This window comes from Zootoca vivipara, chromosome 3 (assembly GCF_965207765.1).
Source record: "Zootoca vivipara chromosome 3, rZooViv2.hap1.1, whole genome shotgun sequence".
NCBI lineage: Eukaryota > Metazoa > Chordata > Lepidosauria > Squamata > Lacertidae > Zootoca > Zootoca vivipara.
The window spans coordinates 117,501,459-117,640,804 of NC_142586.1; the positions used below are offsets into that span (position 1 = coordinate 117,501,459).

The 139,346-nt window shown below is 47.7% G+C and overlaps 3 protein-coding genes and 1 long non-coding RNA gene across 7 annotated transcripts; 2 read left to right on the forward strand and 2 right to left on the reverse strand.

Annotated features, from left to right (window-relative positions):
- The first annotated feature begins 1,795 nt into the window (after positions 1 to 1,795).
- Positions 1,796 to 6,001, forward strand: LOC118082965 (uncharacterized). The gene is made up of 3 exons (XR_004692324.3): positions 1,796 to 4,212; positions 4,850 to 4,963; positions 5,719 to 6,001. It is a non-coding gene; the product is annotated as an uncharacterized LOC118082965 (long non-coding RNA).
- A 6,983-nt stretch (positions 6,002 to 12,984) lies between these two features.
- LOC118081758 (uncharacterized) lies at positions 12,985 to 19,711 on the reverse strand. 2 transcript variants are annotated; one of them, XR_015949260.1, is made up of 4 exons: positions 19,559 to 19,703; positions 15,891 to 16,057; positions 14,845 to 14,973; positions 12,985 to 13,264 (listed from the first exon to the last, which is right to left on the reverse strand). XR_015949260.1 is itself a non-coding variant. In XM_088666984.1 (4 exons), the coding sequence occupies exons 1-4, from the start codon at positions 19,660 to 19,662 to the stop codon at positions 13,242 to 13,244; spliced, it is 345 nt and encodes a 114-aa protein (XP_088523110.1). In that variant the 5' UTR covers positions 19,663 to 19,711; the 3' UTR covers positions 12,985 to 13,241. The 2 variants fall into 2 exon arrangements, 1 of the variants encoding a protein (XP_088523110.1); XM_088666984.1 differs by having other exon boundaries at positions 15,891 to 15,979; positions 19,559 to 19,711.
- SCARA5 (scavenger receptor class A member 5) lies at positions 19,119 to 114,645 on the forward strand. Of its 3 annotated transcripts, none has more exons than XM_035110732.3 (9): positions 19,119 to 19,540; positions 25,489 to 25,608; positions 42,587 to 42,715; positions 75,794 to 76,468; positions 80,299 to 80,379; positions 87,851 to 87,949; positions 97,535 to 97,591; positions 109,089 to 109,286; positions 113,926 to 114,645. In XM_035110732.3, exons 2-9 carry the CDS (start codon positions 25,497 to 25,499, stop codon positions 114,060 to 114,062), a joined length of 1,488 nt encoding a protein of 495 aa, XP_034966623.1. In that variant the 5' UTR covers positions 19,119 to 19,540; positions 25,489 to 25,496; the 3' UTR covers positions 114,063 to 114,645. The 3 variants fall into 3 exon arrangements, with proteins under 3 accessions (XP_034966623.1, XP_088523108.1, XP_088523109.1); XM_088666982.1 differs by lacking the exon at positions 19,119 to 19,540 and adding an exon at positions 20,605 to 20,628; XM_088666983.1 differs by lacking the exon at positions 19,119 to 19,540 and adding an exon at positions 24,975 to 25,101.
- Positions 114,646 to 118,156: 3,511 nt separating this feature from the next.
- Positions 118,157 to 135,799, reverse strand: LOC118082541 (uncharacterized). The gene is made up of 8 exons (XM_060273203.2): positions 135,549 to 135,799; positions 128,050 to 128,135; positions 125,475 to 125,502; positions 123,527 to 123,568; positions 122,203 to 122,230; positions 122,008 to 122,038; positions 121,359 to 121,437; positions 118,157 to 118,778 (listed from the first exon to the last, which is right to left on the reverse strand). Exons 1-8 carry the CDS (start codon positions 135,711 to 135,713, stop codon positions 118,296 to 118,298), a joined length of 942 nt encoding a protein of 313 aa, XP_060129186.1. The 5' UTR covers positions 135,714 to 135,799; the 3' UTR covers positions 118,157 to 118,295.
- Between the last annotated feature and the right edge of the window lie 3,547 nt (positions 135,800 to 139,346).

A 139,346-nucleotide genomic window follows, 5' to 3' on the forward strand; every position in this document is an offset into this window, starting at 1 on the left:
ACATTCATTGCAATTCCATTTCTGCAATATCTCCAACAATAAAAAGAAAGAATAACAAAGATAACAGAAAAAGAAAAATCCATTTCAATTCATTGCATCATTTTCCCCATCTCAATTTCCCGTCACCCTTTCCCCTTTCCCTATTCTCCCCCCCCTCGACTTCCCCCCGTTGCTTTTCCGACTTCTCTTACTGCTGCTGTTAACTTTGCCATTAACAAATATTCACTAAATTTAGAAATCCAATCCTCCTTTGTTGGCACCTTTGATGTTTTCCAATTGGTTGCAATTACTATCTTTGCTGCTGTGCTGGCATATAAAAAAACTTTTTTATTTTCTTTTGGTATTTCTTCATTTATCAAACCTAACAGGTACATCTCTGCATTTTTTATTATTGATTTTTTTTCAACATTTTCGTGATTTCCTCATGTAAAACTATCCAAAATTTTGAAATTTCTTCACATGTCCACCACATGGGTAGAAATGTTCCTGGTTCTTTATTACACCTCCAGCAGAGGTTGGTTTTTAATTTATATATCTTAGCCAATTTCACAGGTGTTAGGTACCATCTGTAGTACATTTTTAGAAAATTCTCCTTTATATTATTAGAGGTTGTAAATTTTATATCTTCTCCCCATAATTTGTCCCATTGCTCCATGTAGATTGTACGGACGAGATCTTTAGACCACTTTACCATTACCTCCTTTGTCCCTTCCTCCATCAAATCCCAATCTAATAATAGGTTATATGTTTTAGATAATAATTTCTTTTTATTTTGGATCACCTCTTTGTCAAATTTAGAATTTTATTTTGAAAAGCCTTTCTTTTTATCTACATTAAAAATACTAATGAGCTGCCTATGCTGCCAATTATCTATTCCATAGTCTTTTAATTCCTCATAATCCTTTAATTTATAATTTCCTTGATGTTCTACTATCAATTGTCTATATGTGGGCCAATTCTTTCTTGTATTTAATTTCTTGACGGCATGTGCTTCTATTGGTGAAATCCACCATGGTGTTAGAGGCTCCACGTACCTTTTATATTTGTTCCATACTTTGTACAGCGCCCCTATTAAAATGTGATTTGTAAATTCCTTATTTATTTTTGCTTTTTCATAATTTAAGTACGCGTGCCATCCGAAGCTGCAATTAAGGCTTTCCAAATCCAACATTTTATTTATTCCCAATTTTGCCCAATCCCTTATCCAAATCAAACATTCTGCCTCATAATATAATTTCAAATTGGGTAATGAATAGCCTCCTCTATCTTTTTTTCTGTTAACAATTTAGATTTTATCCGGGGGGGGGGTGGTTTCCTTGCCAAATGATTTTTGTGATGTCCTTCCTCCAATCTTCAAAGCAAATTTCTTTTTTTATAATTGGTATTGTTTGGAAAAGATACAGCATTTTTGGTAGCACATTCAATTTAATTATCAAGACTCTCCCAGACATTGACAATTGTAATTTTACCCCATCTTTCTAAATCCTATTTTACATCCTTCCAAATTTTCTCATAATTATTTTTGAATAAATTAATATTTTTCATAGTAATATCTCTACCTAAATATTTGGCCTTATTTACAATTTTTAATCCCACCTCTTCTTCTAATTTCTTTTGTTCTTTTTCTTGCATATTTTTTTTACTAATAAATTCGTTTTTTCTTTATTTAATTTAAATCCTGATACTACGCCAAATTCCTTTATTATTTCTAAAGCTCTGTTAATACTTAATTCTGGATTTTCTGTTGTTATTAATATATCATCAGCGAAGGCTCTTACTTTAAATCTTTCACTTCCTAATGTTATTCCTGTAATTTCTTCATCTTCTCTTATTTCATTTAATAATATTTCCAATGGCAATATAAACAGCAGCAGCGAGAGCGGGCATCCCTTTCTAGTTGCTCTTTTAACCTGAAACCAATCTGTTCTATCCCCATTTATAATTATGTTAGCAATTTGCTTCTCATATATATTGCATTTATTCCTCTGCAATAATCCGCCCCCAGTGCTGACAGTTCTAATATTTTCTTTAGGAAGCATCTTGAGAGGTTGTCGAATGCTTTTTCAGCATCCACCAGTATAAATCCTGCTTTTTTGCTTGGTTTAAGATCTAAACACTCTATTAGGTCAATAACAATTCTCATAATGGTTTTGTTTTTGTTTGTTTGTTATATATATACCTTTATTGCAAAATATTAAAAAATACATCAGATCTTCAAAAATAAAATATAAGATACAAGATACAAAATAATGTCCTTATACTTCATATATGATTAAATTTTAACTCAAAACAGATCTAAAGTTATACATAACCAAATAAAGTCTAAAAATGTGTTCTAATTTCAAAAACAATCGATACTTCCAACCCTTTCCATTATACCTGGTTTTTCTGATTGATGTTTCTCACAGGTTTGATATTATTGGACTTACTTCTTTTATTTTCCTCACTTTTTATCTCTTTATTTACTTACCATTACAAATATCGTTCTAGATCTGTCAATAGTGGAATTCTCATATTGGTTTTGATATATCTATCTGGGAGGAATCCCGCCTGATCCTCATGTATAATGTCCTTTAATACTGATTTCAATCTGTTGGCCAGAATTCCCGCAAATATCTTATAATCATTATTCAATACTTTCTGCAACTATGCCAGATTTGGAACACAGCTGTTCTTCCAAGTGTTCTCCCTCCATGAATCCTGCAAGGCAGTTCAATCAATTGATGCGTACCAAAGCAAGTAAAGGTAAAGGAACTGCCATTAAGAAGCATCGTGGCCCCTCACTGCGAAGGCAGAGCATCTCCCTCATGGCTAGAAGCCATTGGTCTGCATTTCAAGCCATCTGAGTCAGTGGTCCTCCCTGCCTCCTGGGCGAGGGAGTTCCATCGTTTCACTACAAACTGCATGAAGAAGCCCTTGGTTTTTATGTCTCCCGAATCTCCCGGCACTCAGCTTCCTGTGACGTCTCCATTGCACTCCTCTATGAGTCCACCTTACATCCCATTAGGAAATCCCTGCATCTCTTCCACCTCCCCCCCCCCTCATCTGCCCAACTTTTCCCGCTGCTTGGTAGCCTTGGCATTATGGAGGGCAGAGTGTCACTATCTGACAAAACGCTCCCAGGGCCGAGGGTTTCTCTGGAGCCATTCCCGTCAAGGGATGTTTTGCCCTCGAGTTCAGGGTGAGATGCAGCAATTCCATTCTCGATATGGATATGGATGGAAACGGCCATCGGACGAGAGCTGAAGTCAAGGCGAGCTTGAGGATCTGAACGGTGGTGGCTCCCCTTTGTTCCAAGTTCTTAGAGGAAGAGATGCTGCTGTCAACAGCCATTGGAGCTCCTGCCAGAGGGAACGGGGAAACCAAATGCATGAGACTCATCACTCTGTTTCCCCCCCTAGCCCACCTCTCTCTCTTTCCCTTTACAGCCACTGTGAGGGGGAACAATATTAGCGAGAGTGCACAGGGGGTTGAAGACCCTTTCCTCCCCCGTTGCTGCCCCCATGAAAGCTCTCTGGCCCCTCAGCCACAACTCCCCTTAGCCTGGGAAGGAATGCCTCCAATTGGCTCAAAGAACAGCTCTTCCTGGCATGAGAGGGTGGGGGCTCAGTCGCTGACCCTCCTCAAATAGAAAAGGCAACCTGTGTGGAACGTCCCTGTGAAGGTGGTTATTGAGTTGGGCTAGTGGGAAGGGTTGGGCTAGCGGCAAAGTGCCCCCCCCCAGGGACACCAAAAGATGCCATGCCACTGTGAGCAGAGAGCAAGACACAAACCCACAGATTCACTTTCTGAGTTGCTCAACAGTGGAACGGGGCTCTTCAGAAGGTGCCTGATTCTCCTTTGCAGGAAGAATTTAAGCAGATGTTGGATGGGCGCCTGTCAGGAATTCTATAGCTGTGATACCTGCATTGCAGGGGGATGGACTTGATGATCCTTGGTGTCAATTCTATGCACCTACGATTCTGTGGTCTTTGGCTGGTCCTTGGCACGTGCCCCTCAGGGATTGCCACATCCATCCTGCAAACAACGGTTGGCATCCCACAATATTTCATCAGTCCTCCAGCCACCTATAAGTAGAGGGACCTCTCCTGCGCCAGTCAACTGCTCTTCCACTTGGCTTCTGGTACCTCCAGGATTCCCACCAACCTCCAGCCATGAAGATCTTGTGCCTCCTCTCTGTTGCCGTCCTCTTCTTGATGCTGCTGGCTCCAGGTAAGGCCATCTTCTCAGAGGCTTCTTCTCTGAGCAGCTGCACAGCTCTCCGCTTTATTCATGTTAAACCTGCCTCTGAACACCACTTGCTGTGACTCCCAAAGAGGTGGGATCTTGCCCCTCTGTCCTCCTGGAGAGTTTCCCCAATGGGGCTTCTGGTTGGACACTGTGAGAAGAGGATGCTGGTCTGGATAGGCCCCCTTTGGCCAGATCCATCAGTCTGGCTCTTCTTATTACCTCATTTATATAATCCACGAAAGCTCTTGCTTTCAAATCTGTAAATATGTGCTTCAGTGCACTCAGATTTGGGGTGGGTATGAAAACGTTCCAGTTTCCTGGGCAAGGGGGCTTCTCTCTCCCAGTTTGCCAGTGGCTGCCCAGGGAAGCCAGTGACTCTGACGCAGCCTTCCTTACCACCTTGGCTCAGACCCTGTCCTGAAGTTGCAGATAGGCAGCAGGAAAATGGACTGACTCTCTGCTCCAGCCCTGCATTCTTCCTGCACCACCTTTCCCCAACCTGGTGCCCTCCAGGTGTCCAGGCCAACAGGGCCATTGTGGAAGAAGTTGTGGAAGGTGGAGAAGGTCAGTCCTGAGAGACAAAGCCTTCAAAGTCTTCTTCTTCCTCCTCCTCCTCCAGCCCAAGCTTGTCGTCGGAGATGTCAACGGCAAGGTGGGAGAATGCAAGCAAGGTGCTATCCACCCCAAAGGCAACTTTTTAGGTGTGGTTACCAAGCCTGTTGCCGCCGTTAAGGTGAGTTAAATCAAATGTTAGTTTTCCTTGAAAATTAGTCAATAGTGTCTCATGATCCCAATGCATGAGACTCATCACTCTGTTCCCCCCCCCCAGCCCACCCCTCTCTCGTTCCCTTTACAGCCACTGTGAGGGGGAACAATCTTAGCCTGTGCACAGGGGGTTGAAGACCCTTTCCTCTCCCCTTGCTGCCCCCATGAATGCTCTCTGGCCCCTCAGCCACAACTCCCCTTAGCCTGGGAAGGAATGCCTCCAATTGGCTCAAAGAACAGCTCCTCCTGGCATGAGAGGGTGGGGGCTCAGTCGCTGACCCTCCTCAAATAGCAAAGGCAACCTATGTGGAATGTCCCTGTGAAAGTAGAATCACAGAATTGTAGAGTTGGAAGGGAAAGAGTTAGATGCACGCACACCAATGCACAAACAAAGATCTTCTCAAATGCGTCTTCTCCTGGGGTTGCTGTTTGCAAAAATAGGAATGAGGAAAATGAACCACATTAGAAAAAATGTATGTGTGGTAGTAAAGTCCCTCTCAGGTTCCCCCAAGTGCATACAAGAAATGCCCAGAGGTCTCTCCTACAATCATAGAATAAAAATGTACCATTGGGAGGGACCTATGGGGTCCTCTAGTCCAACCCTCTGCAAAACAGACCCTCTGTGTGCAATTTGAGCTCTTCTGCCTCCCAGTTGGAGTCACTGCTTTGGGTTTTCAGAACCACCACGAACACCCACATTAACAGTTTCTCCTCCTCTCACAGGCGTGTTTCTCTGCAGATCTCCTGTGCAAAACCTCTGGTGAAAGAAAGACCACCCTGCTCTCCTCTGATGCGCAGCTGCCTCGACTGCACCCCATCTCTGCTGGGGAAGAAACCGCTTTGCTTGATGCTGCTGAAGGCGATTCTGCGAAGGAGTCAAGAGGGAGCCATCCTGTCTGCCTGTTTGACTCCTTAGTAAGTGGGCTCAGGATTGGAGCTTGGATTTGGTTTGCCTGCAAAATGCTTTAGCTTCTTCTTTTTAATAAATGCAAGCATTGGAAACCTTTGTGTTGCTTCATGTTGTGAAAACGTGTGATGGGTTGAGGGGATTTTTTTGGACAGACTCAAAGACCCTTTCCCTCTCTCTGTCAGTCTGTGGTGCCATCCAGATTTTGTGGTTGCTTTTCAAGCCTTGGCTTTGCACAAGGGCATTTCTCAAATTGCAGGCAGGCACCTCTCCCAGGGGTCTCCCCTGCCCCTCCTCCTGCCCCTTTCTCTGGGTCCCCCCCCCAACTGTCCTGCTTCCTTGGGCAGCTGCACAGAGAAGGATGTTTCACAAACAGGAACTGAGCAGAGCTGGAAAAGTCAGAGGACATAGCCTGCAACATTTCTGCCATGAAAATAGGGGTGTCCTGTTCCTTCATCATGGACTGTGTTGCTCTAGGCATTCTGGGTGGCTTCCAACATATAGAAATCCTGATTCCCCCTCTCCTCTCCTCTTGCTTGCAAGCGACTTGGTCTCCTGCTTCGCATCAGTAACCTGTAGGGTGTTGACACCTGGAGGCTTAGGCAAAAAACTTACTCATCTTGTTGTGGACCAGGGAGTTGCCTTCATTCCTTCCTATTCTTGGGGTCCTCAATCCATGGAGGGTTAGAAACTAGAGTAGGACCTTCGCTGGTCACTGGAGTGTCCTTATCAGCATCTCAAAAGAATAAGGCAGGTGGGAGGAGCTGAAATTAGAGAGATCCTACAGGTTAATAGGTGAGTCATTCAACCATCCTCATCCCCTGGCTGATAAGCAGGAAAACGTTGTTGTTGTTGTTGTTGTTGTTGTTATGTCAATTAGATTTCTAGACAACCCTTCAGCCAGCATGAGGTTGAGAGCCAGCATGGTGTAGTAGTTAAGAGCGGTGGACTCCTAATCTGGTGAACCAGGTTCGCTTCCCTTCTCCTCCGCATGCAGCTGCTGGGTGACCTTTGGCTAGTCTCACTTCTCTGAAGTCTCTCAGCCCCACTCACCTCACAGATTCCATTTTCAAGGAATCCTCAGACATGTTATTTGCCCTTTTCCTCATTGGAGGTAAAGAGGTCCTGAGCTAGTTTGAGAGTTTTGCTGGAAGCAGGTTGGACGCTAGAGGCACAGAGATGGGCTTGCTGTGTATGGAATCCAAAGCTGGGGCGGGGGGGGGGGTGTTAATGCTTTGAAGCCTTGCATTTTATGCTCATCCTGTCTCTATGTGTAAATAGCACCAGATATCCAAAAGACAGCACAGCCACCACTGACCTTTATTCCAAGGAAATCGAACTCTGGGCAAACACTGAAACGCCTGGGTTTTCTCCATGCTCAGCAATTTGGGCGCTGTGTAACAATATTTTCAAGGAATCCTCGCATGTGTTATTTGCCCCTTTTCTCCAGCTTCATCCCTCAATCTGTTTGCACCAAAAGGGACATCTTTGGCACTGCTGCTCCCCAATCCCACCCACTGTCCCCCGATATCCCCTTCTGTTCTGGGTTCATTCCCAAGTTCACGGGGCTGAATCTGGCAGTTTTTTTGCCCAACTTTGCTGCTTGTGGGCATCCGATGGAGCAAGGCTTGTTCGTTCACTTGAAGCAAGACCAGGTGGTGAAATGGGACTTAGCCCTGTGGCCACAGGTTCCCAACTATGCCTGCTGGGTTTGCCCTTCAGGCTCTTGGGAAAGGATGCTGAAGACATCTCATGGGGCCCATCTCTGTGGAGATTGCAAAAGACCAGCAACTGCAGTGTGTGTGTGTGTGTGTGTGTGTGTGTGTGTGTGTGTGTGTGTTAAAAACAGTGTAACATAAATAATCCAAAGAAAACAAAAATAAAAACAAACATTCATTCATTCCATAATTGATGCTTGTTGTATGTAACAATTTGTAGTTGGATTCAACATGACCTCCAGTTCCCCCATTGTGGTTCCCAAGTTGCCTTCTTTTTCTGCACACTAAACTTTGTCTCCTCTAGGTTATTTCAATTACATTAATTTTATAAGATTCTCCTATTACATGCAGAAATCCAGACCTGCCAAAGGATTTATATTTCTGCAATATTCTTTTAAATAAACTCTATATACATCCCACTGCAGCCGTATCAGCTACTAAGGGTCCTTTAAGTTGCCCCAGGCAGGACAAAGATAGTCAAAACGACACCGGGGTTGAGTTCCAGAGAAAGAATTTAATTTCTTATTAATAAGAGACTCAAGGTGGCTAGTTCCACGACAAGAGTAAAGAAACACAAATTGCAAAGCTCTCTTATACCCTTCTTTTGGGCTCTTTTCCCCTCCCTGTAAATGTGTGCACGCAAGGGGTTCATGCACGCAAGGGGGTCAACAGTACACGTCCTGTGCGTAAACACATGCTGGCTTAGGCAGGGGTAACATAAACAGGACTATAGGGGACAGTGGTGATTTGCGCATCTTCCCCCCTCCTTCACATCGTCTATGCGTATTGTCAATTACTGCCGAATTCATATCCCTGGGTGTAGACTCTAAACACATGCTGGCTCAACAAAGCCTTTAGCCTTCAGTTTACGCGTCAAACTAGCACTTCCAACAGCCTTGAGTAAGACTACGCATCAGGCATAGCAACTGATAAGCCCTTCTGTGTTCCAGACAGGGCCAGCTCATCCAGCCTTGAGCTGGGCATCCTGTTCCTTTTTGCTTTGCACTTTGACACACTTTGGTGCAGAGACACAGAGGCACTGAAAAACATTTTAGGGGAAAAAGCATCCCAGGAATATGGGGCTAAGCCACACAGTCAGAATTATACAATGCAGGCAATGCAAACTTATAGGATCCGATTTGGCTCAATAATACAATTAGCAAATCACTCCTCCACACCACTCTCTATTGAATTTTTCATCGGTAACATCTCGGAACCTTGCTGATAATCCGGTTCTGCATAGTCTCGCTATTTGTTTTGAATGGGGTAGCTTCTCCTTTCCAACCTATTGCGATTAAAATTCTGGCTGCTACTGTAGCATACATGAAAATTCTCCTGAATTTCGTCCAGACTTCATTACTCATTATTCCTTATGGAAAGAGCATTTAGACTTCTTCTTCTTCTTTTATTTTTTAAAAAAGTTCGTTGTAGATCATCTCCCAAAATTCTCTGATCTTTTTACAGTTCCACCACATCTGGATCAATGTGCCTTCTGCCTACCCGCATTTCCAACAGGTGTTTGGCCTAGATCTGAGCATTTTGCCCAGTTTGACAGGTGTGAGGATTAGATGGCGAGGGGGGGAGAACCATGTACACTGCCTTGAGCTCTTTGGAGAAAAAAGAGGGATAGAAATGCAACCAACGAAGGAATAAACAAACAAACAAATAAATGGGTGACCGCCTATGGCGTGACCCCAAAGGTTATCTCCCTTCGGGGTAGTCCTTTAGCACTGGCATGAAAGCGAGGGCACAACTCCCTTGATTTTTCTCTCTCTCCGCCAAGTGCATTTTTGGTCGTAACGTTCAGGCTCTCGATTCTGTGCAGGGCTATGTCTGCTTGTTGCTGAGATTGCTGCCAATTTGCTGAGTTGATTCGGCTCTGGGAGCTTGAAATATACTCGGAGTCGAGAGTGAATTTCATGCTCTTTATTCAGCTCATAGTCATCAAGGAGAAGAAGAGAAGACGAATGGCTCTTTTCCCAAAACCATCTGCTTATATACATTATTTACACAATGGGCCTTGCGTGATTGGCTACTTCAGGGCTACACCTGTGGGCCAATTATATTGTGGATTGACTTCTGCCTGCAGCCTGATTGGCTGCTCCTACAGGCCAATCAGGTAGCAGATTCACTTCTGCCAGCCGCCTGATTGGCTGCTCCAGCAGGCCAATCAGGTTGCGGATTCACTTCCACCTGGAGTTGGATTGGGTAGCTCCCGCTGATTCTGAATCCTATTGTTCTAGGATTCAGCTCAGTACATAACAGAGCTGAAAGGAAGAGCCTTTGGACCAGGATGAGAGTCTATATTGGGTGCAATCTGCCCCCTTCCCCAGGTTGAGGAAAGGGGGGGTAGTGTGTCCATCCTAGGCAAGAGCTTTGGGGTGGATTTGGGGGATTCAGTAGACAGATCCTGGGATGAATGGATTAGGGAAGAGAGAGAGGAGAGGAGAGCACTCGAACTGGCCATTCTGGTGACTGGGGACAAGCATGGCTAAAGGAGGGGAAGCGATTTAATTAGAATAGAATTGGGTTTTAAGATAGTAAGAAGAGATTTATTATATTGCCAAGTTAATAAGAGTAATAATATGTTTAGAGAAGTATTAAAAAGATTGGAATCGAGATATGGAAAGTACTAAGGAAGGAAGATATTGAAACGCAGTTAGAAAGGAGTGGAGGAAGTTGGCAATGATAGATTTTATGATAGAAGAATGTTTTTTATATTTCTTAATGTAGTGTTTGGAGTGCCTGGCGTGCTCTGGTCCATGGGGTCACGAAGAGTCGGACACGACTAAATGACTAAACAACAACAATGTAGTGTTTGTAATATGTTTTTTGTATGTTTCTTGTGTTTTCTTTGAATGTTTTGTTTTAGTGTGTGTGTGTGTGTGTGTGAAGGAGGGGAAGCGAGCCACAGATGATTGTGTCCTGACCCACCTTCTTGCTTTGGTGTGGCTGGGGCAGGGGGCTACCTGCTGTACCCAAAAGTCAGGTGCTGACCCCCCCCCCCCCGTTGAATGCTAGGCTGGTCCCTAATAAAACCTTGCTCACCCCTGACCTAGTTGTGAGTGAGCAGACCGACCTGGCATGTAGAACGGGAGACCTGGGTGGGGACCCCGATTTGAGCAAGCTTTGTTGACCTGATTGCTCAGTGCGGCACCAACCGAGTGGGGATGGAGGTGGTCTTCGAATGGAGTGTGTATGTGGATACTAGATTCCACCTAAACATTAGGAAGAACTTCGTGACAGTAAGAGCTGTTCGGCAGTGGAATTTGCTACCAAGGAGTGTGGTGGAGTCTCCTTCTTTGGAGATCTTTAAGCAGAGGCTTGACAGGCATATGTCAAGAATGCTTTGATGGTGTTTCCTGCTTGGCAGGGGGTTGGACTGGATGGCCCTTGTGGTCCTTTCCAACTCTATGATTCTATGTACTGACCACTTACTAATGAAGTTTGGGCTTGTCGGGGCAGACCTGCACTGCAGAGGTAGGAGACCAGCTCCTGGGGTAGCCGTACTGTGCCTGCTCTTTTTTGAGTTGGCTGTGGAAGGGGAAATAAAAAATTTGAATAGAAAAAAAAATGTTTAAAAGTATCTTACCAAAAACAAACAAACCAAAAAAAAAGCCCAGAGTCCTTTTTGTTGGGGATAATTCAGATGGAAATTCCCAGGTGTCATAGAAAGGTTATTTCTGTATGCCACAACTGGGGCCCGTATAGTTAAAGCTATGGGTCCGTATAGTTAAAGCTATGGTTTTTCCAGTAGTGATGTATGGAAGTGAGAGCTGGACCATAAAGAAGGCTGATCGCCGAAGAATTGATGCTTTTGAATTATGGTGCTGGAGGAGACTCTTGAGAGTCCCATGGACTGCAAGAAGATCAAATCTTTCCATTCTTAAGGAAATCAGCCCTGAGTGCTCTCTGGAAGGACAGATCGTGAAGATGGGGCTCCAATACTTTGGCCACCTCATGAGAAGAGAAGAATCCTTGGAAAAGACCCTGATGTTGGGCAAGATTGAGGGCACTAGGAGAAGGGGACGTCAGAGGACAAGATGGTTGGACAGTGTTCTCGAAGCTACGAACATGAGTTTGACCAAACTGCGGGAGGCAGTGGAAGACAGGAGTGCCTGGCGTGCTCTGGTCCATGGGGTCACGAAGAGTCAGACACGACTAAATGACTAAACAACAACAACAACAACTGCGGCCCATGTTTTGTTAGCCCAAAAATGGAAAGCACCCAAAGAAGAATGGCAACTTAAACTAATGGAATATGTACAGTTTGCAGACTTAACATATACATTAAGAGAACGAGAAGAACAAGGGTTGAAAGAAGACTGGACAACGTTTATTGAATATATGGGTGAAAACGCTGGTAGCATTAAGGTAAATTCAATAGCATAAATAAGTTTGAGGGATGCAATGTTGGAATACTGAATGGTTTGGATTATGTAAAATATGCAGAGATGTACGGTATGCAAACTGAACCACAGAAGGATATGAAGGGAAGGAAGGGAAGTCATCGATTTAAGATTATTTAAATAAATACTTTCAAATATAAATTGGAAAATTAATGTAGATGTTATATATATGAATGAATGAAAGAACATGGTTGGATGGCCCCCTGCCATGGATCTTTTAGCTGTGATACCTGAATCACATAGGGCTAAACTAGAGGAGTCTAAAGTTCTGTGAGATAACTCAGTCAGTAGTGCATGAGACTTTTAATCACAGAGTTTGAGCCGCACGCATGGGCGTACCCAACGTGGGGCAGGGGGGGGCAGCCGCCCCCTAGAAGCAGGGCCGGCGCAGCCGTGGGCGAGCGCAGCGCTGCCGGCGGGGCTAGTGGGCAGAGGCGGAGATGGAGCACAGCCCGTGGGGAACGAGTTCGGCATTCCCGCCCGCCGCACCGCTCCGCTCCGCGCCCTCGCTTCAGCTTCCCGTTGCGCCCTCCGGAAAGGCCAAGCGTGGCGGGTAACCAGAGAGCACAACAGGAAGCTGGAGGGCGCAGTGGGGAGGGCGGGAACGCCGAACTCGCGCTCCGCGGGGCTGTGCTCTGCCTCCGCCTCTGCCCACCAGCCCCGCCGGCAGCACTGCTCTCGCCCATGGCTGCGTGCTCCACCTGTGCTCTGTAGCCCCGCCCACATTCCCATTTTGTGGCCCCCTCCCCTCCCGTGTCTTGGCCCCACCCCTTGCCCCCCCTAGTTTTGATCCTGGGTACGCCCCTGGCCACTTCATTGGGCAAAAAGATTCCTGCATTGTAGGGGGTTGGACTAGATGACCCTTATGGTACCTTCCAATTCTATGATGACCCCCCCCCCAAAAAACAGCCCCCAACAGTTCCCCCCCTTCACACCATGCAACGGTAACAGGCACTTTCAATGCTTGCATTTATTAAAAGGCAAAACGAAAGCATTTGAGCAAGCAAACCAAATCTAGGCTCCAGCCCTAAGCCCAGTTAGGAAGGAGTCAGTCCCACTGAGCACAGAAGGGCTTACTCAAGAGTAAATGGGCATGAAGTGGCGCGAGGCAAAGCATTTTCTTCACGAGATGAGCTGGGTGATGCAGTCGAGGCAGCACAGGGGTTTCCACAGAGGGCGGGGGGAAGATGCTCCTTCGTCAGAGACGTTGCTCTATTTGTCCGTGAGAGTTCCAACTGTGGAGAAGAAATCTATTAATACAGATGGAGCAGAAAACAGGTCTGTGGCTGCTGTGGGAGGTCCAATAGCCAGAAGTGCAAAGGGTTAGGATTTTCAGCCATCTCCAACCAGGTGCCCTTCAGACCTTCTGGACTGCAATACCCAATGCTTTTTTGACACCCTCCTTCCCCACAGACTGTATCTCCAGGGTGGTCCATGCCCTGGTTATCTCCCGCTTGGACTACTGCATTGCACTCTACCTTTGAAGGTGACCCAGAAACTACAACTAAGCCAGAATGCGGCAGCTAGACTGGAAGCGGCTGCCGAGACCATATAATGCTGGTCCTGAAAAACCTACATTGGCTCCCAGTACGTTTCCGAGCACAATTCCAAGTGTTGGTGCTGACCTTTAAAGCCCTAAATGGCCTCGGTCCAGTATACCTGAAGGAGCGTCTCTACCCCCATCATTCTGCCCAGACACTGAGGTCCAGTACCAAGGGCCTTCTGACGGTTCCCTAATAGCTAAAAGTGAAGCTACAGGGAACCAGGCAGAGGGCCTTCTTGGTGGTGGCACCCCCTCCTATCAGATCTCAAACAGATAAAAAGCTATGTGATTTTTAAAAGACATCTGAAGGCAGCCCTGATCAGGGAAGCTTTCAGTATGTGGTGTGGTGTTCTTATTTTTTTGGGGGGGGGGGAGTTGCTCAGAGTTGCTGGGGCAACCCAGTCAGATGGGTGGCAAATAAGTTGTTGTTGTTGTTGTTGATGATGATGATGATATTTTCTTTTGGGTGCAATAGACAACCCTTTCAGAGAAGTTGTGGCCATGGGGGAATTTCCATGGGGACATGACATGGTTTTCAACTGCCTGCCCACACTCTGCAGTCCTGACGAATACCGCTCCCCCCACAGAGAGCAGTGGGGAGGGGGAAGAAACAGAGTCATAAGTCCCACGTCTTTGGGGATGTGTTTGCCCACCATAGATTAAACCTTGGGAAGAACTTTTGACTGTTTGACAGTGGAATGGACTCTCTCGGGAGGTGGTGGGCTCTCCTTCCTTGGAGGTTTTTTATACAGAGGTTGGGTGGAAATCTGACAGGGATGCTTTAGCTGCATTTCCTGTGTTGCAGGGGGTGGACTAGATGACCCTTGGGGTGCCTTCCAACTCTAGGTCTCTATGATTCTTGGATTCTGACCTTCAGGCACAGATAGGTAAAGGTAAAGGGACCCCTGACCATTAGGTCCAGTCGTGACCGACTCTGGGGTTGCGCGCTCATCTCGCATTATTGGCCGAGGGAGCCAGCATATAGCTTCCAGGTCATGTGGCCAGCATGACAAAGCCGCTTCTGGCAAACCAGAGCAGCGCATGGAAACACCGTTTACCTTCCCGCCGGAGCGGTCCCTATTTATCTACTTGCATTTTGATGTGCTTTCGAACTGCTAGGTTGGCAGGAGCTGGGACCAAGCAACGGGAGCTCACCCCGTCACAGGGATTCGAACCGCTGACCTTCTGATCAGCAAGCCCTAGGCTCAGTGGTTTAACCACAGCGCCACCTGGGTCCCTTCAGGCACAGATACCCTTCAGCATATAACTCACGTTTAACGCAGCAACGTCTCCTTCCCGAGCAACGTCCTTTTGGGTATTCGGTTATGCGGCAGCCGTGAGCCCTGCATATCCCCCTATTAACACGACATGTCTGGTCACTGTGTTGGGCTTCAGTGAAATCTGGAGGAGGAGAAAGAACCAACTGAAGCCTTCCACCCCCCTTCCCTGGTGGCCCTGATGGCCCTTGAAACATACGGAGGGTGCCAGGTTGGGGGAGGCTGCTGCAGGATGAATGCAGGGAAAGGGGCTGGGGTGGAGAATCAGTCCCTCCACTCCCCCCCCCCGCACCTTCAGCAATAGGTCTAAGCCAAGGCAGTAGGGAAGGCTGCCCTTCTTCCCTGGGGGCCACTGGTAACCTTGGAGAGAGAAGCCCCCTTACCCAGGAAACTGGCCTGTTCTTTTACTCACTGCAAAGCTGAATTCACAGGAACATTTGCATTTACTGAAACATGGGTTTTAAAAAGTTGCTTCTTTGCATTCCTTTCCATGCCTTAGGATTGGTGTAGAACAGGGGTGGCCAACTCCCAAAAGACTGCGATCTACTCACAGAGTTAAAAAGAGGCAGTGATCTACCCCATTTTGGGGGGTTCAGGTTGTTGAGCTTTTTTAGGGAGGAAAGCCCGTTTTTAGGGGTTCAGGTCAAAGTTGTTGAGCTTTTTTAGGGGAGTCAAAGTTGTTGAGCTTCTTTGAGCAGAGCTAGTGATTTACCAGTGAATTACCACAGACTTCCAGTGATCTACCAGTAGATCACGATCTACCTGTTGGACGTGTCTGGTGTAGAAGGCATATTAAAAAGAGCATTAGAGGAGCCTGATTTCTGAGCCTGATTTCTGGATCAGGCCAAAGGAAGCCCATTGCTCTTTTCCTGCAGTGTCCAACCAGATGCCCCATTTGGGAAACTCTCCAGGAGGACATAGGGGCAAGATCCCACCTCTTTGGGACTAACAGCTAGTGGTGTTCAGAGGCAGGCTTAAAAGGAATAAAGCGGAGAGCTGTGGATCTCAGAGAAGAAGAAGCATCTGAGAAGATGGCCATACCTGGAGCCAGCAGCATCAAGAAGAGGACGGCAAGAGAGAGGAGGCAGAAGATCTTCATGGCTGGAGGTTGGTGGGAATCCTGGAGATGCCTGAAGCCAAGTGGAAGAGCAGTTGACTGGGGAAGGAGAGGTCCCCCTACTTATAGGTGGATGGAGGACTGATGAAACCTTGCGGGAAACCAAATGTCTTTTACAGGATATGTGCAAAACCACCTTTGACATAATGACCACACACCAGGCTTGCGTCACTGACTAGCAAAGAGAGGGAAATGGAGTTTTTTAAAAATAGCGCCCTTGAGAATGCATTGAGATTACAAATATTTTATTTCTTGTAGGAGAGGGATATCAGGTCTAGTGGCTACCAAGGCTATGTCTTCCCTCCACTGCTGGGGTCTTTGGAACTCCAGTTCTCAGAATCAGATGTGAGGGATTTGATGTTAGTCCCATGTGTGTTTCTATGTGTGTTTGCCAACCGTCGTTTGCAAGATGGTTGTGGCAAGCCCCGAGGGGCATGTGCCAAGGACCAGCCAAAGACCACAGAATCATAGGTTCACAGAAGGGACCCCAAGGATCATCAAGTCTATCCCCCTGCGATGCAGGCATCACAGCTATAGCATGTCTGAAGGCGCCCATCGAACCTCTGCTTAAAATCTTCCTGCAATGGAGAATCCAGCACCTTCTGAAGGGCTCCATTCCACTGTTCAACAACTCAGAAAGTCAGTCTTTTTGTTTGTGTCTTGCTAACCCTCTACTTATGGGTGGCTGGAGGCCTGTTGAAATCTTGCGGGATGCCAACCATCGTTTGCAAGGTGGATGTGGCAAGCCCTGAGGGGCATGTGCCAAGGACTAGAAAAAGACCAAGGCTGTGTCATTATTATTATGGGCTCCTCCTGTCTCCTCTTTCCTTATCACACTTCCATTGCAATGGCTTCTGCTGATGGAACTCACTGACTGAATCGGTTGGAGATTCATTCCCTGTGTGCAGTCATAGGATTGCTGTCCGTCATATGACTGTAGGTGTTTTCATTCCACAGAGTGGGAAGTCCCTGCAATGGAAAAAAAAAAAGTATGTGCCCACAAACAGGGTGGGGAATTTCAAGGGCTCTAAAAGAAAGAGGCTGTCATTAGAACAGCCTGCTGGATTAGGCCACCTAGTCTGGCATCCTGTTCTCATAGTGGCAAAACAGGTGCCCATTACGTGGAAAAAGGTAAAGGACCCCTGTCAGCAGATCATGGGGGAAAGTTTTCTCCCTCTTCCTAAGATCTAGGGGAGCTGTTCCCAGTCAATGTAAAGGCAACTATGGGGTTGCGGCGCTCATCTTGCTTTCAGGCTGAGGGAGCTGGCGTTGGTCCACATACTGTTTTCCAGGTCTTGTGGCCAGCAGGACTAAACCGCTTCTGGCGCAATGGAACACCGTGATGGAAACCAGAGCACACGGAAACACCGTTTACCTTTAGCTTTACCTTTTGTTGTTGTTTAGTTGTTTAGTCGTGTCCGACTCTTCATGACCCCATGGACCAAAGCACGCCAGGCACTCCTGTCTTCCACTGCCTCCCGCAGTTTGGTCAAACTCATGTTCGTAGCTTCGAGAACACTGTCCAACCACCTCGTCCTCTGTTGTCCCCTTCTCCTTGTGCCCTCCATCTTTCCCAACATCAGGGTCTTTTCCAAGGATTCTTCTCTTCTCATGAGGTGGCCAAAGTATTGGAGCCTCAGCTTCACGATCTGTCCTTCCAGTGAGCACTCAGGGCTAATTTCCTTAAGAATGGATAGGTTTGATCTTCTTGCAGTCCATGGGACTCTCAAGAGTCTCCTCCAGCACCATAATTCAAAAGCATCAATTCTTCGGCAATCAGCCTTCTTTATGGTCCAGCTCTCACTTCCATACATCACTACTGGGAAAACCATAGTTTAACTATACGGACCTTTGTCGGCAAGGTGATGTCTCTGCATTTTAAGATGCTGTCTAGGTTTGTCATTGCTTTTCTCCCAAGAAGCAGGCGTCTTTTAATTTCGTGACTGCTGTCACCATCTGCAGTGATCAAGGAGCCCAAGAAAGTAAAATCTCTCACTGCTTCCATTTCTTCCCCTTCTATTTGCCAGGAGGTGATGGGACCAGGGGCCATGATCTTGGTGTTTTGTTTTGTTTTTACATCAAAAAACATCAAAAACAAAAAACAAAACTAAGCTTTACCTTTAGGTGCCCATTATGCAGGATTGAAGCAGGATTCAAGCACAAGAGCCCTCTCCCCTCCTGCGTGATTTCCAGCAACCAGGATTCAGAAGCATTGCTGCCTCTGTTTAAACCACTGAGCCTAGGGCTTGCTGATCAGAAGGTCGGCGGTTCGAATCCCTGCAACGGGGTGAGCTCCCATTGCTTGGTCCCAGCTCCTGCCCACCTAGCAGTTCGAAAGCACCTCAAAATGCAAGTAGATAAATAGGAACCGCTACAGCGGGAAGGTAAACGGCGTTTCCATGTGCTGCTCTGGTTTGCCAAAAGCGGCTCTGTCATGCTGGTCACATGACCTGGAAGCTGTACGCCGGCTCCCTCGGCCAATAATGTGAGATGAGCGCGCAACCCCAGAGTCGGTCACAACTGGACCTAATAGTCAGGGGTCCCTTTACCTTTACCTTTTACTGTGAAGGGAGACCACAGCCATCATGGCTAGTAGCCTTCGTTACCCTGCTCCTCCTTGAAATAGTCCGGTCCTCTTTAAAACCATCTAGGTTGGTGGCCATCGCTGGCTCCTGTGGCAGTGAGTTCCACAGTTTAACTATGCCACTTTCGGATCGCTGGCGCCTGATGGCCCATTGTGTTCTTTCCTGGGGTCCTTGACGTTTGCCTTCCGCTCCAAATACATGGAACTCAATGCCAATGTCCTGATAAATGTTGATGCCTTCCTACGCTGGATTCTGCAATGGGATTCAACAATATGGACTTGCTGGGATAAGTAACAACCCATTGGGAAGACCCTGCTCTCTGCGTTCTATTTCCCACATTTCTCAGAATACAGAATACACGCCCCATTAAGTGCTAACGGCCTCCGCAAGAACCACGAAACTGCCACGAAGAGTGTTTTATTTTATCCCCGCTGTAAAAGAGATGTGTTGCCAGACTGCCTTGCGAGAGTTGAGCCACCAGAGGGCGCATCTCTCCATACCTGCCCCTCTCTGCATGGTCCACTTCTTCCAAGAAACTTTTAAGAGACTCTCAGCAACTGGAACCTTCTTTTTTTTCAGAGCAACAACGACAATAACTCAGCCCTTGGAGCTGCTGCTTCTTCACTCTCCCCTTTCTATGCCTGCCCCCTTCCCACGCCCCTCGGCTTCCCCAGGAGTGGCGAAGGCTAGCTGGAAAGCTGCCCGGCTCCTTCACTTTGCCTGGAGAAAAGAGTTTCGGCTGCAGAGTTTTGAGACAGCCACAGCTGGCAATCTGAAGGAGAGGAACATCAGGAGAAGCCCCCCCACACACACCCAAGACCCCATGTTGCCCATGGAAGGGATGACTACCCATGTCTAGAGGGCTCTTCCTTTTCTTCTGTATTGGAAGGAGCTAACTGGCATTTTGAGATTTTCCTCTACCTTCTCTTGCATGGTAGGGATTAGGAGGGGCTGAAGTCTCCAAGGATACCAAGAACCCTGGCCGTCAGGTGAGTAACTTAACTTACCCCTTGATTGTTTCAAAAGCTAAGCAGGAGACACAGTTCTCCAGCGGGACGGGGGTGGAGGAGGCGAGGACCTTTCTGCTGGTACTTGGGAGACCCTGCGACATCCGAATAAATCTCTGCCACTGACTTTTAGAATAGCCTTGGCGGACAGAATAGTGTTTTGTGTCCAGTTCTGGACACCTCAGTTCGAGAAGGAGATTGCCAAGCTGGAAAGTGTGCAGGGGAGGGCAACCGAGATGATCAATGGTTTGGAAGCCAAGCCTTATGAGGAGCGGTTGAAGGAACTGGGGATGTTTAGCCTGGAAAAGAGGCAACAGAGAGGTGATATGAGAGCCGTCTTCGATATCTGAAGGGCTGCCACATGGAAGATGGAGCGAGCTGGTTTTCTTCTGCTCTGGGTGGTAGGACTCGAACCGATGGCTTCAAGTTACAAGAAAGGAGATTCCGACTAAACAGCAGGAAGAACTTTCTGATGACAAGAACTGTTCAACAGTGGAACGGACTCCATTGGAGGCTTTTAAGCAGAAGTTGGGTGGCCATCCATAATGGAACTTTCAGCTGAGATTCCTGCATTACAGGGGGTTGGACTAGATGACCCTCGGGTTCCCTTCCAGCTCTACAGTTCTATGATTCTAACTCATTCTCACTTACCTATCTGTGAAATGGGAGCAATGTTGATCAACTTCACACTTACTCGAATGGGATTTTTATTGGAAAACCCTGACCTTGTCCCCTCCAGGCTCCCTTCATGTTTATGATCTTTCAGGGGCAAAAATGCTTCCCCTCTTTGGAGTGGGACAAGCCACTTCTAAGGAGACAACCTACCTCTTGGCAAGTGAAGTGCCGTAAGAGAGAGGTGGACATTTTGCAAACAAAAGGGTTGTCACACACACACACCCTTGCTCAATTTAGCAGAGTGCTGGTCTTTGCCCCCCATGCACCACTTGAAACAACACCTTTTATAGGACAAAATTGAATCCTGTGAAAATTCAGTGCAGCCTCCCATTAAATAGGGAAATATCGCTGCAGAGATACAGCAGCATCAGCCCAGCTGAGATATGCAACTGTGGGTGAGTGATGGAAGAAGCAGGATGGTCCAAAGGAAGTTGAGATGCATCCAATATTTGCATTCATGCCACTTTTGATGTGGCTTCTCATGATGGACTATAAATTGTTGTTGTTGTTGTTGTAAGCTGGACCTGGGAGGTGGGTGAGGAAGGGGCTGGTTTGGAATCATAGAACTGTAGAGATAGAAGGGAATTTGCCCCATCCTCCTTTAAAGCCGTCCAAGTTGCTGGCCACCACCGTCTCTTGTGGGTGGGAGTTCCATAGTCTCACTATGTGCTGTGTGAAGAAGGGATTTATTTCCTCTGTCCTGGATCTTCCAGCGTCCAGCTTCACCGGTTGTCTGAGGGTTCTAGCATGATGAGAGAGGGAGGAAAACTTCTTTCCGCCCACTGATTTATGAATCCTGGCACACAGCCAAAAGAAGTGATTTATAGAGACGGAGACACACACAATATAATGTGCAATCCTTTAAAAACAACAGTGCACACTTAAGCAGCGTGTCACAAAAGCAAGCCTGCAACATAAAAGTACCGCTCCACCCCTGCAACTATAAACACACAAGAAAGCAGTTTTCAGAAGCCAAATCCCGCTTCCTCAAGACAGATCTTTGCAAAATCAGCTCCGCTCACATTCAAGGAGGGATCAGAGATCAGTGGGTGCCTGATTTGCTTCTGCTGAGGGCAGATCTCCTTATTTGCTGCATATATTTCATTGAATCATAGAAATGCGGAGTTGAAAGGGACCCCCAAGGGTCATCTAGTCCAAACCCGTGCAATGCAGGAAACTCGCCAACGTAGGGCTTGAACCCACGACCAGGAGATTGAAAGCCTCATGCTCTACAAACTGAGCTACCCCGCGGGGACATCTTAGTCAAAGGGACATGGGATCTGAACCCCACTTTTGACGGGGCGATCTTACTCTCTCAGCATGGCACACTGTTTCCCTGGCAAATCCATTCATGCGGACATTCTGGGGTTCAGGTCCAGCCCTCAGTATCTTTGTGTAGGGCTGGGAATGTTGTTGCCATTGTTGCCATTGTTGCCGGTCAGTGTAGCCACTACTGAGCTCTAGCTGGACCAATGGTCTGACTCTGTACAAGGCGCTTTCCTACATTCCTAGGACTGCGCACCCCAGGAAGGGTGATTTGGGTGGTGACGAAGGGCTGCCAGGTTTCCCCCTACCCAAAACCAGTTTGAGAGGGAGAAAGAGGTCATGGATTCAAGCTCCATATTGGGGGTTGGACTAGATGACCCTCGGGGTCATTTCCAACTGCACCATTCTAGGATTCTATGGATGGGAGAAGCTGTCGCTGCCCTGTCTCTTCTTTCAGCTGGAAATTTAAAGGGTAGCATCTAAAGGTGGTGGACTCTCCTTCATCAAAGGTTTTCAAACCAAGGTCGGCTGGGATTCTTTAGCTGCGATTCCTGCATTGTGGGGGTTGGACTAGATGGCATTTGGAGTGTCCCTTCCAACTCTACAGTGCCGTGGTTTTATGTTTCCTGGCTTTCCACTAAAGGTTGGAGAAATAACCCCCCCATGCCCCCTTTGCCCCCCCTCCTCCCCCCCCTGTGCCAGGTACATTTAACTTCTTTTTGGCTGGCACGACAGATGAAAGGAAGCTGATCAGAGGAGGGGCACACTGGGCGAGGTGTGTGTGTTTTCATCTCCCGGGGGCCGAGAAAGCAACAGCCTGTCAAACATGAGTGTTAGCTGAAGTTGAAAGGAGCCAGGGATGAAAGGAACATTGAGATGGGGGAGAAAGAGGGGAGAGAGAGAGAGCAGAAGAATAAGGAGGAATAAGGGGAGGGGGAGGGACACGGGTAGCGCTGTGGGTTAAACCACAAAGCCTAGGGCTTGCCGATCAGAAGGTTGGTGGTTCGAATCCCCGCAACGGGGTGAGCTCCTGTTACTCGGTCCCTGCTCCTGCCAACCTAGCAGCTCGAAAGCACGTCAAAGTGCAAGCAGATAAATAGGTACCACTCCAGCGGGAAGGTAAACGGCGTTTCCGTGCGCTGCTCTGGTTCGCCAGAAGCGGCTTTGTCATGTTGGCCACATGACCTGGAAGCTGTATGCCGGCTCCCTTGGCCAATAACGCGAGTTGAGTGCCGCAACCCCAGAGTCGTCCGCGACCGGACCTAACGGTCAGGGGTCCCTTTACTTTTAAGGGGAGGGGAGGAATAAGGAAACGCAGGAGATTCCGGGATCAAATCAGAAACTGGGACAGCTTCTCTAATTCCGGGACTGTCGCTGGAAAATCGCGACACTTGGAGGGTAGGCAGAACAGATGTTCTGCTACAGAGATAACCTCGCTGGTCCTGCTATCTCTCATGCTGTCCTTGATCCTATCTGCATCTGGCCACCTGCCTGGGAATCTTCAGGTGTGATTCCTGCATTGCAGGGGGTTGGACTAGATGACCATTGGGTCCCTTCCAGATCTTCAGAGATTCTGCCTTCTTACTCCATATCACCTCCCCCCCCCCAAAAAAAAACCCCACACCCTTAACACGACACTGTCAAAGTGTTGACTGTAAGCTTCCCGGGGCAAAGATCCGTTCCACTGTTTTCTGAAAAGTGCCTTGCTCTGTCGATCACCGCACTTCTTCCGGCCTTCCAGAGAACAGGCCTGTCCCCTGAGATGAGAGAGGAGGGTCTGGGCTCTGGCCTAGTTGGGAGGCATCCAGAATTGTTATCCAGCTGGTTTGAGTCTGGGTTTGGCAGCCCTACCTCTGTCAAAGCAGCTGCCCTTTTGCTGAGTTGGGGGCAGATCAGGGACCAGCCCTTTCTGGCATCAGCCGAACAAGCCCCAGAGACAGGCAGGTCGGTTCATTTCAGTTTCTATTCTCCTGCCGATTTCAGCAATTTCCAGTCCACCACAGGCCTGCATCAAAAAAGTCGTCATGGAAATCCATTTGCATTTTTGCCCAGATTTCTTCTCGCGCTCACATTTCTGTGTGCAGTTTTGACTAATGCACACCTAGGTTGCATTCACCTACACACCTAATTCGTTTGTGTGTGTTATTTTTCACCCTGCAAACTTTCCCCTGATGAATGTCTTTCTGTACATGGTTTTGGGTTTTTTGGGTTTTTGCTTGGAGAACGGCATTGCAAAATTTGGAGAACTGCAGGGTTTTTTGGGGGGAAAAGCTACTTTGTTTTTCAGTTTGTAAATTGTTTCTGCATGTTTGAATTAGGTCGATTCACATTAAAATTTCTCTCCCCCCCCATCCCTATGGGGCTCTGAGTGCTGAGGTAAAGGTAAAGCCCCCCTGGATGGTGCTATGGGGTTGCGGCACTCATCTCACTTTCAGGGTGAGGGAGCTGGTGTTTGTCCGCAGACAGCTTTCTGGGTCATGTGGCCAGCATGAGTAAACCACTTCTGGCACAACGGGACACTGTGACAGAAACCAGAGTGCACAGAAACACCGTTTACCTTCCCGCTGCAGCAGTGCCTATTTATCTACTTGAACTGGTGTGCTTTCGAACTGCAAGGTTGGCAGGAGCTGGGACCGAGCAATGGGAGCTCACCCCGTCACGGGGATTCGAACCACCGACCTTCCGATCGGCAAGCCCAAGAGGCTCAATGGTTAAGACCACAGCGCCACCAGGCAACCCATACCAATGGGGAGGCCCATAGCTGCATAACAGAGCCTGCGCTTCAATCCCAGGGTGGTTTAATCATAGAACTGTAGAACTGGTAGAGACTCCAAGGGTCATCTAGACCAACCCCCTGTAATGCCGGACGCGGGTGGCACTGCGGTCTAAACCACTGAGCCTCTTGGACTTGCTGATCAGAAGGTCAGCAGTTCGAATCCCCGTGACGGGGTGAGCTCCCATTGCTCTGTCCCAGCTCCTGCCAACCTTGCAGTTCGAAAGCACATCGGTGCAAGTAGATAAATAGGTACCGCTCCGGCGGGAAGGTAAACGGCGTTTCTGTGCGCTCTGTTTTCCGTCATGTTATTCTGTTGCGCCAGAAGCAGTTTAGTCCTGCTGGCCACATCACCCGAAAAGCTCTCTGCGGTCAAGCGCCGGCTCCCTTGGCCTGAAAGCGAGATGAGCGCTGAAACTCCATAGCCACCTGACTGGATTTAACTGTCCAGGGGTCCTTGACCATTTTTTCCCCTTAATGCAGGAATCTCAAGTAAAGCATCTATGACAGATGGCCATCCAACCTCTACTTTAAAACCGCCAAGGAAGGAGAGCCCACAATCTCCTAAGGGAGACCATTCAACTGTCAAACACTCTTACTGTCAGAAAGTTCTTCCTGACGCTTAGTCGGAATCTCCTTTCTTGTAACTTGAAGCCATTGGTTTGGGTCCTGAAAACAAGCTTGCTCCCTCTTCCAGGTGACAGCCCTTGAGAGATTGGAAGATGGCTCTCCAATCTCCTCTCAGTCTCCTGAGAAGCGGACACGGAGCAATGGATTCAAACTTCAAGAAAGAAGATTCCACCTAAACATTAGGAAGAACTTCCTGACAGTAAGAGCTGTTCGGCAGTGGAATTTGCTACCAAGGAGTGTGGTGGAGTCTCCTTCTTTGGAGGTCTTTAAGCAGAGGCTTGACAGGCATATGTCAAGAATGCTTTGATGGTGTTTCCTGCTTGGCAGGGGGTTGGACTGGATGGCCCTTGTGGTCTCTTCCAACTCTATGATTCTATGATTCTATGACTCCTCTTTTCCAGGCTAACATACCCAGCTCCTTCCAGCGTTCCTCATCAGGCTTAGTTTCCATCACCTTGATCTCCCTGTAGTTCCAACTTCTCAATCTCCTGAGATGCCGGGGACCGAGCCTGGCGACTTCTGCTGCTGAGCTATGGTGACGCCTCCCCCATTTTCCTGACTGGCTTCTTCCGTGTGTCTCCCGCAGGTGAAAGGATGGAGAACAAAGCCATGTACCTCCATACCTTTGGCGAGAGAGAGAACGGGTCCGTCTTCGAGGAGCAGTTTGACGGAAAGAACCTCTCGAAGCTGAACCTCTGTGATGATGGTAAGTCATGAGTACATGGCAGGAAGGAGCTCCGTGCGAGATCTTCTGTGTTTCGAGGGTTCACGGAACAGGGATGGCTGAGTAATTCTGTTTTTACAATTCCCAATTACAAACTGGCCTGATCCAAGAATCCAAGGGATTCTTTGAGATTCCTGCATTGCAGAGGGTTGGGCTAGATTGTCTCTGGGGGTCCCTTCCAACTCTATGATTCTATGAAATGTGTGGCTCAGAATTCGATTGCCCATCAGATCACCCTCTTCTTCAGATTTTCTGACACACCTCTAGGCTCACAAAACATATCTCTACTTTTATATTTAAATGTCTGTTGAAATGCAACTTTTTTTGTGTCTGTGAGGATTTATAAAAGCATCACACAGCACCATACACAAGCTTGCCCTGGCTCCCTTTTAGGATCCGGTTAACCAGTAAAATAATATCTACGTTAGTGTGATTATCAAAGCAAGAGTCTTTATTTATTTAGGTGCAAAACGTTTCAACTTCTGCCTTCCTCAGCTTCTCTGATAAAAAAATAAATCATTTTTTATTGGATCGGCTGATCATAGAATCACAGAACTGTAGAGCAGGAAGGACCCCCAGAGGTCCTCTAGTCCAACCCCTGCAATGCAGAGAATCCCTGACAGATGGCCATCCAACCTCTGTTAAAAAACCTCTTCCAATAAAATAATCTTTGAGTTTTAAAAATTACAAATTAAACAAACATGCAGAAGCTGAAACAAACAAACAAATGAATAAATAAAGCCATAAATGTAAAGGGGGGGGGGACCTCAGTTTTATTAATCAGAGATGCTCACACTTTAATCTTTGGAACACAACAGTCTTATCAGCCTGGAAATAGATTGATTCCCCCACTGACTTTATAGGTGTGGACAGATACATCCAAGCCCAATGTGCTCCCAAACTTGTCCAATCCTCTTTTAAAGATGTCCAAGACAGTGGCCACCATTGCCTGCCTCCTGTGGCAATGAGTTCCATAGTTCAACCATGAAGAAGTGTTCCCTTCCGTCTTCCCATTCATCTGCCAATCCGTTTCAGGACTGGTTCTCCTGGCATGGAAATGACCCCCAATGCCTTCCTTGGCATAGGAGGAAGCCTGCCCATCCTGGGGGGAGGCATCAAGTGCCATTCCCTTGTCCCAGAACAGATGCCCATCCCAGCTTTCAAACTGAGCTGTGCAGCTTGTCCTTATGAGATTGATTGGGAGTTAAGTGATTGGAGAGGGGGCACTTCAGGGCAAAAGAAAGGCACAAAAACAAAAACTTCACATACACACAATGATCTGCGTGATCTGAAGCAGTCGTGGAAGGGATTTGGGGGTTTCGGTGGACAACTCACGGAAAACATCCCCCTTGTTTGCTGTGACAGAGAGGAGACATTCAGGATCTCAGAGCCCAGCACCTGTCCATTTTAGAATCTTTCATTTTCTCATTTTTTTCTGAGGTTTCTGAGGTTAACTTTCCTTGCCATTTGAATCCACGGGTTCGGGTCCTCTCCTCCAGAGTGTCACGGTCCGGTCGGCGGGCGATTGAAGCCCTGACTGAGGGCGTCAGGACCAGAGGCAAGATGGTGATGTAGAAGCAGGAACAGGTGCAGGGCTGAGGGTCCAGCAGCAGGCAGTTGCAGGGTCAAGGAGCAAGGCAGAGGCGAAGGTCTGGGAGTCAAGGAGCAAGGCATTGGCAAGGCAAAGGTCCAAGGGTCGAGGATCAAGGCGTCGGCAAGGCAAGGGTCCAAGGGTCGAGGATCAAGGCGTCGGCAAGGCAAGGGTCCAAGGGTCGAGGATCAAGGCGTCGGCAAGGCAAGGGTCCAAGGGTCGAGGATCAAGGCGTCGGCAAGGCAAGGGTCCAAGGGTCGAGGATCAAGGCGTCGGCAAGGCAAGGGTCCAAGGGTCGAGGGTCAAGGCGTCGGCAAGGCAAGGGTCCAAGGGTCGAGGATCAAGGCGTCGGCAAGGCAAGGGTCCAAGGGTCGAGGATCAAGGCGTCGGCAAGGCAAGGGTCCAAGGGTCGAGGATCAAGGCGTCGGCAAGGCAAGGGTCCAAGGAGCGAGAGGCCAGAGGCAACCAGGCAGGGGTAGCGTTGCTGTGGCAAAGAGCTGAAGGGAAATGCTGAGCTTTTATCCCTCCCAGCTCCTGCCACCAGGTGCAGTGAGGTATCAAGTGGCCTCACCTGAGTGACCACTCCTTGCCTCTCCAGCACAAGCTGAGGTCTTCACCTGAGTGGCCACTCCTTGCTTCTCCAGCACAAGCTGAGGCAGGCCCCAGTCCTGCAAAGCACTACAGGCCCCAGAGCCTGACTCCTGACCATACTCCTGACACAGAGCACCAGAAACCAAGCTTGCTCCATCTTCCACAGGGCAGCCCCCAGATATTTGAACATGGCCACATTTGCAGGTTGCAATCTTGTCGTGGCCCCCCCCCCCCCCGTTTCCATACGGAAGTGGATGAGCTCCTCTGCACAGCTGCAGCCGGCCTCAGAAAAGGAGCGGCTCTTTCTGGGGTCCACGCCAAGCCCCCTAGCGCTCGCCAAGGGCCTGATATAAGTGTTAATGTCAGAAAAAAATAATGCAACTGTCCTTATTATGAAACCTCTGCTTCCATCTGTTTGGCTGGCGAGAGGGACCAAGCGCTGTAAATTGATGCTAAGAACAGGCCGGTAATAAAATACATATTGGACCAGCGCTGGGGAGAGGCAGCAAGCTTTAAGCTCATGGCTTAGCCACCTCTCCAAAGATATAAATAAATAAAAAACATATTATTGTTTTTTTTACAGCACTGTGTTTTCTTTGGGGACTCAACTGGTTGACTTTGCCAACCAAAGGGTGACCTCACTGTTTTATTGCTCCAGACCGCAGCCACAACCCTTTGTAATGCGGTTATGTGAACTCGGGTGCCTTTCTCGATTCTTAACCCTTTAGAAGTAGGAAAAAATTGTGTGCTGTAAAAGTGGAGACCTAAGGGAGAGGACAGGGTTAAACCACAGAGCCTAGGGCTTGCCAATCAGAAGGTCGGTGGTTCGAATCCCCGCGACGGGCTGAGCTCCCGTTGCTCGGTCCCAGATCCTGCCAACGTAGCAGTTCGAAAGCATGTCAAAGTGCAAGTAGATAAATAGGTACCGCTACAGTGGGAAGGTAAACGGCGTTTCCGTGTGCTGCTCTGGTTTGCCAGAAGCGGCTTTCTCATGCTGGCCACATGACCCGGAAGCTGTATGCCGGCTCCCTTGGCCAATAATGCGAGATGAGCGCCGCAACCCCAGAGTCGGGCACGACTGGACCTAATGGTCAGGGGTCCCTTTACCTTTTAAGGGAGAGGACAGAGGTTTGAGAGGAGGAGGAGGAGACTTTCCAACGAAGGAAGATTGGCAACAAAAAATGATGGAGTATGCAGAAATGGCAAACCTTACTGGAAGATTAAGAAATCAAGGAGAGAGATGTTTTAATATAGAATGGGGAGAATTTATTGACTATCTGAAGAATTATTGTAAACAACTTAAATCCCTAGCAGGACTGATATAAAAACGTGCCGTGAGAATAACTTAAATAAAACATAAAAGGATGAACAGTAAATAGATGAAGCGCATTGAGCCAATCACCCATCTCCTACTACCCTCCTGAGAAAAATTTCATCCCAGCCTTCCACTATATTTAAGGGTCTGGTGACTTCTGTTTCAGTGTACAGTATCTAAAGAAGTGTGCATGCACACGAAAGCTTATACGAAAAACAAACTTAGTTGGTCTCTAAGGTGCTACTGGACAATTTTTATTATTATTTTTATATATAGTGGTACCTCTACTTACGAATAACTCTACTTACTTCTACTTCTACTTCTACTTACGATTGGAGCTCCATCCGCCATTTTGGATGCGGTTTAGATAGGATTTTTTCTACTTACGAATTTTTAGATAGGGTTGCTTCGACATACGAATTTTTTCTCCCAATGCATTCCTATTTTTCCGACTTACGAATGGGCGTTTGGAACGCATTAAATTTGTAAGTAGAGGTACCACTGTATAAGTGTTCTTGAAGCTACGAACATGAGTCTGACCAAACTGCAGGAGGCAGTGGAGGACAGGAGTGCCTGGCGTGCTATGGTCCATGGGGTCATGAAGAGTCGGACACGACTAAACAATAACAACAACAACCGCAGAAAGTGGGAGGAGGGGAGTTGATGACTGGATGTCTTAATTGGAAGCATAAATTTAGATTTGTGATTCAACTGTAAAATCTGAAAATGAACAATAAAATACATTTAAAAAGAGAGAGAATAGGAGGAGACTTGGTGGGAGAATGTAAGTTCACACACAGCCTGGAGAAAGGGAATGGAGAAACTTGCTTCTCCCTTTCTCCTGTCGCTAGAACTTGTGAACTTCTAGCACTGGAAGAGGCAGGAAACCACGGTGATGATGGTTCCACCTTTTTATCCCTGATGGGGATTCAAGGCAGCTTACCACTAAATTTTTACTTCATCCCATTCATCCAGCGAAAGGCTGGACTAGATGAATCCCAAGCCGGAATTAAGATTGCCGGAAGAAATATCAACAACCTCAGATATGCAGATGACACAACCTTGATGGCAGAAAGTGAGGAGGAATTAAAGAACCTTTTAATGAGGGTGAAAGAGGAGAGCGCAGTATATGGTCTGAAGTTCAACATCAAAAAAACCAAGATCATGGCCACTGGTCCCATCGCCTCCTGGCAAATAGAAGGGGAAGAAATGGAGGCAGTGAGAGATTTTACTTTCTTGGGCTCCATAATCACTGCAGATGGTGACAGCAGTCACGAAATTAAAAGACGCCTGCTTCTTGGGAGAAAAGCAATGACAAACCTAGACAGCATCTTAAAAAGCAGAGACATCACCTTGCCTACAAAGGTCCGTATAGATAAAGCTATGGTTTTCCCAGTAGTGATGTATGGAAGTGAGAGCTGGACCATAAAGAAGGCTGATCGCCGAAGAATTGATGCTTTTGAATTCTGGTGCTGGAGGAGACTCTTGAGAGTCCCATGGACTGCAATAAGATCAAACCTCTCCATTCTGAAGGAAATCAGCCCTGAGTGCTCCCTGGAAGGACAGATCGTGAAGCTGAGGCTCCAAGACTTTGGCCACCTCATGAGAAGAGAAGACTCCCTGGAAAAGACCCTGATGTTGGGAAAGATTGAGGGCACAAGGAGAAGGGGACGACAGAGGACAAGATGGTTGGACAGTGTTCTCAAAGCTACGAACATGAGTTTGACCAAACTGTGGGAGGCAGTGCAAGACAGGAGTGCCTGGCGTGCTATGGTCCATGGGGTCACGAAGAGTCGGACACGACTAAATGACTAAACAACAACAACAACAACATTCATCCATGGAAGGCATTGTTCACAACCCCTTCCCTAGCACATTTTTTTCTTCACAACAATCCTGCAAAGTAGGTGAGGCAGAGAGGTTGCCGTTGGCTCAGGGTGACCAATGTCAATGCGCAGAGGACGTTCAGGTGTGCAGGAGATCAAAAGAGGGAGGCACTTCCTGATTTCTCCTATTTTCGTCGGAGGAATGTTAGCGGGGAGCTGTCTGGCGCTGATGGGAGTTGTAGTCCAACACCCCTGGAAGGAGCCAGTTTGGGGAAGGTTTGTCTAGAGGAGCCATAAATGAACAGAGATGGGGGAAGGTCTCTGATCTCCTGGAAGACTTTGCAGAGCCAGGCCAAATCCAGCAAACGGAGAGTTGGAACTGGGCTGAACAGACTAGTAGGCTTCTCATGGAAACTTCCCTGAGCTCTTGGGGGGTGAAACAACAATGGTTTGCCTCCCAATTAAGTTCCTTGATTTACTCAAAAGGATACGTACAGTAATGACTAAGAGTCGCAGACTGTAATAATGTTTCTGACCTCTCCCGCTACATATATATGCCAAGAGAGAGATTAATGTGTCTTCCATCCTTTGCAAGTTGGCATGAGCACCAGATGTAAATAAAGGCTAAATATCCGGGATGAAGCTGGTGAGCTCAGAGTTGCTCTGTATGCAGCAAATATTCAATCCAGAGGTTATCTTCCTTTCTGAGCACAAACAGTTCTTCCTTATAAAAACACATTGTTATTGTCATCATCGTGCTCTGGGTATAAGGACAGGGGCATGGGGTCTATTGGGGGTGGGGAGAGGAATAAAATCTGGTATACAAGATAAGATCTCACGTCTGCCCAAGATGTTTTGCTGCCTGAGGCAAAGGGTGGGATGGAATTCCCCCCCACTGGCCTGTTCCACATTTAAGAGTGGATTGGGCTACTCTCTAAATCTTAATTTCCAACACCATGCCCGAGGACAGGCAATTGTGCGGTGAGTTCAGGGCAGGCCACCTGACTGGTATCTGTCCCAAAACAGAGGGGAATGCCTGGGGAATGGACTTCTCCACACACAGCAAAAGATAAACTGTGGAACTCTCTCCCACAGGAGGCAACGATGGCCAACAACTTAGATGGCTTTAGATGACGATTAGGCAAATTCAAGGAGGAGAGGGCTATCAATGGCTGCTGGCGATGAGAGCTATGCTATTTCTCCACAGTTGGAAGCAACTGCGCTTCTGAATAACAGTTGCTGGAAACCGCAGGAGCAGAGAGGGCTCTTGTGCTCAAATCCTGCTTGCGGGTTTCCCAGGGGCACCTGAATGGACACAGAGGGGGGCAACCAAGAAGATCAAGGGTCTGGAAACCACGCCTCAAGAGGAACGTTTGAAAGAATGGGTTATGTTTAGCCTGGAAAAGAGGAGACTGAGAGGAGAGACGAGAGTCATCTTCAAAGATCTCAAGGGCTGTCATACAAGGGATGGAGCAAGCTTGTTTTCTCCTGCTCTGGAAGGTAGGACTCGAACCAATGGCTTCAATTTACGAGAAAGGAGATTCTGACTTTCTGACAGTAAGAGCTGTTTGACAGCGAAACAGAGATTTTGGACTCTCCTTCCTCGGAGGTTCTGAAGCAGAGGTTGGGTGGCCATCTGTCAGGGATGCTTCAGCTGAGATTCCTGTATCGCAGGGGGTTGGACTAGATGACCCTTGGGTCCCTTCCAACTCTAAGATTCAATGATTCTATCAGGTTGGGCACTGTGAGGACAGGATGCTGGATTAGATGGGCCACTGGCCTGATCCAGCAAGCTCTTCTTATGTTCTTATGATATCTCTGAAGGATCTGGATCTGAGACAGGTTCCCCCACTTTTCCTGATGTCAAGTATGGCCCTGATAAGATTGAAAGGCAAATTAATGTCTGTCCAGAAAGCCTTCCAAATGTGATGGTATGTACATAAATAATCTCTCTCCATCTCTCTTTACAAGAATAACGTAGACCTCGGGCCTCAAGTTTCGCAAGTCGTTCTTTCTTTTAATTGTGCTTGCGAACAATCGTTTAATAGCCAAGAGGTCACACAATGAGATGAGAGTGGCAGCAATGACGCAGGAAGTGCGCTGAAGGTTTATGGAACACACTTGAGTCGGAGGCCAGGCCAAATAAACAGCAGAGTGGTTTTAGAAAGCCATTCCAAATGGATTTCTGACAGGAAGGCGGAGGCAAGGAAAGGGAGAGTCTTCTCCAATCTGGTGCTCTCACCTGATGTTTTAGCCCACAACTCAAAAAAAAAACAAAAAAAAAAAAACTGTGGAAGACACACCAGTTAGGAAGACTTTTGTTTGGAATAGAACAGGGGAAGTTGGGATGTTGTGCACTAATTGTCTTTGGCTGACTGGCATTGATGGGAGGACACGGAAGGTGGAGCAAGCTTGCTCTAGAATAATAGAATCATAGAGTTGGAAGAGACCACAAGGGCCATCCAGTCCAACCCCCTGCCAAGCAGGAAACACCATCAAAGCATTCTTGACATATGGCTGTCAAGCCTCTGCTTAAAGACCTGCAAAGAAGGAGACTCCACCACACTTCTTGGCAGCAAATTCCACTGTTGAACAGCTCTTACTGTCAGGAAGTTCTTCCTAATATTTAGGTGGAATCTTCTTTCTTGAAGTTTGAATCCATTGCTCTGTGTCCGCTTCTCTGGAGCAGCAGGAAACAACCTTTCTCCCTCCTCTATATGACATCCTTTTATATATTTGAACATGGCTATCATATCACCCCTTAACCTTCTCTTCTCCAGGCTAAACATACCCAGCTCCCTAAGCCGTTCCTCATAAGGCATCGTTTCCAGGCCTTTGACCATTTTGGTTGCCCTCTTCTGGACACATTCCAGCTTGTCAGTATCCTTCTTGAACTGTGGTGCCCAGAACTGGACACAGTACTCCAGGTGAGGTCTGACCAGAGCAGAATACAGTGGTACTATTACTTCCCTAGATCTAGATGCTATACTCCTATTGATGCAGCCCAGAATTGCATTGGCTTTTTTAGCTGCTGCATCACACTGCTGACTCATGTCAAGACTCCTAGGTCCTTTTCACATGTACTGCTCTCAAGCCAGGTGTCACCCATCCTGTATTTGTGCCTTTCTTTCTTTTTTGCCCAAGTGTAGTACTTTACATTTCTCCTTGTTAAAATTCATCTTGTTTGCTTTGGCCCAGTTGTCTAATCTGTTAAGGTCATTTTGAAGTGTGATCCTGTCCTCTGGGGTATTAGCCACCTGATGTTTTAGACCACAACTCAAAAACAAAACAAAACAAAAAAAACTGTGGAAGACACACCAGTTAGGAAGACTTTTGTTTGGAATAGAACAGGGGAAGTTGGGATGTTGTGCGCTGATTGTCTTTGGCTGACTAGCATTGATGGGAGCAGACGGAAGGTGGAGCAACCTTGCTCTCTGTTGCTCCAGAGCAGGGGTCAGCAACCTTTTTCAGCCGTGGGCCGGTCCACCATCCCTCAGACCATGTGGTGGGCCAGACTATATTTTGGGGGAAAAATAATGAACAAATCCCTATGCCCCACAAATAACCCAGAGATGCATTTTAAATAAAAGGACACATTCTTCTCATGTAAAAACATGCTGATTCCCGGACCGTCCATGGGCCAGATTGAGAAGGCGATTGGGCTGCATCCGGCCCACGGGCCTGAGGTTGCCTACCCTGCTCCAGAGGGTAGGACTTGAACCAATGGCTTCACGTTACAAGGAAGGAGACTGACAAAACATTAGGAAGAACTTCCAGATGGCAATATCTGTTCAACAGTGGAACAGTCTCCCACAGACCTTCTTGGAGGTTTTCAACCAAGCTTGGATGGCCATCAGTTGGATAGCCTTGAGCTGAGATTCCTGCATTGCAGGGGACTAGATGAACCCTTAGGGTCCCTTCCAACTCTATGATTCTATTATTTCAGCCATTTCCATTGCCAACTATCTCCATTCAAAAGGGAGCAGCATGTTCATTAGGAAGGAGGTTATTTTTTTTCCCCTTTTGGCGTCATTTAGAGAGAGTCCCGCATAGAATCATAGAAGCGTAGAGTTGGAAGGGGGACCCTGAGCGTCATCTAGTCCAACCCCCCTGCAATGCAGGAATATGCAGCTGTCCGATACGGGGATCGAACCTGCAACCTTCATGTTATCAGCACCACACTCTAACCAACTGAGTCACCCAACCTATCATTAGTGCATGTACAGCTGCTGGACCAGCAATCCCAGTCAAGCATCTTCAGTCCTGGTTCCATTAGCATCACGGCAAACATTTTGCTTCTTGATTTTGGGTCGTTTCAATTGGATTGGTTCCCACCATTTGGCTATCTTTGCACAAACCTACCCTTTGTAATAAGAAAGAGCCTATCCTTCTAAGTAGCACATCCCAACATCACAGAGGAAAGATGTTAGTGATAAATGAACACAGACCGAGTAGTTTCCGAAGCAGAATGGATTGTTGCCAAACACAACAGCTGTTGAAGCCTTGGGGTTCGATGTTTGTGTATTTAAAAGTGTTTGCAAACTGCTTAGTATTTTTTTTAAGCCATAAAAAATAAAAAAAACAGCATCGTGAAAATAAAAACACAACATAAAACCAGTAAGGCAGGGAAATAAAAACAGGAATTTGGGGAATTCAAACAAATAAAAACTGGTTTTAAGGGTCAGGGAAAGTTTGGGTAAAAAGAGATGTCTTTACGAGATGTTTGAAGTCACTGGTGGATGATGCTTTGTGTACGACACAGGCAGGGCTGGCCCTACGGCCAGGCTGGGTGGCGCAGGGCGCCAGAGCGCCGGCCCGCCAGGGGGGCGCCGTGCAGGGAAACGGGGGGGGCGCCGGAGGGATCCGCCGCACCACGGCGCCAGGGCGCCAGATATACTTAAGATGACCCTGGACACAGGGAAGGGCCTTCCAGAGACTATGGGGCAATGGCCGAAAATGCCCATTTGTGGGTTCACTGCCCTGTGATCTTCTGATGGGTGCAGTGTAATCATGAGCAGGTGTCCTAAGGGGCAGGCAGTCTTTCAGGAATTTCTTTGCACCGCCCCTTAGATAGGGGGTAACCTCCCCCAATTTGGTTCACACAGCTAGTCATCCGAAGGCTTTGAAAGCCCTTTTTAAAATGATCCCTAAACAATCACCGGAAAAGGTTGGGGGTCATTTTGCAGGGGCTTTCTGCAAAACTGAGGTTATTGATATCAATAACCTCAGGTATGCAGATGACACAACCTTGATGGCAGAAAGCGAGGAGGAATTAAAGAACCTTTTAAGGAGGGTGAAAGAGGAGAGCGCAAAATATGGTCTGAAGCTCAACATCAAAAAAACCAAGATCATGGCCACTGGTCCCATCACCTCCTGGCAAATAGAAGGGGAAGAAATGGAGGCAGTGAGAGATTTTACTTTCTTGGGCTCCTTGATCACTGCAGATGGTGACAGCAGTCACGAAATTAAAAGACGCCTGCTTCTTGGGAGAAAAGCAATGACAAACCTAGACAGCATCTTAAAAAGCAGAGACATCACCTTGCCGACAAAGGTCCGTATAGTTAAAGCTATGGTTTTCCCAGTAGTGATGTATGGAAGTGAGAGCTGGACCATAAAGAAGGCTGATCGCCGAAGAATTGATGCTTTTGAATTATGGTGCTGGAGGAGACTCTTGAGAGTCCCATGGACTGCAAGAAGATCAAACCTATCCATTCTTAAGGAAATCAGCCCTGAGTGCTCACTGGAAGGACAGATCGTGAGGCTGAGGCTCCAAGACTTTGGCCACCTCATGAGAAGAGAAGACTCCCTGGAAAAGACCCTGATGTTGGGAAAGATTGAGGGCACAAGGAGAAGGGGACGACAGAGGACGAGATAGTTGGACAGTGTTCTCGAAGCTACCAACATGAGTTTGACCAAACTGCGGGAGGCAGTGCAAGACAGGAGTGCCTGGCGTTCTCTGGTCCATGGGGTCACGAAGAGTCGGACACGACTAAACGACTAAACAACAACAACAATTCTGCAAAACTGCCCTCCAGCAGCAGTTCTCTGATACACTGGAAAGCCCTTTTGCAAAACCAAGCAGGGAGGGACCGACTTGCTACCCCGCAGGCAGCGCCGAGGAGGGGGCTGCTTCTCTGCCCATTTCCAAGCCCACCTGTCCAGCTGCTGTTCTGGCTTCCTGGCAAGAGCTGGGAGATTCTCCCCGAGGGCCAATTTTCACCTCATTTGGCAACCTCCGGACTCAGGTTCTCCTCCCGACTTAGTTACAACTGCCTGTTTGTCAAAACACCACCTGGGTCTACCGCTGTTCTGCAGCCACCTCTGTGCTGAGCCATAGAGCCAAATCCACGGGAGGGGGTCTCCTTGCCCCCCCATGTTCACAACCAGCTCTTTCCTCCATTGACATGATGTCCCAGCAACCAGAATGAGAGCAAGCACCTTTTTCTATTGGGTTTCAACCTGCTTATCCCCAATGAGAAGTCCAGCTGCATTCTGCAAACCCCTCTTGCAGTAAGTAGCTCATATCCCAACTCCGAATATATTAAAACTTGCAAAAATAATAATAAAAAATGACCTCATAGTTTAGGGGATATTAGGAACTAAATTATGTTCGCTGATGACAAGCGCTGGAAATTAAGCTTTGCTCCTGGGGAAAGGGCAGTTTGGTTGCTACTAAACTGAGCTCAGAAGTTGTGCAACTTCTATCGCAGGGCTGGGGCAGATTTGGCCGACCCTGAAATTTGCCAGCCAAATTTACTCAGGTGCATAAGATGCACAGGTCAGTATTCAACTAAATAGCTGCACGAGCGGAATGACTTCTGCTTGCACAAGGGGACTTCTCCACCTCTTCCTTCCATACACACCTCACCCGCCAAATCTGTTTCAGAAGATTGGGTAAGCCCCATAACAGACTTGTTGTTGTTGTTTAGTTGTTTAGTCGTTTAGTCGTGTCCGACTCTTCGTGACCCCATGGACCAAAGCACGCCAGGCACTCCTGTCTTCCACTGCCTCCCGCAGTTTGGTCAAACTCATGTTCGTAGCTTCGAGAACACTGTCCAACCATCTCGTCCTCTGTCGTCCCCTTCTCCTAGTGCCCTCAATCTTTCCCAACATCAAGGTCTTTTCCAGGAAGTCTTCTCTTCTCATGAGGTGGCCAAAGTATTGGAGCCTCAGCTTCACGATCTGTCCTTCCAGTGAGCACTCAGGGCTGATTTCCTTAAGAATGGATAGGTTTGATCTTCTAGCAGTCCATGGGACTCTCAAGAGTCTCCTCCAGCACCATAATTCAAAAGCATCAATTCTTTATGGTCCAGCTCTCACTTCCATACATCACTACTGGGAAAACCATAGCTTTAACTATACAGACCTTTGTAGGCAAGGTGATGTCTCTGCTTTTTAAGATGCTGTCTAGAACAGACTTAGGGGGTGCAAAAGAAGAAGGGGGGGATGCCTTCTGTTTTGCTAGGAGAGAATCGCTTGCACTGACGGAATCTTTACCTTGAATACAACCCACAGTTAGAATTAAAGAACAGGGCGCCTTTGGTCATGCGCTGAGCCCAGGATTTGCTTTCAGCAGCAGAAACCAAGCCAGATCATCCTCATTTCATACAAAAGTCCACACCTGGTTGGTTCTAAGCATCTCAGCAGCCCAGGTGAGCTGGAGAAACATCCTTTTGTTGATGCAGGAGTTAGACAAATAGGGCAACTAAAATGACCAAGTGACCCCTCTCTGAAGAAACTAGGAGTGTTCAGGATTTCATAGTGCAGTACTAGTTACAGGTAGGTAGCCGTGTTGGTCTGACGCAGTCAAAAAGAAAATTTAAAAAAATCCTTCCAGTAGCACCTTAGAGACCAACTAAGTTTGTCATAGGTATGAGCTTTCGTGTGCATTGGTACCTGAAGAAGTGTGCATGCACACGAAAGCTCATACCAATGACAAACTTAGTTGGTCTCTAAGGTGCTACTGGAAGGAATTTTTTTTATTCAGGATTTCATAGTTTAGAGAGAAGGAAAGCAAGAAGCAACATGATAGAAAGCTATAAAATATTTCATGGCATGGAGAAACTTTGTCTCCCATTCTCATAACAAAATATTATTATTATTATTACCTCGCCCATCTGAATGGGTTGCTGCAGTCAGTCTGGGTGGCTTCCAGCATATAAAAAACATAAGAAAACATTAAACATTAAAAGCTTCCCTATACAGGGCCGCCTTCAGATGTCTTCTAGAACTAGGACTTGTGGATGGCCAATGAAGTTGAATGCTGGAAAGTTTAGAATGGATGGAAGAAAGGTCTTTGTTAAACTATGGAACTCCCACCCACAGGAGGCAGTGATGGTCAACATCTTCATTGGTTTTAAAGGAGGATTAGACCAATTCATGGAGGGGGGGGGCTGTCAAAGGCTACTAGCCACAATGGCTGTGCCAAGAGGCAGAGATGAATCAGGCTGGTGAAGCGTCACAGGGGGTTCCCCCTCCTGCTTCAACAAGCTCCCTTCCCCCCTGGTTTCCCAGAACCAGAAGAGGCATGAAAAGGGTGGAGGAGAGGTTGACTGGAATAGTCTCCGATTGCTTGGGGAGAAGCCTGGAGAGGAGGGAGCTGTGGGGAGGTGGGGACCTTCAGTCTGCAACTGCTTCATGGGGGCAAGACCTACCAGCGATGAGTTGTTGTGGTCATTACAACTGACACTCCCGTGCAGATCGTGTTTTTGCTCGTAAAGGGTGAACTCCAACGCTCAACGTATTGAGAAATAATATATATATGATAAGAATAATATTGGAGAAAACTGGATATTTAAACCTGCTTAACCTAAATCATATATCCCAGTTTTACAGCGGCCCTTTAAAGTACGCTTCACGCAGAGTATACGCTGTCAGAAGTTGACCTGGCTAAGAAAACACCACCAAGAGCGTAGGGTATTATCTCCCTTATATGAAACCCCTTACTAGCTGCACACTTGTAAAAGTATGCAGATGAAAATACAAACGGTTGGGTTTCTTTGAAAAACAAACTGAATCTAAAGAGACTTTAAACTAAAGATAAATGCTTTCTCTCTTAGCAATATTATCTACCCACTTTCCAAACCTCCCACAAAACTCCCATTAAACTACCTGAGAATTAACAGCAAACTAGCTTTATAACTAAGCAACTCTCATACTAAGATTCAACTGGGAATCTCTTAAACTGAGAACAACTGAGAGAGTGATCTACTTAGAGATGAATCAAACTGAAAGATCTAGCTAAGAGATACAGAAGGCTTTCTGGCAGAGCCTTATATACAAGAAGCAGAGCCCGTGCCTGTGAGCAATTAACAGAAATCACCTGCACCTGATTCTCTTAAACAGACAGTATTTACATTAGACCGGCTCTAAAGTAACTTGACTATTTAAAAAATCCAACACAATGGTGTGATTACTAACACCGAGGCGGGTGCGGCAGTGCCCTGCAAAGCCCCAGTGGGCCAGGCAGAGTAATGTATACATTTCCCAAGAAACCTGAAGCATTTTTGCTAGGCTTGATGGGAAATGAAATTGCGAAGGTAGATCAAAGACTATTTATGTATGCCGCAGCGGCAGCGAGAACTTTATTGGCCCAAAAGTGGAAGTTACAAGAGATACCTATTACTATTGTGGAGTGGCAGACGAAGATGATGGAATATGCGGAAATGGCCAAATTGACTTGCAGGATCCGAGGCCAGGATGACCAGAAATTCCAAAGGGACCGGAGTAAATTTAACGTGTATTTAAATGATAATTGTAAGAATTTGAAGACACTAGCAGGATTGAAATAAATCCTACAATGTGGACTGTAGATAAAGATTTAAATTGCGCGATTGGACTTGAAACCTGTTGAAGGGAGGGAGGGAGGAAAGTCGAAATCTCGGCAGAGCTAAAAGTTGTATTGTTTGGTATTGCAATGTTGAGACTGATGTTAAAGGAAGAAAATAATGATTAAAAATTATTATTATTTTTAATAAGCCCCAGTGGGCCAGCCTTTGCTAGAGCTGCATTCTGAGAGCATCTCGTAAAATGCAAAGCTGGAGGGGACACCCAAGGGTCCTCTAGTCCAACCCCCTGCGATGCAGGAGCCACAGCTAAAGGATCCCCGTCAGGTGGCCATCTGACCTGTCTAAAAACCTCCAAGAAAGGAGGGTCCGGCAGCCTGCTTTTTCTCCAAGACTGAGAGACGGAAACGTGAGCCTCAGGCCACCCAGTGAGGTTAATGGCTGAGTGAGGATTTGAACCCGGGTCTCCCAGGTCCTAGTCCCAGCACTCTAGCCACTACACCAAGCTGGCAAATCCCTCTCCAGGATGAATGTGCAAAGTTACTACACTGCAGAAAATTGCTTGCAACATACCTCCAAGCTGCAAATGTCTGAAAATTATTATTTGCGAACCTCGTCTTTGGGGGCTTGGATGTCTTTGCAAGCCGTTCCAAACTCATCTCTCCTTTCTTTATTTTATTCCCTGGCTATTTTTAAAGTTGATGTTGCCCCAGAGTCACATTCTAAGGCAAGTCTTGGCTCAGGAGCTCAGCATCAGTTTCTTCCTTTTGGCAAATTAAATTGTGATAAATTTCTTAGGCCGGATTTTATTTTTTACCCTGGGGGGGCGGGGATTTGTTTTGCAAGAGTTCTTGTTGAACGCTCCTCCTCGTGAGCAAATTTCTTCTTCTTTCTGCCTCAGCCTGAGGGTCTAGACCAGGGGTAGGCAACCTAAGGCCTGCGGGCCAGATCCTGCCCAATCGCCTTCTAAATCTGGCCCGCGGACGGTCAGGGAATCAGCATGTTTGTAGAGTTGAAAGGGACTCCAAGGGCCATCTAGTCCAACCCTGTGCACTACAGGAACCGCAGCTAAAGAATCCCTGAAAAGTGGCCATCCTGCTTCAAAACCTCCAATGAAGTTATCCTTTACATCCACAAAATTCCTGTATTGCAGAGGGTTGGACTAGATGACCCTTGGGTCCCTTCCAACCCTACATTTCCATGATCCCATGATGCTTGTTGATGAACAATAGGTTTTTTTCCTGGGTGTTGGATTTTAAATGTTTGTGGAACGGAAGTCTAGTGTCCAGATCAAGGAAAGTCTGGAAACTAAGCCTGATGAGGAACGGTTGAAGGAGCTGGGTATGTTTAGCTTGGAAAAAGAGGAGACTGAGAGGAGATATGAAAGCCATCTTCAAATATCTCAAGGGCTGTCACGTGGAAGATGGAGCAAGCATGTTTTCTCCTGCTCCGGAGTGTAGGACTCGAACTCATGGCTTTAAGTTACAAGAAAGGAGATTTCAACTAAACATCAAGAAAAACTTTCTGACAAAAAGAGCTGTTATGCAGTGGAACAGACTCCCTCTGGAGGTTGTGGACTCTCCTTCCTTGGAGGTTTTTAAGCAGAGGTTGGGTGGTCATCTGTCATGGATGTTTTAGCTGAGATTCCTGCAGTCCAGGGGGTTGGACTTAAGATGACACTTGGAGTCCTTTCCAACTCTCCAATTCTATGCTAAGCTCTGTATTTTTATATTTTGCGTGTTGTTTTGAGATGTTTCCTAAGAAGGCAATGAACTAATGGGGATGATAAGAATTTAAATGCAGGGCGAAGCAGCCAGCCTCAACCTGACCAGCCCTTCCCTTGCTCTTACAGGTCCAGGGAGCAGGAAGCGGCCATCGGGACCCTGCGGACAGCTGGGCTCCCTGGCTGCTCTCAAATACGCCGTGGTTGGGCTCTACCTGTTGGTCTTCCTGATCCTTGTGGGTGTTTTCATCCTCGCAGGTAAGGACCACTGGGGAAAACCACACATCCCCCACCACCTTTTGCAGGTAAAAACAGCGAGAAGTTGCTGGTAGGAATTTAGAGGGCTACTTTGTACTGTGAGACGGAACTCTGGGACCCTCGTACCTACGGGACCGCCTCTCCTGGTATGCCCCGCGGAGGACCTTAAGGTCCACAAACAACAATATTCTGGAGATCCCGAGCCATAAGGTGGCTAGATTGGCCTCTACTAGGGCCAGGGCCTTTTCAGGATTGTCCCCAACTTGTGGAACGCTCTTTCACAGGAGACCAGGGCCCTGTGGGATTTGTCATCTTTCCGCAGGGCCTGCAAGACAGAGCTGTTCCGCCTGGCCTTTGGGTTGGACTTAGTCTGACCCCTGTGTTTTCCTCCCTCATGGCTTGGATTTATGGACTACTTAAAATCAGGCTGCATTTTAAACTTAAATTTTAAATTTTAATACTGTATTTTAATCTGTATTTTAATCAATTGCTTTTTATGTTTTATTGTAATTTTATTGGTGTGAGCCGCCCTGAGCCCGGTTTTGACTGGGGAGGGCAGGGTATAAATAAAATTATTATTATTATTATTATTATTATTATTATTATTATTATTTAGCCCAATAGTGCACTGACTGGCAGCAGCTACATTGATTGATTGATTGCATGATTCCTGTGCACCAACCAGAGGGTTGGTGGTCCGAGTCCACCCAGGGACGGCTGTGGACAGGAATCCTGCATTGCAGGGGGTTGGACTAGATGAGTCTTAGGGTCCCTACCATTTCTACAATTTCGTGATTCTAAGTGTGCACAAAGCCAGTGCTAGATCTTTCTGGATCTCAGTTTCCCCCCTGGCCAAGGTCCATCTCCTTGTGGGTTTGCAAATGCCACCTCCCAGCCTTTTGGGTGTAGCCATGGGAAGACGAAGGCATACAGCAAACACTCGGTGAGTAATCCTTGGCCGGGGGCAGACGTGTCAAACCCAATCCTCGGCATAATGAGCCGAGTGAGGTTTAGTGGGTGGCCGCGAAGTGTCCCAGGGAGACTTTGGGCTCCATCTCTGGGTTTGTGGCTTGGGCAGAGTCCACCAAAGCACGTTCCCAGAATGTCTGCTCGGCTTATGCTGAGTGATTGCTTCTCCTCTGGGAGGACAGATCCCGGCACCAGAACGTCCGAAAGACTGAAGGCTGTAGGGGAGCCAAGCTGGGACAATCCACCCCCACAGATCCAGCCTGTGTTTCTCTCCCGGTGTCTTTCTCCGAAGGCTGTTTCCGAGAGACACAGTTGGGCGTCTGGGTTTGGCTCGTTGTGCTGGAGCAGCTCAGAGGTCAACGCATTGGCAAGTGTGACACCAGAGGTGAGCCAAGATTGTATATCCAAAGGGCACACCGTAGCATCACAGAATCGAAGAGTTGGAAGGGACCCCCCAGGGTCATCCAGTCCAACCCCCTGCAATCTCCATTCTTGTAACTTGAAGCCATTAGCTCGAGTCCTACCCTCCAGAGCAGGAGAAAACAAGATTGCTCCGTCTTCCATGTGAATAGGCCTTGAGATATTTGAAGATGGCTCTTCAATCTCCTCTCAGTCTCCTCTTTTCCAGGCTAAACATACCCAACTCCTTCAACTGTTCCTCATAAGGCTCGGTTTCCAGGCCCTTGATCATCTTGGTCTCACGCCTCTGCACACCTTCCAACTTGTCAACATCCTCCTTAAATTGTGGTGCCCAGAGCTGGACACAGTATTCCAGATGTGGTCTGACCCAGGCAGAATAGAGTGGGACTATGACTTCCCTTGATCTGGACACTAGACTTCTGTTGATGCAGCCTAGGATAGCATTTACCTTATTTTTTTTTGCTGCTACTGCATCGCACTGCTAACTGACGTTCAGTTTGTGGTCCACCAAGAATCATAGAATCATAGAGTTGGAAGAGATCATAAGGGCCATCCAGTCCAACCCCCTGCCAAGCAGGAAACACCATCAAAGCATTCTTGACATATGCCTGTCAAGCCTCTGCTTAAAGACCTCCAAAGAAGGAGACTCCACCACACCCCTTGGAAGCAAATTCCACTGCCGAACAGCTCTTACTGTCAGGAAGTTCTTCCTAATGTTTAGGTGGAATCTTCTTTCTTGAAGTTTGAATCCATTGCTCCGTGTCCGCTTCTCTGGAGCAGCAGAAAACAACCTTTCTCCCTCCTCCATATGACATCCTTTCATATATTTGAACATGGTCATCATATCACCCCTTAACCTTCTCTTCTCCAGGCTAAACATACCCAGCTCCCTAAGCCGTTCCTCATAAGGCATCGTTTCCAGGCCTTTGACCATTTTGGTTGCCCTCTTCTGGACACATTCCAGCTTGTCAGTATCCTTCTTGAACTGTGGTGCCCAGAACTGGACACAGTACTCCAGGTGAGGTCTGACCAGAGCAGAATACAGTGGTACTATTACTTCCCTAGATCTAGACGCTATACTCCTATTGATGCAGCCCAGAATTGCATTGGCTTTTTGAGCTGCTGCATCACACTGCTGACTCATGTCAAGTCTGTGGTCTACCAAGACTCCTAGGTCCTTTTCACATGTACTGCTCTCAAGCCCGGTGTCTCCCATCCTGTATTTGTGCCTTTCATTTTTTTTTGCCCAAGTGTAGTACCTTACATTTCTCCTTGTTAAAATTCATCTTGTTTGCTTTGGCCCAGTTGTCTAATCTGTTAAGGTCATTTTGAAGTGTGATCCTGTCCTCTGGGATATTAGCCACCCCTCCCAATTTGGTGTCGTCTGCAAACTAGATCCTTTTCACATGCACTGCTAGTAAGCCAGGTGTCCCCCGTCTTATATTTGTTTAGCTGGTTATTCCTGCCAAACTGTAGAACCTATCATTTGAAAGGTGATACAATAGTCATCTTCAAATATCTGAAGGGCTGTTCCATGGAAGGTGGAGCAAGCTTGTTTTCTCCTGCTCTTGGGGGCAGGGCGCCAACCAATGGATTCAAGTTGCAAGAAAGGAGATTCCGGACTAAACATCAGGAAGAACTTTCTGATGGTCAGATTTGTTTGACCTTGGAATGGACTTCTTGGAAGGTGGTGGCCTCTCCATCCTTGGGAGCTTCTGTTGTTGTTGTTGAGTCGTTTAGTTGTGTCCGACTCTTCGTGACCCCATGGACCAGAGCACACCAGGCACTCCTGTCTTGCACTGCCTCCCGCAGTTTGGTCAAACTCATGTTCGTAGCTTCGAGAACACTGTCCAACCATCTCGTCCTCTGTCGTCCCCTTCTCCTAAGTGCCCTCCATCTTTCCCAACATCAGGGTCTTTTCCAAGGATTCTTCTCTTCTCATGAGGTGGCCAAAGTATTGGAGCCTCAGCTTCACGATCTGTCCTTCCAGGGAGCACTCAGGGCTGATTTCCTTCAGAATGGATAGGTTTGATCTTCTTGCAGTCCATGGGACTCTCAAGAGTCTCCTCCAGCACCATAATTCAAAAGCATCAATTCTTCGGCGATCAGCCTTCTTTATGGTCCAGCTCTCACTTCCATACATCACTACTGGGAAAACCATAGCTTTAACTATATGGACCTTTATCGGCAAGGTGATGTCTCTGCTTTTTAAGATGCTATCTAGGTTTGTCATTGCTTTTCTCCCAAGAAGCAGGCGTCTTTTAATTTCGTGACTGCTGTCACCATCTGCAGTGATCAAGGAGCCCAAGAAAGTAAAATCTCTCACTGCTTCCATTTCTTCCCCTTCTATTTGCCAGGAGGTGATGGGACCAGTGGCCATGATCTTGGTTTTTTTGATGTTGAGCTTCTAAGCTTCTAAGAACCTCCATTAGAGTCCCTTCCAACTGTCCAATTCCATGAGTCTAAGATTTCATGTGTGGCCTCGCTGCACTCAAAAGCCCCTTTTGCCACATCTGATTCCGATCAGAACAAAGAAGGCGTTTTATTTCCAAGGAGGGGCTGTCATAATGTCAAATGTTTGTTCATTTTTCTCTGAATGGGGGAAAAAAAACCATGGCAATTGTTATGATGGAGGGATGGATCCTGTCCTTGCAGAAGGTGGATGGGGATCATACATCATGCTAACATCTGCCTTCCCACCCACGGCAGAAATCCTTCTCCCTGGGCGGAGGGTGAAATTGAAATGTGCCTGGAATATAAAGCTCCACGATTCCTAGAGGAGAAGCAAGGCGATGAATCACTGGCTAATTAGGCTGACCTTATTTTGGCTGGCTAGTTAAATCTGCAGCATCAACAGCGGAGATCTCTTAGCAGCAACTTCACTCTGACTCTCGGGATGCTGTGCAGGTGCCAAATCTTTCCCTGCCTGCAGAGATGAATGACAGGAGGGCTCCCTGTACCAGTGATAGCTACATTTTCATTCCATTGACGGAAGCAGTGATGCCTCTGAATGCCAGTTCCTGGGACAAGCGAGGACAGAGCAGGTGTTGCTCTCCAGTCCTGCTTGCCAGCTTCTCCCGACCGGGGCATCTGGTTGGCCACTCTGAGAGCAGGATGCTGCCTGAGATCAGGCCCCTTTGGCCTGATCTAGCCGCAGGGGGGGGGGTCCTTCCGAACTTCCTATGGAGCTTCCAGTTTCAGAGGCAGTCTACCTGGATTCCTATGCTTTTCAGGGCATTAAACCAGTGTTTCCCAACCTTGTGCCTCCAGATGTTTTGGGACTACAACTCCCATCATCCCTAGCTAGCAAGGCCAGTGGTCAGGAATGATGGGAATTCTAGCCCCAAAACATCTGGACGCACAAGGTTGGGAAACACTGCATTAAACCACCGTGAGGACAAGATGCTAGACGATGTGGGCCTGATCCAGCTACAGGGCTCTGTGAGGAGGGAAGGGATCTAGCAGCCTTCATATGAGCAAATATAGGTCCTCTTTGTTGAGGAGCAGTAGGCTCCTCCGCACTTACACCTTTTCATAGAATTGTAGAGTTGGAAGGGACCTCAGGGGACATCTAGTCCACCCCCTGCAATGCAGGAATCCTGCCCACAGCTGTTCCTAGTTGGACTCGGACCATGAACCTTCCGGTTAACAGGCAGACACACTGACCCATTTATATGCTAATAGTAACACATTGAACCTTAACTCCATAAAGATCAGGCAACCTTCCAGTCATCCGGTTTAGGGAATCGCCCACTCACAGTGCCTAAGTCTTATCTGGATTGAGCTTCAGTTTGTTGGCTCTCATCCAGTCCATTACCAAGGTAAGACGCTGGTCTAGCACCTCCACCTGCACATACGTTGTCACCTGCAGATGTAGAGAAATAGATCTGAGTGTCATCAGCATACTGGTGACAACGTACAGTGGACGCTTGGGTTGCGAACGTGATCCGTGCGCGAAGCATGTTCACAACCCGCAGCGTTCACAACTTGTTCGCAACCCGTAGCGCCGCATCTGCGCACGCGGGGGTCATGATTCGGTGCTTCTGCACATGTGCGGGCGCTGAAACCCGGAAGTAACCCGTTCCAGGACTTTCGGGTGCGGCGGCGCGGTGTGCAACCCGAAAACACGCAACCTGAAGCGGCCGAGGTATGACTGTACTCGAAACCTCCGGATGACCCCACCCAGAGGTTTCTTGTAGATGCTAAACAACGTAGGGGATGGGATTGAGCCCTGAGGAACCCCAAATTGATGGCTCCATCGTGCCAAAGAGCATCACCCTCTGGAAACGACCGTTCAAGTAGGACCGGAACCACCACACAGCAGTGCCACCCACCCCCAAGTCGGACAGTCACTCCAGATGGATGCGACTATAAATGGTTTCGAAAGCCGCTGAGAGGTCAAGGAGAATGAACAAGGACACAATTCCCCAGTCTCTCTCCTGACAGAGGTCATCCTACGGGGCCACCAAGGCAGATTCTGTGCCGAAATTCCCGTGATTCACCCTTGCAAAACAGGAAGATGAAGATCAGTGATTTATACTGCTAGGAACCAGGCGAGTTTTTAATATCCTCTGCCTGCAAGGGGCTTGAGAGCGGCTCTCAGCTGCGGCAATGAAGCACATTTAACAGCTCTTGCCTAATCCAATGACAGTCCAGGCTAAAAAGTCCTCCAGCTGGGAAGGAAAGGGCAGCTGGCAAAAGCCCAAGGAACATGAAATGTCTCCCATAGTGATCCAGAGACCGATTTATTGGGACCGCGTGGTTTGACCCTCTGAAAGATAACGCAGGCTGCATAGCTTAGGCCAGCTGGACTCAAAACCACCCTTGACGGGCAGCCAAGAGACAGTTGCAACAGGCCACCGACTAAAGAAGAACCAGCCACCTGCCCCGAGGAGCTTACATACGTGACCCAGAACCATGAGAAAATATTGAGCAGCTCTGCTGGGGTTCTCGGCCGAAGCAAAACAAAACTCTGCGAGAAATCCAAAATATGCAAGCTTAATCAGTTGAAATGTGGATTCATTTGGATTGCAGGCAGATAGCCACAAAGAGATGTACACTCTGTGAGAAGGTTAAGGGGTGATACGATAGCCAAGAAGATTCCACCTAAACATTAGGAAGAACTTCCTGACAGTAAGAGCTGTTCGGCAGTGGAATTTGCTACCAAGGAGTGTGGTGGAGTCTCCTTCTTTGGAGATCTTTAAGCGGAGGCTTGACAGGCATATGTCAAGAATGCTTTGATGGTGTTTCCTGCTTGGCAGGGGGTTGGACTGGATGGCCCTTGTGGTCTCTTCCAACTCTATGATTCTATGATTCTTTCTAGAGTTGCTATCAGTCCTGTATAATACAGGATTGTCCCAAATTTCAATGTAAAATGCTATGTCCTGTATTGATATAGTTTTGTCCTGTATTTCAGGTCTTCTCTCTCTCTCTCTCTCTCTCTCTCTCTCTCTCTCTCTCTCTCTCTCTCTCTCTCTCTCTCTCTCTCTCTCTCCCAAGTCAGGGATTCTCTCCAAATGCCTGTGTTTGAAAGGCTGTATGAATGGTCATGTATTTAAACTCTGGGTAGCCAAGCACAGACAGATTCACATATTCATGGTTGTGCATCTCTTAGCCTGCAATAGATTGCAATGGATTGCTTTGAAGTCACTTCAGCAAAAAAAAAAAAATCACCCCCAGCTTCCCTGCTCTGCCCTGTATTTTGCCAGAAAAAAGATAGCAACCTAATTTCTTTGTACTGTTCAGGTCGCTTTACTCCAAAAAGGGTATTTTAGAGCTGGAAATGGCTCAGGAAAGGGCAGCCAGAATGATCAAGGGCAGCGGTCAGGAAACTTTTTCAGCCAGGGGCCGGTCCACTGTCCTTCAGACTTTGGGGGGGGGGCTGGACTATACTTTGGGGGGGAAATAATAATGAACGAATTCCTATGCCCAACAAATAACCCAGAGATGCATTTTAAATAAAAGCACACATTCTACTCATGTAAAAACAGGCTGATTCCCGGACTGTCCGCAGGCCGAATTTAGAAGGCAGTTGGGCTGGATCCAGCCCCCGGGCTTTAGTTTGCCTACCAAGGTCAAGGGGGTGGAGCCATTGGTTCGAGTCCTACCCTCCAGAGCAGGAGAAAACAAGCTTGCTCCATCTTCCATGGGACAGCCCTTGAGATATTTGAAGATGGCTCTCAGTCTCCTCTTTCCCAGGCTAAATATACCCAACTCCTTCAACCGTTCCTCATAAGGCTTAGTTTCCAGACCCTTGATCACCTTGGTTGCCCTCCTCTGCACACTTCCCAGCTTGTCCACATCCTTTTAAACCGGGGTACCCAGAACCTTTACAAGTTCATTGTCACATTTGCATCAATCCCTCCAGTCGCTTTGATCCCCCTTCCCAGAAAGATCTCAGAGAGAGAGAGAGCACAGAAAGAAAGTTCCCACTTTCCCCACAGTGGTCTAAATAGAAGCATAGAATGGTAGAGTTGGAAGGTACCCGAAGGGTCATCCATCCCAACCCCTTGCAATGTTCATTTTGTATTTTTAGGCTGTGTACCACCCTGAGATCTTTGGATGAAGAGTGGTATGCAAATTCAGATGATAGTGATGGTGATGATGGAATCTCAGTTTAAAAGACTGCAGTGAGTTTGGCCACTGCTAAGATGCACCCCCCCCCAAACAGCCCAGTAAACCTTTTTTTGCATTCAGACCAGATGCAACCCTCATGGCCCAGGAACTGCCCTATGGAAGATAGTAACAGATAATTCTTGCCATTTTTTCCTGGAGTTCGGAACAATAAAGCCCAAACCCTCTGTTACGTTCCTGCGCCTTTCATGTTTGTTTCCATTGGAACCCCTCGATATACTTTGGACGGTCCACAAAAACACGGGATACAGTTCCATTTCCTCCTCTGCTGAGAGGCCTTTAAAAGATCTCCTGAAATTAAATGCAAAGTGGAACCGTACACAGAGAAAAATCTACAGGATTTAGTCTCCTGACTTACAGAAATGCAGTGGACGTTCTGGGGCCCCCTCTGGAAAAAGGAAAAAAAAGAGCCACGCATGAACAGAATTTGGGGGCAAACACATGTCTTGTTAGCCAGGGTTGTTGTTTTTCTACATCTGGGAGACTGAAAACATTTTGAGAGGATTAGAAAACGAATCTTGGTGCACAGTTCTTTCAAAACTGAACCCAACACAGGCCTTGGGGGAGAAAGGTCCGTAGTTTAGTGGCAAAGCACATCTCTGTGTGCACAACACCCCAGATGCAAAATAAAAAAAATTCCTTCAGTAGCACCTTAAAGACCAACTAAGTTTTTATTTTGGTATGAGCTTTCGTGTGCATGCACACTTCTTCAGATACAGTGAAATGGAAGTTGCACCCCAGATGCAGTCTGCAACAGGGATGGAAGAAAAGTTCATTTGCTTCTCATTGCAAAGCAAACTGTCCCAATTTGTACCTCCCGGGTTAATACATAGGTCAATACAATTCTGTTTTGGATTTCACACATTGTAATGCAGCTCTCTGCTCAAAAAGAGGCACCAAAATGCAAATTTTGGAAAGAAAGAAAGGAAGGAAGTTGATATTATTAGTACAATGGGAGTCTAAGAAACCGGCCAGATATCACCATGATCCCAATAAAGCTTTTCATAAACAGCTTCAAGAGATGGTCTTCATTGTCCAGCCTCCTTCTTGGAGCCCATTGTTTGGACACAGCAATGATATTTAGTTTAAGTTCACAACATTTTACTGGCTGTTACATAGATTCCCATATCGGGGGAGAGCTGGTTGTGCAAAGGGCTTGGCTTCCCAAAACTCAATTAAGCTGAACAGGATTTGATTAATTTTTAAGCCAAACGGGGTCCCAACAGTGGATCAAACTACCCCAAAGAATGCTTTCTCAGAGAAGTCTCTCCCACCTCTTTGAAAACGCAATGTGCCACTTCATAAATGGCTTTCCTAGCAGAACGTTTATGAATGTTAAGAGGGAGGAGCTCCGAAGGAAAAGCTGCCCATGCCACCCTCTTGGCTCTGGTGAAGCTGGAGCCATGGGGTTTCTCTCTTGTCTCCTGCCTCCATCGTGCAGTCGGTCTCCAGCCTTTTCATCGCTTGATTCATGGGGGTGCTTTTCTCAACTTGGGATCATAGAATCAGAATGGTAGAGATGGAAGGGGCACCCCAGGGGCACCGAGTGCAAGGCAGAAATCCCTGCAATGCAGAAATCACCGCAAAACAGTCTCTGGCAGATCCAAACCTCCAAAGAAGGAGAGTCCACCACCTTCCAAAATGGTCTGCTCCTCTGCCAAGCAGCACTCACCATCAGAAAATTCTTCCTAATGTTTAATCGGAATCTCCTTCCTTGCCCTTGGAATACATTGGTTCGGCAGCAGGCAGCATCTTCCACATGGCAACCCTTCAGAGATATGAAGTTGACTATCCCATCCCCTCTCAGTCTTCTCTTCTCCAGGCTAAACAGACCCAACCCTCCAGTGGCATAGCGTGGGTTGCTGGTGCCCAGGGCGAGGCAAGTGTTGCACCTCCCTGGTGGGCTGGGCAGCTGGGCTGGGGTGTGTGCCTGGAGCCCTGCATGGAGGGTGAATGGAGTCTACCTCCAACAGGCTCCTTGCCCTCTGTCTCCATCCACCCGCCCACTAGACCAACCCGCCTGCCACCAGGGCTCCGTGCCTGTTGTGGTGGCACCTAATTGCACCCCCTCAAAAATTGTGTGCCCGGGGCCATGGACCCCCCCCCATGCTACATTTCTGAATTCAACAATTATTCTTAACAAATCTTCTTTGGCGATCCCTCTTGGCGAGTAAGATTGTTTTCCGTAAACACAGTTTTAACCAGGCACCCCCAAACTTCGGCTCTCCAGATGTTTTGGACTACAATTCCCATCTTCCCCGACCACTGGTCCTGTTAGCTAGGGATCATGGGAGTTGTAGGCAAAAGCATCTGGAGGGCTGCAGTTTGGGGGTGCCTGGTTTTAACAGTGAGTCCGTAAGTAACTGTGGAGGCCAATTCTGGATGCACACGTCCTTCCACAGTGGGGACATTGGTTTCTGGGCGGGAGTTGATCACAGTGAGGTTTTCCAAGCATGGTTTCCTCTTAGCATGTTTCTCCCTTGTGTCCTGAGTTTGAGTCTTCAAAGCCCATGACACCTTTGGTAAAGGCTGTTCTCCAACTGGAGCGCTTACAGGCCAGTGTTTCTGAAATGTACTCGGAGTCGAGAGTGAATTTCATGCTCTTTATTCAGCTCATAGTCATCAAGGAGAAGAGGAGAAGAATCGCTCTTTTCCCAAAACCATCTGCTTATATACATTATTTACACAATGTGCCTTGCGTGATTGGCTACTTCAGGGCTACACCTGTGGGCCAATTATATTGTGGATTGACTTCTGCCTGCAGCCTGATTGGCTGCTTCTACAGGCCAATCAGGTAGCAGATTCACTTCCACCTGGAGTTGGATTGGGTAGCTCCCGCTGATTCTGAATCCTATTGTTCTAGGATTCAGCTCAGTACATAACAGTTTCCCAGTTGTCAGTGTTTATACTACATTTTTGCATAGTCAATGAAGCAGAAGTAACTATGCAAAAGCCTTTGACTGTGTCGACCACAGCAAACTATGGCAAGTTCTTAAAGAAATGGGAGTGCCTGATCACCTCATCTGTCTCCTGAGAAATCTCTATGTGGGACAAGAAGCTACAGTTAGAACTGGATATGGAACAACTGATTGGTTCAAAATTGGGAAAGGAGTACGACAAGGTTGTATATTGTCTCCCTGCTTATTTAACTTATATGCAGAATTCATCATGCGAAAGGCTGGACTAGATGAATCCCAAGCCGGAATTAAGATTGCTGGAAGAAATATCAACAACCTCAGATATGCAGATGACACAACCTTGATGGCAGAAAGCGAGGAGGAATTAAAGAACCTTTTAATGAGGGTGAAAGAGGAGAGCGCAAAATATGGTCTGAAGCTCAACATCAAAAAAACCAAGATCATGGCCACTGGTCCCATCACCTCCTGGCAAATAGAAGGGGAAGAAATGGAGGCAGTGAGAGATTTTACTTTCTTGGGCTCCTTGATCACTGCAGATGGTGACAGCAGTCACGAAATTAAAAGACGCCTGCTTCTTGGGAGAAAAGCAATGACAAACCTAGACAGCATCTTAAAAAGCAGAGACATCACCTTGCCGACAAAGGTCCGTATAGTTAAAGCTATGGTTTTCCCAGTAGTGATGTATGGAAGTGAGAGTTGGACCATAAAGAAGGCTGATCGCCGAAGAATTGATGCTTTTGAATTATGGTGCTGGAGGAGACTCTTGAGAGTCCCATGGACTGCAAGAAGATCAAACCTATCCATTCTTAAGGAAATCAGCCCTGAGTGCTCCCTGGAAGGACAGATCGTGAAGCTGAGGCTCCAATACTTTGGCCACCTCATGAGAAGAGAAGAATCCTTGGAAAGACCCTGATGTTGGGAAAGATTGAGGGCACTAGGAGAAGGGGACGACAGAGGACAAGATGGTTGGACAGTGTTCTCGAAGCTACGAACATGAGTTTGACCAAACTGCGGGAGGCAGTGCAAGACAGGAGTGCCTGGCGTGCTATGGTCCATGGGGTCACGAAGAGTCGGACACGACTAAACGACTAAACAACAAAACAACTACATTTTTAAAGATTTGCCTTGAAAGAGTCTTTAAACCTCTTTTGTTGACCACCAGCATTACGCTTTCCATCTTTAAGTTCAGAATAGAGTAGTTTCTTTGGAAGACGACCATCAGGCATCCGCACAACATGCCCAGTCCAACGAAGTGGATGTTGAAGAATCATTGCTTCGACACTGGTGATCATTGCTTCTTCCAGTACACTGGCATTAGTTTGCCTGTCTACAATTTTTCGGAGACACCATTGATGGAATCTTTTGAGGAGTTGGAGATGGCATTTATAAGTGGTCCACGTTTCACAAATACTGAGGTGGTGGCTCAGGAAGTTTTCTGTAGAGTCTAGACCATAAGAACCTATGAAAGGCCCTGCAGCTGAATGAGGCCAAAGGCCTAACTAGGCCTGCATACTGGGATATCTGCAAGCAGGACCTGAGCACAGCCACTCTCTTGGACTCGTAATCTGGTGAACCAAGTTCGCTTCCCCGCTCCTCCACATGCAGCTGCTGGGTGACCTTGGGCTAGTCACACTTCTCTGAAGTCTCTCTGCCTCACTCACCTCACAGAGTGTTTGTTGTGGGTGAAGAAGGGAAAAGGAGATTGTTAGACGCTTTGAGACTCCTTAGGGTAGTGAAAGGCGGGATATCAAGTCCAAACCTCCTCCTCCTCCTCCTCCTCCTCCTCCTCCTCCTCCTCCTCCTCCTCCTCTCATAGTGGAGGCTGAACATTCTGTTCTCCATGATCTTCAACTTATATATTGCATTCATGAATTAATTCCTATGCCTGTTGTTGTTTAGTCGTTTACTCGTGTCTGACTCTTCATGACCCCATGGACCAGAGCATGCCAGGCACTCCTGTCTTGCACTGCCTCCCGCAGTTTGGTCAGACTCAAGTTGGTGGCTTCGAGAACACTGTCCAACCATCTCGTCCTCTGTCGTCCCCTTCTCCTTGTGCCCTCCATCTTTCCCAACATCAAGGTCTTTTCCAGGGAGTCTTCTCTTCTCATTGGAGCCTCAGCTTCACGATCTGTCCTTCCAGTGAGCACTCAGGGCTGATTTCCTTCAGAATGGATAGGTTTGATCTTCTTGCAGTCCATGGGACTCTCAAGAGTCTCCTCCAGCACCATAATTCAAAAGCATCAATTCTTCGGCGATCAGCCTTCTTTATGGTCCAGCTCTCACTTCCATACATCACTACTGGGAAAACCATAGCTTTAACTATACGGACCTTTGTAGGCAAGGTGATGTCTCTGCTTTTTAAGATGCTGTCTAGGTTTGTCATTGCTTTTCTCCCAAGAAGCAGGCGTCTTTTAATTTCGTGACTGCTGTCACCATCTGCAGTTATCATGGAGCCCAAGAAAGTCAAATCTCTCACTGCCTCCATTTCTTCCCCTTCTATTTGCCAGGAGGTGATGGGACCAGTGGCCATGATTCTGGTTTTTTTTGGTGTTGAGCTTCAGACCATATTTTGTGCTCTCCTCTTTCACCCTCATTAAAAGGTTCTTTAATTTCTCCTCACTTTCAAGGTTGTGTCATCTGCATGTCTGAGGTTGTTGATATTTCTTCTGGCAATCTTAATTCCAGTTTGGAATTCATCCAGTCCAGCTTTTCGCATGATGAATTCTGCATATAAATAAGCAGGGAGACAATATACAGCCTTGTCGTACTCCTTTCCCAATTTTGAACCAATCAGTTGTTCCATATCCAGTTCTAACTGTAGCCTCTTGTCCCACACAGAGATTTCTCAGGGGTGATTAATTCCTATAGAATGCCTTAAAATGATTTAACAATGAAAACCATTGCAGCCATTCCAAAAAGCAAAATTATTCCAATTATAAAAACAATTTCAGATTTGAGGCAGGCATTAAAAAGACACCATCGTTTTCAACCACAAAAACATGGCAGAAATGTGTTCAGCAGCTGGATTTCAGAAACAGGCTCCGTTATATCCCCGCAGTGCTTTGATTTACATGGGTTTAAAATGCAAAACTGCACACATATAGATTTTCTTTTTTCTTTTTCTTTTTCAAATCAAGATTGGCAAAATTATCTTTGCTTTAACATGCCAGGAATGTTGAAGGAGTTTTAAAGCATGGAATGCCCACAGGCTGCCAGGAGAAAAGAAAGGTTAATTGTGCAACTCACAGCTGAACAGGGCCGGTGCTAGGGTTTTTGGCGCCCTAGGCGAGATCACCTTCTGGCACCCCCGGCCAATCATATTTCAAACATGGGTGAAATATGGTCTGAGTGAGTGGGGGAGAAGGAAGGAGAGAGCAAGAAGAGGACCGAGGGCCCCGCAGAGCCTCGGGGTGGCCACCAAGAGCTACGGCGAGGCTCCCGTCCCTCGCCCGGTGGCCGGGAGGAGGCGGCTCTGAGGCGCCCTCCGCTTCCCAGCTGGGGCAGGAGAAGAGGGGAGGAACTCCCGCCAGCCAGAGCCCAAACTTTCCCCGACATGTGTCCTTGGGCGAGGCACGCGACCAGCGGCAGGAGCGCGGAGGAGAAGAGAACCGCCCGCTCACCCTGGACCCGCCGGTGCCCGCTCTCGCCCCTGGCAGCAGCATGAGCCAGTGGCGCTGCGTGGCCAAGGAGAGGCAGCCAGGGAAGGGCTGCACGCTGCGCCTCTGCCTGCTCTCCGCCACCCTCCTCCTCTGCCTGCTGCAACTGGGGTTCCGGCGCTCCTGGCTGGGACGCCGCCGAGCCCGAGCCCGCCAAGGAGGTGCGCAAGCCGCCTCTCCCGCCGCGGCGGGTGGTGGGTGGCGGGGGCAGGCGGGGGGGAGGCTAGCCAGTGCCCCCTCCATTTCGGCGCCCTAGGCAGCTGCCTAGTTCGCCTAAATGGACGCACCGGCCCTGCAGCTGAAGTAATATTCTGATACACACCACCCCAGTCTCCAAGCAATGGGAGACTCCAGGGTTCCAGACATTTACCCAGGGTTCAGTTTCCTTGGAATGAGGGTCAGTGGAGACTAGGATACATGGTTTTGTTTACAAGCTGAGCATAAGATGGAGGGGCTCAGAAGTTTATCATCCCAACAGATCTGACTTCTCCATTAGTCTCACCTTTGGATCCTGCACAGAGCAAGCAGGTCTCTGCGTCTACAGCGTCCAGCCTGTTTCCACCTCTGCTCACACCCCAAAACTTGTTCTCCCACCTGGCAGGAGGTGAGGGGGTAGAGGAATGACCCACTCATTAGTCTGGAGAGCCCCGTCACTTAGTGGTAGATCTTACAACCTGGGCCATTCTTTTGGAGATGCTGACGAGGGCCTTTAAGTAGCCAGCTGAGGTCATTGTCTCACAAATAAACTTGTCTGACCACTTCAGCAACAGAATCTTCTATTATATTCTAACTCTCACTGGGCACAGGACCCTGAGAATCGGAAGGGAACTCCGGGCCTTATCCAGGCTGACCCTTTCCAAACCCACAACAATACATTGCTGCCTAAAGACCCTCCCCTCCCAGCAAGACCATAAAGTTCAGAGCCTAAAATTACCACACAGGCTTCATTTTTATAATCATTTAGAATGAAAAATCACCCTCTGGGGTTGGAATTCACACCCAGGTCTCAGATTCGGAAGAGATTACATGCTGAGGGTTCAAAAAAAGCAGAGGTTCTTCTCAGTGATCTCAGAAGTCAAGATGAAGGTAGAAAGTCTACCTGGACTTGCCACTATTCCACCGGGAAGTTGACAAATTGAGGCACTGTTTTGGTGGTGCGCGAAGCAAGCGCATTCATGCTTCTGTGCTGAGCCAAGGCCCCCTCTGGAGAATTCCTGGCTGCATCTCCAGCAAGCAACTGAGCCAGGCAGATCGAACACACGCTTCGATGGATAAGAAACAAAACAAAACGCCCATTCTTGGAAAGGGAGGCCCAGGTTGGCCTCTGAATCGTGCGTCCCTAGTAAACAGCCAAAAGCAAGGCTGCCAGTCTGAGTGAGCTCATCTGTTTTTGCCAGGGAGGAAAATGTGAGAGCAAAGGTGTTTGACCACAAGCTGAGGCAAGAGCAGGAAGAACATAAGAAAGTCATAAAATCCTAGAACTGGAGAGTTGGAAGGGATCCGAAGGGTCATCCAGTCCAGCCCCCTGCAATGCAGGAATCTCAGCTAAAGCATCCATGACAGGTGGCCCTCCTCCTCCTCCTCCTCCTCCTCCTCCTCCTCCTCCTCCTCCTCCTCCTCCTCCTTCTCCAAGACATCCAGGGAAGGAGAGTCCACAACCACCCAAGAGAAATATTCCATTGTCAAACAGCTCTTTCTGTTAGAAATCTCCTTTCTTGTAACTCAAAGCTGTTGGTTCGAGTCCTACCATCCAGAGCAGGAGAAAACAAGCTTGCTCCACTTTCCATGTGACAGCCCATGAGATATTTGAAGATGTCTCCTCTTTTCCAGGCTAAATAGCCCCAGCTCCTTCAACCGTTCCTCATAAGGCTTGGTTTCCAGACCCTGGATCATCTCCTTGTATGAGGCCAACAGCCCACCTAGTTCAGCATCCTATTCTCACGGTGGCCAACTAAACGCCTCAATGGAAAAACCCCAAACAGCACCTGAGCACGAGAATCCTCTCTTTTCCTGCGGTTCCCAGCAACTGGAATGCAGAAGCACCAATGCCTCCAACCGTGGAGGTGGAACTCCCTGCCACAGGAGGTAGTGAAGGCCACCAACCAGGGTGGCTTTAAAAGAGGATTGGGCAACTGTGTTGAGGAGGAGAGGGCTTTCAATGGCTACTAGCCCAGATGGCTCTGCTCTGCCTCCAATGTCAGAGGCAGCTTGACATGAGTCAGCAGTGTGATGTAGCAGCTAAAAAAGCCAATGCAATTCTGGGCTGCATCAATAGGAGTATAGCATCTAGATCAAGGGAAGTAATAGTACCACTGTATTCTGCTCTGGTCAGACCTCACCTGGAGTACTGTGTCCAGTTCTGGGCACCACAGTTCAAGAAGGATACTGACAAGCTGGAACGTGTCCAGAGGAGGGCAACCAAAATGGTCAAAGGCCTGGAAACGATGCCTTATGAGGAACGTCTTAGGGAGCTGGGTATGTTTAGCCTGGAGAAGAGAAGGTTAAGGGGTGATATGATAGCCATGTTCAAATATATAAAAGGATGTCATATGGAGGAGGGAGAAAGGTTGTTTTCTGCTGCTCCAGAGAAGCGGACACGGAGCAATGGATTCAAGAAAGAAGATTCCACCTAAACATTAGGAAGAACTTCCTGACAGTAAGAGCTGTTCAGCAGTGGAATTTGCTGCCAAGGAGTGTGGTGGAGTCTCCTTCTTTGGAGGTCTTTAAGCAGAGGCTTGGCAGGCATATGTCAAGAATGCTTTGATGGTGTTTCCTGCTTGGCAGGGGGTTGGACTGGATGGCCCTTGTGGTCTCTTCCAACTCTATGATTCTATGATTCTGAATTCCAGTTGCTGGAGACAGCAGGAGGGGAGAGGGTTGCTCTGTTGCTCTTGTGCTCGAATCCTGAACACTGGTATTCGGAAGCATGGGTGCCTCTGAGCATAATGTCTAGTAGCCATCGACGGAGCCTTGTCCTCTGTGAAGGGGGAATTAATAATAATAATAATAATAATAATAATAATAATAATATATTTATACCATGCCCAATCTGGGCGGCTCCCAACGGAATATTAAAAACACGATCATTAAAAACGTCCCTAAACAGGGCTGCCTTCAGATGTCTCCTAAAGGTCAGATAGTTGCTTATCTCCTTGACATCTGATGAAAGGGCGTTCCACAGGTGGGAGACACCACTGAGAAGGCCCTCTGCCTGGTCCCCTGTAACCTCATTTCTCACAGGGAGGGAACTGCCAAAAGGCCCTCAGAGCGGGACCTCAGTGTCCGCGCTGAACGATGGGGGTGGAGACGCTCCTTCGGGTATACTGGGCCAAGGCCATTTAGGGCTTTCAAGGTCAGCACCAACACTTTGAATTGTGCTCAGAAATTCTGCAGGAAAGGCTTCAGAGCTCTAGTGTAGGCATCTTCGTGGTCCTTAGGCTTCAGCCATGGATCATAGGCAACAGGATTTGCGAATCCAGACTGTTCTGAATCTTTTCAGAATAACCCCATTGCCAGGTGTGAGGTCCAAGTGGAAAAACAACACGGACCAAGGGATTCCTCCAGCAGACTTGGTAAGAAGGGACCAGGAGAGGTTTTAAAAAATAAACAGACTAGTAGAACAGTATGTCCAAAACCACGAAACTTGCAAAACGATCCCCTCCCCCGGCATCCCCCAAGGGCATCAGCCTCTCTCTTTGCTGGGCTAGCCAGCCTGCAAGCCCATTTGCAAATGACCCAGTCGGCATGGTATGTGTTTGTGCAAGCTGAAATATCACAACCACTGTGGTTACTGCACCCTGTAATTGACATCTGCAAGCAGTCAAGGCAATGCTGGTCGACTGGCTGCTTTTGATACCTGGGAGCTGAGTTACTCCTTTTCCTGCATCAAATGTTTAATAAAAACTTTTTTTAAAGAAAACCTACAGGTGCACACATTGTATTCCTGTTGGCTCAGTCAGAAAAAGCAGGCAGCTAGGATGAGAAGGGACAGGCACTAAACCAGCCACCCCCAAACTGCGGCCCTCCAGATGTTTTGGTCTACAACTCCCATGATCCCTAGCTAACAGGACCAGTGGTCAGGGATGATGGGAATTGTAGTCCAAAAAATCTGGAGGGCCAAAGTTTGGGGGTGCCTGCATTAAGCTTACACTGTAAACCTTCCCACGGTATCTCAATGAAGGTTGGTAGTATATAAATCTAAGAAGTAATACTAAAGGTAAAGTAAAGGTAAAGGGACCCCTGACCATTAGGTCCAGTCGTGACCGACTCTGGGGTTGCGCGCTCATCTCGCATTATTGGCCGAGGGAGCCGGCGTATAGCTTCCAGGTCATGTGGCCAGCATGACAAAGCCGCTTCTGGCAAACCAGAGCAGCACATGGAAACGCCGTTTACCTTCCCGCTGTAGCGGTTCCTATTTATCTACTTGCATTTTGACATGCTTTCAAACTGCTAGGTTGGCAGGAGCTGGGACCAAGCAACGGGAGCTCACCCCATCACAGGGATTCGAACCGCCGACCTTCTGATCGGCAAGCCCTAGGCTCAGTGGTTTAACCACAGCGCCACCTGGGTCCCAAGAAGTAATACTATTATGTATTTATTTCATTAAATTTATATACCGCTTGATGGTAAAAAAAAACCAAAAACAAACCTCAAGGTGGTTTACAAAAAAAGAGAGACAAAACAGTGAAATTATCCATAATCAAAGTTAACAAGAATTTATAACTTCCAGAAAGTTAATATAACAGACCAAAAACAGATTAAAACTCGCATGCATTTTCTGAACATCTGGGTAGGCTTATTCAAACAAGAATGTTTTTATCAGGCTCTAAAAAGAGTAGAGGGAAGGCACCTGCCTGTCATCAAGAGGCAGGGAGTTCCAAAGTGTAGGATATTGAGTTCTTGCAAACGCCGAACAGGTGTTACGTGACACCTGCAACTTCGGCCAATCGATTAGTCAACCACTTTAGCACCATCTGGGATCGGTTTGACCCAAAGGGGCCAGCAGAATGGATCCCAGCTGGTTCTGATCTGGCTGCTGCCTCTGGCCAGCCTCGCCCGACCCTCTTTCCTCTGGACTTGACAGCCACCCGGGTCTGCTTTCCATCACAGCAACATCACAGCCAGCTCTCGCTATCATGGCTTGGAGGCGGAGGGCTGGGGAAATGTTCTGCTCCATTTCGTCCCTGCCAAATCTAATTGTAGTCGTGTGGAAGCAATTGAACCGGGCCATGGATTTTATTAGAGAGCAAACGGAGGAAACTGAGTGGGTGTGATTTGTTTTCTTGTTCCCTGACCCATCTCATTTTCTCTTGAAGTTGACTTGCTGATAAAGGGATGAAATGAAAACTCATTTCACCCAGCTTCGTTGAATGTCCACGTTAGGAGAGAGGGAGAAAAAAAATCTTTCCTTTCTCCACTTTCTCCCTGCCCTGCATAATATTAAAGACATTCTATGATCCTGCCGCGTACTTTTCTCTAAACCAAGAGGTCCCAAATGCTTCAGCCTTTCTTCCTGGTGATAATAACTCTGTACATGCTCTGCCTTCTTAAGCAGAATCCCTCTGATGAAAGGAAAGCAACTCCGAGCTGCTGCAGAGAGACTTTTCCACCCGTCTTTCTATCCCGAACCCAAACCCCAGAGGTGCAATGCATGCCAAATGTTTGGACCAGGAAATGAACCAGCCTTGTTACTGCCAGTGGGGGTCCCATTATCAAACAGGTTCCACTAACTTGTCTGGAGCCAGAAATCTACTTTATGTGCCTCTACAAATAGACTTTATTCCTGATTTTTTTTTAAGGCTTTTCTTTTTTTTAATGCTTGTCTCCTGATTTTTTTTTAAGGCTTTTCTTTTTTTTAATGCTTGTCTCCTTTCTGGTCCTGTCCCAGCAAACACTCTGTCAGCTAAACCACCCAAAATTCTTCCAGCCCTGTAGCTCTGCGCCAGGAAGTGTGGAAATTGTGAGACAAATTGACATGCTGTGTTTGCAGGCTCAAAGAGAGCACTTTTCATTTTATTTTATTTTTTAAAAAAATGCATTTGGAGAGGTGTTTTTGTTTCTTCAAAAGCTCCACCTCATTGCCTGTGCCCTGCCTTGAGACCCGGAGGAACCTCAAAGAACACACCCAGAGAGCTCCTCCTTGCTTTGGCCTCCTGCAGATATGATGGCAGAAAGAGATGAGATGTGACTGATGGTTGTGCAAGGACCAGCCACGTGGAGATCTTGCAGAGTGCGCAACATTTACCCCCTTCCCCTCCCTTTCTTGCAAAGCTGGGGCTCCTTGCCCTGGCAAAGATCAGGAAGAAAAACTGCGTGGAACTAGAAGGCGATCTCATGTTTTTAGTCAAATGTTAAGCGGGATAAGGACAGGCGAATGCAAGAAGTGTCCTAGAATCATAAAATCATAGAATCGTAGAGTTGGAAGAGACCACAAGGGCCATCCAGTCCAACCCCCTGCCGAGCAGGAAACACCATCAAAGCATTCTTGACATATGGCTGTCAAGACCTCCAAAGAAGGAGACTCCACCACACTCCTTGGTAGCAAATTCCACTGCCAAACAGCTCTTACTGTCAGGAAGTTCTTCCTAATGTTTAGGTGGAATCTTCTTTCTTGAAGTTTGAATCCATTGCTCCGTGTCCGCTTCTCTGGAGCAGCACAAAACAACCTTTCTCCCTCCTCTATATGACATCCTTTTATATATTTGAACATGGCTATCATATCAGCCCTTAACCTTCTCTTCTCCAGGCTAAACATACCCAGCTCCCTAAGCCGTTCCTCATAAGGCATCGTTTCCAGGCCTTTGACCATTTTGGTTGCCCTCTTCTGGACACGTTCTTTGCACCCCGCACCCAGTCCTGCAGCTGGGTCAAGCCACCCAGGGCCGTCTTTAGCATATGCGGCGCCAAGGTGAAAAGATCCGCCCAGCACCCCCAAATGTTCATCTTGCTGCTGCTGCCGCCGCCTCCTCCCGAGTAGTAATAAATGCTACTTTCACGGAGGGGAGATTGGGGGTGTGGGGTGAGAGAGGGAGGGAGGCTTGGGAAAGAAGCTACATGCCTGCCAGCCATACAGTTGGCGGGGCGCAGCTTCCATCCTAAGCCTCTTCAAGGATCGCTCTCCTCCCGCGGAGGCTTGGTAGGCAAGCTGCGCGCCCGCCAGCCATATGGTTGGCGAGGCCAGCCGACGGGCCTGCAGGGAAAGGGGAGGCCGCCGGCAAGGCCGCCGGCAAAGCCGCGCAGCTCCCCCACTCGCTGGGGCGCCCATGAGAGCCTGGCGCCCTGGTGCAATGAACCACTAAGCCCTATGGGAAAGACGGCTCTGAAGCCACCATGGCCAAAGTGGCAAGCCAGGTGCCCTCAAGGGAAGCCCACAAGTAGGACCTGAGCACAGCTGCAGCCCTCTAAGAAGAGCAGAAGAAAAGCCTGGTGGATCAGGCCCCTGGCCTATCTAGTCCAACATCCTGTCCTCACAGTGGCCAACCAGATGCTTGTGGGGAACTCACAAGTCAGATCCAAGCACAAGAGCACCTCTCGCCTCCTGCGGTTCCCAGTGTAGTAGTAGTAATAATAATAATAATAATAATAATAATAATAATAATAATAATAATTGTCAGGGTTGTTACGACTACTCCTGAGTAACGACTCTCCACATGCTTGTCTTTCAAAAGTCTTTATTAGTGCACCTTATTTACAGTGTAACGAGCTGCTGGTTTCATGTCTTCTCATTCCGAATCAGAATCCGGCACTGCCCCTTTTTGCAACTTTGACCAACATAAAAGCCTCGGGACAGTGAATCTCCACCCTTCCCGCCTCTCTCTCTTCCTGCCTGTGGAGCAGGGGCTCTCCAATGCTGCCAGAGCCCTGGCACTCTCTCTCAGTCTCCTGACTCACCTCTTCAGACCCCGCGCTTTCATGACTGCTTGGAGACGGGCTGCTTCTGATGAGAGGGGGGGGTTCTCTGTAATCCCTCCCCCTAATAATAATAATAATAATAATAATAATAATAATAATAATAATATTTATACATACATACATACATACATACATACATACATACATACATACATACTGTTGGAAGGGCAAGTAGCCATCGATAGCCTCCTCCTCCTCCATGAGTTTATTTAACCCTCTTTTCAAACCTCCTGTGGGAGGGAGTTCTGTAGTTTAACTATGTGCGGTGTAAAGGGCTTTCTGTCCTGTTTACCGGTCACTTTGGTGCTGCTAATGCAGCTGAAACAACGCAGGGGCCAGCAGTTACGAGTTAACAGCCACAGCAGGTGCTGTGATTCTCCAGCAGGTTGACTCCACCCCTGGGGGGGAACTCCATTGCTTCTCAAGGGCAACCCTTTATATACCCCACCTTTCCTCCAAGGAGTGCAATGTGTTGAGCAGAGTTCTTCCTCTCCCTATTCCATCCTTACAACAACTCTGTGAGGTAGGTTCATCTGAGCGTACATGACTGGCCTAAAGTCACCCAGTGGCTGAATGGAGGATTTGAACCCTGGTCCTCTAACCACTACACCACACTATCTTGTGATTCCCAGAAACTGGTATTAAGAAGAACATTGCCCCTGAAAGTGGCTGCAGAACATCGTCATCCTGGCGTTTAGCCACTGGTAGTCTTAGCTTCCATGAAAATGCCAGTGCTTATGATTTTTAGAAGCACATTATTTCAATTTCAATGCAGGAAATTGCATACAGGCTAAGACCATTCTTATCTTACTCTCGACTCCCCCATCCATGCTATATATTTAAAGCAGCATCAAACCACTTTAAACCGTCATGGCTTTCCCCAAAGAACCCTGGGAACTGTAGTTTGCCAAGGGTAGCTAGGAGACCCCTATTTCCTTCAGAGTGCTTTAGCACAATTCTCTTTTTTTAAAAAAATATAATTTTTATTGATTTTACAAAATAAGACAAAACATACATTTCATATTCACCCACCCTCCTCTACCCTCCCCCCACGAGCCCCCTCCTGCCCGGAGCAGGACCTATGCCGGGAGAACAGAAGAAGGCGGTCCATTTTATAGCCGGGTTTATCCCCTCCCCCTCCCCCCCCCAGTTCCCACTTCTGCCACCAGTGAGCCCTAGGGTAACGGGGGAAGACAGAGGAGGACAGCCACCCAGCTCATAAGAAAAGAGAAAGAACAAACAACAAAAATAAAAAAATCATAATACACTCAGTCCTCTTTTAGTTAACATTATTTTTGTGACTTCCCCTCGTCTTTCCCCATTGATTTTCACATCTTCTCCTACTCAATCGTTGCAATTTCATTATAGCAATTCAACTCATAATCTTTAAACCTAAATTCATACAGCATATCATTATCATTTCACATTACCTCTTATTTTAATTGACATAAAATTCATCTTCTCCCACCCCCCCAACCCACAGTGCCCCCCCTGACACGAGTAGGCCCATGGGTGACGAGCAATTAAAGATGTTTCCTTTTATAGCTTGGTTTATCACTCCCCCCCCTCCCGCCCACAGAACCTCTCTCAGCACAATTCTCTTCCTCCCTGCTGAAGAATCGCACCCAGCAGCAAGCTGGGCCAGTTTAAACAGCCAAAGCTGTTTTCGCTCCGCGGAGAACGTAATCCCATCTCCAAATCCTCTTTTCACAAAATCCCTGTGCGGTTCCACCTCCAATTAGCGACCAGCTCTTCAAATCCCACAGCCTCGCCTGCTTAGCACAGCCTGAAAGCTTGCCAGCTGTGCTCTGTGCGCACTTGCGCTCGCCCTAATTTGTACCAAATGTGCTCCATTAATATCCTCTCCTTTCCCCCCACTATAAACAAACAGTTGCATCACCAGGGGATCGGGGCCAGGTGGATACTAGGAATACCCCCCCCCAATAATGACTATTTTATTATTATTATTATTTGCTTGGGTCTGGCTCCCATCCTGCATTGCCCCAGCCTTGCAGCACATTTTTAACCCCCTGGAAGTGGGGAAAAACGGGCTTGTATTGCCGCATTCCTTTTGCATTTGACTTTTTTTTGCTGTGCGTAGAGAGCATGGCTTAGTGGTAAGGTTTGGGGTTTTTGTTTTTTTGTTTTGGAAGGGGTGTTAGTTGGACCGGCAAGACCAAAGTCATGTTTACACTACAGGTCTCAACTTGCAGCCAGTTCTGGAGCCCACAAAGAACAGGGTGCCCCACCCATGTTTTTGGCCTGTGTGTATCCTTTCTCCATCCCTCCCTCCCATGTCACTGCTCCGGTCCTGGCCAGCTGTGGAACACACAACAGGAGTTGCCTAGCAACTGCATCAGTCCCTCCCAGTTGGCGGGGGGGGGGCAGAGAAGCATCAACCACATAGGCCCTTGAAACCTTGACATGCAAGGGCCCCCAGTCGAAAATGGCCTGTCTTCCTTTTCCTCTTTTTTAAAAAAATCATTTTTATTTGTGAAATATACTCGGAGTCGAGAGTGAATTTCATGCTCTTTATTCAGCTCGTAGTCATCAAGGAGAAGAAGAGAAGGAGAATGCCCTTTTCCCAAAACCATCTGCTTCTATACATTATTTACACAATGGGCTTGGCGTGATTGGCTACTTCAGGGCTACACCTGTGGGCCAATCAGTTTGTGGATTGACTTCTGCCAGCAGCCTGATTGGCTGCTCCTGCAGGCCAATCAGGTTGCGGATTCACTTCTGCCAGCCGCCTGATTGGCTGCTCCTGCAGGCCAATCAGGTTGCGGATTCACTTCCACCTGGAGTTGGATTGGGTGGCTCCTGCGGACCAATCAGACTGCTGATTCTGGATCCTATTGTTCTATGATTCAGCTCAGTACATAACAATTTGATTTTACAAATGCAAGTTTATTGCAATTGCAAAACTATATAAAGAGATTTCTCTGAATCTCCAGACCTTCACCCCCCCCCATCCCCTCCATGGGTCCTTATGTCAACATAGGGATGCGGGTGGCGCTGTGGTCTAAACCACTGAGCCTCTTGGGCTTGCCGGTTAGAAGGTCTGCTCTGTCGCAGCTCCTGCCAACCTAGCAGTTCAAAAGCATGCAGTGCAAGTAGATAAATAGGTACCGCTGTGGCAGGAAGGTAAACGGTGTTTCCGTGCGCTCTGGTTTCTGTCACGGTGTCCGGTGACACTAGAAGTGCTTGAGTCCTGCTGGCCACGTGACCCAGAAAGGTGTCTGCAGACAAACTCCAGCTCCCTCGGCCTGAAAGCAAGATGAGCACCGCAACCCCATAGTCGCCTTTGACTGGACCTAACCATCCAGAGTTCCTTTACCTTTACCTTTTTTACCTATGTCAACATTTACAACTGCATATCAATCCGTTATCCAAATTTTCATCTGAGTTATCCTTAGTCTTTGTTACCTTACAAGTGAGATTAAAATCCTGCTCATGTTTTCATCTGCTTACAATGGTCTCCTAAGTACATTATAAAGGGTGGCGCTGTGGGTTAAACCACTGAGCCTCTTGGGCTTGCCGATCAGGAGGTCGGTGGTTTGGATCCCCGCGATGGGGTGAGCTCCCGTTGTTTGGTCCCAGCTCCTGCCAACCTAGCAGTTCAAAAGCACGTTAAAGTGCAAGTAGATAAATAGGTACCGCTGTGGCGGGAAGGTAAACGGCGTTTCCGTGCGCTGCTCTGGTTCGCCAGAAGCGGCTTTGTCATGCTGGCCGCATGACCCGTAATCTGTACGTCGGCTCCCTCGGTCAGTAAAGCGAGATGAGCGCCGCAACCCCAGAGTCGTCCGCGACTGGACCTAATGGTCAGGGGTCCCTTTTTAAGTACATTATAAATTGTTCCCATTCTTTTTTTAAAGTTCTTGTCCTCTTGGTTCCTGAGCTTTCCAGTAAATTTAGCCATTTCAGCATCTACTTGGTTTGCTAGTCTTCCCTGGTTGGAATTGTTTCTTCCTTCCATCTCTGGGCTAGTAGCATCCGGGCTGCTGTTTTCTTCCTTTTTCCATCTTTATGTCCCAACACCCCTATTTCCAATAAGGAGGGGTTTTTTTTTCATAATGTAGCCTCGCAGACACAAACAGTCTTATGCAAAATGTTTGCTCTTGCGACCACAAGTGAAAGTATTTTAGCCTGAGCTGCAGTTCTTTCCGTGAAAGGTGACCTTCACACAGGTCCACCTTTATGCTACTATTTTTGCATGTCCAATTTTTGCTTGTCCGATGAACCGTTCAATTTCTCCTTTCCTGTTTTCATTTATACACTCCCATCTTGTGTGTTTGCACCTACATTTATCCTTTGCAAGCCACTTTAGTCTAAAAATTGTTTTTTTGCATGGGGCAAGGGAAGGAAGCAAGGTATAAATATGTGAACTGAAACAGCTCATAGCCTCTGGGTGTGGCCTCTCAAACTGGGCGCCAGAAATAGATGTGGTCTTGTCTAGCGGGGCAGCTCTAGACATCTCAGTGGCTGAGGCAGAAACCTCTTTTCTGCAATCAAGCGCTACATAAATTATATGAAATAAATAAGTAAAATCCAAATTGCTTCCTCTTTTCCACTAACAGCCATGGGAAATTAATGGACAATCAGTGGCTATTAGCCATGATGACTGTGTCCTGCTTTCACTGCAGAAGCAGTATTCCTCTCAATACCAGTTGCTAGGAGTGGGGTTGGACTAGATGACCCCCAGGATCCCAACTCTACCATCCTTAAGAAGCAGCTCCTAGGATTCTTTGCAAAACCCTGTTTCCACCTCTCTCCACTTTAAACAAGTGTTTTTTGTCTCCTGCTTTTGATGGGTTGACTAAACTGTTCTCCCTTTTCCCTCTGACATACTTTTAAATATTTAAAATACTCAATACTTTCCCTCCCTAGACTAAACATCCCCAGTTCCTTCTGACTGCCCTCATGCCATTTGTGCTCAGTTCTCTGAAAACATCCTTCTGGAATGAAGAGGCGGTTCTGCGGCTTCTCTGAAGGCCAGGAGATGCCACCTGGCTTATATTTATCTCCTGTTTGGCACTCACTGATTGTGGGACAAAGCCTTTCGTGTTTGCAGTCCCAGATCTGAGATGGTCTTTGAGCTGGGTCAAGAGGTTAGTAGGCTCTGGTGCCTCTGAAAAAAGTTTGTAGGGGAGGAACATGTGATAGTGGTTAAGAGTCCTCTCCATGTCTCATTCCCCCCTGATTCATTTCTACACATTTTTGCAGTGTGTCCATTTATATATTCATGGAAATTAATCATTTGAGTGCAATGGCATGGAGAAAGCGAAAAGTTTTCCTCCCTTTCTTGTAACACTCCTGGACATGCAATGAAGCTGAAGGTTAGAAGGATAAAAGAAAGTCCTTCTTCAGACAGAGCATAGTGGAACTGTGGAACTCCCTGCCCCAGGAGGCAGCGATGGCTACCAACTTGGGTAGCTTTTAAAAGAGGATTAGATGAATTCATGGAGAACGAGAGGCCTGTTAATGGCAACTAGCCAGAATGGCTCTGCCCTGCCTCCACAGAGGCAGAAATGCTTCTGAATACCAGCTGCTGGAAGCCTCTTGTACCCAGGTCCAGCTTGTGAACATCCCATAATGGGCTTCTCATTGGCTACTGTGAAAACAGGATGCTAGACCATTGGCCTGATCCAGCAGGCTCTTATGTTCTCCTAATAAACACATTTTTGTGCAATGTTTTGATTGTTGTTGTTTAATCGTTTAGTCGTGTCCGACTCTTTGTGACCCCATGGCCCAGAGCACGCCAGGCACTCCTGTCTTCCACTGCATCCCGCAGTTTGGTCAAACTCATGTTCGTAGCTTCGAGAACACTGTCCAACCATCTCATCCTCTGTCGTCCCCTTCTCCTTGTGCCCTCAATCCAGTGTGGTGTAGTGGTTAAGAGCGGTGGACTCTCGTAATCTGGGGAACAGGGTTCGCGTCTCCGCTCCTCCACATGCAGCTGCTGGGTGACCTTGGGCTAGTCACACTTCTTTGAAGTCTCTCAGCCCCAACATCAAAAAAACCAAGATCATGGCCACTGGTCCCATCACCTCCTGGCAAATAGAAGGGGAAGAAATGGAGGCAGTGAGAGATTTCACTTTCTTGGGCTCCTTGATCACTGCAGATGGTGACAGCAGTCACGAAATTAAAAGACGCCTGCTTCTTGGGAGAAAAGCAATGACAAACCTAGACAGCATCTTAAAAAGCAGAGACATCACCTTGCCGACAAAGGTCCGTATAGTTAAAGCTACCGTATGGTTTTCCCAGTAGTGATGTATGGAAGTGAGAGCTGGACCATAAAGAAGGCTGATCGCCGAAGAATTGATGCTTTTGAATTGTGGTGCTGGAGGAGACTCTTGAGAGTCCCATGGACTGCAAGAAGATCAAACCTATCCATTCTTAAGGAAATCAGCCCTGAGTGCTCCCTGGAAGGACAGATCGTGAAGCTGAGGCTCCAATACTTTGGCCACCTCATGAGAAGAGAAGAATCCTTGGAAAAGACCCTGATGTTGGGAAAGATTGAGGGCACTAGGAGAAGGGGACGACAGAGGACGAGATGGTTGGACAGTGTTCTCGAAGCTACCAACATGAGTTTGACCAAATTGCGGGAGGCAGTGCAAGACAGGAGTGCCTGGCGTGCTATGGTCCATGGGGTCACGAAGAGTCGGACACGACTAAATGACTAAACAACAACAACAATCCATCTGTTTTGGTTTTCTCCAGGTTCTCATTTTTCTTGTGCCCTCCAGCCAGCTGAGGTACGAAAAGGCCCACCCATTTGTCTCCATGGCAACAGAGCGACCTCTTTGGATATGTTCATGGTACTTGCCTAGCCAGCCAAAGCCATTATCTCGACAAAGGAGCTGATTTGGCAGGCCTCCTCTTAGCCATTCTACCCTCACAGAAACAGGATTTCAGGTTTGGAAGGGACCCATACAATATGTTTGTATGCAATTTTGCCTAAGATGCAAAGTTCGGGAGAACTGCATTGCAAAATTCAGAGCAGTGCAAATTTCAAAGGAGAGCTGTGCTCTGCTTCTCCCATTGCATTCAAACGTGTCGATGAAGAAGGTCTGCCTCTCAAGGTGGGCTGAATCTTATTCCTTCCGCTTCTCTAGACTTTGGGTTTAAAAGGGCTTAGTGTATCCCTCTTTGGGATCATCTCTTAAAATTCCCTTGCCCTTTAATCTCAGCTTCTTTGCCAGGCTCAGTGATTGGCAGCCCCAGGGATCCTGCCAGCTTCCCACTCCAGAACGCCCACAAACCTCAGCTGGAGTCAATTACAGTGTAGAGAGTCCAGCCAAATTGCCAATCCAGAAAGAAAACCTGATTATTAAGCAATTAAAAGGAGGAGGCAAGCAGGACAGGCAGTGCAACCTGGTCCTTTCGGCCTTCTTTTAGGACCTGAACATTTTTAAACAGCTGGGCAGCAAAAACCCCAAGGAGCTCCCAGCCTTCTGTGATCTTTACTTCACACCCCCAGAGAGTCAGAACTTGGGATGCAAAGAGATCACTTCCAAACTCTGCTAGAAAGTTCGGCTTGTGATAGATGTGCTTTCCAAAGTTCTCTGTGCATGTCTCGTAAATGGTTTTATTTTAGCTAAAAACCTTTCCAAACCGAGGAATATTTAGAACTCGGCAAGAGGTACTCGACAATGCAATGAGAAAACAATGAAACACTACCATAAAATCAATTTTCTAGTGGGTTTTCATTGTGGTTAGCCATCCCGACTGGCATGGAGATACCGGGGGGCGGGGCGGGGGGGCGGGATGTGGATTTTTGCATAAATAGATAGCAGACACTAAATGAAATGAAATGAATGACAATTCGTGTCATTCATAGCCACGAATAGCCTTGTCCTCCATGAATTTGTCTAATCCTCTTTTAAAGCCATCCAAGTTGGTGCCCATCACTGATTCCTGTGGCAGGGAGTTCCATAGTTTACCTACATGCTGCAGGAAGGACTTTCTTTGATCAGTCCTGAATCTCACTTCTGTATTGGTGGGTGGCATTGCCTTAATAGTTTTCCGGCGTAGGGGTGGAGGTACGCCTCCTCACCCCTATGTCATGGCCGGCTGTGTCATCTGTGTTGGGAGGCAGCCCCAGCCAATCAGCCGGCAGGGTGGGTGTGGCCGCGGGACATTTCATCTTGGCGCGGCCGGCCGGCTCCCTCTTCATTGCCTCTTCGTCAGATCACCCAGCCCACCCGCCCTCTTTTCGTGCTTTGCTCCGATATGACCTTGCCATGGCAGTTGCCGGCCGCCATGTTGTTGGGGCTGGGTAGGGATTTTTTCCACTTGGCAAATTGGCACCAGCCACTTGGTTTTCGCCTACCTAGTAGCAATCGTCACAACTTTTGTGAGGTTAGGCATTGGGTAAGCCTTTGTTTGGTTGGAGGGGAGGTTGTTGCCTCGCCTGCCCCTCTTCAGTAAGGGTATCCTGTTAAAGGAATCTGGGGTATGAATACTGTCCGAAGCCTGGGCATGGGCTAGGGCCATGTCACAACCCCTACGGGGACCCCTCAGGGTGGTGCCACCATCTGACGTAAGTTACAGGGCACCCCCTATTGGTGATTTACCCTCCCGTGGCCTCCCTGCAGATGGGCAGGAGTCAAGATATAGCCTGGCTTTACCCCTGTCATGGTCCGGTCGGCGGGCGGTTGAAGCCCTGATTGAGGACGTCAGGACCAGAGGCAAGATGGTGATGTAGAAGCAGGAACAGGTGCAGGGCTGAGGGTCCAGTAGCAGGCAGTCACATGGTCAAGGAGCAAGGCAGAGGTGAAGGTCTGGGAGTCAAGGAGCAAAGCGTCGGCAAGGCAAAGGTCCAAGGGTTGAGGAGCAAGGCATCAGCAGGGCAAAGGTCCAAGGGTCGAGGAGCAAGGCGTTGGCAAGGCAAGGGTCCAAGGAGCAAGAGGCCAGAGGCAACCAGGCAGGGATAGCGTTGCCGTGGCAAAGAGCTGAAGGGAAATGCTGAGCTTTTATCCCTCCCAGCTCCTGCCACCAGGTGCAGTGAAATATCAAGTGGCCTCACCTGAGTGGTCACTCCTTGCTTCTCCAGCACAAGCTGAGGTCTTCACCTGAGTGGCCACTTCTTGTTTCTCCAGCACAAGCTGAGGCAGGCCCCAGTCCTGCAAAGCACTACAGGCCCCAGAGCCTGACTCCTGCCCATACTCCTGAAAACCCCAATGTCTAAGCCAAACCGCTCACATCTGTAATCAATAAAGTTGTGGCCTATTTCAACCCATAAACCAAAATACTCCATGTCAGTGTGATTTATTGTTCTCCTGTGAACTTTGTGGCTCAGGTGCCTTGGTGCGCATTAGAAGCAAAACTTTCCTCTACCCGCTTCCTTACCTTTTCTCCAAATAGTCCCAAACACTGCAACTTTTCTTCATAGGAGAGTCACTCCCATCACCTCGATAATTTTGTTTGCTGTTTTCTGAACCTCAGAGGCAGTCTCTAAGGTAAACCTCTGCAACCAGCTACTGAGGACTACAGCTCTGACACTGTAGTCCAAAACAGCTGATGGGCGCCAGGTTGCAGAAGACACTTCGAAACGTATGTTTGACCCATGTTGCCACCACTGCCCCAAGTACAGGGAGACATGTACTGAGGGATCTATGGCTGGAGGTGGTTGGAGGATGGATGGCGGCTAACAGATTGAGATTAAATCCTGACAAGACAGAAGTACTGTTCGTGGGGGACAGGAGGCGGGCAGGTGTGGAGGACTCCCTGGTCCTGAATGGGGTAACTGTGCCCCTGAAGGACCAGGTGCGCAGCCTGGGAGTCATTCTGGACTCACAGCTGTCCATGGAGGCGCAGGTCAATTCTGTGTCCAGGGCAGCTGTTTATCAGCTCCATCTGGTACGCAGGCTGAGACCCTACCTGCCTGCAGACTGTCTCTCCAGAGTGGTGCATGCTTTGGTTATCTCCCGCTTGGACTACTGCAATGCGCTCTACGTGGGGCTACCTTTGAAGGTGACTCGGAAACTACAACAACTAATCCAGAATGCGGCAGCAAGAGTGGTGACTGGGAGCGGCCGCCGAGACCACATAACACCGGTCTTGAAAGATCTACATTGGCTCCCAGTACGTTTCCGAGACAATTCAAAGTGTTGGTGCTGACCTTGAAAGCCCTAAATGGCCTCGGTCCAGTATACCTGAAGGAGCGTCTCCACCTCCATCATTCTGCCCGGACACTGAGGTCCAGCACCGAGGGCCTTCTGGTGGTTCCCTCGTTGCGAGAAGCCAAGTTGCAGGGAACTAGGCAGAGGGCCTTCTCGGTGGTGGCGCCTACCCTGTGGAACGCCCTCCCAACAGATGTCAAAAAGGAAAACAACTACCAGACTTTTAGAAGACATCTGAAGGCAGCCCTGTTCAGGGAGGCTTTTAATGTTTAATAGATTAATGTGTTTTATTCTTCTGTTGGAAGCCGCCCAGAGTGGCTGGGGAGACCCGGCCAGATGGGCGGGGTATAAATAATAAATTATTATTATTATTATTATTATTATTATTATTATTATTATTATTATTATTCCTCTGTGCCTTGAGATGCCTCTTTCTTCTCTCCCCAGTTTCCAGGCCTCAGAGCTCTCCAGAAGACCTGAAGGTGCTAACGGGGAATGTCAACCGGTTAAACGAAAGCTTCCGGGACCTCCAGCTGACGGTCCTGCAGCAACCTCTCAAAGGGGACTTCCTGGACCACATCTGGCGCCTGCAGGACCTTCTTCAGAACCACTCTGACTCTCTCCTGCTGATGACCAGCTCCCTTCAGAAGCTGGAAGGGGCCCTCGGGAGCTTGCGGTCCCAAGCGGATCAGACAGACCGGGCGGTCTCCGGCCTACGGGAGGCCTTGAACCAGCAGAGTGACTTGGCACAGATGGAGATCTACAAGGTCTCCGTGGAGGGGAACAGCAGCCGACTCCTCCTGAGGCACCACGAGAGCTTGCTGACGCAGCTGGCGTCCCGGGTGGAGGGCTTGAACGACCAGCTGACCATGGTGGGTGGGGAGGTGGGCAGCATGAACCGGACCCTGTCCTACGACGTGGGCATCCACCACACCCGCATCCAGGACCTGCAGGTCCTGATCAGCAACGCCAGCGAGGACGCCCGCCAGATGCGCCTTGTCCACATCGCCATGGAGCAGCAGCTCAAGCACGAGCTGGCCATCCTCAACAACGTGACCGAGGACCTGCGCCTCAAGGACTGGGAGCACTCCATCGCCTTGAGGGACATCTCGGTCATACGAGGTAGGGGTGGGGCGGGAAAGGCCAGCCGTTCTCACCGGGAATGAGTGGGCAGGGGGACGCTCATCAAATTTGCAGGGGACAAAATAGAGGGTGGGGGAGGTTATTGGTTTGTCTCAATTATGTGTTTTATGGTGGGGCATGTGCAGAGTGCCCCATCCCAATGCCAGCAGAGTGTGCCAAAAGAACAAAGCAACACCAAACCATTCTAGGAAGAGTCAGTTGCTTTACTTGCAGTATAATGCAGTTCCAGTTACATAAAGTTGTATGTGGAGTCTCCTTGCAGCATATAGACCAGGCATCCCTAAACTTCGGCCCTCCAGATGTTTTGGACTACAATTCCCATCATCCCCGACCACTGGTCCTGTTACCCAGGGATCATGGGAGTTGTAGGCCAAAACATCTGGAGGGCCGCAGTTTGGGGATGCCTGATATAGACGATGCTCTGAAGCTTGCCTCAAGCACATCAGCATTTATACTGTACAGTGGTACCTCAGTTTATGAACACAATTGGTTCCGGAAGTCTGTTCATAAACTGAAGCGTTCATAAACTGAAGCAAACTTTCCCATTGAAAGTAATGGAAAGCGAATTAATCCGTTCCAGATGGGTCTGTGGCGTTCATAAACCGAAAATTCGTAAACCGAGGTGTTCATAAACTGAGGTTCCACTGTATATTGTGGTGACTCATTCTCACATGCTTGCTGACTCGTTCTCCCATGCTTAACTAGCTGCAGGTGCAGGACAAGTCACGGCCAAGTTAAACAGCACACCAAAACCAGCCCTTTCTCGTCCCTTTTCCTCCGCATGCATAAAACCCCCATATAAATTAACATTTTATGTTTTCATCTCGTATTTTTATGCTGCAAACCACCCTACGGATGAAGGGTGGTATACAAATTTAACAAATAATGATAATATGGAAATGATGATAATAGATTGGGAGGGGCAGCTAATAACTCAGGAGCTAGAATCAGGATTCCAGATGACTTTAACAGATTGCAGAACTAGGCCAAAACTAACAGAATTAAATTCAGTGGGGTTCCGAATGTCAGGTTCTACTGATAAGCAGGAAGAACCAGGTGCACAAGTATAAGATGGGGGGCACCTGGCTTGCCAATAGTACGTGTGAAAAGGATCCAGGGGTCTTGGTGGACCACAAGTTGAACATGAGTCAACAGGGTGAAGCAGCAGCAGCAAAAAAAGGGGCTAATTCTATTCTAGGCTGCATCAACTGAATGAGTGTCCAGATCAAGATAAGTCATAGTCCCACTCTATTCTGCCTTGGTCAGATCACACTTGGAGTCCTGTGTCCAGTTCTGGGTACCACCATTTAAGAAGGATAATGTACAGAACAATGTGACCAAGATGGTAAAGGATCTGGAAACCAAGCCCGATAAGGAATGGCTGAAGGAGCTAAAAATTGAATTCTTAAAAATGCGGAACAAGGATTATTTGGCATCTGTAACAGTCCTAGTTCTGTCATAGGTATGAGCTTTCGTGTGCATGCACACTTCTTCAGATACATGCACACGAAAGCTCATACCTATGACAAACTTAGTTGGTCTCTAAGGTGCTACTGGAAGGATTTTTTTAAATTTTGTTTTGACTACGTCAGACCAACACGGCTACCTAGCTGTAACTAGTCCTAGTTCTGCAGATCAAGTGGGCATATATGAGGGTAAGGTAGGTAAAAGGTAAAGGCAAAGGACCCCTGGATGGTTAAGTCCAGTCAAAGGCGACTCTGAGGCTGCTGTTTACCTTCCTGCCACAGTGGTCCCTATTTATCTACTTGCACTGGCATGCTTTTGAACTGCCAGGTTGGCAGGAGCTCACCCTGTTGCGGGGATTTGAACCACTGACCTTCTGATCGGCAAGCCCAAGAGGCTCAGTGGTTTAGACCACAGCGCCACCCAAGTCTTTTATATATGAGGATAAGGGGACCTCGTAGGTAATGTGCATTGTGTGCTATCCAAAAACCTTTAAATGATTTTTAAGTGATCAGGAAGAAAGAGAGAGGTGGTCTGAGGTGTCACTTTAGGCAAAGGCTTAGTAGAAATTTTCACTGTCGGTATTTGGACCTGTCCCATAAACTCGAGCAGCAAAATCTGCCATCCTAGGCAGCCTAGGTGGGGTGGGAGCCATTGATGCTGCATTTTCCCATCTGGTGGAAACTCATGTGCTCCGCCGATCCAGGAGCTTTCCTTTTGGATGTTGTGCCCAACCCTCTGGATTTCTAATATCGGGATTGGCTTCACCACAAAGGGTTGCTGGGGATTTACTTTAGCAGATGGAGTCAGCGCACTAAAAGGGGAGGCCTCTCGCTTGCCTTTGGGGGTTCATTGTGGAGACGGATGGGGGGGGATTGGACCAGCATCCCCCAGAAGCTTGTGCACAGAGGGAATGGCTTGCGGTTCTTTGAATGAGAAGCCTTTTCCATTTGGGACACCCTGAATCCAGCCATCTGTGAATCGCCCTGAGATCGTGTGACAAAGGGCACTATCAATAATTCTAGAGTGTTTACTGGCCCAGTATACCTGAAGGAACATATCCACCCCCATCATTCTGCCCGGACACTGAGGTCCCTCCCTGCGAGAAGTGAGGTTACAGGCAACCAGGCAGAGGGCCTTCTCGGTGGTGGCGCCTGCCCTGTGGAACGCCCTCCCGTCAGATGTCAAGGAAATAAACAACTATCTGACTTTTAGAAGACATCTGAAGGCAGGCCTGCTTAGGGAAGTTTTTACTATTTGATGTTTTATTGTATTTTTTATATTTTTGTGGAAGCTGCCCAGAGTGGCTTCCATATTAGTAGTAATACGGTAGTAGTAGTGCTGCCACGGTAAATGATTGAGTCTTACAGATGTGGGGTGGGCATGTGCCCCCTGTAAACAGGTCAATTCCATCCACCGAAGTGGTTGAGCTGGCACTTATGGGACAAGGCGATCTTGTGGGTCAACTGGTCCGCAGAACACGACATTCCTGAAAATGAGCATGTACACGTGTGCACACTACCGTAATTCACTGCATGATCGTTGCCACCGCATAATCATCGCACCCCATTGTTTGGAAATAAAAACAGGCATAAAAAAGGTGACAATTATGTGGTGAATCCCATATAATAAAGTGCAAGTGTCTCTGCGTCCAGTCCCTGTGTCCCTGTGTCGACGCTACTGCGCATGTGCCCCACGGACACAGGGATTGGACGCAGAGACTTGACGCACACACACACACACACACTCTCCCCACCCCCACCCCTCTGCCTACCGTTTCCCTCGCAGTCCTCAGAAGAATCACGGCCTTCTCCTGGGCGCCCGCTGGCCAGCTAGGCTCAGAGGAGCGCCCTAACGAAGCAGCAGCCGTTGAAGGGGCCAACCGGCCCCCCACACGCTGCCGCCGCCGAAAAAGGCTGAATGTTCTAGCGCCCGTTTATTAAACGGGCTGAATGACACTAGTGTGATAATATTAAACTAGTCTGTACTAGATTGGAAGTTCCTGTTTCCAAGCCTTTGGAAGGCCCAAACTGCATGGCTTCTCCATTCGTGATGTTGCTGGTTTGGTTCTTGGACCTGGGGGCAGTCGCAGGGGCAGAAACGGGGCCAGGTCAAAAACTGGGCAGAGATCAAGACCCATGGCTGCTACCAGCAACTAGACGCTTGGGCCAAGCCCTCACACCAGTGGCTGAGATTGTTGAGAAAAGTGTAAGGTCCGGGCTTCATAGAACCATAGAACTGTGGAGATGGGCGATGCAGGAATCCCAACGAATTTGGGATCTTTGTGAAATCTTGGTGGGTTTGAAATGAAACCAGGGCTCATCGCCCTTCTCTTTCCATTTTAGGGCCACCTGGACCGAAAGGGGATCAAGGCAACGAAGGGATGGAAGGGGAGCCCGGTCCTCCTGGCTTACCTGGCCTGCAAGGTGAGGCATCATGCATGGCAGATTGCGCTCCTCCTGGCTCTGCTAGTGCTCTGTTTGCCACAGCTGTGTGTATACTAAATGTCCCAATTCTAGGCATTTTCTTTGGACTTCCTAGAGGAGAGGACTATCGATGACAACTAACCAGGGTAGCTCTTCTCTGCCTCCACTGGATACCAGTGGCTGGAAACTCCAGGAGGCCCTTGAGCTCGGATCCTGCTTGCAGGTTTCCCATAGGCATTTGGTTGGCTGCTGTAGGACCACTAGATGGGCCACTGGCCTGATCCTACAGGCTCTTTCGATGTCCTTGTTCAAAAGATCTCAGGTAGGAGTTGACGGGCAAGGTGATTCTGCCTGAAATTTTGGAAGGATGCTGATAGCATTGGTCTAGGTCAGCCTTTCCCAACTTGGTGCCCTCCAGATGTTTGGGGGCTACAGAACCCATCAGCCAGCACATCGGAACAAACATCAGCCGTAAGTGCTCAAAATATTTCTCTCCGAAAGGGCCCTACAGGAGAGTCTCTGCATCTTTTGGCTGCAAAATTCAGTTTGTGGGTTTCTGGTTAGCCACTGTGAGAGCAGGGTGCTAGATTAGATGGACCACTGCTGGCCTGATCCTGCAGGACTGCCTTTACACTCTCCTGCTCTTAATGCAAGCATTCAAGGTGAATCCACTCTCGCCGAGATTCAGTTTCTCCCTAACAGCTCTTATCCTTTCCATCTGATCGCAGGCCAGTCGCCCTCCGTGGTTCCATTCAAACAAACAAGAACGCTTTCTTCTTCGCTGCCTTTGCTTGCGGAAGGTCTTGAGTTTACCCTGGCACTGCGTCACTAACCACTAACCAGATGGCTCGCAGGCAGGAAGCAAAGGGTTAGCCTTAGCAGCGGGGAGGCAGATCTCTCCTCTCGGCTTAAAAGACTGTGTTGGGGCAGCAGGGGAATGAGCTATCTCTCTGGGGGGCTCCCTCTCTGGAAGAAAACCTTGGCACATGGAAAAGGGGGTGCGTGGTCGCTCGCAAGCTCTGGTATTTTCCAGGGTCTTCCGATCTGTTTTGTGGGTTTGGAGTGAGCTGCTTAAAGTTTCAAGAAACTCCCTCTCCCCCCCCCCCAACCTCCTTCGCCGAAACCGCTGTTTGTAGAAGTGAAATTCAATTAAAGCCCTGAAGGAAAACACGATTTTCTAGCTAAGTGGAAGCTTATGTTACGTGCTCTCTGAAAGCTCTTGGCTGGAGGACAGAGTGGCACCATTAAACCACCTGTAATTGCCTGAGATTTCTGGCACGGCAGAGTTATGGGAGAAATGGCCTGGGCTGGATTTAGATTTCCTGGGGGCACCCAGTTGCCTGGGAGGGGGTGGAACAGGAGAGGTTGCCTTGCCGTGATTGCTTGCTGGGTTTTTATCTTGGGCCATGCCCTGTGTGAGGTCCGATTTTAGGGCTGGGGCTGGGCTGGGATGCCCCTGATCTCTTGCAAAGCTTATCCTGCATTTCCCAGTGGGTATTCCTCAACTTATGTTCTCACAGAATTCAAGAGTTGGAAGCGAGCCTGAAGACCATCTACCGTAGTCCAAACCCCTGTAATGCAGAAATTTGCAGCTGTCCCATACGGGGAATGATCCTGCATCCTTGGTGTATTCAGAATTGTACTCTAACTAACTGAGCTATTGGTTTCAATAAGGGCTCGCCCACAATTTCCATTTGAGCCATGCCTAGAAAATATGACTCTTTAGCAATAAATCAGAGTTAATACCAATCTGTGGGAAACTCTTCTTTCTTTCTTTCTTTCTTTCTTTCTTTCTTTCTTTCTTTCTTTCTTTCTTTCTTTCTTTCTTTCTTTCCTTTCTTTCCTTCCTTCCTTCCTTCCTTTCTTTCTTTCTTTCTTTCTTTCATCTGTCATGTTTGTATTTTGAAAAAATTATAAATGTTTTTTAAAGTAAGGGTAAAGGTACCCCTGACCATTAGGCCCATTCACCGACGACTCTGGGGTTGTGCACTCATCTCGCTCTATAGGCCGAGAGAGCCGTTGTTTGTCTGCAGACAGCTTCCTGGTCATGTGGCCAGCATGTCTAAGTCACTTCTGGTGAACCAGAGCAGCGTACGGAAACGCTGTTTACCTTCCCACCGGAGCGGTACCTATTTATCTACTTGCACTTTGACGTTACATAGAATCATAGAGTTGGAAGAGACCACAAGGGCCATCCAGTCCAACCCCCTGCCAAGCAAGAAACACCATCAAAGCATTCTTGACATATGCTTGTCAAGCCTCTGCTTAAAGACCTCCAAAGAAGGAGACTCCACCACACTCCTTGGTAGCAAATTCCACTGCCGAACAGCTCTTACTGTCAGGAAGTTCTTCCTAATGTTTAGGTGGAATCTTCTTTCTTGTAGTTTGAATCCATTGCTCCGTGTCCCTCCTCTATATGACATCCTTTTATATATTTGAACATGGCTATCATATCACCCCTTAACCTTCTCTTCTCCAGGCTAAACATACCCAGCTCCCTAAGCCGTTCCTCATAAGGCATTGTTTCCAGGCCTTTGCCCATTTTGGTTGCCCTCCTCTGGACACGTTCCAGATTTCACCCATAGAACCCATAAAATGGGCATGCAGAGTTGAAGAGTAGCCTGAATTTGGACTGGTCATGTTGTGTGGATGCCTGATGATTGTCTTCCAAAGCAACTACTCTATTCCAAACTTAAAAATGGAAAGCGTAATGCTGGTGGTCAACAAAAGAGGTTTAAAGACTCTTTCAAGGCAAATCTTTAAAAATGTAGTATAAACACTGACAACTGGGAAACACTGGCCTGTGAGCGCTCCAGTTGGAGAACAGCCTTTACCAAAGGTGTCATGGGCTTTGAAGACCCTCAAACTCAGGACACAAGGGAGAAACGTGCTAAGAGGAAGGCATGCTTGGCAAATCCACACCGTGATCAACTCCCACCTGGAAACCAATTTCCCCACTGTGGAAGGACATGCGGATCCAGAATTGGCCTCCACAGTCACTTACGGACCCATTGTTAAAATCGTGTTTATGGAAGACAATCTTACTCAGCTACGAGTGATCGCCAAAGAAGAAAGAAGACTTTGACGTGCTTTCAAACTGCTAGGTGGGCAGGAGCTGGGACTGAACAACGGGAGCTAACCCCATCGTGGGGATTTGAACCGCTGACCTTCTGGTCGGCAAGCCCTAGGCTCTGTGGTTTAGATCACAGCGCCACCCACATCCCCCCTTTTTTAAGAAAACCCACTAAAGAGTGGGGGGGGGAGTGGACAAAAGGAAGCCCTAACTACGGTAAGGCCACTTAGCGGGTTCATGGCAGAGGCAAGATTCGAACTGAGGGCTGGGAAAGACCGCTGCCCCAGACCCTGGATATCTTCTGCCAGGCCCTGTAATGGAAAGTCCAGAGGTAAACAGGTCAGTGGCCAAGTTCAGTTCGAAGCATCTTCCTGTGATCCTTTTGACATTTGTCTGGAATCTTCCCTGTTGCCATTGAGACTTGCCCTGTCTGAATGCATTTTCTGCCGCGGATGAGCAGAGCAGAGCAGAGCCTGGCTTTGATTTGATTTAATTGATTTCATTATCTGTGCGTGGGCTTTTTGGGTTTGTTGAATTTTGCAGTCTAGGATTTATCGTTCGTAGGACCGCTTTTAAGTTTTTTAAACATTACATTCCCTGATGTTTGCTCCTAAGATTTTTATGATTATTATTTTTGTGGCTATTCCACTTAATTCCCGTTAGTATAGCTGGCTTGCCTGTTGAGATTCGGGTGGTGCCTGCTGTGTTGTGCACCAAATCTTTAAAAAGAGAGGTATTTGGAGCCTTTCGGGTTTTGATAATGGCCATCCAAGACCAGTTTAGGTGTAATGAGGTCGATATGAGGCAATATGACTGCCCGGCGACTGTAATGGAGATATAAGAGCAGCCCTTATGGCTTCCATTGGCCCAAACCCAACTGCATATTTACCGTATCCTAAGCAATTTTCTCCAAGGCCAATACCAGCACAGGTCCTGATAAATCCAATGCTATATATCCATGGTAAAATCCATCCACAGACTGCTAAGGGCCTCAACAACAGAAAGGAATCCCCCAAAATGTTGAGAGGCAGCCCGAGGTCCAAATATCTGGGGAAAGAAGAACAAGCTCAATCAACCTCATCTCCCTTTTTTTTTTATTCCGGCTTGTTCTTATAACTTTTGTATATGTTTGCCCTTTTAAAACTGCTTCTCCGTGACCATAATAAACTGATTGACTGGCGGAAGAACAAGCTAATCCCTCGGTTTGGTTCCGTCGGGCTCCCACGTTCTAGATTGTGAGAACGTGAGATGAGCCTGCATGCCCAGGACTGTCAGGATGTTGGAGAGTGGGGCCGGAGTCTCACTTGGGAGAGGGGGGCAGTGATTTGAGAGGACCTGTGCCACCCAGGAGGCGAGTCGGAGGCAGGAAAAGCTTCGGAGGTGAAGGGTGGAGCACAGGAGGGGTCGAAAGAAGAGGAGGAAGAGGCAACTGAAGGGATAGGTGCTTCCCCACCCTCTCCTGCACCCCTGCCTCCCAGAACCAGAAGGGGACTGAAAAGAGAGGAGCAGAGGATGTTTCCACGCAGGCACAGTCTCAAGCTGCAGATAGTTTCAAAGAGAGTGAATTGGGCAGGTTCTCCTCACTATGCCAACTGATTATCCCATCCTTTCTTCTGCATCAGATGGTCAACTGCTGCCCTGGGTAGTTATCTTTCCACAAGGGCCAACATTGATGCTGAAATCCAGCATTGCCTGAGCTCTGCGAGTGCAACTTTCTCCTGACTGAAGTGCAGAGTGTTTGAGGACTGGGACATTTGCAGGGAAATCAAAATGCTTGCTTACAAAGCTATTGTACGGCCAACCTTACTGTATGCTTGTGAAACATGGACCACTTATAAACGCCATCTCCAACTCCTCGAAAGATTCCATCAATGGTGTCTCTGAAAAATTTCACACATCACTTGGGAAGACAGTCGAACTAATATCAGTGTACTGGAAGAAGCAAAGATCACCAGTGTTGAAGCAAGGATTCTTCAACATCAACATCATTGGACTGGACATGTTGTGTGGATGCCTGATGTTCGTCTTCCAAAGCAACTACTCTATTCCGAACTTAAAAATGGAAAGCGTAATGCTGGTGGTCAACAAAAGAGGTTCAAAGACTGTCTCAAGGCAAATCTTTTAAAAAATGTAGTATAAACACTGACAATTGGGAAACACTGGCCTGTGAGCACTCCAATTGGAGAACAGCCTCTACCAAAGGTGTCATGGGCTTTGAAGGCACTCGAACTCCCGCCTGGAAACAAATGTCCCCACTGTGGAAGGACGTGTGGATCCAGAATTGGTCTCCACAATCACTTACAGACTCACTGTGAAAACCGTGTTTATGGAAGACAATCTTACTCGGCTACGAGGGATCGCCAAAGAGAAAAGAGGTCAACTGCTCCTGCGCTTCACAAGCCCACCAGCTTCTCCCCAGCAGAAGCCACTTGGCATTCCAAGCAGAGCAGGCAGGAATCCAGACGAGATTAAAATCTGTGCCAGGATTCACTTCAGCTCCTCGCAACTGCCTCTCGGTGAATGAATGTCTCATCTCACCTCTTAATAGATCGTTGTGCATCTTAGCAGGCCTTGCTCCTGTCAGAAGTGATCTGTCCTAAGGAAGGGGTCCTTCCCACGCTCCTGGAGATTAAGAGCTAAGTGGCCTCAGCATCTTATCTCATTGACATCCACGGGGCGGGAGGCTCTCCAACAAACTGTCTTCCCCTCGCAATTTAGAGAAAGCTGACATGGATCGTACCTCTGGGCACCGAGTCCTGTAATGTTGTGTTAACGTAAAGTTGGAAAGGAGACTCTAAACTATCCAGATTCCTGGCCGGGCTTTAAATGAGCTGTTACCGCACAAGGAAAAGGTCTCAAAGCCGCTGCAGGGCCTCCTCATTGAAAACATATGCCTGGCACCCCCCAGGATCTTGGCAAATGGGATGGCAGGCTGCAGTTAGTGGGTGAGACAGTGTGGCATAGTGGTAGTTGGGACCTGGGAGAGACCAGGGTTCGAATGTCGCCCCTCAGCCATGAAGCTCAGAGGGTGACCTTGGGCCAGGCTCTGCCTCTCAGCCTAACCTACCTCACAGGGCTGTTGTGAGGATTCGATGAAGGGGAGAGCAATGTGAGCCACCTTGAGCTCTGTGAGGAAAAAGGCGGGATAAAAATGCAATAAAGAAAGAAATTAGTGGGGGTGGAGAAAATGCCAGAATGCGGCCTCATAACTCCAAGTTTCAACTGCCTCGTTTGCGTTGAGGCAGGTGGGCTCCTTCCACCTGGGGAAGGTATTTCTGTAGTAAGTGGGCATGAGATTCTGGCACCCAACTCCTCTTGTTAATTATGCTGTTTTAAATGTGCATTTTTATATTTGACTTCACTTAGCAATGGCTGGGTCCCCCCCCCCCCCGAAATGTTTAAGATTTTTTTGTTAACTTTGTTTGTGTTAAATATGTTTTCTGTAGTTGACTTCCTTTGTAATGTTTTATTTTGAAATCTTTAAGAGATTATTTTAGCTTTCTGTTAATTACAGTATGTTGCTTTGACTGTATACTCTATATTTGACTTCGTTCAGATTGTTTTGTTGATGTTTTAATGTGCTGTAAACCGCTTTGAGATTTTTCTTGGAAATATAAAGTGGTGTAGAAATGAAATTAATACTAATATTATTACTAATAATAATACTGCAGAGAGGCTAAAACGATCCCAGCAATCAGGATACTACATTTATGAGCCAATCTGCTAAATTTGCAAAACTGATTCTCATGGAATCATGAACGTGTAGAGTTGGAAGGGACCCCGAGGGCCATCTAGTCCAGCCCCCTGCAATGCAGGAATCTGCTTCTAATGTGCAATTATTGTGCCCATGTCTGCTCAGAGGTCAGTCCTGGGACTACAGCCGCAATTTGCAAATGCAACGAGAAGACGCTCATGACTGACATATGTAACTTGCAGATTTCAGTTTGGATTTTAAAAATAGGGTGAAATAGACCCTCTGCGGGTTTCGCCTGGTTGGGACCCCCCTTTTCTTCTGCGCTTGGCAAAAGGCAGCGCCAGAGTTTGTTTTTTCCCCTCATTTGTTTTTCAAACTTAGAGCAAAAATCTTTCTCACAGACTCATGGCTGTTTGTGTAGTCATCCCTTAAGACTTAAGTCATAAATTCATGCAGCGATGGGATCCTCCACATTTTCTCAGCCTGGGGCTGGGGAGAGTTGAAGCTCAGCAATATCAGGAAGGTCACAGGCTCTCCATAAGTTTTATAAGCTTGGCAGAATTTGGGGTGTGGAGAAAGGACAGTCTCCAGGTGCATGAAAGCTGGGGTGTTGGTGCCTATTGTTCACCGTTGAAACCACAGCATGCAATTTCACGAGGAACGCACCAGATCGTGACTTTTCCTTCTTCTCTCCCTGAATCTAGGATTCCCTGGCGAAAGAGGACCTATGGGGCAGCGTGGGCAAAAGGGCGACCGAGGAGACCTTGGCCCACGAGGAATGCCTGGGCCACGTGGAGTTGCAGGTACGATGCGCTATTTTAAAGTGTCCGAATGTCTTCCTTACCCGCATTCAGAGGAATCAGCACAGCAGCGCTTGCCAACCTTAGAATCTCAGAAGTGTAGAGCTGGAAGGGACCCCAAGCGTCATCTAGTCCAACCCCCTCCAAGTCAGGAATCACAGCTCAGGAATCCATGGCAGATGGCCATCCAACCTCTGCTTACAAACCTCCAGTGATGGACATCTACAATCTCCCGAGGGAGTCTGTTCCACTGTCGAACAGCTCTTAACGTTAGAAAGCTCTTCCTGATATTTAGTCGGAATCTCCTTTCATGCAACTTGAAGCCATGGGTTCGAGTCCTACCCTTCAGAGCAGGAGAAAAACAAGCTCAGGCACAAAGCAAGGGAGGGGCGTAGGGGGCAGGCTGACCCTAGCTCCAGTCTGGTGGGGGCAGCGCCCCCGGGCCCTGGCCCGCCCCTTGCCTCCTCCACCCGAGCAGGGAGAAGCAGAGCACGTTACGGAGCGGGTTGCCGGGCGGCGACGGCGGCAAACTGCTCCGTAGCACTCTCTGCTTCGGAGCGCACCAGCCGAGCAGAGCAGCGCCAACTCGGACGGACTGCGCATGTGCGGACATGCACAGTTCATCCTGCATCATAACGCATGCACGCTTGCTCCCTCTTCCATGTGATAGCCCTTAAGGGTCATCTAGTCCAACCCCCTGCAATGCAGGAATCTCAGCTAACCTACCTCTGTTTAAAAACCCCCAAGGAAGGAGAGTCCACAACCTCCCAGGGGAGTCCATTCCACTGTCAAACAGCTCTGGTGGTCAGAAAGTTTTTTCCATATATTTAGTCGGAATCTCCTTTCTTGTCACTTGAAGCCATGGGTTCAGGTCCTACCCTCCAGAGCAGGAGAAAACAAGCTTGCTCCCTCTTCGATGTGACAGCCCTTGAGATATTGGAAGATGGCTCTCCTATCTCCTCTCAGTCTCCTCTTTTTCCAGACTAAACATACGCAGCTCCTTCAACCGTTCCTCATAAGGCTTACTTTCCAGACCCTTGATCATCTTGGTTGCCCTCCTCTGCACACCTTCCAGCTTGTCCACATCCTCCTCAATTTGTGGTACCCAGAACCTTTTCAGGCTCATTGACACATTTGGATTTTTGAGTGAGGGGCACGCGCCCCCAGTCCCTCCAGTCACTTTCATCCCCCTTCCCAGAAAAATCAGAGAGAGAGAGAGAGAGAGAGAGAGAGAGATGCCACGTTTCCCATGGTGTCTGAGTAGAATCATAGAATTGTAGAGTTGCAAGGGAACCCCCAGGGTCATCTAGTCCAACCCTGTGCCATGCAGGAGTCTCAAATTAAGAGTGCTGGATAAAAGTCAGCTTCCGTGGAATTAATTTGACCCTTAAACAACACAGACGGTACAAAGAGGAGGAAGTGAGAAGGAGGGCTGTTCTTCCCACTTTTCCAAGTGAGAAACAGGTAACCACCCTCACCAGGTCACGATCAAGGTGGCATTAAAGGACAAGACCCCAAGGATCCCAAGTTGACAACGAAAAAGCATGTTGACAAGTTGGGTTATGTTCAGAGGAAGGCCTATGGAGGCATCATGATTTATCTACTCAAATTTTCACCCTCTGTCTCCAGTGGGAATGAGTTCCACAGTTTAAATCTCCTCTGTATGAAGGAGTCCTTCCTTTAATCTGTCCCAAACCTTCCAAAATTCAGCTTCATTGGATGGTCACGAGTTCTTTGAAAATGCCGCTTCGCTTAAATTATTGCTCTGAATTATCAGCGCTGACGAATTTTCTCATCCAAAGAAGGGTTATTATCACGGCCCTTTACATACCAAATGTTTACATACTTTTTTGCATATGCGCCGCAGATATTGTGGGACCCTTCATTTCCTGCCCCCCCCGCCTAAAAAGCACACCCCCTGTGCCCCCCACCAGCCCAAATTCCTGGCTCCTGCTTCCTGTTGGCTTTGAGCCCGGCATGTTTGAGATGGCTTCATGCTGCGCCTATTGCCATTTGAGTCTCATTAACTCCCCTTGCCCCCCAAACCCCTCTCCTCCTTCAACCTCCCGCATTGCGGCGTTTTGATCCTCGGGCAGCTTGTCAGAATAGTTTAGCGGGATGGGAAACAGCCTTGGTCTGGGGCCTGTCTGTGAGATCTTCCCATAGATACAGGAATAAAAACTATTAGGAAGAGGAGAAGAAACACTTCTTCTTGGGTTGGTGAATTTTAGAGGGGTCCCCCCCTCTCCCTTTGTGCCTTTTCAGAAGCCTTCTCCAATTGTTCCTGTTGTTTATATCACACTTTTCTTCCAAGGAAAGCCAAGGCGACTTAACATGGTTCTTTTTCCCCTCCCCATTCTATCTTCACAACAACCCTGTGAGGTAGGATTCTGCTGTGTTGGGAAAGGCTCAGGAAAGGGCCATCCAAATGATCAAGAAAATGAAGAAAGGTTGAGACTTTTTAGTTTAGAGAAAAGGCAAGGAAGAGATGCCGCGATAAGAAGTTTATAAAAATTATTCTTCTTAGCGTGGAGGAAGCGGACAGAGAAAAATTATTATCCTGCTCTCAAAACACTAGAACTTGTGAACATCCCACAGAGGCTGAATATTGTTAACCAATGGAACTCAGCCCCACAGGATAGCCACCAACTGGGACGGCTTGAAAAGAGGATTTGACAAATTTGCAGGTGTTTGTCATAGAACTGTAGAGTTGGAAGGGACCTCAAGGGTCATCTAGTCCAATCCCCCCCAAGGCAGGAATCACAGCTCAAGAATCTACGGCTAGAATCCAACCTCTGCTTAAAAACCTCCAAAGAAGGAGAGTCCACCTCTTCTTGTGGGAGACTGTTCCACTGGTGAAGAAGCTCTTACTGTCAGAAAGTTCTTCCTGATGTTGAGTCAGAATCTCCTTTCTTGCAACTTGAAGCCATTGGTTCAAGTCCTACCCTCCAGAGCGTAGAAAACAAGCTTGCTCCATCTTCCATGTCTGAGATATTTGAAGATGGCTCTCCTTTCTCCTCTCAGTCTCCTTTTTTCCAGGCTAAACATCTCCAGCTCCTTCAACCGTTCCTCATAAGGCTTGGTTTGAGGCAATTGATCATCTTGGTCTCCCTCCTCTGCACACCTTCCAACTTGTCAACATCCTTCTTAAATTGTGGTGCCCAGAAAGCATCTGGAGAGCACCAGGTTGGGGAAGGTTGATCTAGGCTAGGAGGCCAGCGTCTCTGCCAAGGCTCCCCACTCCATTGCCCGTCGAGCAGCTCCCTCCTCTAGCCTGGGAAACTCTCTGTGGCCAAGGCGGCTGGATTCCCTTGTTAGGAAGAAAGTTTATCTTGGCTTCATGGCGCTACCCGTCTCCATTTGCCTTGGCACAGGGGGACGGCGGTCGGCGGGGCTCTTTCGCTTCCAGAAAGTTTTATCTCCCTCTCCATCCCCAGAAGACAGATTAGATGGGGAATGGACAGAATGGGTCTCTTTCTAACTTGCTTGGATGCGCAAGCCAAGGGTGATTTACACAAAAAAAGTGTGCATCTTTTCTAGTGATGGCTGTTTTCGATCACCGCTAACGGCTAAAAAATGCTTATCTGGTTCACACTCGCAGGATGTGAGCTAACACACTAATGCTCTCATTCTGAAAGCCGGGAAACCGAAAATGAGACAACAACAAATCCCCTCACCATAAAAACAGACCAACTTATTTACCCGGAGGAGCTTATGCCTGATGGTTAAGTAAGGAAGCTATGGGCACACCAGCATTTTCCACCCAGGAGACACCTGTGCTGGGGGTTGGACTAGATGATACAGGTGGCCAACTAGGGAGATGTGAAGAGTTCTCTATCTTAGAGGGATTTAATATTTGCATTCCGCTTTCCCAACAATAAATGTTGAGCTCAAAACAGCACACACTAACCACACGAGCAGCCTGGATCCTAGAATGCCCCCTTTTTTTGGTCTGGTGCTCAGCTCGCTCTGTGAGAGCTTGGGACCCAAAAGCAAATGTCCCCCTTTTGATCTGCGGGATGTTGGAGGGTATGTGATCCAACAAAATAGCATAGAAGGCAAGTAGGAAGAAGAAGTTTATCAGTTAGAGCGTGGGGCTGATAATGCCAGGGTTGCAGGTTCGGTCCCTGTATACGACAGCTGCATTGCAGGGGGTTGGAAGGTTCCCTTCCAATTCTATGAAAACAATTAATAGAATTCAATTCATAGTAACTTATACTGTTGCCAAGGTACCTCTTAATGCAAAACTCCAAAACAACAAAAATGGATTTGCCACTGGCTGTTGAATGCATTCCTTTTCAACACTGCGATGGGTGCAAATGTCATTCAGCACACACAAATTATAGAGGGCTTCTGAGTGCAAGTAGGGGTGCTGTGCTTAGCCCCCTAGAAACCCCCACGTTTGTGCATCCAACTTTTCCTTCAGCACCTGCAAAACTGATTTTCTCTCTGCCACCACCCCCCCCAAAAAAATCCATGCCCCTCTCCCTTTTTGGCTTGGCCTTGCAAGAGATTTTGCCGATAAGAAGTCCCGCACCGTAGAAATGGATGTTGTTCTTAAAAGATGTGTTTTGAATTGGCGCATGAGCACTTGCGCACCATCCCACCCGCCAGTGTAATGAATGTGTCCAGCTGCTCCATATATTTAATGGCTCTGGCGGGACCCTATCAGGAAATATTGTGCTGGGAATTCTGGCTTCGGGTCTGGGAGCAGAGCCAGGCCAGATGGTCTTCCTTTTTCCCTCAGGCAGAAAGGCGTACGTACCGGGGTAGGAGGTGCCACCCTCCCCTCTTAAAAACAACGCCCCTCCTGAAATCTTTTCTGCACCCCCTTCCTCTTCCTGCCATCCCCAAACAGGTACCTGGAGACCATCTTCCATCACCATCTCCATCACGACTCCATCGCCTTAGCAACCAGTGGTCCAAGCATGGTGACACTTGGCTTAAAGCCACGATTAAATTATAGTGAGGGGGAGATGGGGAGGCTGTATCCGTGGGGAGAACTCCTTAGCTCCTTTTAAAAAATAAAAAAGCAGTGTTTTGGGGCGTTTGTTTTGCGCTGGAGTGCGCTCCTTGGCACTAAACTGCCAGTCAATCTCATAAGAACATCGGAAGAGCCTGCTGGATCAGGCCAAGGGCCCACCTCGTCCTGCGTCCTGTTCTCACAGCAGCCAACCAGATGCCCCCCAAGTGAAACTGGTGGGCAGGATCTGAGCACGAGAGCAGCTCTGCCCCCCTGGAGTTTCCAGTAACTGGGATTCAGAATTATTGTTGCCTCCAACTGTGGAGGCAGAACAGAGCCATCCTGGCTAGAAGACATCATCCAACCTTCTTTTAAAGCCATCCAAGTTGGTGGCCATCGCTGCTTCCTGTGGGAGGGAGTTCCGTAGTTTAACTCTGTGCTGTGTGCCGAAAGATTTTCCTTTATCTGTCCTGAATTGCCCAACGTTCAACTTTGCTGGACATTGACGATTTTTAGCGTTAGGAGACACAGAGAGAAAAGTTTTCTTTCTCCACATTCTTCATGTCAGGAATAATTTTATGAACTTCTGCCATGTCCCCTCTTATTTGTCTTTTCCCTAAAGTAAAATGCCCTAAACACCGTGGCCTTTCTCCGTAGGGGTGTCGCTCCATCGCCTCGATCATTTTTCTGAACCTTTTCCAATTCTTTAAAATCAGATCCCACCTGGAGTCCTGTGTCCAGTTCTGGACACACCATAGTTCAAGAAGGATGTTGACAAGCTGGAAGCTGCAGAGAGGAGGGCGACCAAGAGGATCTGGAAACCAAGCCTTATGAGGAATGGTTGAAGGAGCTGGGGATGTTTAGCCTGGGAAAGAGGAGACTGAGAGGAGATAGGAGAGCCATCTTCAAATATCTCAGGGGCTGTCACATGGAAGATTGAATAAAATTAGGAGATGTCCAGTAGGACTTCGGAATTCTACTTTTCCTCTTATAATTTTGAGACTGCTGGAAAGATTTCTGCTTGAAAGAGACCCAAGGGCTGGATGAATCCATGTGGTCAGATCCAGTAAGATACCTTTAAGGCTTTTTGCTTGGGGTCAGGCCATTCCTGACCCACCGATTCCAGCATATATGTGCAATGACTCCGTCTAAAGTGGCTCGTGAATCCCTGCCAGCCACACAAACGCTCAGGCTCAGAAAACATATGCTTTTAATTGGCCGAATGGTTAAAAGGGAACAGCTTGGCTGGGAGCGAAAGAAAATTTGATCTGGCCTTGTTTAATGGGACTTGGTGGTCACCTATCAAATCGCTGGATGGCAGGAGGCCACGGAGGAGGGGGCGGGGGCAGGCAGGGGAGGAGCCACGGGCCAAACCATCACAACACCGCTTGGGCCAGCAAAATGCCGGAGAGGGAACCCTTTGACCGGCCGCCAGGAAGCTGGAAGACTGGTGCCAATTTCCATGCCTTGCCTGCGCTCGATGCAGAGTCACTTGGCTATGCCACCCAGAACGGGAAAACGTTTGCCAGCAGGTTAGAGAAAGGGGGTGGGCGTCCTATTTATAGGAAGGAAAGAATCCAGAGAGCGGAGGAACAGCTGGAGGCAACAGCTGGAAAAGGTGGAGGCTGGTCCATGAGGGCGAAGGTGGCACTGGCTGGCCCACCGGCCTCGCTCTGCCTGCCATCTCACAACCAGTCCAGGAAGTGGCACCACCTATCAGCTTCCTCTGCCTCCCGGAGTCTCAGTGTTGCCCTTCTAGGACTCAGCAGGGAGGAGGGCAGGGACAAAACCGGTTGGCCGAAATGAGCCTCAGGGGTCCCCTCCAACTCTGCATAGGAAAAATGAGAGACTGAGAGGACTGCAATTGACAGGTGCAGCCATCCCTGGTAGACTCTGATCGCCTCGTCATAGAATTGTAGAGTTGGAAGGGACCCCCAAGGGTCATCTAGTCCAACCCCCGGCAATGCAGGAATCTCAGCTAACCTACCTCTGTTTAAAAAACCCCAAGGAAGGAGAGTCCACAACCTCCCAGGGGAGTCCATTCCACTGTCAAACAGCTCAGGTGGTCAGAAAGTTTTTCCATATACAGTGGTGCCTCGCTTAATGAATGCCCTGCTTAACGAATATTCTGCTTAATGAAAGGATTTTTCGAGCGGAGGTTGCCTCGCTAGACGAATGCGTTTTATGAAAAATTCGTCTAGCGAATCGCGGTTTCCCATAGGAATGCATTGAAATTCAATTAATGCGTTCCTATGGGCAAAAAAATTTCAAAACAATTTCAATGCATTCCTATGGGATTCGCTAGACGAATTTTTCGCTATAAGAAAAGACCCGTGGAACGAATTAATTTCGTCTAGCGAGGCACCACTGTATTTAGTCGGAATCTCCTTTCTTGTCACTTGAAGCCATGGGTTCAGATCCTACCCTCCAGAGCAGGAGAAAACAAGCTTGCTCCCTCTTCCATGTGACAGCCCTTGAGATATTGGAAGACGGCCATCCTATCTCCTCTCAGTCTCCACTTTTTCCAGGCTAAACTTACCCAGCTCCTTCAACCGTTCCTCATCAGGCTTAGTTTCCAGACCCTTGATCCTCTTGGTCTGCCTCCTCCGCACACATGCCAGCTTGTCAACAACCTTCTTAAATTTTGGTGCCCAGAACTTGACACAATATTTCAAGTGTGGTCTGACTAAAGCAGTACAGAGGGGGACTATGACTTCCCTTGATCTGGACACTAGACCGCTGTCCCACAAACATTTGAAATCCAACACCCAGAAAAAAACCTATTGTTCATCAACAAGAATCATGGGATCATGGATGTGTAGGGTTGGAAGGGACCCCAAGGGTCATCTAGTCCAACCCTCTGCAATACAGGAATCCTGTGTTAATAATACTAATAATAATTTTATTATTTATACCCCGCCCATCTGGCTGGGTTTCCCAGCCACTCTGGGTGACTTACAGCATATCTAAAATCATATCTAAAAACATGAAACATTTTTTAAAAACTCCTGATACAGGGCTGCCTTCAGATGTTGCCCTACTCTGCACACCTTCCAGCTTGTCAACATCCTTCTTAAAATGTGGTGCCCACAGTTTTCCAGCTGTGGTCTGACCAAGGCAGAAGAGAGAGGGACTATGGCTTCCCTTGATCTGGACACTCGACTTCTCTTGATGCAGCCTAGAATAGCATTCACTTTTTTTGCTGATGCACCACCCTGTTGACTCATGTTCAGCTTGTGGTCTGCCATCGCCCCTGAATTTGTTGAATCTCTTCTTAAATCGTAGTCAGCAGCCATCGCTAGGGTTCGACCCTTTGCCGTTGGGTGCCATTTTCTACCCCGGGAGCATCAAAACATTTCTGGGCATCTCTGTCCAGGATGCAATGCACAGAACTCCAATCACTGTATACCCGTTTTTTTTTTAGCACAGACCATCTTCCTGAGTCGGAGAAATGAAAATGTCAATTTGGCGCCCACCAGGAAGGAATAAAAAGCTGGCAAAGTCCTCAAGCTCCACCCACTCCTTGCACCTCCTGGAGCATTTTGGCTTCAGTTCTTGGGAAAGACAGTGTGGTGTAGTGGTTAGAGTTTTGGATTAGGACCTCAGAGAGACCAGGGTTTGAATCCTCACTTGACCATAAAGCCCACTGGGTGTGACTTTGGGCTGGTCGCTGCCTCTCAGCCTAAACCAGGCATCCCCAAACCGCGGCCCTCCAGATGTTTTGGCCTACAACTCCCATGATCCTTAGCTAACAGGACCAGTGGTCAGGGATGATGGGAATTGTAGTCTGAAACATCTGGAGGGCCAAAGTTTGGGGATGCTTGGCCTAAACTATCTCACAGGGTAGTTGTGATGATGACTGGGGAGAGGAGGAATCATGCATTGCCCCTTAAGCTCCCTGAAGGAAAAGGAGGATATAAATATCCTATATAATAATGTGCAAGGGTCTCTGCGTCCAGTCCCTGTGTCCCTGTGTCCGCGCTACTTTGCATGTGCCCCACGGAACAGGGATTGGAAGCAGAGACTGGATGCACGCACGCACACACACACACTCTCCCCACCCCTCTGCCTACCGTTTACCTGCAGCCGCCAACCGCTGCTCCCAGCCGGACAAGTGCCTCACTGCGCGAGGAGGAGGCTGCTTCCTTTTCCTCCCCCCCCATGCTCCCCCCCCCCGCGACCAGCAGCAAGCGGGCGTCGCACACACACACTCTCTCTCCCCCCCACCCCTCTGCTTACCGTTTCCCTCGCGGTCCTCAGAAGAATCGCAGCCTTCTCCTGGGCGCCCGCTACCCAGCTGGGCTCAGCAGAGCGCCCCAACGAATGGCGGCCAAGAGAGGGGCCAGCTGCCCCCCCCACGTGCCGCCGCAGAAAGAGGCCGAATTGCGGCCTTCTCCTGGGCGCCCGCTGCCCAGCTGGGCTCGGCAGAGCGCCCCGACGAAGCGGCGGCCGTGGGAGGGGCCAATCGCCCCCCCCCACGCGTCGCCGCTGCTGAAACAGGCCAAATGTTCTAGTGTCCGTTTATTTAACGGGCTGAATGACACTAGTAAAATAATAATGCAACTTGAGTGTTCCCAGACACCTCTGTGAGAGCATGCAGTCTGATGCCTTTTTTCTGCTTTCAGGTGACCAAGGCCCAAAGGGGGAGAAGGGGGACAGAGGAGACCGAGGCGGAGAACCAGGTAAAAATGGGGTTTTGTTTCTCCTCTGTGGGTTGCCACCTTTTGTTCCTGCCTGTGCTCCGATGCCTTCAACTGCTAGGTGAGAAAAAGGCATTGAAAGCGTCGTCGATGGGCAAAGCTGCACCTGTTGAATTTCTGCAGGTGTTGCTGCTGTTAAGGGCCCGGGGGCCTCTCCTGAAGTGTATTTATTAGTTTTTAAATACCGGTAAATAGAGTTGGGCTTTATTTTTGACGCTGATAAATGCAGGAGATGTTTGGTTCTAGGGAAATGTGGTACGTGCGGGTCTTAAGGACGATAGAGGGTGGAGATTTGTGTCTTTGTCGTGCAGATATACCACGCACAGGTATGCCCAAATAGATTTCGAAACAAAAGAGTTGGCAAAGAGCATGGGCTCTGCAAGAAACATCACCGTGTGATGCGGAACATGGTCACAATGAACCATAATGGCGGGAGGAAACAACGGACTCTCCCTGCTTCTGAACATAAAGACTACAAACGGTGTGTTGCAGTGCAATGTCGATCCATGTACATGCACCACGTTGACCCAGCGAATATCATCAGTATTTGCTGTTGCTCTTTTCGGTCATCGAATTGCAGAGTTGGATGGTATCCCAAGGGTCATCTAGTCCAACCCTCTGCAAAGCAGGAATCTCAACTAAAGCGTCCATGACACGGTCCTCTAAAATGATACGTAATTGATTACCTTCCCCACCCCCTTTGCACTGTGTTTGCTTTGCTTTAGTATGAACGGTGCAGAATTTCAGAATTAGGTAATGAGAGGCAGTGTTGTGTAGTGGCTAGGACCTGGGAGACCCGGGTTCAAATCCTCCCACTCGGCCGTGCAGCTCACCGGGTGCTATGGGGCCAGTTGCTGCACCTCTCAGCCGAACCTACCTCACAGGGTTGTTGTAGGGATTGAACGAGAAAGGGGAGAAGTTGAACCATGCCTGTCACCTTGAACTCCTTAGGGGGGAAAGAGGGGATATAAATGCAATGCAATAAAATAAAATAAAAGTTACTGTAGGTATTTAATTTTGTAAAATTCTGCCATTTTGGAAGCTGAACTGGGCATTGCCTTTGCGCTAGAACAGGCATAGGAAAACTCGGCCCTCCAGATGTTTTGGGACTTCAACTCCCATCATCCCTGACCACTGGTCCTGTTTAGCTAGGGATGATGGGAGTTGTAGTCCCAAAACATCTGGCGGGCCGAGTTTGGGGATGCCTGGCCTAGTCCTTAATTGTAGACATCTAGGTTGGTGGCCACCTCGGCCTCCTGTGGCAGGGAGTTCCAGAGATTAACTATGTGCTGCTTGAAGAAATACTTTATTTTATCTGTTCTGATTCCTCCAACATCCACGTATCCTAGCGTTATGAAAGAGGGAGGAAAAATTCTCCCTTCCCACTTTCCCATGCTGGGCATAAGCTTAGAATTTCTGTTTTTTTGGAAGCCGCCCAGAGTGGCTGGGGGAACCCGGCCAGATGGGCGGGGTATAAATAATAAATTATTATTATTATTATTATTATTATTATTATTATTATTATTATTATTATAAACTTCAATCATTTCGCCTCTTCTTCTCCTTTTCTCTGAACTAAAAAGTCCCAAATGCTGCAAACTTTGCTCATAGCTGAGTCGCTCCAACTTCTGGATCATTTTGCTTGCCTTTTCCAACTCGACAGCAGCCTGTGAAATGGGTGCAAAATGCTCCCATGCTATATATATATCTCTAAGGGATTTTGGAGCCTAACAGTTTCGAAGATGTCCATTCCGCAAATGGAATGAGAAACGGGCGTCTCTCTTTCCTTCTTCCTTCCTTAACCAGGGAGATTCGGAGAGCTCTGGACTAAGGCATAAATCTCCCATTTCTCTAACAGACACATGGTCCCAATTATCCCGGCCGATGATATCTTTGTGCAGCTGCATGAGCTCGCGGGCTTGTTTTCCTAAGCAATCATGTTTATTTCTTTTCCTTATATTTTTCCCTTTTGCTAAAGGCTCGGAGAGGTAATAGGCTCAATAAAAACAAATGTACACGGGAGAGGAACAAAGGCCAAGGGAAACTCTGGGGTCTCATGCAAATGGGGGCCTGGGGGTGGGAATGAGCATGTAAACCCCAGGGCTACAGATTGCTTTCTGGGGGGAGGGGTGCAATCCAGGCATTGGTGGAAAAAATAAAAGCCCAGCCCAAGCCCCAAGGAGGTTCGTATATACTTTCTAAGAGTGAGGGACCCGGCTGAAACAAGGGGGGCTCTTACTGCAAACAATTAACAACGCTAGCAGGATTGATAATTGTTGTTGTTGTTGTTGTTGTTGTTGTTTAGTCGTTTAGTCGTGTCCGACTCTTCGTGACCCGATGGACCAGAGCACGCCAGGCACTCCTGTCTTGCACTGCCTCCCACAGTTTGGTCAAACTCATGTTGATAGCTTCGAGAACACCATCCAACCATCTCATCCTCTGTCGCCCCCTTCTCCTAGTGCGCTCCATCTTTCCCAACATCAAGGTCTTTTCCAAGGATTCTTCTCTTCTCTTCTCTTCTCATGAGGTGGCCAAAGTATTGGAGCCTCAGCTTCACGATCTGTCCTTCCAGGGAGCACTCAGGGCTGATTTCCTTAAGAATGGAGAGGTTTGATCTTCTTGCAGTCCATGGGACTCTCAAGAGTCTCCTCCAGCACCATAATTCAAAAGCATCAATTCTTCGGCGATCAGCCTTCTTTATGGTCCAGCTCTCACTTCCATACATCACTACTGGGAAAACCATAGCTTTAACTATACGGACCTTTGTCGGCAAGGTGATGTCTCTGCTTTTTAAGATGCTGTCTAGGTTTGTCATTGCTTTCCTCCCAAGAAGCAGGCGTCTTTTAATTTCGTGACTGCTGTCACCATCTGCAGTGATCAAGGAGCCCAAGAAAGTAAAATCTCTCACTGCCTCCATTTCTTCCCCTTCTATTTGCCAGGAGGTGATGGGACCAGTGGCCATGATCTTGGTTTTTTTTGATGTTGAGCTTCAGACCATATTTTGCGCTCTCCTCTTTCACCCTCATTAAAAGGTTCTTTAATTCCTCCTCACTTTCTGCCATCAATGTTGTGTCATCTGCATATCCGAGGTTGTTGATATTTCTTCCAGCAATCTTAATTCCGGCTTGGGAGCTATAATTAATACCTTTTTATATTTATTTAAAATTTATGGCAATTGGAATGAATGGTATGTAACTTGGAAGAGGTACAAATGCTATGACACAGAAAGGAATTATGGAAACCATGAGGTGGGAAGGAGGGAAGTCGATCGGCTCATAGGAGCAAAAATCAATGTGAATAACAAGGATGTATTTTAATATTATGAAATGGAAATTTAATAAAAATAATAAAAGAGCGAGAGAGAAGGGGGCCTCTTGCGGCTGGCATACTGTAAGAAATACTGCGGCAAATATGGGATTCTTGCATGCAGAGGAACAAAAACAACAGTCATTAAAAGAATCATAGAAAAGTAGAGTTGGGAGGGACCCCATGGGTCATCTAGTCTGCCCCCCTGCAATGTAGGAATCTCAGCTATAGCCTCCGTGGCAGAGGGCCATGCATGTCAACAAGCTCTAGTGTTATTAGAGAGGGAGAAACAATTTCTGTCCACTTTCTCCATGCTGTGCATAATTTTATAATCGTGCAGCAGTACACCCACCCATTTGACTGGACTGCCCCACTTACTCTGCGTAGCTTCCAACAAGATATAAAAACACAGTGTGACTTCAAACATTAAAAACTTCTCTCTCAGTGTAGCAGTCAGTCAGAGTAACATCCATGTGCCATTCAGACATCTGTTAACAGTTACAACCCCCACCACCCCAAATATATGTTTCTATATACAGGTATGTTGGAAGCCGCCCGGAGTGGCTGGGGCAACCGAGTCAGATGGGAGGGATATTATTATTATTATTATTATTATTATTATTATTATTATTATTATTATTACCACCACTTCACTTGGCCGCAGAAAGACTGACTTTCCAAAGGCTAAGAAATTGGACCCAAAGGCTAAGAAATTGGACCCAGGTGGCGCTGTGGTTAAACCACTGAGCCTAGGGCTTGCTGATCAGAAGGTTGGCGGTTTGAATCCCCACAACGGAGTGAGCTCCCGTTGCTTGGTCCCAGCTCCTGCCAACCTAGCAGTTTGAAAGCACGTCAAAATGCAAGTAGATAAATAGGAACCGCTATAGCGGGAAGGTAAACGGTGTTTCCATGTGCTGCTCTGGTTCGCCAGAAGTGGCTTTGTCATGCTGGCCACATGACCTGGAACCTATACGCCGGCTCCCTCGGCCAATAATGCGAGATGAGCGCGCAACCCCAGAGTCGGTCACAACTGGACCTAATGGTCAGGGGTCCCTTTACCTTTACCTTTAAGAATTTGGTACCGTAGGATGCTTATCAGCCGATGAAGGAAACCTTGCTGTGCCCATTGGTCCATCCTTCCTTTATTAGGCGCAACAGATTGTGGGAATGTTGAGGATAGTAGGAGAGGATATATTGATTAAATTTTTATCGCTTATGCTAGTGAGCTAGTAGCAGAGCACATTCCCTTGTACATTGCAGGAAACTATAATAATAATAATAATAATAATAATAATAATAATAATAATAATAATAATAATTTATTATTTATACCCCGCCCATCTGGCCGGGTTCCCCCAGCCACTCTGGGCGGCTTCCAACAAAACAGAAATTCTAAAACACAGAAATCCATCAAACATTAAAATACAGAGATCCATCAAACATTAAAAGCTTCCCTAAACAGGGCTGCCTTGAGATGCCTTCTAAAGGTCTGGTAGTTGTTGTTCTCTTTGACCTCTAGTGGGAGGGCATTCCACAGGGTGGGTGCCACTACCGAGAAGGCCCTCTGCCTGGTTCCCTGTAACTTGGCTTCTCGTAGTGAGGGAACCGCCAGAAAGCCCCCGGAGCTGGACCTCAGTGTCCGGGCAGAACGATGGGGGTGGAGACGCTCCTTCAGGTATACCGGACCGAGGCCGTTTAGGGCTTTAAAGGTCAACACCAACACTTTGAATTGTGCTCGGAAACGTACTGGGAGCCAATGTAGGTCTTTCAGGACCGGTGTTATGTGGTCTCGGCGGCCGCTCCCAGTCACCAGTCTAGCTGCCGCATTCTGGATTAGTTGTAGTTTCCGGGTCACCTTCAAAGGTAGCCCCACGTAGAGCGCATTGCAGTAGTCCAAGCGGGAGATAACTAGAGCATGCACCACTCTGGAGAGACAGTCAGTGGGCAGGTAGGGACTCAGCCTGCGTACCAGATGGAGCTGATAAACAGCTGCCTTGGACACCGAGTTGACCTGTGCCTCCATGGACAGCTGTGAGTCTAAAATGACTCCCAGGCTGCGCACCTGGTCTTTCAGGGGCACAGTTACCCCATTCAGGACCAGGGAGTCCTCCACACCCACCCGCCTCCTGTCCCCCCAAAACAGTACTTCTGTCTTGTCAGGATTCAATCTCAATCTGTTAGCCGCCATCCATCCTCCAACCGCCTCCAAGCACTCACACAGGACCTTCACCGCCTTCACTGGTTCTGATTTAAAAGAGAGGTAGAGCTGGGTATCATCAGCATACTGATGGACACCCAGCCCAAACCTCCTGATGATCTCTCCCAGCGGCTGCATATAGATGTTAAAAAGCATGGGGGAGAGGACAGAACCCTGAGGCACCCCACAAGTGAGAGCCCAGGGGTCTGAACACTCATCCCCCACCACCACTTTCTGAACACGGCCCAGGAGGAAGGCGCGGAACCACTGCATGACAGTGCCCCCAGCTCCCAAGCCCTCTAGACGGTCCAGAAGGATGTTATGGTCGATGGTGTCAAAAGCCGCTGAGAGATCCAGCAGAACAAGGAAACAGCTCTTACCTTTGTCCCTAGCCCGCCGGAGATCATCGACCAGTGCGACCAAGGCAGTTTCAGTCCCATGATGAGGCCTGAATCCTGACTGGAAGGGATCCAAATGGTCCGCTTCTTCCAGGCGTGCCTGGAGTTGTTCAGCAACCACTCGCTCAATCACCTTGCCCAAGAATGGAAGATTTGAGACTGGGCGATAGTTGGCCATATTGGCTGGATCTAAAGATGGTTTTTTTAGAAGCGGTTTAATAACCGCCTCTTTCAGCGGGTCTGGGAAGGCTCCCTCATGGAGAGAAGCATTTACCAACCCGCGAAGCCCATCGCCCAGCCCTTCCCGGCTAGCTTTTATAAGCCAGGATGGGCAAGGATCAAGGAGACAGGTGGTTGGTTTCACTCGTCCAAGCAGCCTGTCCACATCCTCGGAGGTAACAGATTGAAATTGATCCCACAAAACTTGACTAGACAGGACTCTAGCACTCCCCCGCCACGGCCCTGCTCCCACGGTGGAGTCTACCTCTTCCCGAATCTGAGCGACTTTATCTGCAAAAAACTTTGCAAAATCATTGCAGGAGATCATGTGGCCCATACTGGGCCCGGATGGAGCAGGTGGTTCCGCTAAATTGCGAACCACCTGGAAGAGTCTCCTGCTGCTGTTTTCTGCAGATGCGATGGAGACGGTGAAGAAGGTCCTCTTCGCCGTCGCCATTGCCACTTGGTAGGCTCGAAGTTGAGCTCTAGCCCGTGTCCGGTCTGATTCAAAATGAGTTTTCCGCCACCGGCGCTCTAGCCGTCTCAATGACTGTTTCATCACCCTCAGCGCCGGGGAAAACCACGGGGCTGTCCGGGCTCCATGCAATCTGAGAGGGCGCTTCGGAGCCAGACAGTCAATAGCGCTGGTTAACTCCGCATTCCAGCGGGCCACCAGGGAATCAGCTGAAAGGCCATCGACATGGGATAAAACATCCCCTACCACTCTCTGGAAGCCAATTGGATCCATTAAGTAGCGGGGGCGGACCATCCGAATCGGTCCCACCTCCCTGCAGAGGGGAAGGGTTGCGGAGAAGTCCAGTTGCACCAGAAAGTGATCTGACCATGGCACTTCTTTTGTTTCGCTTTTACTTAATGTCAGATCACCACCATCCATAGAGGTAAACACCAAGTCCAAGGCATGTCCGCGGCTATGAGTTGGGCCAGACTTATTCAGGGAGAGCCCCATGGTGGCCATGCTTTCCACAAAGTCCCGAGCGGCTCCTTGTAAGGTCGTGTCGGCATGGATGTTAAAATCCCCTAAGACAACCAAGCTAGGTGTCTCCAGGAGCACATCCGACACGACCTGAAGCAGCTCGGGCAGGGAATCCTTGGTGCAGCGGGGAGGTCGGTACACCAAAAGGAATCCTGTACTGCCCCTATTGCCCAACTTCCAGAACATGCACTCAGAAAACTCAGTCTTACCAATAGGACGCCTGGTGCAAACTAATGACTTCCTAAAAATCACTGCAACCCCCCCTCCCCGCCCAGATGGCCTGGGTTGCTGTGCATAAGAGAAACCTGGTGGGCAAGCAGCGCCAAGAACGGGCCCATCGGCTTCATCCAACCAGGTCTCTGTCACACATGCCAGGTCAAATCCTCCATCCACAATCAGGTCGTGAATGGCAGTGGTCTTATTCATCATCGACCTGGCATTGCACAGCAGCACCTTCAGGTCATGTGGGTATCCCTTGCTGATTCCAATATCCGTCCGGTCAGGACCAGACCCGGAGGCAGGGATAGTCCTCAGACAACGACTAAGTCTGCCTCCTCGGTAATGACATGGTCTGGTCTTAGCGTAACTCCTCCTCCTACCCGTGACCACTGAGATCGGTTGTCCCAGTGCATCCCCCCCTGTGGAATCTGCCCCAGCCATTTTGCTTGCTGGGACCCCCTCCCGGGCAGCCCTGACCCCTCCCCTTAAAAACAAAATAAAACCTCTGTAAAAAACAGCAAGAACGGAACAAAAGGAAAACACAAAAAAACACAATAAAACAATAAAACCAAAAACAATAAAAATTACAATACACCAAAATTTAACAGATTCCCACACCCAACTAAAAATCCCTCCCACCTACCACCCCAAAGAAAATACCCTCCCACCTACCACCCCAAGAAAATAAAAACATAAAATTCTTTAAAAGGCATTTTAAAAAGAACTCTGTGCTGTTTTAAGTTCCCCTGGGCAGCACCAGCAGCAGAGCAGCGGCGGCAGTCCTTATGAGGCCCTCCAGGCCCCGCCCTAGACCAGGTGGAAGGAGGCAGGGACAGGGCCTGTGGGCACTCATTAACTAGTTAATGGATTCCTGAGAATCATTTGAGTTAAACAATCCGGTCTCTGGCTTGTCCAGGGTAAATTTCCCCTTTAGTTCCCTCTTAAAAACAATAATGACACAGCCGCCCTCTTTAAAAGTAATGATAAAGTTTACTTACATTCAGTTCTCAGTATTGTCCTGAAGGCAGGCTTTAGCTTGAGGTTACAGGTACATTTGTAGAGAAGAGAAGTCTGAGCCAGGCCTCAGACTTTCTACCTTGTGGCTTCCATCCTTTGAAAGGATGAGCCATGTGCTACTGGCTAAGAGCCAGCAGAAGATGGCAAAAGAGCAAAAGATGAAAATGAGCCAAAAGAGGAAGATGGCTGCGTGACTAGCCCCTTTATAGGGTCTGCCAGGGTCACGCCCATCTACCTGGTCACATGCAGGGGGAGGGTGCTCCAGACCAGGTGTGACAGGAAGTCCTCCTGGCTGGACCACATTCCCCTGCGTGTCCACTCTAGGAAATGTTGTATTTGACTGCTACAGTGAAGGATACATCCCACACAGATGCGAGGTAACCTGTGGTCCTCCACTTCTTGCTGGACTACAACTCCCATCATCCATGCCCATTGGCCATGCTGGCTCTTGGAGCCGATATAGGATCTGGCATCTGCAGAGTTACAGGTTCCTCCATCCCTAATAATAATAATAATAATAATAATAATAATTTATTTATACCCCGCCCATCTGGCCGGATCTCCCCAGCCACTCTGGGCGGCTTCCAACAAAAGAATAAAACACAATAATCTATTAAACATTAAAAGCCTCCCTGAACAGGGCTGCCTTCAGATGTCTGGTAGTTGTTTTCCTCTTTGACATCTGTTGGGAGGGTGTTCCACAGGGTAGGCGCCACCACCGAGAAGGCCCTCTGCCTAGTTCCCTGAAACTTGGCTTCTTGCAACGAGGGAACCGCCAGAAGGCCCTCGGTGCTGGACCTCAGTGTCCGGGCAGAATGATGGAGGTGGAGACACTCCTTCAGGTATACTGGACCGAGGCCATTTAGGTACAGCATGAAAATTCCCCTACCCTTCCTGGAGACACTGCAGGACAAAAAAATACACACACACACACACACACATACACACACACACAATCTAAATGATCTCCCGCCCAGGCCTGATCTCCCGCCCAGTCTCCTGGCTCCAGTTAGCATCCATTTATGGGACCTAGCTATTGCGTTCAGAACAGGTGCTGCTCTTAAACCAAACCCAGTGATGAAGCCGTTGTTCCGGCAGGTGAAATATCCCACCAGGGAGGGATATGTGTCCACACCCAACAGCTGAGGAGTGTGATAACTAGCTTGGAACGCAGCCCAGCCTTCCTCGGAGCAAGCAAGCAATCAGCAGGGCCCAGGGTGCCCCTTGCTCAAGGAGACAGCCACAAATGGCTTCAAGATGCTTCCGGGGGCCTTTAGGAGGCAGGCGATGATGGCTTAATGGGTGAGGTCAGGGGCCGTGGAGGATTAGAGGGACCTGCCTCGTGCTTTTGTGCACAATGACACAATCGGCAAAGAGTCAAGGCCAAAGGGGGTGGGGAGAGCATCGAGGATGCAGCCTCGTCGCTTTGCTCGCTGCAATCCAAGTTGTTGGCCCCACTTAACCTGGAGAAGGGATGTCTTTTGTTCCCGGTTTTGTGCTGAAAACAATTTGGTCTGCTGCCCGGCAGTGGGAGAATCTGCCTCGCTGGGAGGTGAATGAATCCGATTTTCCCGTTTGCTACGCAGAGCTTATCCTCGCATCGAGAAACACACACAAGAGTTTATCCGCAATGAAAAGATAAGCTGCACAAATAACAGAAAGTCCCTCTTCACAGAGCGCAGGGTTAAACTATGGAACTCCCTCCCACCAGAGGCAGTGATGGCCAGCAACCTAGGTGACTTTGAAAGCTTAGACAGATTTATGGAGGAAAAGGCTTTCGTTAGCTAATAGCCAGGATGGCTCTGCTCTGTCTCCGCAGTTTGAGGCAGCAATGTTTCTGAATCCCAGCTGCTGGAAATCTCAGGAGGAGACAGGACTCTGTGTTCAGATCCTGCTTGTGGATTTCCCAGAAGTGGCAACTGGAGTTCCATAGTTTAACTTTGCACTGTGTGGAGAAGTCCTCTCTTTTATCCACCCTGAGCCTTCCAACATTGAACTTCATTGGCTGTCCAATGAAAACATAATTTTATAAACTTCCGTCATGTGGCCTCTTACTCACCTTTTCTCTAAACGAAAAATAGTGTTGTAAGCTAATTTTGCATTGTGCAAAGAGGTAGTACTTGGAATGGTGGTATTCTGACACTGGATGTATTTCTGTCCTGCTCAAGGTGGTGTCTGGCATTCAGTTCTCCTGTTTAGGAACTGGAAAGAGATGTGTGCAGGTCTCCCCTGTGATCTGTGGGAAGAGGAAGGAACATCCCTTAGGAGAGAGTGTAGGAATGGATTTTGACAGTAGAAGAGGATATATTGTGAGATGAGCAGGGAACCATCCTTTGCTGTTTAAACTTGGAAGCTAATACAAGGTTGATTTAACCTTCCAGAGACAATACTTTCTGCTTTAAGGCAGGCTAGGTTTTCTTGGTATTACCTCTTTTCTCCCCTTTAAAAATAACAACCACACATACATCGTTTTGTGAAGAAGTAAAAGTAGTATTTACTTACATAGTATGGGTCTTGAAGCAGCAATTACAGTAGCAAAATGAAGGCTGGTTTCTCACTATTATCTAAGTTACAGAAGCACAAAAACTAAGCTCTAAATGGTGTCTGAGTTTCAGAGCTCAGACATGCACATGTAGTCAGCTTGGAGGCATGATGAAAAAAGAGAAAGATGTCCAGGCAGGGAGGAAGTATGTACTGGCATAGCTTTCTGCCAAGGCAAACGGACACAAAAGCTCTGTGAGCCTCAGCCCCTTCATGTGCCCATCTGGATCACCAGGATCAAGCAGGAATTCTTCCAGGTAGACAAATGGAGAATATAAGAAATATTCTAAACGTGATAGAATACCTGGAGGTAAAGAATGGGGGGGGGGAACGGCAATGATGTTTATAGATGCTGAAAAAGCTTTTGACAATGTGTCCTGGGATTTCATGAGAAAATTGTTGGAAGAAATTAATTGTGGAGATAAATTTTTAAAAGGAATACAAGCAATATATTCAGAACAGAATGCGAAATTAATTGTAAATCAAGCGATAACGAAGGAATGTAAAATACGAAAGCATGAATTCTTGATTTGACCATTTTAATGCCACCTGTCTCATCTTCTTTTCCTCCCCTGCCTTACCCTGCAGCCCCTGCTTCCGAGGAGGGGATTATCCGCCTGGTGAACGGCTCAGGCCCCCACGAAGGGCGGGTGGAGGTTTATCACGACCGATCGTGGGGAACCGTTTGTGACGACGGCTGGGACAAGAAAGATGGAGATGTGGTGTGCCGGATGCTGGGCTTCCGAGGCGCAGAAGAGATTTACAGGGTGGCTGTCTTTGGGCAAGGTAAAGGCAGCAGCACTACTAGCCGTTGGCTCTGCATACAGAGGGTCCCAGTTTCATCCCCCAGTTTTATTTCTAGGTAGGAGCAGGAGAAAACCATAGCTGAAACCCTGGAGAACCCTTGCCAACTACTGTGAGCTAAATGGAACCATGGTCTGAGCTACTCTGACGCAGCTTTCCATGTTCCTCTCTCCATATGAACCTACCTGGACCCTGAGATCATCATCTGAGACAGTTCTTCCACTAGAGGTCCAGAGCATGGCAGCATAAGAACAAGACTTTTCTGCGGTGCCCCCCCCCTTTTGAGGGATGCTTTTCCCCGGGTGGCTCACCCTGGAGCCTTCATTAGACACCAGGTGAAAACATTCCTCTTCAACCAGGCCTTTGGCTGATGAACATCAGTCTAGAGATGGCTGGATTTGAACCCGGGACTTTCTGCATGCAGAGCAAATGCTCTGCCACAGAGCCATCGTCCTTTCACATTTCAGTCTCTCCGTGCTGTGCAACACAAGGATAGCGATACTGATAGTGTTGACCTCCCATAACTTTGCAAATTTCCCAGCCTGGGAGAAATGCAGGGAACAAGAGCCAGAGTCCAGGAACTGTGGAAGGAGATCCTTGGCACTTCCCAGCCTTTGATTTCAGTCTCCCATAGAATGCCCACCTTTACGTAATGGCTTTCTTTCTGGTCAAGGGCCTGGGGGAAGGTGTTTGTGTGGTCAGGGGCCACCCAGGCGCTCCTGCCTGCCTGGGAAAGAGAGGCAGAGAGAGGTGCAATTGACCAGAACCATTTCCAAACAAGCCCCGCTGAGCGGCAGCAGAACCCCAAAGTTATGGGTCAGGAGATCCCCTGGCGCTATCCAAGCCACGGCTGCGTTTGTACCATTCCAGCATTTCATCACCTCTCTTGATCAGGGCGGGGAGAGAGGATGGCCGGTCTGCAAATATTTTGAAATTTGCATGACTAGTTTGTGCAAATATGTCTGGCCCGCCCCGATTCTTTCCCCTGCTTCAGTCTTTTTTTGCACGCACAAAGCAGCCCCCTCCGGGATTTCTGTTTCTGCCGTTTTGCCTCGCGAACTTCCGCCATGGGGTGTTCGTGTAAATGTAGCAAAGAAATAAAATCATAAGTAGAAGGGGTCTCGAGCAGCTGCTGAAGGGAAAAGCTTCTCTCTACACAATCCCCTGAATAGCTGCTGCCAGCCAGAGTCAGGTCTGGAGGGACAAATAGAGACAACTTCCTATATTCCTTCTCTGATGTGTCCTCTGTCTCCCTACACTTCAATCCTGCATAAACAGGATGTTTGCCCAAAGGGTTACTGAAACACAGGCAACAGTCCAGGCATTGTGCCTAAAGCCAAAAATTGTGTATAGGTTTCAATGGCGGGTGGGATTGCCAAAGTCTTTATTTCCTGGAAGCCTCTCCCCCTTTCTCCTAGTTATTATTATTATTATTATTATTATTATTATTATTATTATTATGCACGTAAAGCTGAATGAGCACAAATTAAATGCATAAGTTGCGAGCTTCCCCCATAAGCATAGCTGCCAAGTCTCCCGTATTCCCCGGGAAACCCCCGTTTTTCTAGCTGTTCTCAGCTGAAAAAACGGAATTTTTTGTTTTTCCCCGGTTTATTCTGGCGTGGCGGCAATTTTGGAACTGGACGGAGCATGCTCAGAAGCGACTTTTGATGCAGCTCTACCCAGTTCCAAAATGGCGGCAGCGCTACTTCCGGTCTGCTACTTCCGGTCCGGTCCCTTATTTCTCCCACCGGAACTTGGTAGGTATGCCCATAAGACTCATTGAAGTCTGTGTTTCCTAGGAGACAAATCAACCCTTTTAAAACTTCAAGTCAGCTTCAAGGCAGGTATAGAGCTGGTCTGTCAATTTCAGTTTTTCTCCACTCCTCATTTTCCCAGTCTTAAATTCAGTCCTCTACATATTTGCATCAGTTTGCAAATTATTATTTTTAAACCCCCAAGGAAATTTGTCAGCATCTTAGTGTGCAGTTCTCCCAATATACACATTTTGTATGCAATTTTACCTAAGATAATGCATTTCCGCATTCTGTTTTCACTAAAATGTGCACTTTGGGGGCACACTTTCCCTCCATACTTGCATTTTTGTACTTTGGGGGTGTTCAAGAACCACATCACAAAGAAATTCAAAGAAATGCAAATTTTGAAGGACAGCTGCCTTTTTTCATTTGCATATCAGTCCACAGAGTGTGAATTTAGATTCATCTACATTGAAATATGAGCCGAACCAAGTTCCATGTGGTTACCAGCCCCAGCCTTTGAGAGAGAGTGGGGTCCGTGCCGAACAAATATACAGGCCCGGCCCAGCTGTGGTTCCAAGCATTTCTCTTTGTTCCTGTGGCCTTTCCAAGGAAATGTCCCTTCTCCGATGAGTTAGAAACCTCCTTCTGATCTCCACTTGGTTCCTATTAGTCCTGGCAAAGCTAAGCTAGAGCTTTTCCTGGCTCAGTTTTTCTTTTTTTTAATCGCCATTATCCACTTTGTGGAGGGAATCTTTAGCAGAGTCCTGGGAGCGAGATCTTCTTTATTGCTGTTGATTCACAGGCTGGAAAGGATGAGGCCTGAGTCACCACTTCCAGCATGGGGATTTGAGAGGTTGTCATCGAATGGGGGTGGAGACACACTCTCTGCTTGAGAATGGACCAGTCCTACACTCAAAATCCTCCAAGGGTGCTCAGGGATGCCAGCAATGGGACTGTGAACGAGCTGTTGATTTTGGTCCTGCTTACTCAGCAGAATAAAGGCACCAGCCGTAACTGGCCAGAAGCTAAAGCCGTCTCTCTCGACAAGAGGGATTTTCTGGGGTCCCAGCTGGTGTATCAAAAGGCCTGTTTCCCTAGAATTAAAACCTCACAGGGACTATAACCTCTATTTCCCCCCTCTTTTTGCTGAGGCTTTTAAGAAAGCTTTAAAGTGCTATTCCAAGCCATGCTGCAATCTGTGGATTCTATATATTGTATATCAGTTTACACATGACTTGGGAAAACAGGCAAACTAATGCCAGTGTACTGGAAGAAGCAAAGATCAATGATTCTTCAAGATCATCTTCATTGGACTGGTCATGCTGTTCGGATACTTGATTATCGTCTTCCATAGCAACTACTCCATGGGTAGGCAAACTAAGGCCCAGGGGCCAGATCCGGCCCAATCGCCTTCTAAATCTGGGCCACGGACGCTCCAGGAATCAGCATGTTTTTACATGAGTAGAATGTGTGCTTCTATTTAAAATGCATCTCTGGGTTATTTGTGGAGCTTGGGAATTTTTTCCCAAAATATACTCCAGTCCCCCCACAAGGTCTGAGGGACAGTGGACCGGCCCCCTGCTGAAAAAGTCTGCTGACCCCCTTGGTTGGATAGCCACCTGTCATGGATGATTTGGTTGAGATTCCTGCAATGCAGAGGGTCCTTTCCAACTCTACTATTTCATGATTCTATGACTCTTCAAGTAAGTTACCTAGGAACATATGAAAAGTCTGCTGGGTCAGGCCAATGACCCATCAGACCTTGCGGGGGGGGGGGGGGCGGACTATATTTTTTGGGGAAATAATGAACAAATTCCTATGCCCCACAAATAACACAAATAATCCAGAGATGCATCTATATATATAAAAATGTAAAAAACGTGAAACTGCGTTCTACACTTTTCTCCGTTGCCGCTTGACCGATTGTCCTGAAATTTTGACACAACGATCCAGGCCACTCCCCGAGCGTTGTTGGGGGCAAAAATCCCTCAAATCACACACCTGGGCAGGTGTAGACCTGGTTTTCCACCAAGTCAAACAGCGCCCTCAAGTGGCGTAGTACCCTCCTCCACCCCCTCCCTTCCTGTGAAATCTAAGCCACACCCACAAACCAAATGACATCATCAAATGACAGACTAGGCCGCTTTCCAGACAAGGCCAAGTGGAGGTGGGGGGGGGGCGAATAGAGGGCAGGGATAAGTAATGGGTCAGAACAGGGTGGGGGGAGACACAGGGATGAAACCTGCCCTCTCCACAATATCTCACCTCGCCTTTGCAGACTAGGCCACTTTCCAGACTAGGCCAAGTGGAGGTGGGGGGTGGGGGGCCAATAGAGGGCAGGGATACGTAATGGGTCAGAACAGGGGGGGGAACACAGGGATGAAACCTGCCCTCTACACAGTATCTCGCCTCGACTCAGGGGGACTCTGAGGCTCAGGGGTATCTGAAGGGGGGCTATTACCCTCCATTTCACAGACTAACGCACAGCAACGCATGCAGGGCCAGCTAGTTTTAAATAAAAGGGCACCGTCTACTCAGGTAAAAACACGCTGATTCCCGGTCCGTCCACGGGCCGGATCCAGCCCCCAGGTCTTAGTTTGCCTACCCACGATCCAACCTCTGCTAAAAACACCTCCAGTGAAGGAGAACCAAGCACCTTCTGATGGAGTCCCTTCCACTGCTGAATAGCTCTTACTCCCAGAAAGTTATTCCAGGTGTTTAGTCCGAATCTCCTTCCTTGACAGCTTTGGCTGGTCAAGGATGTTCTCGTAGCAATGGTGACCAGAGGGAGGGAGGTGCCTTGGGTTTGTTGGGGGCCAGGAATCCCAGCCGATGATGGTGGTCTCCAATTCTCCTCCCAGGGAAAGGACGCATCTGGATGGACGACGTGGCCTGCAAGGGGACGGAGGAGAGCTTGCTCCAGTGTAGCTTTTCCGGCTGGGGGAAAACAAACTGTGGACACGCGGAAGACGCTGGCGTGAAATGCTTGACGCCGTGAGGAGGGAAGCTTGGCACCCAAAGAGCAAACGGAGGACCTCTGCCGGAGAGGAAATGATGTGACCTCAGAGAGGCTGGCCAATAATTGCAGGCGCCTTTTCTTCCTGCCAGCTCCTGACTCCCCCTCAGAGGAATTGGGGCATCTCAGCCTTTCTGTCTCTCAGGGCTTGCTTGTAGAATCTACTGTAATGTTTCTGTCTACCCTGTGAGTGTACCGTCTTTGCTGCCCGCATTCTCCACCAATCTGTAACACCATGGGGAGGAGGTGTCAGGCTTCCCCCCAATTGTATTGCTCCCTTTCCTTGTATGTATAGACCAAAGCTCTGGGGCGACCAGCCAGTTAAGCCTCCCATTTTTTGGTGGAACTGCTGGCACTATATGGACTTTGAATCGCTGGTGAAGTCGATCCCGTTACCGCGAGCATGATGCAGCCGCTGAACCAGCTCCGCAGCTCCCTGAGAAGTCAAGACGTGCCCAGTGCGGGGAGTAGCCAAGCAGCTGTGGACATAATCTGTTTGCTTAGTGAGCTGCTGATGCGTTGCTTTCTTAATGATAGAATAAAGGATATTGGTGTGATTCCGTAATTGTCTATATGTCATGATGCAGCAAAGGGGTTCTGGTGAGTGGGTCCGTGCCGGGTGGAGCAGATCCCGCGAAATGAATACCCGTGGTTCTTAGCATAAATGAAGGAGGAGAGTTAAAAGTAACTTTGGCACGACATTGGGAATTGGGTAAGACTATTGGTTCATAGTTCAATATTGTTACACGTGACCCCAATCTTTGAGCAATGAGAGAGCCCGGCTTCCCAGGCACCTACCCGGGTTCAGTTTCCTTGGAATGAAGGTCAGTGGAGATAATGGCTTACGGACATATGGTTTTATTTGCACACACATTATTATATATTATTGGTCTTTACAAGACCAAATTTAAAATAATGAAAAGAAAAACAACTTTTAACATATCCATACATATTCTCTGAATCTCGTGATTTCTCCCCGTCCCCTACCTAAGTCCTTAAAATAATTTTTCCAAAACCACATATCATTACAAAATAAAAAAATCCCTTCCAGTTGCACCTTAGAGACAAACTAAGTTTGTTATTAGTATGAGTCCAGCTAACGTTTTTATTTGTTTACAATGGCCTCCTAAGTAAGTTATGGATTTTTTCATACCTTTTTTTAAAGTATCTTCTTGGTTCCTGAGTCTCCCACAGGGCCAGCTTGCCCATTGACTCCAGTGACACGGGGCGCCGGGGCGCCTGGGCGCTGAGGGGAGCGCTGAGGGGCGCCCCAGCAAGTGGAGGAGCTGAGGGGCGGCCTCCCTTTTCCCTCTGCCAGCCGCGCCGCTCAGGATCTCCCGCGAGCGGAGCAGGGGCACTAGGATCCTGTTCTCTCATAGCCATCAAAAACCCTCTCCTTTATAAATTTGTCTAAACCTATTAAAAACCTCTAGGTTGGTGGCCATCGCTGCCTCCGGGGGGAGCAAGTTCCAGTTTCACCATGTGCTGCAAAAACTCTCTTTTATTTACCCCAACATTTGACTTCATGGGTTGTCCACAAGACCTAGTGTTACAAGAGGGAGAAAATCCTTTTCTCTGTCCGCTTCCTTTACATCAGGCATATTTTTACAAACTTCTATCGGGTTGCCTCTTCCTCGCCTTTTCCCTAAATTAAAAAGCCCCCCCCCCAAGCTAAAACCTTTGTTCACAGAGAAGTCGCTTACGGTAATCTCCTCGATCGTTCTGCTGGCTCTTTCCTGAACCTTTTTCTGACTCTCAAATATCCACTTGAATATACATTCAAAGGCATAACTGTGGCTCGAATATTCTCCCCCCCAAAAAAAGGGATGAATCAGGACACAATGGTGTAGACCACCATTCCCCAACCTGCTCCCCTCCCATCAACCCCAGCCAGTTCCCTTCCCTAGGTCCTGCCATCCTCACAAGCACGGTATGTGGGGATGCAGGAGAGGGCCTTCTTGGTGATGGCTGCTCCCAAACAACTTTGGAACTCCCTGCCTAGAGGAGCCAGACTGGCTCCCTTCTTGTTATAGTAATAATAAATAAATAAATAAATAAATAAATAAAATTTGTATTCCGCCCTCCCTGGCCAAAGCCAGGGTCAGAACGGCAAACAACAGGTAAAAATAGCACAGTGTACATAAAAGGTAAAGGGACCCCTGACCATTAGGTCCAGTCTTGACCGACTCTGGGGTTGCGCGCTCATCTCGCATTATTGGCCGAGGGAGCCGGCGTATAGCTTCCAGGTCATGTGGCCAGCATGACAAAGCCGCTTCTGGCAAACCAGAGCAGCACATGGAAACGCCGTTTACCTTCCCGCTGTAGCGGTTCCTATTTATCTACTTGCATTTTGACGTGCTTTCGAACTGCTAGGTTGGCAGGAGCTGGGACCCAGCAACGGGAGCTCACCCCGTCACAGGGATTCGAACCGCTGACCTTCTGATCAGCAAGCCCTAGGCTCAGTAGTTTAACCCACAGCGCCACCTGGGTCCCCTAACAGTGTACATAAAAGGTAAAGGGACCCCTGACCATTAGGTCCAGTCGTGACCGACTCTGGGGTTGCGCACTCATCTCGCATTATTATATAGCACAGTGTACATAAATTCACACAATTAAAATACATTCTAGAATCAATTCAGAATCAAATTAATATCGTGTTAGAGTTCTATGAAGATTACAGAAGGAGAGGGGGTCAGACTGTGCCAAAGGCCTGGCGGAAAAGCTCCGTCTTGCAGGCCCTGCAGAAAGATCCTAGTCTCTTGTGACAGATAACAATATTTTTTTTTTTATTATATGTTGTCCTTCCACCAGCAAGAGAAGAGCTTCTTTCAACCAGCTCTGGGGGACTCGCTGCTTTCAATGAAGGGGCTGGCGCCTTGCCGCTCTTGCTGCTCTTGCTGTATGCTTTTAATAGATCATGCGTTTGTGCGCATGTGTGTGTCAAGTATGCTTCCCAGCAATGCACATGGCAAATAGCAAACTCTTTATTGTCCAAGAGAACACTTACAGTCGCTTCTATATTCAGGTAGGTAGCCGTGTAGGTGTGACGCAGTCGGAATAAATAAAAAAATTCTCCAGGAGCACCTTAGAGACCAACTAAGTTTGTTCTGGGTATAAACTTTTGTGTGCATGCACAAAATCTGAAGAAGAAGGTATCTGAAGAAGTGTGCATGCACATGAAAGCTTATACCCAGAACAAACTTACTTGGTGTCTAAGATGACTGTACATTTTTTTATTTATTCAGTCACTTCTAGAGTTCTAGATATTCACGCAACCCCAATCTTGTGCCCAGGCAGCTATTCCCAGGTCTGTGATCTATGGAACAGATGCAGCAACTGGGGACCAATTTATGTACCTTCCCCTGGTGGGCTACGTGTGCACAGCCGGAGACTGCGCCTGCGGGGAAACGTCTGCTCTTCCCTTTTCAGTCCCCTCCTGGTTCTGGGAGACAGTGGTGCAAGAGGGTAGGGAAGCCCCTGGCTCTTCCCTTGCCTGGCCTGCCTCTTCCTCCTCTTCTTCTGACCCCTCCTGCACTCCACCCTCCATCTCCGAAGCTTCCCCTGCCTCCAACTTTTGCCTCCTGGTTGGCACAGGTGCCCACAAAACACTGCCCACCTCTCTTGGGCCAAGAGTCCAGCCCCACTGGCCCCGATGCCAGTCCCTAACATTTTGTGTGTCTGTGTCTGTGTGCAGTTGTAATTCTATTAATGATTAATTGTTTTAAATTATTTTTCTCCCTTGCGTTTTAAGCCGGGGGAAATGTGGGGATTTGCCCGTTGAAAAGGGCGTCCCAGCGGAAAATTTTAAAAATCAGTTAAAACATGTGGGGAAACTCGGGCATATGGCAGCCCTGTCGGAAGTGTCCATTATTTGGCGGATTTCCTCCAAAGAAGCTAAAAGCTTTACCCCTAGCTTACTGCGCCAAAGCTCAACAACTTTGCCGACTTTTGTGTCCGGATTTTCCCTTCTTGAAATCTGGCAACCCTAGAAATAGCAACAATGTGAAAGGAACAGATAGCCCGGTGGGTCCCTTCCAACTCTACGACGCCACAATTCTATGAAACGAGTAAGGAGTCAGCAGCTCAAACATAAATTTTAATTCTGCCCAGGGCTCCTGCTATTGGCGCTCTATGGCGCCAATCCCCTCTCTCTCTCCTCCCGCCCAGCCACGCTCCTGCCTTCGTTTGCTTCCTTCCTTCCTCCCGTCCTCCTCCTCATCGGGTGCTGCTCAGGGTCTCGGGATCCGAGTGGGGCAGGTCGCTCTGGGTCTCTTGGTGGCTGTGGTGGCTGTGGTGGCTGTGGTGGCCCCTGTGGTCGTGGTGGCTCCGGTGGTGCTTGCCGTGGTGGTGGTGGTGGTGCTTGTGGCTCCGTCGGCCTTTGCCGTCGGCCAGGGTGGCAACCTGAATGGCCTCTGCCACCGCCATGGCTTTGCGGGCCTGGGTGCAGTCATACTCCGCCTCGGCAGCCTGTTGGTACGCCAGGGTGGCAATCTTGGAGACGTAGGAGAGGAGGTTGTCCTCCCTCGCCTGGGCTGCTTCCGCCACCTCCGCCGCCTCTTCCGCCTTCCGCTTGGCCTCCAGGGTCTCCTTCTTGGCCTCGGCCGCCTCGATCTTCGCGTGAGCCACCTCCAGCTTGGCCTGGATGGTCTCGGTGAGGGCTTTTGTCGTCTCCTTCCTGGACTCGGGGTCCTTGGATCTCTGGAAGGGAAGCAGGAGAGCAAGCGGCTCAGAGCAGAGCGAGCGCCCTAACTCCAACCAGAACGCCACCCCTTTTGAAATGCGGATTTCGTGACGCGCTTCTCTAAAGAGACGCACACCAAAATGTTTATACTGCGGGAAGCATGCGGACTGCAAACGAGAATGACGCAGCTGTCTATCAGCTCCATCTGGTACCCAGGCTGAGACCCTACCTGCCCGCAGACTGTCTCACCAGAGTGGTGCATGCTCTAGTTATCTCCCGCTTGGACTACTGCAATGCGCTCTACGTGGGGCTACCTTTGAAGGTGACTCGGAAACTACAACTAATCCAGAATGCAGCAGCTTGACTGGTGACTGGGAGCGGCCGCCAAGACCATATAACACGGGTCCTGAAAGATCTACATTGGTTCCCAGTACGTTTCCGAGCACAATTCAAAGTGTTGGTGCTGACCTTTAAAGCCCTAAACGGCCTCGGTCCAGTATACCTGAAGGAGCGTCTCCACCCCCATCGTTCAGCCTGGACACTGAGGTCCAGTGCCGAGGGCCTTCTTGCGGTTCCCTTGCTGTGAGAAGCCAAGTTACAGGGAACCAGGCAGAGGGCCTTCTCAGTAGTGGCACCCACCCTGTGGAACGCCCTCCCACCAGATGTCAAGGAAATAAGCAACTACAGTGGTGCCTCGCTAGACGAATTTAATTCATTCCAGGACTCAATTCGTCCTACGAAAACTTCGTCTAGCGAGACCCGGTTTCCCATAGGAATGCACTGAAACTTAATCAACGCATTCCTATGGGCTCCGGGGGACTGGCAACGGGGAAGGCAGGCAGGCAGGCGCTTGCTCTCTTGCCTGCCTGCCTTCCCCAGCCAAGAGAGCTGTGTGCCAGGCGACCGGGGGGGGGAGAAGCGGGGGGAACGGATCGTTCCTCCGCTTCCCCCGCTTCTTCCCATGCTAGTTCCCCTTTGTGTTCCGCTGGTCTCTGCCGGTTGCCCCTCACTGCTCGCGGCAACCGGCGGAGACCAGCGGAACAGAAAGGGGAACCAGCTGCAGCGCGAGAAGAAGGCAAAGGAAGATCAGCTGAGAGGCGCCGACAGCTCATCTTCCTTTGCCTTCTTCCCTTGCTACAGCTGGTTCCCCTTTCACTAGACGAATGCCTTTTGCAAGTAGGTTTTGTGATCGGAGGTTTTTATGGCCACGCTTCGCAAGACGAAGCGGCGGCCATAGAAAACCTCGTCGTCTTGCGAGGCAACCTCCGATCGCGAAACCTATTCGTATAGCGAAAAATTTGTCTAACAGGGCATTCGTCTAGCGAGGCACCGCTGTATCTGACTTTTAGAAGACATCTGAAGGCAGCCCTGTTTAGGGAAGATTTTAATGTTTAACAGACCATCGTATTTTAATATTTTGTTGGAAGCCGCCCAGTGGCTAGGGAAACCAAGCCAGATGGGCGGGCTATAAATAAATAATAATAATAATAATAATCCTTCTTCTTCCAGGCCTTTAAATAGTCTATGACTTTTTCAATGTGGGAAGGACCGTTACTATGATTTTTATGTGATTTTTCTTATTATGCTATCTACATTTCCATGTCAGCCTGCAATTTTTTTTTTTAAAAAGTCCTCATTAAAATTCATCAGTATCTTCATCCTTAAAAGGTAAAGGTACCCCTGACCATTAGGTCCAGTCGTGGACTCTGGGGTTGCGGCGCTCATCTCCCTCTATAGGCCGAGGGAGCCGGCGTTTGTCCGCAGACAGCTTCCGGGTCATGTGGCCAGCATGACTAAGCCGCTTCTGGCGAACCAGAGCAGCACACGGAAACACCGTTTACCTTCCCGCCAGAGCGGTACCTATTTATCTAAACTGCTAGGTTGGCAGCAGGGACCGAGCAATGAGAGCTCACTCTGTCACAGGGATTTGAACTGCCAACCTTCTGAGCGGCAAGCCCTAGGCTCTGTGGTTTAACCTACAGTGCCACCTGCGTCCCTAATACAGTCATACCTCGGTTTAAGTACGCCTCAGTTTGAGTATTTTCAGTTTAAGTACTCCGCGGACCTGTCTGGAACGGATTAATCCACGTTCCGTTACTTTCAATGGGAAAGTTCGCTTCAGTTTATGAATGCTTCAGGTTAAATACAGACTTCTGGAACCAATTACACTCATACCTTGGGTTAAGTACGCTTCAGGTTGAGTACTCCGCGGACCCGTCTGGAACGGATTAATCCACTTTCCATTACTTTCAATGGGAAAGTTCGCTTCAGGTTAAGTACGCTTCAGGTTAAGTACGGACTTCTGGAACCTATTGTGTTTGTAAACCGAGGTACCACTGTAATCTTCATCCTTATTTCACCTAAAATACACATTTTTGCAATGCTATTTTCCCTCATATTCCGGGCGCTTGGATCTTATTTTCATGACTATATGCAGTTTTAGGCACACTTTGCCTCAGTTAAATTGGAAGTGATCCTGTTCCCACCAGCACATTTGGTTCAAGGGAGTTTGATCTTCAGCTACTCATAGTGGGATCTGGAGACTTAAGCCACAATTGGGGGGGGGGCGGGGAAATACCCTGATCCAAGACACTCACCAGCTGCTCCCGAACTTCCTTCAGGAAGGCAATTTCGGTCAAGAGAGACCCAATTTCCGTCATAAGTTTTTCTTTAGCCCTGGAAAAAAGAGTGGAGAAAGAAGATTGACAAGTTAGGTCTTGTGTCCGGTTCTGGGCAGCCCACTTTAAAAAGGATATCGATAAGCTAGAAAATGAGCAGGGGGTGATGAAGATTTATGGGGAACGGTTGAGTGAACTGGGTATGTTGAGTCTGGAAAAGAGGAGGCTGAGAGGGGATATGAGAGCCACCTTCAAATATCTGAAGGGCTGTCAAACGGAAGATGGAGCAAGAGTGGTTTTCTGCTACTCCAGAAAGTGGGACCCAAAGCAACAGATCCAAATGGCAGGAAAGGAGATTCTGACTAAAGCTTAGAGAGATCTTTCTGGGGCTAAGCCATTCAACAGTGGGAAAGACCCTTTCAGAAGGTTTCGGTCTCTCGTTCCTTGGTGCTTTCAAGGCAGAATTTGGATGGGATCCTTTCGCAGGCATTCCTGCACTGCAGGGAGTTGGGCAAGGTGACCCCAGGGCTGTTCCTTCGAACGCCACAGCTCTGCGATTCTCTATAAATATCGTCCATTATTCCACAAGGACCTGGCGATCTCCCGCCGGACATCCGATTGCACTGACCTCTTGCAGTCTTCTGGTTCGCTATCTTTTTCTGGAATAGAAAACAGGTCCATCGGTCAAAACTCGCAGCTTCCTTCCCCCTCATCATTCAATATGCACAGAAGAATTGCTATTGTTATTCTTATTATTGGTGCTGCTTTTCTAGAAAAAGATGTGTCGGAACTTATGGAAATATGAGAGAGAGAGAGATCCTACCTTTGTTCTGCTGCTTCAAGAAGTGAACCTGCAAAAGAAAATCCATTCCATTAAGTCCCACGCAGGGGCGCTCCTGGTGGACTCTCCTTCCTTGGAGTTTTTAAGCAGAGGTTGGCTATCCATCTGCCAGGGATTCTCTACTTGTGATCCCTGCACTGCAGAATGTTGGTCTAGATGACTCTTAGGGATCCCAGAGTGGTGCATGCTCTGGTTATCTCCCGCTTGGACTACTGCAATGTGCTCTACGTGGGGCTACCTTTGAAGGTGACCTGGAAACTGCAACTAATCCAGAATGTGGCAGCCAGACTGGTGACTGAGAGTGGCTGTCGAGACCACATAACACCGGTCCTGAGAGACCTACATTGGCTCCCAGTACAATTCAAAGTGATGCCCATTACGGGAAACCTCCAAGCAGGATTCGAGCTCAAGAGCCTTCTCCCCTCCTGTGGCTTCCAGCAACCAGCATTCGGAAGCGCTGCTGCCTCCAATTTTGGATGAGACACTTATTTAATCCAATTCTGTGAGTGCTGCGAAGTGGCAGCGGAAAGGCAAGAGTCTTTTCTCCAGAAGAAAGGCATTTCTGGCCAACGGTATCCCCACCTTCGTTTATCTATCCTTTGAGAGGGGGCGCTTTCTATGGAGCCGGGACACTGACATCTTTGTGGTCTGCTTCTACGGCTTCCCCTTCCAGCTCTATGTACTTTCCAAGGACTACGTGGAGCCCATATTGTGACTGGGGTGTCTCTGGACAGTGAATCTAGTAAATCCATTAAGTCAATTGGCTCCCAGTACGTTTCCCAGTACAATTCAAAGTGTTGGTGCTGACCTTTAAAGCCCTAAATGGCCTCGGTCCAGTATACCTGAAGGAGCGTCTCCACCCCTGTTGTTCTGCCTGGACACTGAGGTCCAGCGCTGAGGGCCTTCTGGCGGTTCCCTCATTGCGAGAAGCCAAGATACAGGGAACCAGGCAGAGGGCCTTCTAGGTGGTGGTGCCCTCCCTGTGGAATGCCCTCCCATCAGATGTCAAGGAACTAAACAGCTACCTGACTTTTAGAAGACATCTGAAGGCAGCCCTGTTTAGTGTTTTATGTTTTATCGTGTTTTTAATATTCTGTTGGGAGCCGCCCAGAGTGGCTTGGGAAACCCAGGCAGATGGGCGGGATATAAATAAGTTGTTGTTGTTGTTGTTGTTGTTGTTGTTGTTGTTGTTGTTGTTGCTGTTGTTGTTGTTGTTGTTGTTGTTAATAGGTGAGAAGGCTCAGAAGCTTTGTGAGCCCCAAGGGAAAACCACCCTTGCAAAACACACACACAATAGCGGACTTACAGCACTTTTCAACTGCTGGTTTTCAGCTAGCACCTTCTTCAGCTGAAAGATAACAGAGAGGAGACGAAGAGGGTCACCCAAGGCTTTTGTCTTCCCACATTCATCATTTGGGATGCTCAGGGTTGCTGCGCATGTGCAAAGCCTTCAGGCTCTGCTTTCCGCAGGGAGGGGGTGGAGCCCAGAGCATAGCATTGCGTCTCTTCCAACACTACGATTCTACAAGGTGTGACCGGAAAGTTTGGTGAATGGTCACAGGAATCGGACAGTGAGAAATATTCGAACATACATGCCTTACAGGCCTTCAAAGCAGCAGCCCCCCACTGATACGATGCACTGTTGACAATGTTCGTAGAACTGTTGGGAACTTCTGGAGAAGTCCTCTTTTTGTACTGCTTTCAGCTCCCTCGGCACAGCAGCTTGGACGTGTGAAATGTTGGGAAACTTGTGCTCTTTCAGTGCCGATTTCAGTCTTAGAAAGAGAAAGAAATCCATTGGGGCCAGATCGGGAGAATATGGAGGGTGGGACAACTCAGTAACCTCAGTAACAATTTCACACGGAGAATGCAATTCTTCCGCCATTGTTCGGAAGGACAAACGCCGATCCCACATCAATAGCTCACGAGCTCTGTCGACATTTGCCGCCGTTCTGCACCTCGACAGTCTGCCAGACTGAGGGTCATCTTCGATGGTTTGCCGCCCTTCACAGAAATGCTGTCTTTTGAGTGACAGCTTCATCTCTGAGCATTTCGTGGGTTTCCGATGCCAATTGTATGTTCAAATATTTCTCACTGTCTGATTTCTGTGACCATTCCCCGAACTTTCCAGTCACACCTTGCATGATTGCCTATTTAAGAAGTAGTCACGATTCCTGCATTGCAGGTGGCTGGACTCGACAACTCGACAATTCTATGATTCTAGGAGGTCTCGAGCTCAGTCCTGGCCCTGGACACTTCCAGTTAATGGGATCTACTGGGCAGCACAGGTGGAAAAGGCCTGAGACCACGAGGAGCTGTTGCTGGACACAGTATATCATCCTTACGACTAGCAATAATAAATGTATCTGAACTTGGCAGTTGTTTGCTATATAAAAAGTCTCCTTTATGAAAGGTTCTTTTAAAGAGAGCCAGGGTGGCCTAGTGGTTAGAATGCTGGACTAGGACCTGGGAGACCAGGGTTCAAATCCCCACTCACCTATGAAACTCAACGGGTGACTTTGGGGAACCAACTGCCTTTCAGCCTAGCCTACCTCTCAGGGTTGTTGTGGGGTTAAATGAGGAGGGGAGAGAAATATGTGCAGCTGGGATATAGATGCAATCAATCAATCAATCAATCAATCAATTAAATCAATCAATCAATCAATTAAATAACTTATTAAATAAATAAGGACAGATTGTGAAGCGAATTATGGTGCTGGAGGAGACTCTTGAGAGTCCCATAGACTGCAAGAAGATCAAACCTATCCATTCTGAAGGAAATCAGCCCTGAGTGCTCACTGGAAGGACAGATCCTGAAGCTGAGGCTCCAAGACTTTGGCCACCTCATGAGAAGAGAAGACTCCCTGGAAAAGACCCTGATGTTGGGAAAGATTGAGGGCACTAGGAGAAGGGGACGACAGAGGATGAGATGGTTGGACAGTGTTCTCGAAGCTACGAACATGAGTTTGACCAAACTGCGGGAGGCAGTGGAAGACAGGAGTGCCTGGCGTGCTCTGGTCCATGGGGTCACGAAGAGTCGGACACAACTAAACGACTAAACAACAACAACAATATTATGGGGTGGGGATGGGGAACCCCCAACTACACATAAAAAGTGCAATTCATAAAAAAGGCAAATACGAAATAAAAATATTGGTCTAGCTGAGCCAGAGGGAGGTGAGGTGGGTGAGACTGCAGGATAGTACCCTAAAGTTGTTAGCAAAGCTGTTACCATAAGTGAAATTGCTGCTTACCATGCTTTCCATTTTCATCGCCCTCACCCTGCAAAAGAACATTTCAGCTTTTAAAAAAGACCATGGGATAATCACAAACCCTGCTTCCCCCCCCCTCCACCCCTTCCGAAGCTCCCATGGCTGCGATCTTTTCCCTCGGAAGCAATACCTGGCCCATTGCTGCACAGGAAGTGCTGTGCAATTTTAAATTTAAAGGCTGGCCTTGAAAGGAGCTCGTAATGTAAAAGAATGCATCGCATAAAAAGGAGAGGTTACTAGAACACCGACATTTGGGTATAGAGAGAGACACAACCGAGTCCTTCAAATCAAATGGAGTGGTGGGATTATTTTCCTGAACTTTCCCACAGCAAACAGAATCAGCATGCAGAGATTCACAGAGAAGATACATTCTCATCACTGGGAGATAAGGCAACCTCTTGATTTACTTCAGCCTCCTTCTATGACCCAAGCCAACAACTTTAATGAAAATTGATAAAATTGGAAAAAACAAGAAATAAATGTAGGGGACCTAAACAATGACAATAAAGGTGTTGTTGTTGTTGTTGTTGTTGTTGTTTTCCTGGACACATCCGGGTTTCGGGGCTTGAAAATAGGCGATCGGCAAGAATGTCCGGGGAAACCCAGAAGTATGGCAAGGAGGTAAGTTTTTGCTGAAATTGGTCGAAAATGCTGCAGAACTGTCAGGGGCTGGTCTGAATCAGATGCCAGAGACTGGTCTGACTCCGAAGATGAAGGAATGTAGGCGCAGTCAGAGCAGTCTCCGACAGAAGCAGAGAGACCAGCAGATCCAGAGCCTGCTCAGTTGGGGGGGAAGAGCTGGAGAGTTTGAGATAGGAGCTAGGCAACCAGGAGGGGGAGGGAGCCTTACAGAGATTTTTCAACCCAGAGTGGCAGGGACGTCCCTCCCTCCCCTAGGAGGACTGAAATGGTCCAGGAACAACGGAAGCCCAGAGGAGGGACAGGTGGCGGGTGGCCCGCTTCTTGCTGAGGAAGGGGAGGGGACTCAGAGTGAGCGACTGCGATCTGTGGGGAGGGCGGCCTGATGCTGCTCTAAGTATGTTGTTGTACATAAAAAAGGACTATAAACCTGCCAAAGGCTCATTACTAAGGGTGATGACTTTTTTACAACCCCATTTCCCTGTATCATAATTTGATGAGCTTTCATGAAAGATTAGATAAAATCTTACTTTCAAAGAGATTTGATTTAAAAAAAAAACCTCACGCACAAAATGATTTTAAAAAATTAATTTATCAGTTTTTTGACCATTTTTGATGTCACTGTAAGCAGATATAAAATTGAAGCCAAGCTTTAGAGTCACATATATACAACATTATATAGGGTCATAAGGAAGCTTTTTTTAGCTGCAGTAACAGTATAGATGCCACTAGAGGGTGATGTTTTGCTACCTCTCCTGTAGGATCATTTCCCAGCATGCCCGGCAGGGTCTGCTGGCTGAGTTTTGAGGTCCCAAAAAGGGGCTTTTACCTCGCGCAGGTGTGGCATTTGTATACCCTATGTTGCTAAGGACACTCCCCGTTGTGGAATGTGGTGTTGTGGCCAAATTTGATACGAAATATATATAGAATTGTTAATACAATTCTATGAAATGGTAAAATGGCATACAAAAAAAACACGGTTTATGCATAACCTTTTTAAATATTTCAATGGAATATACCTCATTTTAGTCATTAATAGGCAAAAGTTCAAATGAAAAAGTCATCACCCTACTCATTACTTTTTACTGGAAGCTACCAGAGGGGACGAGGAAACTCCCTTGCCTGCCAGCGTACCTGGCAAGAACTGAGGAGTTTCTAGCTCTAAACTTTTGAGCATAGAAAAAAAATGGTAGGTAGGCTGTGCCTGTCAAAGACACATAAACTGTGGGATGGAACACTGGGGCAGACAAGTCACAACAGTTCCTAGAGTGTCCACTAACAGGAACTTACCTGGAGGAACACCTGATTAAGTTCCTGTTCCTAAAGACATGCAAATGAGATGGACTAGCTGGGACAAAGCCTCTAGCCAGCAGCCACTCTCTCTCTTAGCCTTCTATCCTTCAATGGGAACACATCTCCAGTTAGGATTGTTCTCCATCTTGGCCTGCAGCCAAGAGTGAGACCAAATGGAGCCTTACTTTACTAAGTAGTCTCCATATGTATATATTTATAACTTTTCTAAGCAAGCCTGCCTTTCTGAGATTATGCTGTTAACTCAGGATGAAACTGTAAGTAAGCACTATCTTATTTTATAAACACTGTGTTGTGTATTTCTTTTAAGAGGGACAAAGGGGACTTTGCCAGGAAGTATAATATTGAAGTATAAAGTATAATATTGTTGTAGAGGTTCTAGCGAACCTAACGCTCACGCTTTGCTGCGCACAAAAGGGCAATGTCACTCTGCTGATATTGGAAGCTTGCTAACACAAGCTTGGATAGGATCTATCTAATAATATATCCTAATCCACATCCCTAACATTCCCACATAAACCACAGACAAAGTATCTTGACCTAGAGTGGTTGCACTTGGCAAATGAAATCTGCCCTGTGGGTCTTCTCCACTTACCAAGACACTCACCTCTCTGAGCTCTTTTCACTCTCACTAAAGCTCTCGTGTTCTTTGCTCAGATGGTCCACCTCTAGTTTTGACCTCCTCTCCATATTCTCCATATTGGACCTCCTCTCCATATTCTAAGGACAACAGCAACAAAAGAGGTAGCAGACATTAAAGAGGGTCATCTCTAGTTCAGCCCCCCAGATAAAAAGGTGCTTTCCCACCCATGTTTTCCTCCATCACAGGTGGCAAAGAGGAAGCACGCCTCTGTTGGCAATGCAGAGTGAGGCCCCTAAGTGGGGCCTGCTGCTCTCTCTCATGGAAAAGAATCATAGAATCCTAGAGTTGGAAGAGACCACAAGGGCCATCCAGTCCAACCCCCTGCCAAGCAGGAAACACCATCAAAGCATTCTTGACATAAGCCTGTCAAGCCTCTGCTTAAAGACCTCCAAAGAAGGAGACTCCACCACACTCCTTGGCAGCAAATTCCACTGCCGAACAGCTCTTACTGTCAGGAAGTTCTTCCTAATGTTTAGGTGGAATCTTCTTTCTTGAAGTTTGAATCCATTGCTCCGTGTCCGCTTCTCTGGAGCAGCAGAAAACAACCTTTCACCCTCCTCTATATGGCATCCTTTCATATATTTGAACATGGCTATCATATCACCCCTTCACCTTCTCTTCTCCAGGCTAAACATACCCAGCTCCCTAAGCCGTTCCTCATAAGGCATCGTTTCCAGGCCTTTGACCATTTTGGTTGCCCTCTTCTGGACACGTTCCAGCTTGTCAGTATCCTTCTTGAACTGTGGTGCCCAGAACTGGACACAGTACTCCAGGTGAGGTCTGACCAGAGCAGAATACAGTGGTACTATAACTTCCCGAGATCTAGATGCTATACTCCTATTGATGCAGCCCAGAATTGCATTGGCTTTTTTAGCTGCTGCATCACACTGTTGACTCATGTCATGTTTGTGGTCTACCAAGATTCCTAGATCCTTTTCACATGTACTGCTCTCAAGCCAGGTGTCACCCATCCTGTATTTGTGCCTTTCATTTTTTTTTGCCCAAGTGTAGTACTTTACATTTCTCCTTGTTAAAATTCATCTTGTTTGCTTTGGCCCACTTGTCTAATCAGTTAAGGTCATTTTGAAGTGTGATCTTGTCCTCTGGGGTATTAGCCACCCCTCCCACATTGAAATTACTTTGCACATTGCAAAGTAAGTTGCCATCGTCACAATTTATTCCCGTTTGTTCGATGCCTTCTACAGGCCTGCCTGAAAAATCGCAACCCTCTCGGGGCAACGAGCAAGGCAAAATGTACAGAACACTAAAAACAATTCAAAATGTTTTAATAAAACCACAAGCACTAAGAATAATCATCAATGGACAGGGTTGATTTCATGTGATAACCTGCTAACTGAGCTGCTCACCTTGGACATTTGTTCCCATTGAACCATGTCGGCGGTTGGATTAATCTCGGCATGATTCTGAAAATGATGGCAAGTTTCACCACCGAGGTGACCCACCTCTCCTCTTTTTTCACAAGTCTGCCGCTCGGGAGCAGCCATGTGCTTTAGGCATATGCTGAATGTCCTTTAAGCGCATAGGTGTGGATAGTGGGAAAGTGAAGGCAGCAAAAGTCTGAAAGAGAAATTCCCGGTGACGTATGTTTGAATATATATTCAGTATCCGGTGACAGTGTCTTGAGACAACCCCCGCCTTTTGTCTTTAGCACCCAGGTGCATCGATAAGCCAGATTATCACACAGGTCTGATCCAGCCCTTGTCTGTTGGAGATGCAGCCCACTGAGGAGGCAGCGTGGAGATGGTAAATGTGGAGCCACAACACATGCAGTGAGGACTTTGCAACTCACACCCTCAAGGGAAATTGGCTGGGTTTCATTGTTGAATAGCTGGGTAGCTCAGTTGGTTATAGCATGGTGCTAACAATGCCAAGGCTGCAGGTTTGGTCCCTGTCAGCTGCATGAATTCCTGCATTGCAGGGGGTTGGACTAGATGACCCTCAGGATCCCTTCCAACTCTAGGAGTCCATGAGATGTCCTCTTTGGGCCTGAAGAATCCCGTAACCAAGGCTTCATACTCAGAACAGGGCTTTCTTCCCATATTTCTTCTGCTTTGTTTTACAACAGTGACATGATTCACTGAATCTGAATCATTCCCCAACGCAGCCAGTTCCTTTTTCACTTCTGACCCCTTCTCTTTCAGAAGACTGAAATATGCAATCTCCTTCATATTTGGGGAAGATATATCGGGTTGTAAGAAAGCAGAGATCACCTCTGTGGAGTCAGCTTTGCCTTATATAATGCCAAATAACAACTATTATTATTCTGAAAACCCCAGTTGCTCACTGATTGCTTTCTGAGTTATGCGAAGAATAGCCTTCTTGTCCCTAACAGCAGAAAGAGACTTACATTGCATGCGCTAAGAGAAAAAGCTAAAACTTTCCCTCTTAACTCCCAAGATGTTTGCTCTAATTGAGGGCAAGGGGAAATTGGAGCTGATCAGAAAGCAATTTTTTAGCCTCGTATCTTTTCTTAACCGGAACCTCGATTCCAGCAGATGTTATTATTACGGATCCTGGGGTTTGTTTGGTTTCTAGGGCAACCGGTTTTCCTACCCTGAGTTCCTCCTCCTCTTCCTCCAACATGCTGCGTAGCAAATGATAAATCCTCTTAAATAGTCTTTTAGTGTGTCCCAGAGGAGAGACGGAGAGATGTTTCCGGCCGTGTTTGTTTCCACGAACATTATGACATGGAACCTCATTGTTGCGATGGTGCATTCACATCTTAGGAGGAAGGTGTTGGTTCTCCATGGAGATAACTTTGGTAGCTCTCCCAGTGCTGAGTTCCAGTAGGATTGGTGCAAGAGCAGAGGCTGCAAGGGGGTACAAGCTCTCATTTTTGGACCTGGGCAATAAGTGTGGAGAAGCTAAGCAAAAAAACCACCACCACCAACAAGAGCACACAAGCCACTCAACGCATGAGGAATTTTCACGGCCCCATGAAAAGGGTGTTTGGTGGACTCCTAGAACAGGCATCCCCAAACTTTGGCCCTCCAGATGTTTTGGACTACAATTCCCATCTTCCCCAACCACTGGTCCTGTTAGCTAGGGATCATGGGAGTTGTAGGCCAAAACATCTGGAGGGCCTCAGTTTGGGGATGCCTGTCCTAGAACAACACGTTATCTTTCACAATGTCCACAATAACTGTCCCTAAGTATCTGAGAAACTTCACTTGCACCTAGAACATCTGTTCAGTATGGGGTCCATCAAAGTCTCGCTGCCATAGGATAGCACCCATGCTTTCAGAAAATGTGTCCAAAGGAAGAAGAGAAGAAGAAGAGTTTGGATTTTTTTTTTTTTTTTTTTTTATAATTAAAAAGTTTTTATTAATAATTTAAACAAATACAACAATAAGAAAACGAAACGAAACAAAAACAAAACAAAACAATTCAGCATATTATCAAATACAAAAAATCCCCCACCCCCACCCTGAGTCCTACCCCCACCCCTATCCCTAATCCTTCACAACCTAACTTAGACTTATCTATACTATACTTGTTTCCGGTCACACACGTTGATACACGGTAAGTACTTAATTTTTGTATCTACTAAATTCACAAACAAAACAAAAAAGATTATGGTTATTACAATGTCAATAACATTCATATAACTAATTTGCTATCTTTTTGATTCTAGAGTCCTGTTACATCAGAGAGGAGAGACGATTTATCTATATAAGTGCTCAGATAAACGGTAAGTGACTCCCATTTCCCTACGTTGTCCTCCAGGTTTGTTTCTTTCAATATTTCGTGTTTTCTTGCCAAGTTATAATATAAAATTAATTTTTCTAACCATTCCTCCTTTCTTGGGATTTCTTTTGACTTCCATGCTCTTGCGACTAGTAGTCTTGCTGAAGCAGTCGCATAGCTCACTACACATCTATCTTTAGGTTTTATATCCTCTCCCAGCATTCCTAATAGGAAGGTTTCTGGTTGTTTTTTGAAAGAATATTTCAGAATTTTTTTCAACTCATTGTAAACTAATTCCCAAAATTCCTTGATACGATCACAATTCCACCAAACATGAATATATGTACCTATTTCTTTGCAACATCTCCAGCAGATATTATTGGCACTAGGATACATTTTAGCTAGTTTGGCCGGCGTTAAATGCCATTGATTTTGCATTTTGAATAAATTTTCTAACAAATCGTAATTTGGAGTAAATTTCGAATCTCTTTTCCATAATTGTTCCCATTTCTGCAAATTAATTATTTTACCCAAATCCTGACTCCATTTGATCATATAATTTTTTGTTAGCTCCTCCTCCGTTTCCCATTTTAACAATAATTGATACAGATTGGATATATATTTACCTTCCTTATCGATTAAGATTTCTTCTAATTTTGATTTGTCTTTTTCAAATCCCACCTTTTTGTCTAATTGAAATCTCTGGTTAATTTGGAAGTAATCTAGCCACGTATTTAGATAATTTTTAATTTCTCTATATTCTTTTAATTTCAATACTCCTTCTTTTTCTTCCAGGAGTACGCGATATGTAGGCCAAATGCCCTCCATGTTACGCCTCCTCACTGCCAATAACTCAGCAGGGGAGAGCCACCAGGGGGTTTTTGCTTCAAAAAATCTCCTATATTTTTCCCAAACTTTGAATAGTGATTTCCTAATTATATTAAACGTGAAAATGTTTCTCTTGTCTATTCTATCTTTCATCATATAATGATGCCAGCCAAATCCTAGCCCATCACCTTCAAGGTCCAATAAATCAAAATTCTTTAACTCTATCCATTCTTTGATCCAAACTAGTGCCGCCGAATCGTGATATATTTCCAAGTCTGGGAGACCATATCCCCCTCTTTCCTTGTGGTCAATTAATATCTTATATTTTATCCGGGGTTTTTTCCCGTTCCATATAAATTCTGCTATGTCTCTCTTCCAGTCTTTAAAGCATTTCTCAGTTCCCAACAGTGGGAGATTTTGGAAAAGAAAGTTCATCTTGGGAACCACACACATCTTAATAGCTGATATCCTACCCGTGAATGATAATTTTAATTTCCTCCATACTTCAAATTTCTTTCTAATTTGTTTCCAAATTTCCAAATAATTGTCCTGAATTAAATCAATTGATTTAGTTGATATCTCTATTCCTAAATATCTCATTTTCTTGCTAATTTTGAGATTTGTATTCTCTTGTAATACTTTTTCTTCTTTTTTCTCGAGGTTTTTAACTAATAATTTTGTCTTGTTATAATTTATTTTTAAGCCGGCCAATTCCCCATATTCTTCTATTGTCTGGATGGCACTGGGAATACTTATAATTGGGTCCTCTGAGGTTATTATGATATCGTCAGCAAAGGCCTTTACTTTATGTCTTTTATTACCGACCACGATCCCTTTGATTTCCTCCTTTTTCCTTATTGTGTTTAATAATATCTCAAGTGTAATAATAAAAAGAATGGGGGACAAGGGGCATCCTTGTCTTGTTCCCCTCAAAATGTTAATTTTGTTGGTAAATCTTCCGTTTATGATTAGTCTAGCGTTCTGTGATTTATAGATGGCCTTTATTGCTTTTTCTAATCTTTTCCCCAAATTCAAATCTTCTAACAGTTTTAACATGAAGTCCCAGGCCACCCTATCAAAGGCCTTTTCCGCATCCACAGATAAGATAGCAGCTTGTTTATCTCTTCTATTCTCTAAATATTCAATAATATTAATAACATTTCTTATGTTATCTTTTGCAAATCTACCTTTCACAAAACCGACTTGATCTTTCTGTATTATGTCTTCAAGTATAGTGGACAACCTGTTCGCTAGTAATTTTGCAAATATTTTGTAATCACTATTTAGAAGTGAAATTGGTCTAAAGTCATTTGGTGTTACCACTTCTGCTTTCGATTTTGGAATTAATATGATTTGTGCCTCTTCCCAGGATTGCGGAGTAGTACCTTTTTCTAGTATTGTATTGAATAGATCCTTCAGGGGGACCAACATTATCTCTTCTAGTGTTTTGTAGAGTTCAGTTGGTAGACCATCAGTACCAGGGGCTTTCCCGTTTTTCATCGTTTTCAGGGTTTCCTTTATTTCCTCTACTGATATTTCTTTGTTTAATGCTTTTATTTTGTCTGGCGGTATAGGTGGCAATTTATGTTTTTTAATATAATCTTCTATTCTCTGCATGTTCGTGCCTTCTTTCTGGTACACTAATTCATAATGTTTTTGGAATGCTTTTAAGATCTCTTTTGGCTTTTCGAGGGTTCTATCTTCGAATACAATCTTATTAATAATTTTCTCTTTTTGTCTTTTCTTTAGCTGCCATGTTAATAATTTGCTTGGCTTATTTGCCCATTTAAAATTTTTGTATTTCCAAAATTGCAAGTTTTGTTCCAATTCGTAATCAATTAATTTCTCATATTCCGATTTTAGAACTTTTAACTCATATTTTATGGATTCGTTTCCCTTTAAAATTAATTTTTTCTCCTTCTTTCTAATTTCTTGTAACAAATTACTCTTCCTTTCCTCTCTAATTCTCCTCAACTTTAGGTTTTGTTGGATAAAGAACCCTCGCATCACCGCTTTCCCTGCGTCCCAGACTATAGTGGGATCCACCTCTCCCCCATTATTTGTATCCAGGTAATCTAAGAAAAAAGAAAAAAAAAAAAAAAAAAAGAAGAAGAGTTTGGATTTGATATCCCGCTTTATCGCTACCCGAAGGAGTCTCAAAGCGGCTAACAATCTCCTTTCCCCTCCTCCCCCACAACAGACACCCTGTGAGGTAGGTGGGGCTGAGAGACTTCAGAGAAGTGTGACTAGCCCAAGGTCACCCAGCAGCTGCATGTGGAGGAGCGGAGACACGAACCCAGTTCCCAAGATTACGAGTCTGCCACTCTTAACCACTACACCACACTGGCTCTCTGGAGTCCAGGGGGAGTCTGGTGGTGAACAAGTTCTACAAGGAATGGTTGGAAGATCTGTGTGTGTGTTTAGAGAAGATGAAGGATGCAGACTCTCCTTCCTTCGAGAGGTTTTTAAGCCGAAGTTGGACGGTCATCTGTCACAGATGCTCAAGCTGAGATTCCTGCATTGCAGGGGGGTTGGACTGGATGATCCTCGGGGTCCCTTCCAACTCTACAATTCTATGATCTGCCTTCCTTTTTCATTTGTTGGAGACTTGTTACTTGAAGAATGCTGTCTGCACCGAAGGAGAGACCGGTGTGAAGGAAGGCACATTTTCTCTACCCCCCCCACCTCCGCACTGTCTTATGCATTTATTAAATAAAAGCAAAATAAATATAATGTACAGCCTGCCTTTCAGCCCTCAAGATGCCCCCCCCCCGGGCAGATTCCACCTGCTAAAAAATGCATATCCAGAAAATCATGCAGAACCACGAGAGAGATTAAAACCGAGTTCTCCAGACAATTCCAGTGGCGGTTTATGAAAGCAGTGCTCCAGGTGCCCCCTCCCGGCCTCCCCTGCCCCTTAAACTCGCCTTGAGGCTGAATTTCATTTCATCTTGCGGAAAGGGCAAGCAGATGGGCGTGTAGAAGGTGCAGGAGACGAAGCAGGGCTGGGAGCTACAGTGCCGCAGGGAACGCCGCCGCCGGGAGGCCGAGGGAATGCGGGAGAAGTCCTCATAGCTCCTGTAAGGGTTCATTGGCACGGGGCATCTTCGCTTCCAGAGCAGGGTCCAGGTGGCAGTTCGTCTCCCTGGCAACCTCGCAGGGATAACTGAGGCCCCAAGGTTCCATAGATGGGGAGGGCAGGACGGGAGACCAAAGGGAGGGCCATTATCTCCCTGTGATTTGATTCTGGAGTTATAAAAACAAAGCGCTCCAAATACTCTGCAAGGCAAGGAGGAGACGAAGGGCCCAGAAGGTTGGGCAAATTCGTGGAGGAGCAGAGGGCTATTGATGGCCACCAGCCAGGACGGCTGGGCTCTGCCTCCACCCACAGAAGCAGCCATGCTGTTGCATACCACTTGCTGGAAACTGCAAGAGTAATCTCATAGAATCATAGAAACGTAGAGTTGGAAGAGACCACAAGGGCCATCCAGTCCAACCGCCTGCCAAGCAGGAAACACCATCAAAGCATTCTTGACATATGCCTGTCAAGCCTCTGCTTAAAGACCTCCAAAGGAGGAGACTCCACCACACTCCTTGGTAGCAAATTCCACTGCCGAACAGCTCTTACTGTCAGGAAGTTCTTCCTAATGTTGAGGTGGAATCTTCTTTCTTGTACTGTAGTTTGAATCCATTGCTCCGTGTCCGCTTCTCTGGAGCAGCCGAAAACAACCTTTTCCCCTCCTCTATATGACATCCTTTTATACATTTGAACATGGCTATCATATCATCCCTTAACCTTCTCTTCTCGAGGCTAAACATGCCCAGCTCCCTAAGCCGTTCCTCATAAGGCATCGTTTCCAGGCCTTTGACAATTTTGGTTGCCCTCTTCTGGACACGTTCCAGCTTGTCAGTATCCTTCTTGAACTGTGGTGCCCAGAACTGGACACAGTACTCCAGGTGAGGTCTGACCAGAGCAGAATACAGTGGTACTATTACTTCCCTAGATCTAGATGCTATACTCCTATTGATGCAGCCCAGAATTGCATTGGCTTTTTTAGCTGCTGCATCACACTGCTGACTCATGTCAAGTCTGTGGTCTACCAAGACTCCTAGGTCCTTTTCACATGTACTGCTCTCAAGCCAGGTGTCTCCCATCCTGTATTTGTGCCTTTCATTTTTTTCCCCCAAGTGTAGTACTTTACATTTCTCCTTGTTAAAATTCATCTTGTTTGCTTTGGCCCAATTGTCTAATTTGTTAGGTCATTTTGAAGTGTGATCCTGTCTTCTGGGGTATTAGCCACCCCTCCCAATTTGGTGTCATCTGCAAACTTGCTCAGGATGCCCTCAAGCCCATCATCCAAGTCATTGATAAATATGTTGAATAAGATTGGGCCCAAGACAGAACCCTGGGCCACCCCACTAGTCACTACTCTCCAGGATGAGGAGGAGCCATTGATGAGCACCCTTTGGGTTCGGTCAGTCAGCCAGTTACAAATCCACTGAATGGTAGCATTGTCTAGCCCGCATTTTACCAGCTCCTTTACAAGAATATCATGGGGCACCTTGTCAAAGGCCTTGCTGAAATCAAGATAGGCTACATCCACAGCGTTCCCTTCATCTACCAGGCTTGTAATTCTGTCAAAAAATGAGACAGTGTTCAAATTCTGCTCACGGTTTTCCCAGAAGAGGCATCTGCTCAGCCGCTTGGACCAGTGGCGTAACATGGGAAGTGCAGCAGGGGCGATTGCCCCAGGTACATTGGAGGTGGGGGGCAGGGGCGGCTCACGCCACCCTCCCCAAGCCAGCCCGTGCACCTTTGTGAGGCTGGGATCTGATCAGATCCCAGCTTCGCAAAGCCACTCGGGGAGGGCGGCATGGGAAGGACCCCAGCCTTGCAAAGGCTTTTCCCTGGATGCCTGCCCACTTTAAATGTTTTATAATTATTTTTCCAACCTCATCAAGCTAAACACACACAAGTTAAATGACCCCTGATAGCTCAGTTGGCTTGAGCACGGTGCTGATAATGCCAAGGTTGCGGGTTCGACCCCCGTAAGGGGTGGCTGCCTATCCATGCATTGTGGGGGTTGAGCTAGATGGCCTCCAGGGTCCCTTCCAACTCTATGATTCTATGATTCCATGAAACATGCCCGAGTTGTAGGCTTACTGTATATACATGGATGTGAAAACACACACGCACACATAGGTAATTTGAATTATGGTGCTGGAGGAGACTCTTGAGAGTCCCATGGACTGCAAGAAGATCAAACCTATCCATTCTGAAGGAAATCAACCCTGAGTGCTCACTGGAAGGACAGATCCTGAAGCTGAGGCTCCAATACTTTGGCCACCTCATGAGAAGAGAAGAATCCTTGGAAAAGACCCTGATGTTGGGAAAGATGGAGGGCACTAGGAGAAGGGGACGACAGAGGACGAGATGGTTGGACAGTGTTCTCGAAGCTACGAACATGAGTTTGACCAAACTGCGGGAGGCAGTGGAAGACAGGAGTGCCTTGTGTGCTCTGGTCCATGGGGTCACGAAGAGTCGGACACGACTAAACGACTCAACAACAACAACAACACATAGGTAAAAAGGGAAAGGACCCCTGGACGGTTAAGTCCAGTCAAAGGTGACTATGGGGTGCTCACCTCGCTTTCAGGCCAAGGGAGACGGCGTTTGTCCACAGACAGGTATCTGGGTCATGTGGCCAGCAGAACTAAACCACTTCTGGTGCAACAGAACACTGTGATGGAAACCAGAGCGGCGCACGGAAACGTCGTTTACCTTCCCACATGGAGCGGTTCCTATTTATCTACTTGCACTTTGACGTGCTTTCGAACTGCTAGGTTGGCAGGAGCTGGGACAGAGCAACGGGAGCTCATCCATCGCGGGGATTTGAACTGCTGATCGATTGGCTAGCCCCAGAGGCTCAGTGGTTTTTTAGACCACAGCACCACCTGCGTCACACACACACACACACATATATATATATATATATATATATATATATATATATATATATATTGCCTGGGCTGAACTAAGTGTGGGGCCAAGTACTTGCGCCGTAGGGGATGGAAAAAGGAGGAAAGACAGAAAGACAGAAAGTCTACCAGAGTTGTCTTCCGGTCCAGATCTGGCCGAGAGGCCTCCAGATTTGCAGGGAAAAAAGCCATGATGCCGGCCCTTGTCCAAAGACTCGAGTGATGTGGCGTCTGAAGGTGCGCCAGGCAACCTGTTCCAACTCTGCATGACATCACACAGAGAGCATCATAAGGAGAGGCGGGGGGTGGGGGGTGGGATGGCTTAGCAACCTCTGTGCAAAAGTCAGCAAGAGCTTTGCAAACCCACCTCGAGGGGGAAAGCTGCTCTTCCTTCGCCTGATCCCCAAGCTTGACTTCGCAATTGCATGTGCTGCGCCCCCAATGCTTCCAAAACATTACGATTATCACCGCTAATTTGCAGGAGCCGAGCTGCTAACAGTCTTCCGCACTCGGTTCTGAAATGCATGGGGTGTGACCTTCGAGCAGCCTAACCCACCTCACAGGGTTGTTGTAGGGGTTAAATGAGGGAGGAGGAAAAACCATGTACAGCACCTTGAGCTCCTTGGGGTGAAAAGGTGGGATATAAGAAGAAGAAGAAGAAGAAGAGGAGGAGGAGGAGGAGGAGGAAATAGATGGCTATGCTCTGCCTCTCTCTATATATTTGGAGAGTTTTTAAATTCTATTCA

Excerpts from the sequence above, each read along its gene's own strand:
- SCARA5 (XM_035110732.3), top strand. The coding sequence starts at position 25,497 with ATGGAGAACAAAGCCATGTACCTCCATACCTTTGGCGAGAGAGAGAAC. Across the intron at positions 80,380-87,850 it reads TGGCTTACCTGGCCTGCAAG|GATTCCCTGGCGAAAGAGGA; the intron begins GTGAGGCATCAT and ends CCCTGAATCTAG. Across the intron at positions 97,592-109,088 it reads AGACCGAGGCGGAGAACCAG|CCCCTGCTTCCGAGGAGGGG; the intron begins GTAAAAATGGGG and ends CTTACCCTGCAG.
- LOC118082541 (XM_060273203.2), bottom strand. The coding sequence starts at position 135,713 with ATGAACCCTTACAGGAGCTATGAGGACTTCTCCCGCATTCCCTCGGCC. Across the intron at positions 128,136-135,548 it reads AAATGAAATTCAGCCTCAAG|AATATGGAGAGGAGGTCAAA; the intron begins GCGAGTTTAAGG and ends TCCAATATGGAG. Across the intron at positions 122,039-122,202 it reads CTTGAAGCAGCAGAACAAAG|AAAAAGATAGCGAACCAGAA; the intron begins GTAGGATCTCTC and ends TTTCTATTCCAG.
- LOC118081758 (XM_088666984.1), bottom strand. The coding sequence starts at position 19,662 with ATGTCGCAGGGTCTCCCAAGTACCAGCAGAAAGGTCCTCGCCTCCTCC. Across the intron at positions 14,974-15,890 it reads CTTGATGCTGCTGGCTCCAG|ATTTCACTGAAGCCCAACAC; the intron begins GTATGGCCATCT and ends CTCCTCCTCCAG. Across the intron at positions 13,265-14,844 it reads GAGACGTTGCTGCGTTAAAC|TTGGAACTCTCACGGACAAA; the intron begins GTGAGTTATATG and ends TCTTCTCCACAG.